Source organism: Pecten maximus, chromosome 13 (assembly GCF_902652985.1).
Source record: "Pecten maximus chromosome 13, xPecMax1.1, whole genome shotgun sequence".
In the NCBI taxonomy this organism is placed as follows: Eukaryota; Metazoa; Mollusca; class Bivalvia; order Pectinida; family Pectinidae; genus Pecten; species Pecten maximus.
The window spans coordinates 24,380,006-24,516,448 of record NC_047027.1 but is presented as its reverse complement, the minus strand read 5'-3'; the positions used below and the strand labels follow the sequence as shown (position 1 = coordinate 24,516,448).

General features: G+C 40.8%; 1 protein-coding gene across 2 annotated transcripts; it reads left to right on the top strand.

Annotated features, from left to right (window-relative positions):
• Positions 1 to 33,316: 33,316 nt before the first annotated feature.
• Positions 33,317 to 95,582, top strand: LOC117340977 (monocarboxylate transporter 9-like). Of its 2 annotated transcripts, XM_033902767.1 has the most exons (9): positions 33,317 to 33,475; positions 69,836 to 69,878; positions 77,893 to 77,995; positions 82,951 to 83,275; positions 84,801 to 84,944; positions 85,818 to 86,645; positions 91,595 to 91,864; positions 92,359 to 92,484; positions 94,780 to 95,582. In XM_033902767.1, exons 4-9 carry the CDS (start codon positions 82,987 to 82,989, stop codon positions 94,953 to 94,955), a joined length of 1,833 nt encoding a protein of 610 aa, XP_033758658.1. In that variant the 5' UTR covers positions 33,317 to 33,475; positions 69,836 to 69,878; positions 77,893 to 77,995; positions 82,951 to 82,986; the 3' UTR covers positions 94,956 to 95,582. The 2 variants fall into 2 exon arrangements, with proteins under 2 accessions (XP_033758658.1, XP_033758657.1); XM_033902766.1 differs by lacking the exon at positions 77,893 to 77,995.
• The last annotated feature ends 40,861 nt before the right edge of the window (positions 95,583 to 136,443 follow it).

Here is a 136,443-nt window from a genome sequence, read left to right as displayed (position 1 = left end):
CACTCCGAGTCTGCACCCTTGAAATCCTACTCGATACTCCAGGTTTTGTTCACTGCCGCTGTCTGCACCCTTTGAAACCTACTCGATACTCCAAGGTTTTGTTCACTTTCCGCTGTCTGCATTCTTCGAATCCTCGATTCGTCCATCGATGAAGATTGTATTTTGTGAAAATAAAGACAAATTTAGGAAAAGAAGTCGTTTATGTGTTTAAAAGATAATTCATTGATTTGAAATAACTTGAGGTTACAAATATTGATGTTTTTGTGACTTCAGAAACAAATATCACGACCACGATGAGAATTACGACAACCGTCCCAACTTCTGACATGACGACTACCAATATTTCTACCAATGTATCTTGTACCAGAAGGCAAACGAATGGAACCAAGCTCAGTCTAGATGAACTTCAAACTATCATCACGCAACTGAAGGCGGAGCTTGCTGTCATTAAGAACAACACCTCCTCCTATCAACGTAAACGAATCAGCGTGTACGAATCAAAGCCCTCCAGTATGGTCATAGGGGGCGTGGCCAGTATCATCATGTCAGTCGTGATTGGCTGGATCATCGTGCCTGACTTTGTCATGATGTGTGTGTTTCTGTGCAAATATTTACACCGAACTAGATATATTTGCTGTCTGTTAGAGCACAACTGACACCCAAATCGTGACATCATTCCATGCGTAGGAATATATATTGTATTCAAGCGCAACACTGCTAGTCAGCTGTTCAATATTTAAACATCAATATCTATTTTTTTAGATTATCTTCGGTCTACAAGGCCTTATCACAGGGACACCTGCCATCTTTCATTTTGCATACGCTTGTATGATAAGGTAAACAAGGAACTGAAGCGGATGTACAGTCTACGATAGTGACGTTAAGGCTAACCTGGATATCCCCGAACAATTGGACCTCGTTCCTGGTGTATTGTCTAAAATTCGAGCTGTTGTAGCTACAACCAACTTTCGTCATATCTCTATGCAGAAGTGAAATAAGTTAACGCCATGTTTCTTTGCTTGTTACACTACATAAGTTATACTCCCAATTCAAAAATCAACGCGGGTGTATCCACGTGCAACATTTGTTCCGGGTGACAATTGAAAAAAAAACGTACTTTGTGATTTTTAATCAAGTTGTCCAATAAAACGCACAATTGGTAAATGATAACGGTAAAATAATACACATGTCTATTATATTTTTTATGATATCCATGTACTATCTTGTATACGAATCTGCATGCGACTACATCAAATGCAATATTATTTTGTATACTGTGATGTATAGCTTCCTTATATATATACCTATGTATGTCATTCTTCGTAGCAGTCAGTGGTCATTGCTATATAACATATATCACGGGATTATTTTTGTGTCTTTGTATGTCATGGCCTTTGATTGGCCACTATGTATACATTCCACAGATTTGGTCTCCTAGTCAATACGTTAGAATTAATAGGCCGATGACTTCATACCGGTTCAGAGGTCAGTGACTTCTGTGTCCGTTATTGATAGTAACGCGGTCTGTGTTACAACATTCCCTTTTTTTAAAAAATTCTCCGCCCACCAGGATGAAATCCTTTTTTATTGGTATAAATTGATTTTTAAAACTTATTGTGAATTTGAATATAAATTGCCTAATGAAAATCAGCATACACAAATTCAGATGAGAAAATATGTGTATTGTTACCCTACTGTTCAGCTGAGGAAAATTGTTGTGTTACTAATCATTTATGAGGTATTAACTCTATTCCTAAGTTCAGTATCAATAATCTAGTATCTAACACTAACATATTATAAAATATAAGTATATTTAAGCATTGAACTGTTACCAAATGGCAGTATACTGTCGATATGAATACAATTTGGGTGACAGATAAATATAATGTCGCCCGTTAATTTGATAATATTCTTATATCAAGAACGACGCTTATAGTTAATTTGTATTGACTACATTTTGTTTTAATTATAAAATATTACTCTCATAACTTGTGAAATGAATTTTTGTGTTGTGGATAATAAATGCTAGCATTCGAAATCTCTCCAGGCCAAAAGTAATTGGCAGCCATTGTTTTGACCAGCAACACCTTGGGCTGTATTCCTACTCTGACGGAATCACTGTAAATTGTAGTATACAGTCTCATTAATACAATTTGCTTTACTAACGACATATAGGCAAATGCAACACAGAATGTAAATATAATGATGTGGTTTAATACGTCCTCTTCTGAGCGCTGACATCTTTGTTCATCTGCCGCCAACCGGCCTTTAGCAACCGAACCCTTTCAGACATTGTCCTGATTTTAGTGCGGAAAGAAAGAGACATTAATATCAGTATTTATAAGTTTACACTTGATGTCAACGATGTTTGCTTACAGTTTAGGTATCATATAACCCAATTAAACAGTTCAATTATCAATTCACACAAAGTTGATAATATTTTGACACAAAACATTTTGCTACATCATTTTACCGCTTTACGTAACCTATTTCGTAACATGGCAGCTTTGCTTTTTCAAAATAGGGAATGTTTGAATCAAACGGAACAAATATAAAATACAGAGAAACAGCTTTTGAAAGAATGAGTCTGTGCAGTGTGAATCGGTCTTGTGAGGTTCGAGTTTTTACGACATAAGTATCTCGGCGCGTTATCCTTTAATATTGGAGTATGGATGTCCCGAGGAGTCGCCAACTCGGCTTCTCCTAACGTAAATGACGTTCCAGGAGGATTTTCCGTAACCTTCTCGGATAAAGCTCCTAGTCCCCAACTAAACTGTCCAAACCGACAAGAGGCTACGATCAGATTATATATGTAAATACAATATAGTCATTTATTGTTTTAATTTGATAAACATAACTATCTTATAGCAATCGTTTGTTATGTATTTCTATACTCGGGTTTTCTGGGACGTAGAACATTTTTACTTTGATCATTGTTCACATGTACTTTCCTCATCCAAATAACGTTTAACAAATTCATTATTGTCTGCATCGCTTCAGAGTTAGTCATTATGACCCCTATCTAAAGCAGCAATATTTTACATAGAATTTGGATAGAGGAGACAACACAGGTAATAGGATAAAAAAGAAAGGAAAGAAAGAAGAATACTGGCAGGTGAAATGAGGGAATATTGTTAACTACGTTGGTTACAACGGAACTGCAACGAATGTTAACAAACGAATACCGCTTCATATCGCAAAAGGGAAAAGAATACATGTGTTTCCAAATGAGATCATCAAGTGACTCATGGTTTTCATTAACCTGAATCTTTCCAATCTTTTGAATCTTGATATAGGGAACAAGCCCTTTACATATTTCACAAACGTTCGAAGCAAGAAGATTATACATGTATATATTTCACTCTCTTAAAAAAGTAAATGATAATATGATATTGGCGAAGACCATGTGTCCATGAGGGAAAGCGTCTTCAATTTCAACTACCCAGCATTCACTGTAAATTTCGGTCAAATAATGGCAGTGTCACGTTCTTAAAGTGAGAGCCGAGGTAATGAATACGTAACCACCAAGAATGATAATTAACGGGAATATAACAGGTAAAAACTTCATATCGCACAGTGAAGTTAGAGAATAAAAATGTCTATTTTTGTTTTCTGTACAGCAATTGAATAAATTACCATAACCAGCCCTGCATGTTTTTACTTTCGATTCACTTATGCTAAACCAAAGCCAGAGTTTTGTGAATAATACATGATCGATAACAAAAGCCCTACAGCGCTGGCATCAAGGCAAGGCATCAAGAAATCCAGTCAGTACTAACGCCATATACGCGTATAGACTTTTACACCCTTTCGTTAGCTCTCGCAGAACACAGCTGAAAACTGACGCGTGCGATACTTAACATTTGTTATAACGTATATAATTTTACTTATGTTGTGGTGTCCAAATGGCTTCAGGAGTTTTCACATACACAAAATCACGTCTGAATCGCTCAAAAGCAATCGGTTATTCGTAGTGGTCATTTTCTGGAAAAGCAACAAGTGGTCAGAAGACAGCTCGCGAAGAGGATAACGATGCGTGTATTAAAAGTATAGGCTCTCCTTAATCGAATGGTACATGGTTGTTTGCAGCCCAACCGATATTCGTTGCAGAAAATATTAGATGAAGTAGTAGAAACATAGCATCATGTTTTGTGTATATTATTATCCCAAAAAGATACTTTCATACATCAAAGTGTGTCTGTGATCAGACTCAACAATTCAGTCATAAATCCAGGCGCAAGAACAGATTTGCAATTAAAAAACTTGATGGATTTTGCTCGTATCACCAAGTCAAAGGCCTCGCCTCAATTTCCTTGAACAGTTTTTGGCATACATTAAAGCAATTCATTAATACTGTAGAAACGAAACCGGATATTGCTACTAGTGGAAGCGGAGACCTGAAAAACACACGAGAACAAGATGTAAATGTATTTAATATTTACCATGTTTAACGTTGGTATACACTGTCAATACTCTACATATGTATTTATGGGGAACCAAGCCGCTGAAAAGTAAGCATAGTCAGACATACTTTAAGACACATTTTGTTATCGGCAAAATACCGCGTGTTAGCTAGTACCAGTAAAATCGATGACGCTTTTTTCGGAACACCATAACATTATACAAATATTGACTGGGGATGAGGGCAACAGTGATTTTGCTGGTACTAAAGATCCTGACTATTGCCCGACGCGAAGCGTTTTACTACATGTGTGGCCCTAACATTTCGTCTGCGTATTCAATTATGACGCAACGAAATTCAATATTTAAAGTGAGTTTGCAAAAATGATGCCTTAATATGCCACAAATGATATATTTTTGGTTACGTGATTCCTAATAAATACATGCTCAGAGTATCCCCGTTGGAGGCCCCATCGCCGAATGTCAAAATTTCACATGTTTCTTTTGAGGGTTATTACGTACTTTTGTCTGTTTGAGCTCTCAATCAACAATAACGAATAACGATTTATGTTCCTAGAAGTATCAATATCCGGTTTCGTTACTTTTGAGTGATTAATATGTCGGATAAACCTAATATTTCATACTTACCGACAACACTTATTCCCAAAATAAACGTTGTATAAATGGTGCCTCTTTCTCCCCATGGATTGGAGAGGCGGGACCAAAAACGGATATTAGAGATGTATCGCCGTCGTGACCTGCTCTCTGGCTCTGAAGTCCCAAGGTTATTGGTCAAATACTGAAGTATCAGGAAACACCCTTTTACTAATTACAGCCCGAGGTACCAGGCTGAAATATTCACCTCTGAACAGGTGTTCGCCAGTTTCAGGTAATATTGCATTTTGTCAAGGCCTACCAGATATGTCTCGGCCATTCAGAAAACGGTAAAAAAATCACAGTCATATAACATGTATAGCTAATGTCATTGATTTCATTTGATCAATATTGATATAAGATCTTTATATCATCACTGATGTAAAAACTGTTTTAACCAATCAAAGTGGTACTTTCTATTCCACACTCAATTGAAGGTAAAATAAGAGGTTATCATGCAATTTTTTGATACAGTTTTGCAAGATTTATTGCAGGTTTTGATAAAGAACATTTTTCACAATAATTGTGTAGAAGACAACACCGGGTAACAAAAGAAAAAAAATACATTGGAATTGTATTGAGCAACCCATTCAAAACGGCGCCGTCTTATTGTAACGTCATAATATCGGTACATTGTTTGTGGTTTGGTTTATTTTGTTTAACGTCCTATTAACAACCAGGGTCATTAAAGACGTGACTAGTTTTGGAAGTGCAGGAAAGCCGGAGCACCCGGAGAAAATCACTTACTTACGATCAGTACCAGGCAACTGCCTCACGTGGGTTTCGAACTCGCGACCCAGAGGTGAAGGGCTAGTGATAAAGTGTCGGGATATCTTAACCACTCGGCCACCGCGGGCCCCGGTATATTGTCATACTCCTGAAACATATGTTACGTTTAACGGGAGCATATATAATATCTTTATATAATGTGCGTCTTGTAAAGTCAAGCCGATCTGCGAATGGTACGATAGAGAGTACTCCAAAACACGTATTGTCAGTTTTTTTTCTTAAATTCTCCGTTGTGGGGTTAAAAAATGTTCATACAGAAATTCTCAGTTAACTTTATTTCTACATATATACTTAGACGTACAAAATGAGCCAATCGCCATATATGTCTCTGGTTCTGTAGACAAGTTTTAAATGGATCGGATCGATGGATAAATGAATGAAATAATCAGTCAATCAAGCAAACAAGCATTCGACCTAATAATAAATCAAACGAAAACTAAAATACTAATTAAAATTGAAATATTTTTTTACATGATATCATCATGCAATATAACAGCTGTACATGTGTTAAAGTTGGGCATGCTAGTACAATCTGTATATGTGTGTATTGTAGGCTTATACTATACTGAGAGATGTATACGTGTAGGGGAAATGATCTGATTAGAATCTGTGATTGTGTGAGTGTGTATACCTTAACCCATCACATTTGTCATGTTGCCGCTGGGACTTGTTTATTGTCACTCGTGTCGGCCATGTTTGTTTTAATACGGGAACCACTTTTGGGATAAGGCAAATAAAGTAGCCTTGCGCTGATTGGTCGATTTTAAACGTGTCTGGCATTGGCTGTCGTGTTTACTATAACACTACAACACACGTACATTGCGATAGATAGATGCTAGCTTTTTGAACTTAGTCTTACTCTTTCCTTTAATTTTTTAACTGTTAATGGGTCAAGTTCTGCATGCTGGCTGTACTTTCCTGTATCTAAAATATAAATGTAAACTTTAAATATTTTACAACAAAAATGTCTTGTGTGTATCAGTATGTCCCAGCGGTGGCCTTAAAGGTAAGGGGCCGCTTTATGCCTGCATCGCTGTTTGTATATGTTTCTTCCGTATAATAGATATGCAAATTGTTATTTGTGAGTCGTTTATTATTTACACCAGTCGCCACAAAAAAGCCCAGTTTAGAACCTGGGTTGGCCATATATACGACTGAGGTCACACCTCCTACATATGTATTCGAACGCACCTTGGTTTTTTTCTGTATAACATCATTTTCTGTATGATCGTTGTGTTCTGCGTAACTAACAATTGTCGCGCAGTTTGTCATTATTGTAGACTCGACTCATATTTTGATAAATAAAGTAAAATAAATCAAGTGTTTAATGTCAAATAACAATAATCAGATTTAATCAAAAAGAATATCATGAACTTTTGGTATGTCTGTGTAGACATATGTTTCTTAGGTTCATCGCTCCATTAACAGCAGATCGGGCATTATCTGTAGTACCTGCGACAACCTAACGGACAACAACATACGAGAGGTCGTCTGAGCCTACCTGTATAACGAGGTCATAACAAATATGCCAGAAGTTCTGATGTACGTGAGCCCATATCAGATTTGTATAAGGCCGATACAACATCAGACACCTTCGAATTACGTTGCAGGCAGCCGTTGGACAAAACGGTATGGACGTGATACATCGTTGGGACGGGACGGGCAGTCTTAATAGGATGTATATGTCAAATACAGGTAAAGTCATATTCTCAGAATGAAAACCAGAGTGGTGAGAACGAAACCACTAGGCATATCAGCAACCATAAATCATGTTTCCATAAAAGTTTCCCATGGACTGCATCTCTCAAATCCGTGTGTTGCTATATCATACCAAAAGAACTGGAACTACTGTCCCCATTGCTAGATCGTAAGAGGAGATTAAGTTTGAAATATTTTCTTTTCTTTTCTTTCTTAAAATTGTCTTCCTCCAAATGTCTCTCTTGACACTACCTCACATTTGGTCTAAAGGTGAGCGTTCGCCCCTGTGACCAGAGTCTTTTTAAAATCATAGTTTCTACTCTTGCCTAACTCTCAACATATTATGAGAGGGGCGGCTAATTTGCCTATTGTTAGTATAATGTGACCGGATGGGGTGTCCTGCTGGATGTCTTCGGCAGTATACTTTGTTAAGGTAGTACTATAAATCGACATCAGCTCTGCGCTAACGTGAACATACTGTATTCGTCCCAAAATAAGCGCACGTGCCACACGCATGTAGCTTGCATACAGGACGGTTGTCATTGCATAACATTAGCTGTTCACAGGATGTTAAACAATGCTAACCAAGTCAGTATAATGTGCCAAGTGAGTCCCATGCTATCCTGTCCAGATTGGGTATTTCTAAGTTGTGTGACAGTGATAGTGATCCCATCATTCACGACCTCGATGACATAAAGTCCATAAAAAGATCATACAACAATGGTCCTGACTACAAAGCGATGACGAATTAATATTTCATTTCTAAGCCAAAAATGATCAGAATATACTGCTACACAACAATAATACTAAAAAGTTATGGTCAACGCACAACGACTCCCTCTGCGATTGTGCGTATATATTATGTACATGTATTTTAGCTGTTGACACAAGAGCAGCACTGTAGGTGATTCTGCTGTTGCTGAAAGATGGCGCAAAGCAAACCGATACATTGTCTATCGATGTCTCCTTTGATAGCAGGTAAGAATATCATGGAGTCGAATGGATTTCTAAACGTTTGACTCCTAGCATTACTGATTTAGAAGGGAAAAACAGTTGGATGCTACGGTTTCACTAGTTTACGGACACATACTGTAAAACCCGTCAATGTGGCTTCTCAAACGGACAACAAAACGGTCACATATGACAAGTGTAATCTTAATCCAGGTTCGGGTAACATGTATAGTAAATATCATTGGGAGGGGGATGTGGGCACATAAGAGAGTGAGTCTTTAAATTCAGGTGGTTACTAAGGCAATTTTGACTGTATTTTAGTTATTATCTGTTTGCTCTATAGAAGTGTACAATCCTTTGTCAGTACGATACAGTATATTTATGTGTTGAAATAATGCACACAACATATCTTTAATGTTGTTATTTTCAAGAGGTACATTTGTCTCAATTTTCAAGGAACAACGAAAATGCATAAAGATTATACAAAACATTTTTGCTCCACCCTTGGGCCAAAAATAGCCTTTTCCTTGAGCAATAGGTCAAGTCTAATTTGGAAGGCAATGCGATGTTAACTGATTAATATGTTTTCCAGTGTTTGGAGTTGTGGTATGTTTTGAAACTACCCATAACGTTTGGAACATGGAAACCATTTGTCATACTGGACAATTACCGGGCAACACTTATCAATCTACGGTGGCGTTATCGCCTATAGAGTGTTTAGTGACCTCTCTGACGTACAACCGGCCAGTGGCGACGTATGACGGAACATCTCGACAGTGTTTTCCCCACGATATCAACACTCAAGCGGAGACGGATGTGATTTATGTTCATGCTTCAACAGAAGGTAGGTAAAAGTACTATTATGTGTCAAAAATTGCAAAATTATATAGCGATGCAATTCGTACGTTCGTATATTTTGGATATTCTTATGGAATAATCTAGTCTGACCCGGTGCAATATGAATGACGAATACTGTAAATCACTTATATTTATCATTCGACTTATTCGCGAATACATAATTTCGCGAATTCTGACCTCAAAATGTCTTTAAATTCGAGAATGACGTCGGCGATATGTCCATGTGGAGAGTGAAGTGAGTTGTTTTCAATGTACAATCTGATATATAAGTATGTCTGTTCACCAACTAAAGAGTATGGTAGATTCAAAATGGACGCCACTTATTTTTGCCATTCTGATATAAATATTCGCGAGGGATTTGAATTCGCGTTTGACTCTCTTCGCCAATTAACGAGAAAATAAATCCCACGCGAAATATAAGTGATTTACAGTATTCAATGGTTATGATAGTACTGGTGGCGGTGGCGGTGGCGATGGCGGTGATTGCAGCGGCGATTGTGGTGGTGGTGGTGGTCCTTAATTGCTATATTTGCATCAATATATCTATAAAATACCAAAATAATTGACCAATCAGAAAGCCCGACATATATGTCAGCACCTGGACAGGGGAAACTACTTTTTTTGTTTACAAATTATTGCTGTAGGCCTAGTTAGCATACGGGGTAGGGTTTTCGTTGATAAAAAATGTAATAAACAAAATATCTAACAGTGTCTTCAGTAATACCAAATATATTTCACTCGTGTGGCTAATATTTGGATATTTTTCACGAGTGCGCAGCACGAGTGAAAAATATCCAAATATTAGCCCCACTCGTGAAATATATTTGGTATTACTGAAGACACTGTTAGATATCCTCTATATATTATTTGGTGTTGTAAACAACTGTCGGTCTCTGATTCATAACATTGGTTGAGATGTTTAGTATCGCAGTGATGGTGGTGATCATAATGCTGCAGAGAGTGGTTGTTGTTGATAATAAAGCTTGCAGATGGGTATGTGGTGATGGTGGTCTGGAAGATAGCATTAATTAAACATCAACATAACCTTCCGGTTGGTCAAAATTTAGCCATTCACATATGATGATATATGTCCGCGTTTCGTTTAGTAATAGTGGGAATCATTTGTCTTTGCGGATACGAGGTCAAAACATGGTGTACGAACGCTTTCGCGTGGCCATTTGCTCAGGGTACAGGTATTCTCTACTAAGGCAACGAGCAATTCATATCGACTTTTTGATTTACAGTATACTGTAGGTTAATTCGTAAAGGTTCACTCAAATGAAGAGGTATTTTGGTAGTAGTGGAAATTAGGGGCCTACATATATCCGAAATGTATCAAAATAGTAATTTTAGGGGGTTAAAACGTTAAATATGAGGTAAAAAGATTTTAAGATTTTTTTTTATTATTTTATCTTTTTTTTTTTTTTGTTAAGGTTCAAATAAATTTTATTTTTCTAAGTCGCAAACAGATACATAAATGTGCTCGTGTAAGAGGGGTATCATTCGCCATACTTTATTCATTCCATTACATGTAGGCATAATACTCTTTCTCGATCTCGATCTTTCTTTTTTATCTTATTTTTTCGCTAGCAGACAGACTTGAGAAATGCATGTGAAATCTATTGCAGGTCTAAAGTAACCGTAAGACCATCCTGTTATGGGTTGTTGTAGTTACCCCGTCTATTTTATTGCTAGTCGGCAATCTATAAGACGCAAGTTTTTGGTGGAAGCTCCGTTTTTTAATTGGCGGCAGGATTTTTTTGGTTAGGGTAAGGATTTCTTTGTTTTTGGTAAATGGAAAGTTTCTGTTAATGAAGGTTTGTGTCGATATATCTTATGTCAGCTGTACTTATATATATATATCGGGTATATAGTACGTCTATATTTTGTATATTATGTGTTTATAACTACAATATTAAAAGCTAGTCCTTTTGCTCGCGGGGCCAAGTACTAGACGGCGTAGTGTCTAGGGCTTAGATGGCGCGGTATCTCGGGCTAGACGGCTCGCGGTTCCTACAGTTAGATGGCTCGCATGCATGCAGATAGACGGCTCACGGTGCCTACAGCTAGACGGCTCACGGTGCCTACAGATAGACGGCTCATGGTGCCTACAGCTAGACGGCTCGTGGTGCCTACAGCTAGACGGCTCGTGGTGTCTACAGATAGACGGCTCGTGGTGCCTACAGCTAGACGGCTCGTGGTGTCTACAGATAGACGGCTCGCGGTGCCTACAGATAGACGGCTCACGGTGCCTACAGATAGACGGCTCGCGGTGCCTACAGATAGACGGCTCGTGGTGCCTACAGCTAGACGGCTCACGGTGCCTACAGATAGACGGCTCGTGGTGCCTACAGCTAGACGGCTCACGGTGCCTACAGATAGACGGCTCGTGGTGCCTACAGCTAGACGGCTCGTGGTTCCTACAGCTAGACGGCTCGCGGTGCCTACAGATAGACGGCTCGCGGTGCCTAGAGCTAGACGGCTCGCGGTTCCTACAGATAGACGGCTCGCGGTGCCTACAGATAGACGGCTCACGGTTCCTACAGATAGACGGCTCGCGGTTCCTACAGATAGATGGCTCGCGGTGCCTACAGATAGACGGCTTGCGGTTCCTACAGGTAGACGGCTCGTGGTGCGTAGGGCTAAATAGGTCTCAAGTGGACAGTTTTAATGAAATTTTTCATCCACAGACATACCGATTTTGTTATTTAGATATCACAACATGTGAGGACCTGGGTTCAACCTGTTCTTCTGGAGTGTATCTTATCACACCTGTCCCAAAATACAGCTTCAACGTGTACTGTGACATGGATAGTGAAGGAGGTCCTTGGACTGTAAGTATAACACAATATCTAGTGTACTGTGGCATAGGTAGTGAAACGGGACTATGGAATTTTAAGCACATTTCACCACTTCCCATAGAAAGGGATAGTTAAGGCGATCCTTGAACTGTTAGTATAACACAATGTTTACTCTACTGCAACATGGATAGTGAGTAAGGTCCTTGGACTGTACGCATAACACAATAACAAATGTACTGTGACAGATAGTGACATGAGACTATGGCTCAGAAATTGTTATGTCACTATTTCATCGATATAAGATATTATATATTTACAGATGAAGAAAAGCGCTTAAGTTTCTTAGTGAGTATCAATTCATGTCATTGTTAACGGATAACTATCTGGAATCCCAAATTGTACAATTTTTATAACTAACGATATTTTTATTCTTTGAAATACCTTAATATCGACGTGCTGAAATAAGTAGTTTGACCCTAATTTGTTGGAACCTAAGAAATAATAATTTATTGTTAGACTATTGACAAAGTGTAAGAATATGACCAGGTGTTTCGGAAGGGTGCGTCTTCTGCGTGATCGATGACTCCGCCAAGCAAGCCCAGTTCAAGTCGATTTCAGATTTAGATAATATGAATGTAATCCTTGATTATCAAGCATGACTTCAGTTGTTGAGAGAGCGAAAGTGATCATCAACATTGTTGAATCGTTGATGATATCAGTTGTGGAGAGAGCGAAAGTGACGGTAAACATTGTTGTATCGAGTATTATTTCGGTTGTGGAGACAGTTTAAGTGATAGTAAACTTTGTGCATTGCATTATCGTGGATGATTGCGGATGTGGAGAGATCGAAAGTGATCGTAAACCTTTAGTTTCGAGGATGATGACATGGTAAACGGATGAATAGGTAAAGGGTGTAACTTGACATCTAAATAATGTGTGTGTTGAAATGCATGGTAAATTTTATTTTATTGATTTTTGCTACAGAGCTGAACTCTAGTTATAGAGCGCGCACAAACTGTTTCAAAGCGACACAGTGGTATCAATACATTGGCAAATATTGTTGGTAAATATTGTATATAATTTTTATGAGAAATAAGAAGCAAACTTTTATTTTGGATACTACAAGTAACCTATTCAAACCATTGTGAACTTACAAGCATCGTCAACAAATTTCAAGCGGCTTTATAGCGTGTCTATGGTGGCCGGTGAGGGCAACCTCGTAATCTCGCGATGTTACGAGGCGCGGCGAGGCGAGGTCGTGATGTTGCGAGGCGAGGTCGCGAGGTTCTTCGCCTCGCAATTTCGCGACCTCGCCTCGCAATCTCGCGATCTAGCGACCTCGGCTTAAGGTCGGAATTGTGAGGTCGCGAGATTACGAGGTGGCCCTAACCGGCCACCATTTGTGTCACAATGTGTACTAATTGTATATTTGACTAAAATTAACAAATTAACAATTGCGAAACAAGTTAAATATTTTTATAAAAATCAACCTTGCTGGCCCGGATGGAATTGCTCGAGGGGCCCTACCTAGGGGGGAAACCTGAAAACCAGAGAAAACCTACGTGGTAGGGGAAATCAAACCCCGGTCACTGAGGTGAAAGGCACAAAGCAACCCGATCACTAAATCTTAATCTGGCGGATTCGTTGCTGAAAGTTATGCGCTAGATTATGATCGGCTAATCGCTAAATTGCTTTGCATAATACATAGTGCATTGTAAACTATCTGGTAGTAGAACCGAGGGGTTGAATATTTCATTCTGCTCCATAGGAACATCAAGTTCCTGTGGTTTAACAATGTTGTTGATACGCCAATTTACCAATGCGCCAATCTGTTCACCTATGGTACAGCGCTTAAATCTGAATGCGCTAGAGTCTAATATTGAACATATTTCGTTACCATTTTTATGACTACTACAGCAAACAACTAATACAGTTTCATCTTCCAGGTCATACAAAACCGACAGAGTAAGGAAGTTGACTTTTACAGAAACTGGGACCAGTTCAAAACGGGATTTGGTGATCTACTCGGCAATTTCTGGCTTGGTGAGAAAAGAGTATAACCCTAATATTAAAATCGTCATCGGAAAACATTTTAATGTACATGTATTTCCATGATCGGGTGCTGATATTGCAAAAAAAAGCAAATTGTATCATTGAACTTACTTCTCTCATTTTATAACCCTATCAGCTAATTCTGTTTTTTTTTTTTTTTTTTATTTATCAAATTTCTTCCAAAACAATCATAATGACAAATTCATTTTGATGTGAATAGTTTCGCACTTCATCCTTTCGCAGAAATGTTGTGGTAGTTAGATTCAGCCGACTTTGTGATTGGCTTTTGACATAATACTATCAGTCATACTAGAACAGCATACGGCCCTTTAACATGAACGACAAAAAGTGGCATTAAAAAAATATCAGACTTATGGGATTGGGATAGGAATCAATTTATAAATAACCAACATTTATTAAGAAAACTTGTTGTTAGAACAAACTGGATTGCAGAAATAACAAAAATAAAGAAAGCTATACCTAAACAATATATTGAGATTATGCAAGGACAAGAACCTGACAGAACAGCTGGTGCTAAAAAACAAAAAATATATGTTAACAATAAGTTAGAGATATGTGTCTTGAAAATAAATCATTTTAAAATTTTAAAACCACATGAACTAAAATTTTCAATTCTCCACAATATTTCAGATCCAATTGTAAGACCTAAATCAGAAATGAAATGGAATACTCATTTTCATAAGGAAATACCATGGGAGAAAGTATGGGAAAACTTCAAAAATAATGACATTGCAATAACTAGCAAGATAGAAGAACTTCATTGGAAAAGTATTCATAAAATTATATACACTGAAAGCAAATTAAATTTAATGAACAGATCTAATGGCTTATGTCACATGTGTAACACTGAAACTGAAACTCTAACTCACTTGTTTTTTCATTGTACATTTTCAAATCAGCTATTAGATATAATTCATGTTAACTTGTACAATAACCCTGTTCATGTCACAGCTAATCAAATATGGAATATTGACGAAGAGAAGATGATACTAGGAGATACAACTGATAACATCACAGCCACCATAGCTAACACAATTATCTTGACAACTAAATGGGTCATATGGAAGGCTAGAAACATTAAAAAATTTCAAAACAAAACAACGTCTCCACAATCGGCTTATATAATACTGAAGAAATTATTGAAAGAAAACATATCACTTTACATTAAAATTACACCCGACGCTTAAAAGAGATGTTTGATATCAAAATATCGAACACTATTACAAGAAATTTGATCTGTTTACTTACAAACTACGTGCTACGACAAACCGGAAGTAAATATTGAGTATTGTATAAAGGCCAAAATAGTCGAATACCAAAATTTGGGCTAACCACTGGATAGTTTTTTTTATAATATACCGATTATAGTAGACCAAAGTAGTAGAAGAAAAAATGTGTGTTAGTATAGATTTTAAGTGATATTGTGTGTATATAATTTAGATTGAACGAAAATGTTCAGAGTGTACAGTATATGTATGTAAAATATGAAAAGAATGTGTGAGGATAGGATCTCTGATGAGTGAGAGATAGGATGTCTGATGAGTGAAAGCCCTCCTGCGTGAGGACATTTGTTTATATATATATACATGCTTGTTGAATAAAATTGATTTTGACAAAAAAAAAAAAAAAAACATGAACGACACTTTACTTTAAAACAGGTAACGAACACATATTTGTCTTGACCAAGACCCCATGCATACTTCGAGTGCAACTTGAATCTTGGAATGGAACATTTGGTTACGCAGAATATTCGACATTCCAAGTTTTCAGCGAGGCGACTGGCTACGAACTATCCATCGGTGGTTTCGGCGGAAATATCAGTAAGTCAAACTTATGATTTTACAAAAGACACCCAAGATATTGGCACATTTCAATATGAAAGAGTTCGTTACAGAAAGCCAAAAATGAATAAAACTGATATATACAACTGCCTTGTTGTTCTTTGTTATGTCATGTGATATTAAGTCCCTAAAGTATTAATACTTGATACAAAGAAGGCGATGGAAGAAACTTAAGTCGAACGAAACATCAAAATCTAGACGAGGACGCAAGAGACACATAATTCAATACATTTTAAGTATATATTTTTATCGTGAACCTTGGCATTATATAAATAAATCAAAATCCGCCGTTTAGGTTTAATTCGACCTGTTATAATTGTAGGCTAAATCGTCGCTCTTATTTTCTCATTCGGGGCTTTACCAGGATTTTTTTTTTTTTAATTTTCTAAGCAGTTTTAACAATAAATAATCAACAGAGTGTAAACTGTTGCTTACATGTAGTTTGGACACACACACATTCCCTTTTACACTACAAATAAGTAATTCTAAGCTTAACAAATTCAAAGAGCAAATGACCAAGATTTTGTATCTATTCATACACATATAGCATGTACCCAAAAATACAATGAATGTATATATGCATACCACATACATTGTACATTTAAGCATTGATGTCATTGATATGAAACAAATTTTGTTTGTAAACTGTATGAATCCGCGTAGCGGATTCTTACAGAAGTTTGCAAACAAAATTTGTTTCATACCCCGATGAAAATTTTTTAAAAAAATGACATCAACGCTTATAATTAATTTTTGAAAATGGTTTTCTGATTTAAAACATGTTTTATGTACAATTTTACTGGTTTTAAATGGGATTCTTTTTCTCAAATCAATACGCAACGTCAATTATCGTATTGTGACGTCACATTTTTCGCGCCATTCTCGGAATTTCTTTCATAGAAGAATGAAAAGAATTGTTCGACCAATCACATTTGAGTATTTACCATGAAAACAAAGAAAAATTAATTATACATATATGCACAGTCATGCACACATATGCAATGTATAAAGTGGTAGGTAAAAATGCTGGAAAAGGTAGTTTAAACATCCTAAAAAAAGTTGCGATCGATGAATATGTTGACTAGATTAAAAGTTTGGATACTTAAAAGTTTGAATGCAATTCGTGTTATTACGCTCTAAATCTAAAGCAAACGAAAATAGGTTGTTGAATCAAAATTCTGTAAAAAAAAAAAACCATACAGGTTGCAATCATATTCCCGGTTAACAATTATATATATCAGTATAGACAGCACCATTACTTACTACTGACAACTGTGGTGAATGTATGAAGGGACACACAGACATTTCTATGGTGTATTCATGATTAAGTAAACTATCTCATTTTTTCTTTTCAAAATTAAAGATTGCAAATCGGGTTACCTGTTGCAATATATAAAGGGTATTAATATAGTTTTTCAGAGCTGTTTGTGATGTGCTTTTTTCCTGATATCTTGTGTTGTACATATGCTATTTCCTAATGAAGATTAATTCATTATCAACTTTACTTTTCAATCATTGATTCAAAAGAGGAAGCGAATAAAACAAAAGATATATCTAACAATGATTAAAATTTTGTCAATTTGTATTTTTTCGTAATTCCATAATGCAGGGATTATAGGTTCTTTTTCAGCTTTACACTGACTGCAAAGATTGAAAATATGCTCTTGTTTTATTTGCGATTGAACTATTGAACCACATGTATATATATCATCATCTTAAAATTTCAGCTTTTTTACTTAATCTACTCCAAATTGAAACATGTTTTCAATATCTATTTTTAAAATTCTAGTCCTGTTTAAAACAATTATGTTGGTTGTTAACATACATGATTAAATCAGAATTAAAGCGATGGTAATATTTTGTTTTTAATAACTTTTTTTTTTTATAAAGGTATTACAGTATGTACTTTTTCTCAGTGTTTCTTCATCAAAATGAAAATTGCTTCCCTTCTGCCTTCCCCTATAACTACTGTCTTGTTTCCTGATTGACAATAGTAAAAAAAAAAAAAAAAAACTTGTTCCTTTTTGAAGTTTGGAAAAGTTGATAGTTGTAGATGTGTAGATGGTCTATATTTTCACCAAAAATTCCTTCCTTAGAATAGTTCTTACAGCATTATTACAACTTTATATATACGAAAATTACTACATGCTTGCATGTTAAATTTCTCAATTGATTATAAAAAGATGTAAAACATCTATTGTTAGTATATAAACCAAATCATTGGATATCAATAATACACCTTTCTTATTTCAATCCCTGTAAAATATGCTCTTGTTTCGAATTTTGAGAACATTAGTATTTTCATTTTAAAATTTTTAGCTTTTTTACTTAATTTACGCAAACTTCAAACATCTTTCTAACATACGTTTTTAAAAGACTCTTATTTGAAATTTGGGCAAAATCTTAACTCAAAACTTCATACAGATAGGATTAATCTGGTAAAAGTAAACTAAAGGGAGGCGACTCTTGACGCCTTGTGCACGATTAAATTGTCCGTTCTAAAATAAAATATAACAGTTGTATCATGCATTAAAATGTTATCATAAGCCTTCCAAACTATTTCCAATAACAATAGATTTTATAGTTTAACGTCCTATCAAGAGAGGTCAGTGTGTGTGTGAGATTTATGTTTGTCTCGCCGAAACATACTGTCGACGACACGAAATAGGAGACCCAATTAGGTCATATTATACTGACAATGGGTGAACGAGTCGTCCCACTCCCAGAAATTTCGCGCGCTAATCAGGACTAGAAACTTCCACTTTTTAGACTTTTATTTTTCGTGGCCATTGGACAAAACCAAAAGCCTTCCACACGGGTGCAAACGCTCAACTAAAGCCCACCATAGCTGTCATATTTTGTCATATCATACAGCTATGTCATATATATCGTAATGCATGCCATACCGTTCTCATACCATACCATAAATTACATATTACGTTCACAATCTTGTAACTCTCTCTTTTAAAATTTCACCAACAACATCTATTAAATGAACTTTCGTAATAGTTATGACGTCATCAATGATTTATGTTTGTAGGTGACGCTTTCGAAAGAAGCAATGGTCTGTTGTTTACTACTCCAGACAGGGACAACGATATACAAACTGAGATTAACTGCGCTGTAGGACGGAGAGGATCCTGGTGGCACAGAAAATGTAGCAACGCAAACTTGAATGGCCAGTACGGAAACGATCAAACAAATCGAAGACACGCCATGTATTGGCTCGGCTTTTATGGGCCGAAACAACACATACCAATGAAAACATCAAAAATGCTGTTGAAAAAGTCCAGCAAAGACGAAAAATTACAAGTGTGAACATGTGTATAGTCCGAACTTAACATAAACTCTTGACGTTTGATAGGAAAGGGCTTATATATAGCTTTGATAAATTCATCAGTATGGATATATATATATATGTTAATATACGTAAGTATACGTAACAATGCGTACGAGTATCGTTGCAACGTTTCAACACCGACTTGTCTCTTTATCAATATCTGACTGAGTGAGCGAAAGTCATGTTTCCTGTACGAATTACAACAGAAAGCAAAAAGGCATAAAATAAAAACATTCAAACATCATTTAAATGCACATGGTTTCTTAAAAAATCGATAAAAAACGAACGAAATATAAATACCGCAATCGGATGCATAATACACCCGTCTGACCACGTTCATGGGAACGGGAAATTCAGGACAAAGTCATCATCTGCAATCCTGATTATCAGACCCTTGCAAAAACTACGGCTAAAATATATTCTTGGATTTGGTAAAAATTCACAAAAATAGTAACTTCCGAAATGTACAAATGTATATATATATATAATATGTGTGTGTGTTTCTCTCGGTACAACTACGACAGGGAATTCAAATCTATATATTGTCCTAATAAAAAGATATATAACTTAGTAACACAAATGACGAAGGAAGGCAATGTTTGGACTCGTGCCCTGACCTGGCCACGAACTCACGATCTACGGCATCCAATCGCCTAGTCAGAGATACCCACAGCCTATACCGCTGCGCCACATCGACGTTCTTATAAAAGAACATTTCAATGGCGCAGTGATGGTCGGCCCGATACCCTGACATGATCATTGTGGAAGTCGTCTATTAGATGATATGAATACCTGGATCGCAATGTATTAACATACATGGATACAAATTGTACATATATTATAAATATTTCTCTCGGTACAACTACGACAGGAAATTCAAATTTATATCTTTGGATCACCAACACAGTGTATATGATACATTGTGCTAATAAATAGATATTTGTGTTACCATGTTATATATATATATATATGTGTGTGTGTGTGTGTGTGTGTGTGTGTGTGTGTGCGTGTGTGTGTGTGTGTGTGTGTGTGAATAGAAATAATTTTTCTAAATAAAATCCATATTGTCACTGTAAGACCCCACAAGAACAATTAGGAAAAGGGCACATTTTTGCATTGAACTATTTACCACTAAAGAAACATACACCAAAACATTGAAGCAATTGTTGACAGCCAAACGGACATAGACGCTATACCAAAATACGCCCTTGACATTTGGACGGCTGTATCAAAATAGTACCGTCGATTTGAGATTTAACATAACAGAGAGCTGATTAGCCATTTTCTCCCACGCTTATATAATCTGAACAAACACTTTGAAAATAACCTTTACAAGGTAAAAAAAAAATCAATATAAGCTCTGTAGAGATTATACTACGACGCCCTAAGAGAACAAATAATAATTTGGATGTTTGAGGAAAATCAACGTACCATCGATTGGGGAAAATTGACATAACGGATAGCATCCCCTGTCGCCAGTGCGTCTCGAACCCATGTTCTCACCGTCCTTTAGCCTGAGCGGCAAAAAAATGTTGGGACAGTATAAAGATTGTGGAGGATTCAGGGACTCCTCGGAGAACTCTCGAATATATTGGATTTTTTTCTTCAAGTTAGGCCTGAAAACTGATTTCAGAGTTGTGCAGATTCCTTGATCTTTGAAAATTGTCATGTGTTTACAAATTTTAGTCACGTTCTCAAATCGGATATTTCTGTTTATTTATACCACATGTTAAAGCAATTGATTTTAACGTTTCTATTTAGTAGCTAACCTTCCTATATGTTAGCTTATTATTACTCAAAATAACATTTTGTTCCTGGGTTACACTTTTGTCAGATTTAAGACCACATTTTGTAAGCATGCGAGGGATGATTGATATGTCGTGAGCTTCGTATTGAAGGAGGTACTCGAGGATGATTTTTAAAGTCCTTCTATTCTCTGACTATATATGGCCGTGTATCAAAGGGCTGATCTCATTCGGTTAGTTTATATTGACGAGGTAGCACTCTAAAGTAAACAAGACTAGCGGCTTTTTCAAAATAGACGAAATCGGTGAAAGAGCAGTGATCCAATATCTGCATAAAAATGGTGTAACACCTAAGGATATTCATAATGATACCCCTTAATATGCTACAGTGAAAATGTGGGTGGCGCAATTAAAGCTCGGCCGACAGAGCCTTGATAATGACCCCCGTCCTTTCCACATGTCAATGTTGCAACCCCGGAAATGGTCAATGAAGTTCATGACGAGTCACAGAAAGATATATAGCAAGTAGATTTGGCATTTCACAGGAAAGAGTACATTCCATTCTGACCGTGGATTTTGCAATGAGAAAGATATTGGCCCGGTGGATACCAAGACTTTTGACAGTTGATCAGAAGCACACCAGGCGTACATTATAGCTTGCTAATCTTAACCTTTTTGGGGACGATCTGCCAACTTTCGTCAGAGATTTGTCACTATGGATTAAACATGAGTCCGTCATTTACCCCAGAGGCCAAACAACAATCGAAACAATGGAAGCACCATGGTTCTCCCCGGTCAAAGAAGGCAAAGACTGTTCCATCACCTGGGAAGATTATGGCCTCGGTTTTCTGGAATGTAAATGATATTCTGCAGATGGATTATGTCCAAAAGGGACAAACAATCAATGGCACATACTATGCTTCGCTTCTGAGGCACTTACGGGGACATATTAAACTAAAGCGCCGCGGAAAGCTCACTAAAGGTGTGTTATTCCATCGGGACAATACTCCTGTTCACAAGTCTGACATTGTCATGGCTGTCATTCACGATTGTGGCTTTAAAATATTAGAGCATCCGTCTTATACACCTGATCTTTCTCCAGAAGCTATTTCAGGCACCCACTTTCAGTGCGATGATGACGTCATACATGCATTGGATGACTTTCTGTGAGCCAAGAATCGGAGTTATATAAAAGTGGCGTTGAGGCCCTTAAACACCGCTAGCACAACTACTGCTTGTAATATTTAGCTACATTCACTACTTACTGCCTACTGCTTGTAATATTTAACTTCATACGATTTACATGACTTAAAATATAACTGATACAAAGACAGACCAACAAGGGAGACAAATCCGTTAGACCATTTTCGAAATTTGCTTTCTAAATTTCGCCAGGTGTTTGCCTTTGAAACTTTATTGTCAGCTGAATTTCCTAAGTTATTGATGTAAAATTCAGTTTTCAAAGTTATCTATCCACGGTCTGGTGTGTCCTACATTGATTTGTTGACATGGTTACGGCACGGATTCAACGTATACGGAAAGGTTATTAAACAGTAGGCTGTGAAGATAAACTTCAAATATTGATTAATTTTACAATTAAAACATTTACGACCTTTTTATGTTTCCGTAACCTCCATTTATTGTTTTTGAAGGCTGTTTTTACTCACAGGACTCTTTATTACTATCTCAACCTTGGTCAACTCGACATTTTCACGAACGTTACAACTCGGTCAATTCCGTCAAAATCCGGATGTGACGTAAAATCTAAGGTTGTATTATTGAACCCGTGTTTCCTTATCAAGGCTAAATTTTAGGTTTGCTTGTAATACAGATTTGAATAATTTTTACTTGCAGAAATGCATGAAAAGGTTCATTCTGATGAAACTAACACTTATACTTTATTGATTTCAGCAAATAAAAGTATTTTCTGCTGAAAACTGTGATTGTTGCTTCTCATACCATATACAGAGCCCTCCAACTCTGGGTTGCGAGATCGAAACCTCCGTTGGGCAGTTGGCAGGTACTGATCGTAGGTCGGTGGTTTTTCTCCGGGTACTCCGGCTTTCCTCCACCTCCAAAATCTGGCACGTCCTTAAACGACCCTAGCTGTTAAAAGGACGTTAAACAAAAACAAACAAAGCATCAAAGCAATTAACTCTTAACTACATGTAAACCTTTGACCTTTGACCTTTGACCTTTGACCACTATCTTAAAGGTGACATTTGACCTCGTAAAGAAAATTATAAAATAAAAAAGGAAAAGTGCAATTTTATATATGCAGCAATCGTTTATATGAGAAAACTTTAAAAAGAGGAACGACACGCATACTACTTTCTAGCAAAGGGCATTGCCCTGTCCTAATGCTAAGTGAGTACAAAATAAGTGCAGTATATATCTCATTAAATGCTGAAGCATATAGATTGATAGTCATGTAATATATATTTTATATAACGGGTACTATGATGAACACTCGTGGTTTATCTGGTTCGCGTATGCCTGTGGTGGTGTCCTTACTGGGTAGAGCCAGTTCGGGAAGTATTGCCTTGTAGTAGAAAGCAGTCAATTTTGATACCATAATATCTTGCCATAAACTTGTATCCCTCAATATCCTTTCAATATGAAGATGATATGGAATGGTCCTACGTACCACAAAATCCACCCAAGGTAATTTGACAATGTTTATCTAACCTTGGCACTGATTAAAGAAATTGTGGGTTTTTTAGACGAAGAGTTCCATTATGCAATTCCAGACAAAAGTTCCTCTCTGTAGCCACCTCCTGGAAAGACATTTTCTTATTTTGGAGGAGATTTTTCACTTCTACAAGCCCATACTCACTTAACCACCTGGGCTAGCTACCAGGAACTTGTTGTTTTCATCCATGAGTAGGCCTACAGGAGATACAGTCACGTTTGAACCTTCCTCACTCCTCTTCCTGATATATTCCTTAACGGTGACAGCTTCATTGTTCGTTCCATATGCTGTAAACCGAATGCCTGTGAAGCCCTTGTACTATAGATCCTTTACCAATGGTGTGACATTCCGGTTGACGTTATTGAGTACAACATCCCCAAATCTGGACGAAGTCAGTCGCTTCTTATGTTCTTCAATCAACACAAAAGTGAGAGACTTCTCTCTCGTTAAAGCTTCGATCCCTTTAAGTTTGCCACTTGTTAGTGTTATGTGAGTGGACATATACTTTGTAGACTCCTCATGTCCTTATAGTATAGTGTGGTTTGACCTCAACTAACTTAGACATTGCATGCGTGGTTAGCACACTCCAGCTTCTCTATATGCTTTCACCATATTGGTACTTGTTGTTGCACTCGTGCATAAAAAGAACTGTCACCATGTGCTATGAGACGAATAAAGCGAACTCCGTGCAGTTTTTCAGTCTGCATAAACCCTTCAACAATGATATCCGCCTCCATGGCCGGACTGGTTTCATCTCAATGTTTGTTACGTACTCGTATGTAAAATAGTTTGCCAGTCACAGCTCCAAAAATGACGACAACTCCTCCTAAGGCATTGTATGTATGCTTGTGAGATCGTTTAGACCCCCATCATCAACAACAGATATGGATGGCACTTATTGATGGTAGTCATTCCTTTCAATGGTTAAACGTCTTTTCTCGGCTCCAGCAGCTAGCATGTCCTTCTTCATATCTGTGTGCCACAGGTCACCGATTTCCTGTTCCGCTGCAGTGAGCTTGGTTTGTCCTATTCCTGGTATTCCCATGGTTGCCAGCATTTCATTTGTGGAAGAAAGACCTCCTCCAGTGACCATAGCTCCCCATACTGCTCTCAAATTAATGTCATACATAGTTGATCCTGGTACCTTACGTCTTGTTTCCATTTTGAAGGCTTGACCACATCCACAACAAGATAACTTCAGCATACTAGCAAATCCATTTTGCTTCACCTGTTGTAGTTAAAAGTTGTGGTTTGCCCTCTTTAGCTAACATACTAGCAGCTGGACATAGTGCACAATGAGTAGCAACCTCTATCATATGGCTATGAAGATAATCTATGTTCAAGATACGGTTTCCATCTAGCTTTGCTTCGCTCAGAGCAGAAATGTTTATACGTGTTACTTCAGAGTTCAAACTCAGTACTTTCATTTTAAGAGATGTTGGAAGTAATATCCTTGCAATAAAACGGGTCGCCAGTTCTCCATTAACAGAATATTTTCTATGGATTTGGTAGCTTGGTTGTTTTCTAACCTGGTTTTCGAAATCATGAACCCTGTCCATTATCGGTTTATGTCTCTGCTTAAACAAGTGTGAATTGATACCCCTTGGTGCATTGAGGTTTATGTTTAAAGAGAGTACTTATTTGAAGTAATTCTTCTAAGTTAAATCTTTTTTAGTGCAATATTTGATATTCTTCACGTGGGTCGCCGTAGAATTAAATCAGAATCTATTTTACCGAGCAAACATGTGGGTCGTTTAGTGGGGTTTCCAATGGGTTTTACAGAAAAAATCTTTCAGTTTTGGTCATGTAATATGCCTTTTAAAAGATAAAAAAACAATTGAGTATTACACATTACTTATTCAGAAAGCTTGCATTAAAATTCTGATAAATCATTAACATGAGACAAAGTTAAAGGAATTGTACGCCATGGTGAGGTGACGACAACAATCCAGTTTGACAGCTGTCAAAAAGAAAAAAGGGGGGGGGGGGGGACTTTTCCATAATTCACCTTGCACAAAGGCTCTCTCTGGGTACCGCAGCCATATAAAAACCGGAAGTGCCAAACAACATATTTGCTCGAAATTCCTTCCGTGCCAATGTAAACCCTTCCAGTGACACAATTGTATTAAGTACTTCTCTTACCGCATATAAAGCTGACAATCGATCGCATTAATATATCTCAACAATTAAGTATGATATATTACAGCTAAAAAAGTATTTCTGATGTTTTTTCGACACTTTTATCGACGAGCATAAGGATATTGTAAAGGTGAATCGTCTAAACATGGTGGACCAGCGCGAATATATGCTGTTGTTGCAGGAAGCCACTTTTCAATTTCGCCCATTAAGTACAATCAGTTGGAGATCACAACATTGTGGTAGAGGATATAAATTCTAGATAACTTTGTGCATCTAATCCTCATGTATATGAGGATTTTCAACACCAGTTTAACTTGAGATCAGACTTTAAATTTTCAAACAAACCTAGATAAAATTTACCTTCCGAAATGCCGTGTTTCCATAACACCCTAGCTACCTTTTTCAATATATATACTTCTTATCAAAATTCCGAAATCTAATACCTGTAGTAAGGTTACCTGTGTTTCTATTTCATTGTATTTGCTTATTAATGACCGAATGCCTTGAACCTGTAACTGTGCGACAAAAAAAAATCCTTTTTTTTTAAGTATTAATTAGCCTCTTCAGTCGTAATACATGTATGTTGAACATTTCTCTTGGGAAGACACATGGCATGAAGATTGAATTTTATAACTTGTAACTTATTTAATAATTTCGATAATTAATACGTCAATCCCTGTTTTTAACAACCGCAAACTTCTAGGTGTATTTATGAATAGCAGTGGTACATTTAAATCACACATGGAAGATATTTTAAACAAAACTACAATATATATAGCAACGATAAGCAAATTAAAATACATTTTTATAGGAAAAAAATAGAAAAAAATACATCTCATTTTTATGCGATCACTTTTCGAGTACACCTCTGAAGTACGGGATAACTGTAACGCAACTTTAACTATTAATCATGAGAATATGCAGTATGAAGCAGGTAGAATAATTTCTGGTTTACCTATCTTTACTAAGAAAGAATTTATCGATATGGAACCTAAGTGACAGTCATTAGCAGATAAACGAAACAAAATAGATAACTGTGTGCTTTATAATAGTTGTAACGATAACTCCCCTTCTTATCAAAAGTCCCTACTCCAACCCATAGTGTCTAACCATACTAATTATAATCTTAGAAATAAGTCACATAATTGTCTTCATACCAAGTCATATTCCATGAACAACCTTACAACAGAGCCAAATTAGCCTAATCAATCAGACATTTTAAACCTTTTTAATATACCAAAATACATTCCCAACAAAAATTAAACAATTCTTCGAATACGCCCAAAGAAAATTCAACATAATACATTATCAATTACGCATTCGCTCTAGTCGGTAAAAATATGATCTTCATAAAGCCCATCTTTCAGAGAGCTTTTCCCGCGAATGTGGTCACCACTGTGAAAAATCATTTCATTCCTTACAACACTGAAAACGATGATCGAGTGCGCATGTGGGTTAATGTTGCGTCCCGTTTTGTTGCTCATTAGTGTATTCATGTAAAAAATACATTGTTGTACATTGTTGCAACTTGTACATTCCAATGACGTCACATTGTTTACAGATCCCGCGTTGTGTCTGCACTGCCTGACACGAAGGCTTCATTCTGTGTTTTTTAGTGTTTTTGTTAGTTTTCTTACTATTCAATTGATCAGGTATGATTAAACAACCCCAATCAATATGAGGTGTGAATGTAATTTTAAGTTTAAACGGCATGTTGCGAAAAATACTTCAACTTTCACTTTGACAGTGCATTCGTGATCGGAGCTTCGATCGGCTGCCATGGCAACGACGAGGACGGTGGTTTTATCACAGTGTCGAATTTATACAAACTTACATGTACAGCCGAAAACGTCTAACTATACCTTATGTCTTTGGAAATCATCTGTAAATAATTATTTGAATTAATTACGATCCATTGCATTCGTTTATTAACGTTTGTTCTTTTCTATGTGCCGATTTCGATACTTAAAACACTGAAGAGTTCCAATATTGGAGAATGAACATTAACACTTGCTCTATAAATCGTCCTAGAGCACCCGACTACCCTAAATCAATAACTATGAAACAGGTAAGAGCGTGAAGGTAATTGTATGAGAACAACGAAAAGTGCTGTACATTCTTACGAAAATGACAAACATCGTCAAAATTACTTAAAAAGTAGTCAATTAATCGGCACTTCGTCAATTAAGACCAGTTTATAACGCCGTTATGTAACCATACTTGAATAAATAGAAGAATGTACAGCACTTTTTCTCGGTTTCTTAGCACGATGAATAAGTGCATCATATTTGTTTGTACGACAAAATACGTTGGTCGGGTGCTCTGGCCATATTTACCAACCAAGTGTTAATGTAGTCCTTCGTGCCGGTCACGTGACCACGCGAGAACAGGAGGACCGACGAAAACATCCCGATAAAGACGTTGGACACCTAACATTAAAATCCGATCAAGAAAACAAACAGAACTTACCGGGAAATCATTAAATATTGAATTTATATGAAAACATGACGATTTTTGTTCTTTTTAATTATAAATGCAACATTAACCCACATGCGTGGAACATCTTCTCCTTGGGGAAGCAAATCTCGATAGTAACCATATTATTATTATTTGCAGGTCTGTACAAATGTTTATATCAGGTTCTAAAAAAATATCAATATTTGATACGAATTTGTCCTGTTAAATACTCAGACCGCTAATTATATTCTCTTCCTTGTCTTTCTTTCTCTTTCTGCCACTCTCCTCCTATCCAATCCAAACCCCTCCTTCCAACACCAACAGTGTATAAGTTCTAGTAGAATGTATCATTTATCGTATATATATCAGTAAATTTCATATGGTATTGAGTGTAACTGGTTTCACTTGTCATGGAACGGACATAAGCTAAAGATATGTATTAGAAATGAGACCAAAGAAGGATTGCGAGTGAATAAGGAGAACGATACTGAGCATAGGATATGAAAGGAATCTGGAGTACCCGGGAAAAAAAGCCCAGTTGGTCGGGAAAGTGAACCCACAGCTTTGATGTCCGATCTGGGAATCGAACACATGCCGCCTAAGTGAAAGGCAAGTTTGGAACCACTGGATAGCCGACCATCGGGACTATATCAATCCTTAAAGATGCAACATCTTCGACAAAGAGTCATTAGGGTTAATAGACAAGAATAGACTGTTATATAATTTATACAAAAATTTACATTCTTTTCCCACCAACCAAATGTTTGAGCTTCTTATCCCATCTTTTCAAAAGTAGCTGAATAAAAGTTAATTGCGTTCTGATGAAATTCGACCGAGATCTGCTTCGATTGTTTGCGTGCATTTTTCTATTTATAATGACATTATTTTTACTTGATTTCATTTGTTGGTGTTGGTGGGTACCATGTTAAGCAATTTTATGAGAAGCAATCCATACGCTGTCAGCGACGTAGTATCTTTAAAACTAATTACTAGCCCAATACATAAATAGCCGGTGGAGAGAGTTGTTTGTACGACATGTTTACTTACAATATTTGTCATCGGAGAGTGCATAGAAGGGAAAAAATCGTGTTAAATATTCAGGGAGAAACCTAAAAAAGACAAAAATGTCATATACCTTTTCGTTGACGAGAAAAATACACACCATACTTAAATAATTCACTCGTCACATCTCGACAGATTATCTTTATCGAATCCGAAGGATGCCGAATCATCCGAGATTAACCAAATTTTAAATCATTGTCAATTCATGGCCTCTTTGGCAAAAATAACTACAGCGGAAACCTTCAGGTGCTAAAAGGAGCTCGAGTTTAACTTTTGTTATTTCGGATGAAATTCTTTTTAATTCCAAATGTATCACTTCGAATGACAAGAATAGGTGTACACCGTGCACCTCGTCTACTGTTTCGAAGGCAGGCCAAACTGTCTCTTTTCTTGTAAATTAATTTATATACTGATTTTTGTAGCATGATGATATTATTTTCCTGTCTTATCGAATGTGTATCATAGTACTTTTATACTATAATACATGTCAAATCCATGTGGTCTGTGAGCCTCACATTGAAGGATTTGAATTTTGGCGGACATATTATATTATTTTTCAACATAATCCCATTCAGTATCTTTTCCAGTGGTGTTTAAGTACATCAATGCAATTTTTATTGAGCTTCATTTATTGGCTGATCAGAAAGTCATCCACTGCATGCATGCCGTCACCATCGAACTGAAAGTTGGTGCCTGAAATAGCTCTTTTCAGTTTTGGAAATAGATGAAAGTCTAATGGAGCGAGAGATGAGGTGAATAAGGCGGGTGTTCAATCAATTTAAAGCCACAATCGTGATTGGCGGCCATAGCAATGACAGACTTGTGAACAGGATTATTGTCCTGATGGAATTACACACTTTTAGTGAGCTTTCCGCGGCGCTTAAGTTTGAAATTTTCCAGTAACTGCCTCAGCAGTGAAGATTAGTATGTGCAATTGATTGTCTGTCCCTTTTGGATATAATCTATCAGCAGAATACCAACTGCATCCATGGAAACCGAGGCCATAACCTCCCCAGCTGATGGAACAGTGTTTGCCTTCTTTGGTGAGGGGAGGGAGGGTGCTTCCATTGTTTCGATTGTTGTTTGGCCTCTGGGGTTAAAATGATGGACTCATGTTTTATCCATAGTGACAATTCTCTGAAACAAATGGTAGGATTTTCCTCAAAAAGGTTAAAATTAGCACGCGATGATGTGGGCTTGGTGTGCTTCTGATCACCTGTCAGACATTGACAGGCCTTCCAGGGCTGGGATCATCCTCACAGCTGTGTCGCCACCCATCTTTTCACTGTAGCATATGAAGAGGCATCTTTCCCTGGTATTGCTACCATATCATTATGGATATCCTTAGGTGTTAAATCTTTTATGCAAATATTGGATCACTGCTCTTTCACCGACTTTGTCCATTTTGCAAATGTCGCTTGTCTTGTTTACTTTAGAGGGCTACCTCGTCGATATAAACTAACCGAATGAGACCAGTTTTTGGGTACACGGCCCTATATAGGCAGAGAATAGCAGGGCTTAAAAAGAGTACCTTCCTTCAATACGAGGCTCATAACATATCAATCATCACTCGTATGTTTTATAAAGGTCATTTATTTTTCAATCTTACAGTTTTTGTTTTAATTGTTCTACATCTTAATTTTGATTTTTTTCGCAAGTTTTTTTTCTATTATCTATTGATTTATTTAGTAACCAATTACAGTGTAATTAAATTTATTTCTACCACAATAGCTGGATGTCATTCAAATCTAACGGCATGAAACATACATTGCAACTGATGAATAACATTCAGTTTATACCACAAATGAAATAAACTCTTAACGCGTTTTGATTTGTTGACACTTGACCTTTGACCCGGACTATTGGCTAATGCTTGAATGCCGCTTCACGAGGTCCCGGAAATGATAACGCACAGGAAGTAGTTCGCATTTCCTTTTATCATATTTTCTTAAAATGTATAGAGTTTTCTGTCAATTTATTGTTTTGAAAATAATGAACTTGCTTATCATTTGTTATGATTTTTAATAAATTGTAAACCTTCCACACATATCCGAAATTGTCAGTTTTGCATATCAATTAGCAGCATTTCACTTTAGGTCCTATCCTTACACCCCAACTGATATTGTGAAAAGAAAACACGTTGACACAAAACAGGCCAATTCATCCTCAAAGTAGATTCACTGATATGGAAGATTTTATATGTTATTTTTTTCACTCTCGTTAGTTATTTTTCCAGACTTACAAAAAAGTACCGCTAAATATATTGTTTTTGGAATTTTTCAAAAATTAACTAAATCGAGTGCAATAGATGTCATATACAAAGACCACTGGTTGTGTAACTTCCTTATATTTATTTATTTTCATTTTCATTTCCCTCTGGTAGTAAACAGGGAGATTTACTGTCTCGGGTCATATGTCCTTGAGCATTACATACTTAACCCAGTTACGAGTAATGTTGCTCACATTACCTGACAGGTGTGATGTTTAATTAGTTTTCCCTTGGCATCATGACTGTTTGTATACCTTTTTGAATTAATTACATGCAAAACATTGCACGTGTTCGGGATCTCAGCAGAATGTTATTTAGCTTATTATATCAGTGAAGATTATTTATGAATTGTGAAGATTGAAGAATGCATTTCGGCTATAACAGAACGAATTGCTGAATATAGATTTAGATTTATAGATGTGTTTTTTTTGCATTCAACGGACAGTTTCAATACATTTATATCATATTATTATCACACTGACACATTACTTAACGTTACATATTAAGTATTTCTTTTCTCTATCTTAATCACTCTTTCGGTATCCTTGCGCAAAAAGACTGACTTGACTAGTTTTGTGCATGGTTCAATCGGAATATCATTTGTACTATAAGAATTAGGCGAGGGGTTCCGATTGACGTACGGTTATCATAAGCTTCATTTCATTCATTCTAATTCATATTGTATAAGTAATGTACATGTACTTATCACAAACTTACGTCAATTCGCAACTGATAAGCCATGTATGATAAACTTCGTAACAGTGTGATATTGGTTTTGTTTACATTTGCGGTGTGTATCTTTTTCAAAGCCTCGATCCGATTGGTTGTTTCTGACCTCAAGCGATTCAGATATGCTAACCGGTGACCTTTGATCATGTACTACTTTTATCATCGCTTGCTCTTTTTGTTGTCATGCGTTAATAATAAAAAAAAATCAACATGGCCACGTTTTCTGGCTTTGCGGGAGGTCAACATTATAATTTGCGAGACTTTGTCAGAGGGGATGTCGTTAATGGTATTAGGTTCACGGTGATTAGGGATCATCTTTTGATATCGTGTTCTTTGGTACAATAATTGACCCACTTGTTCTAGATAGCCTACAACCCGCCTCCTCGTATGTTCACACGTGAGGTAGCCACCGGCTACTACATATTCATAAAGAGACTACATTAAACTGACACTGACTAAAGACTCGACGATATTCATAGCAATAAAAAAAATGATATTAATAAGGACGTAAGACTTTGAAGCTATGCTGATGTTTTCGCTGGCTTTTCTAATTTGTTTCATAATATTGCCCGACATATGGCATACGTAAATCGAATCTACCGGATACAACAACGCGACTATCGGCAGTTGTTGCTTACAACAGGAAAATGTGTGTTTGTGTTTGTTTTTTGTCTGCGTAATTCAGGCTATAGATAACCGCTGTAAAGAGTATTTACACTTGTGTAGCTAACTGGTCGTTCAGGTTACCTCGTAAACCTATATATAGGCCTCTAGCTGTGTCATTTGTCGGTGTTTGTGCGTTATAAGTTGATGGACCGTAACATCCGGAAACCTCTCCGCAGCGCGCATATATCCTATACACATATACCTTCAAATGACGATACTGAGGGATTCATAAGTCGTGCTAGCCGTGCACCGAACGCGTGTATGGTGCTACGTGCATGTCACGGCAATACAGTTAAATACAGAATCGCAGGTAAGTTATTTTCAAGTTTTATAACTTGTCATTTTGTTTCTTTGTTATTTTTAATTCAAAATTATAAAAAAATGACAAAATTCTGTTTTCCAATACAGCAGTATCTGATTCAGTTCTTAACCGCTTGCCTGCTCGTCTTGAATTATTTTTCATATGCGAATTAAAGGCGAATACTCGAAATATACCAAATATAGACAGTATCTTTAAATAAGCTTCTAATACTACTGACACATGTGGCTGTAGCATTTATTGATCGACAAATGTATTTCCCCTTTTAGATGTTTTCATTGCTTTCGTAATGAAAGATTTCCTCTCGGTTACTATATATTTTCGGGGTAAATCTAAACGCATGTGAACCTCAATAAACGGCTATAACTGATAAATAACCAGACAGTAAAGCCATAGTTTGTTTTTCGTTTGGTATTTCGGGGTTTAACGTCCTCTCAACAGCCAGGATTATATGGGGACGGAAAAATAAATTGCCATAAATTGTATTAGGATTATGAACGGCTTTTCCAAAATTAGTAGTTTGATATATAATTTTGTAAAAGAAGAGTACATATTAAAAATCATAACTGTGATAACATCTCCGAAATTGAGATAAGGAAGTGGGTTTCACAAATGATATAAAATCATTCACATTTCTAAGAAAAAAAAATGCTGTAATTTGTCTAATTTTCAACAATTTACATTTGTATCATCAACATGTTAAAAAATAAGCACCTTTGAAGATCATAACTAGGGCAGTCAAAGAAAAAGTGATAACCATTCCTATAAGGACTGCTACATAAGCATCCAGGATTAACACGAAATATGACGTTTCTGAGAAAGCTGCATTGGTGACGGAACTTGCTAGGTATTACACATATTTTTTTCTAAAGATAGAAAACTAAATAAATAAATAAATAAATAGATTAATAAATAGATTAATAAATAAAGCAAAACTGTAGTCAGCAAATCTTAAATCTAAGGGATAGATTTCGAACATGCCCGCACAAGGTCTCGCGCGTAATCAACAGTTGAATTTGGGTAAAATCGATGATTCAGTGGCCTATCCGTTCCGGATTCGCCAACGCGCTGTAGATTCACATTGGTGAAAGGAAAAGCACCGACAGTTATTCCAACGCCTGACTGTTGTTCGTCAACTCACAGGCTGCACAACTATGGCGACAGATGGGGAGGGAAGGATATCAATGTCGTAGGTTGCGAATTTCCGAATATTTTATGACATCGTGAATAGCCACACGGAATGTTCCCTATATTTATCGGTGAGTGATTGTGTATTACATCTGTTGTTAAGCATAGATAATATTAGTATACTATATCTGATCCAGAATCCAAACAAAAGTACAATTTGGAAACATCATTCATTTTTATGATAGATCTGCACAAAATACACAATGACTTACTCACGTAACGGAAAGCATTGGCTCTATTTTGTGTGTCTTGTATTACGGCTTTGTAGGCACAATGAGGACATAATTATCGTCAATTATTACAAAAAAAATCCAGTTACCTTCATTTTCAACGCATTCGCTGGCATTTCCTTGACCGTCTTAACCATACAGAAATGTGTTTTCTTTTGCGGGTCATTTTCGCAACTACAATTTGTAGATATCAGAAAAAAATGTTGATATGTATAAGTTATGAAGCAGTGCATGTGTAAGGTAAAATGATTATTTTAATGTACGTAAATACTAAGTGAAACCCTGTTTATATATAAATTATATGTTTTTAGACATACATGACCCCGCTAGCTATAATGGTCCTTCACAAGTGTCTGAAGTATCATAATCCTTAAAGGAATGAAACATCCTAAACCTTCATGGAAATGAAGAGGGTTCATAATGATTTTCTTAAAATTGCAATGGCAGCCTTGGCCCAGCAACCATGACACTCATATTTGTCCGAAAAATTATTATCCTAAATAAGAACCTGAAGTTTGATGAAAATAAAAATGCCTCAAAGAAACCCGATTGAGCGCTGAAAGGGGTTATCTAGAGAATAAAAAAACGGTGACCTTGACCTGGAACAAACAACCTTGAAACACAAACTTGTTTGAAAAGTCACGGTCCTTTATATACCTAGTAATTGGGTGAAGTTTGATCAAAATATCTCAAAGAATGAAGCTCGAAGAGCGCTAACGATTTATCTTCTGAAAATAGTGACGATGACCTTGACCTTGACCCAAAAATCATAAAATTTCAATTTTATCCGAGATATTACGGTTATTTATCAATATTTACATTTTCACTTCGCTCCGCCTCAATGAACATAGTAAACTCAGATCACTTCATTTCCCGTTGAAGATTTTGGGTCGCGTGCTTCTGTTCTGAGAGACGAATCACTTTCTTGCCGGCGTGTGAATACATACACTGAGTTTACAATGGCGATCGAGTTCTGTACCGCCTCAGACTTGAATACACTTTCACTTTGTGAATTGTGTAACATTGTTATAAACACATATGAACACAAGTGGAATAGCCGCTTTATGTGCTAATAAAAATGCCAGTATAATGCAGACAGTTTAGAAAACAGGATCTGACAGAACACTAACACTCTCGATAGCACCGAGCTCATGACCTATGTAGCGCAGTAGGTCTAACGTTAGCTGTATCTCGAATGTCATGCTTAATACCATTTCAATGGTCACAGAAAATAAACCTCAATTTAAACACTATTTAACAACACAAAACAGACTGGCAGCATAAGTATGCTATATCGAGAACAGGGACACATTATTGTCGTAATTTGACTCAATCTAAACATATGGAGGACACAAGTTTCCGGCCGTCGAATACCGCCAATTTTCAAATCAATGTTTCTTTACTTACTATTATCAGAATTTACATCCCAAAACTCCAGTGCGACAATGAAATCCAATATTTCAAGAACACCTTGTACATCACCAGCTAACCTGCGACTAAAATCCACATTGTTACACTTTTTCTCGAGCTCTGAATATCCCGGCTATTAGAGTGCATCACATCATTTTTTAACCGAGTCCCTGTGTCTCGTGTGACCAAATCACACACATACTATACTGTCAACACTGCACTTTAAATTCGTATTTATATAGGTATTACTAAGTTTTTATTATACAATATCATAAATGTTTATTATAAATTATTTCACCTTGAAAATATCGTATCTATGTGTATCAACATCGTAATACTCAAAACGTGTATGGCACTATATTTTGCGTTGCCTTGGCGACTAGAATAGTTGACTGTCTGCTGTTCCACTACTGTGCACACATGTACGATAAGTATAACAATGTTACAAAGTGACGCACTTACGTCACACTGTTGCGACCGAATTTTGCTATCTGGTGTAGTTTTAAATTTGGTTAACGTAAATATAAGGATTGATTGTCAACTTCATTTGCACGAGGTTCACTTCCCTTCATCAGTCCATGCAAGCAACAAAATTGACAATCAATCCTTAATTGTGTGGAGATTGATTAAAAAACTCGAGGAATGAAGCCGCTTGAGCGCTGACAAAGTTGTTTTTTTTCTAAAATAAGCAATGGTGACCTTGACCTTGACCCAAACATCCTGAAACTCAATCCTAACCGAGATATTGTGGTTCTTTATTATTGTGTGGAGTTTGATATAAAAAAATCCTCCAGGAATGAAGTCGCTGGAGCGCTGAAATCTTTGACATGCGAATGTGTATATTACCTAGAATCTACCTGTTTCAACAATAGTTAGCTACTTTTTTTTTAAAAAAGAGATTGTCATATTTTTAAATGTAAATTATTAGTTTCTAGGTTATCAAGTGACATGTGCTAGTGTTACATGTTGAATAACTGCCTTTCATTTCATATATTTTTAGATTGAACAGATTAAGTTTCTGATTTGAAATGTATTTGTATGAAATCTCATTATGTTCTATTTCAATATTAAAAATATCAACTGAGCTTATCGTACAACATAGTTCCATCGTCATTATATACTGTATATATATTATCAAGACAGGTTATTTTTGCACAGGGACTTGGCATATATTTCCAACCCATGGTTAACACAATATGTTCTCTGCCATATGCGATACAATGTATATGTAATACAATGTATATGTGATACAATGTATATGAATCATGAGTTGGTAATCGGTGCCGAATCCCTGTGATTTTATAATATAGTTAATACATGTAAAGATGTACATACACAAAATGACAAACGAAGACAAGTTTGACTTGTTTTTCTCCGGTTATCGTATATACCACGGTTACCTGATCTAAATAGTCACCGAGACGTAAAGATAACACTAAAAGGATGTTTTGACGAGGAAGTATAATCTCCATGATGACATTAATCATAGCGTCATATAATGTGGAAACCTGTATAATCTGTGAGACTGGATATATGTATCTTCCAGACATTCCAATATCAACTAAACCTAATATGGATACCTGTATAATCTTGACACCTGTATTATCTGTGTAATCTGGACACCTGTATAATCTGGACACCTATAATCTGTGTAATCTGGACACCTGTATAATCTGTGTAATATAAACACCTGTATAAACTGTGTAATATGAACACCTGTATAAACTGTGTAATATGGACACCTGTATAAACTGTGTAATATGGACACCTGTATAAACTGTGTAATATGGACACCTGTATAATCTGGACACCTGTATAAACTGTGTAATATGAACACCTGTATAAACTGTGTAATATGAACACCTGTATAAACTGTGTAATATGGACACCTGTATCAACTGTGTAATATGAACACCTGTATAAACTGTGTAATATGGACACCTGTATAAACTGTGTAATATGGACACCTGATTAAACTGTGTAATATGAACACCTGTATAAACTGTGTAATATGGACACCTGTATAAACTGTGTAATATGAACACCTGTATAATCTGGACACCTGTATAATCTGGACACCTGTATCAACTGTGTAATATGAACACCTGTATAAACAGTGTAATATGAACACCTGTATAATCTGGACACCTGTATCAACTGTGTAATATGAACACCTGTATCAACTGTGTAATATAAACACCTGTATAAACTGTGTAATATGAACACCTGTATAAACTGTGTAATATGAACACCTGTATAAACTGTGTAATATAAACACCTGTATAAACTGTGTAATATGGACACCTGTATAAACTGTGTAATATGAACACCTGTATAAACTGTGTAATATGAACACCTGTATAAACTGTGTAATATGGACACCTGTATAAACTGTGTAATATGGACACCTGTATAAACTGTGTAATATGAACACCTGTATAATATGGACACCTGTATAAACTGTGTAATCTGGACACCTGTATAAACCAGACCTGCATCTTGAAACCGATATAATCTGTATAAGCAAGATACCTGTATAAACCAGGGCCCAGTTGTTCAAAAGTTGATTAGCTTAATCACTTGATTTGTGAAAATCTCATTTCGCCTTTACCTTAAAACCTCCGAGTGTATATTCCTTAAAACAGACAAGTAGGAAGAATATTCAAACATAAACTAAACCTGTGTAATCTGGAGATCTATATAAACAAGACATTCAAATATAAACTAAACCTGTGTTATCTGGAAACCTGTATAAACAAGACATTTAAATATTAACTTACCCTGTGTAATCTGGAGACCTATATAAACAAGACATTCAAATATAAACTAAACCTGTGTAATCTGGACACCTGTATAAACAAGACATTCAAGTATAAAATAAACCTGTGTAATCTGGAAACCTGTATAAACAAGACATTCAAATATAAACTTACCCTGTGTAATCTGGAAACCTGTATAAACAAGACATTAAAATATAAACTTAACCTGTGTAATCTGGAAACCTGTATAAACAAGACATTTAAATATAAACTAAACCTGTGTAATCCGGAGACCTGTATAAACAAGACATTCAAATATAAACTAAACCTGTGTAATCTGGACACCTGTATAAACAAGACATTCAAATATAAACAAAACCTGTGTAATCTGGACACCTGTATAAACAAGACATTCAAATATAAACTAACCTGTGTAATCTGGACACCTGTATAAACAAGACATTTAAATATAAACTAAACCTGTGTAATCTGGACACCTGTATAAACAAGACATTCAAATGTAAACTAAACCTGTGTAATCTGGAGACCTGTATAAACAAGACATTCAAATATAAACTAAACCTGTGTAATCTGGACACCTGTATAAACAAGACATTCAAATATAAACTAAACCTGTGTAATCTGGACACCTGTATAAACAAGACATTCAAATATAAACTAACCTGTGTAATCTGGACACCTGTATAAACAAGACATTTAAATATAAACTAAACCTGTGTAATCTGGACACCTGTATAAACAAGACATTTAAATATAAACTAAACCTGTGTAATCTGGACACCTGTATAAACAAGACATTTAAATATAAACTAAACCTGTGTAATCTGGACACCTAGTATAACAAGACATTTAAATATAAACTAAACAGGTGTATTATTGATACCTGTCTCAACCAGACACTAAAATGTTAACCGAACCTGTGTGATCGTGAACCTGCATAATCTGTGTGATCTGGAAACTTGTATCAACCAGACCTTTCTTTTTTTTGAATAACATTCTATCATAGACTAAAACATACTATATATGTACAAATCACAGATGTACAGTACATATTGTTAGATTGTATCTGGAAACCTGTGAATCCCGGACAGAATGTCGGCTGTACCGAATTCGGTGACAGATGCCTCTTTATTTCCTTTACAGGTGTTTCCTTGACATTAATCTTAATATGACCCTGGCTGGTGAGAGAACGTTCGTTTTAAGGCAAAATTTAAACATGACAGTGTGCAAGTGATCTGACCAAGCCCTGATTCTATATTTTCACTAAGAAAGTCGAGAACATGACTGATGTAGCAGACTAGGAAGTCGACATCAGTTTCCGTGCTATCACGAAGACAATCACGATCTTACAACAGCCTTCCTCAACACACGCATGTATCTCGTACATGATAGGATGTTAAAACGGAGTTAGTTCCCTTGTTGAACTCCACTAGTATCCGATACGGATATTGTCGTATCTCCGGACAACTTCCGGTCCTCTAGGGTTTTGTATCCTTGTTTGTATCACTATTTATTGTACTTTGTGTTTTCTGTCATAAAATTTAACTACGTAAATCAAAGCTTGTATCTCTGGGGAAAACGTAACAAAATATTCCCATTCATGACAATATATATTGGATATAGAATTAAATTAGCATATAGCTTTGTTTTCTGCATATAAAACATGCATACAAAGTATAGTATGATTTATTCTAGGGTATATTGCACATCAAGCTGTTGCATATATATTCAAATGAATACATATTCTAGATGCAAACAGTGTTGGCATTTTCAGCCGTGTCCCTCTAATACCACACCAATTAAACGCAATCCCTGGTAGATGTTTAAAATCCTCTTCTTGGTGGTCATTTAATAACGAATGGCGGTTTTTTCGTTCAAAATATATTCAAACTAAACATTATTATTTCTTCAATTGTTTTTTTTGCTTTTTGTTCGATCTTGAGCATATTCTTTGCCTATATATATACTTTCAAACTCCGGAAACGAATACCGGTTCCAGGTTTATGAAATAGTCCAACATTGTTATCTCGAATGTAGTCAAGCAACACTGTTATCTCGAATGTACTCAAACACTGTTATCTCGAATGCAGTCAAAGATTGTAATCACGAAAATATTCAAACATTGTTATCTCGAATATAGCCAAACCTTGTTATCAGGAATATAGCCAAACCTTGTCATCTCGAATATAACCAATTGTTATCACGTATGAAGCGAAACCTTGTTATCTCGAATATAACCAAACTTAGTTATCACGAATATAGTCAAACCTTGTCATATCGAATATAACCAAACTTTGTTATCACGTATGAAGCGAAACCTTGTTATCTCGAATATAACCAAACTTTGTTATCACGAATGTAGCCAAACCTTGTTATCTCGAATATAACCAAACTTAGTTATCACGAATATAGTCAAACCTTGTTATCACGAATACAGCGACACCATGTTATCACGAATACAGCGACACCGTGTTATCACGAATACAGCGACACCGTGTTATCACGAATACAGCGACACCGTGTTATCACGAATACAGCCACACCGTGTTATCACGAATACAGCCACACCTTGTTATCACGAATACAGCCACACCGTGTTATCACGAATAAAGCCACACCTTGTTATCACGAATACAGCCACACCGTGTTATCACGAATACAGCCACACCGTGTTATCACGAATACAGCCACACCTTGTTATCACGAATACAGCCACACCTTGTTATCGAAGTTTTAACTCAATGTAAATACATGTACTACATTTATTGTAAATATAAAGAACAGGAAGTATGGATATCATTATTCTTTAAACCTACATTATACAGTATATACTGAAGAATGTATAACAATGATTATTTCTCACTTGGGTCATAAAGAAAATTTAATTATTTGAAGTTACAAGGTATATTTTAGAAATATGTTTGCTATTAAAATAGAAGTTTTACCTCGAGTTAGGCAGGGTCATCGAGTTATCAGAAATCAAATCAAACAGTCTACATTTTGTCTTTTTTTCCAGACTTGTCACCCTTATTCCTGCAGTTTTGTTCCCTAACATGATTAACCAGTCTTAGAAAGACAAACTAGCTGTTATGACACAATTTAGTTGATAATAATTACTTGGCATATAATTTGCCATATTTTTACCTAACTCCTAGCTAAAATTCAAATCATTTACGTCTTTTGTACAAGCCCAGGTCACATGACAATCATATGACGTCATTCAGTTCATGGTAACAATTAAATTATTCACATTCACTTACATTAAATTCTGTACATGTCAAGAATCGTGATCTCTGAGGTTGTTTCTGGCGTAAAACTGTTCAGAACCAACTGTATGTCAGGAACAAGACTTTTGTTCTTCTAACATGTCAAGAGTAATAAGTAAAAGGTAAATAACAATGAAATACATGTATATGTTAAAACAATTAAATTAAGGCAAAAAAACAATATAATTAAGATAAAACAATAAAACAAACGTAAACAACAATGAAATATAGGTAAAAACAAAGAAATAAAAGAAACCCAATGTAATATAGGTAAAACATTGAAATATAGGTAAAAACAATGAAATATAGGTAAAACAATGAAATATATGTAAAAACAATGAAATATAAGTAACACAATGTAATATAGATAAACAACAAAGAAATATGGGTAAAAACAATGAAATAAAGGTAAACAACAATGAAATATAGATAAAACAATGAAATATAGGTAAACAACAATAAGATATAGGTAAAACAATGAAATAAAAGTAAATAACAATGAAATACACGTATAGGTAAAAACAATGAAATTAAGATGAAATATAGTTTAAAACAATTTAATTAAGGTAAAAAAACAATGACATAACTACACAATGAAGCTACAATGTTTCACAAATGTCATTTTCGCTGTGCGTGTACAGGTACGGATATCTTCCCGAATTTTTTCTTTTTTTGTCCATGTTTAAACGTTAACGCAACAGTAAATGTCATTTGAATAGCAATGGTTGTATACTGTACATTGTATGTAGATGAGGGAAAACACCTAAATTTTCACGAACATAATATCTCAGTCACGTGATCAAAATTATATAGTTATGCTCATACATTTGTATGCATTATTGTAATTTCTTGTTACGTTTGAAATTTAGCACAATTCATGAGATGACATAATATCTGTTTCAGAGAAAAAAAATATGAAGGTGAAAACGATATACATGTTATATGATCCAGTAGGTACATAAATAGTATTTAGCTTTCATTTCAAAGCTCTCGTCAGCCTTCTGTAGTCACGTGTCCCCTTTCACGCGAGTCAGATATACTTATATGACACGGAAAAGGACGTCTAAGAGATTTCAGATTTAATTTCGACACCATCAACATCAACCTCTATCCTGCTGCTGCTGCTGCTCTTTCTCCTCCTCCATCAACCCCCCCCCCCCCCCCTTCCTCAACCCCCTCCTCCCTCAGCCCCTCCTCCGCTTCCCTCAACCCCCCTCTTCCTCCTCCTCTTCCTCCTCCCCCTCCTAATGTTTGATAATGTTGAACGTTTCTCTACGTCACGAGAAGATTAATTGTTTAACTTTACATTATACATTGAAAGACAAATTACGAAGGATGACAATTATACCATCATGACTCGTTCCATTGACCGGGTCTCGAACTCACAATTTACGTCACATAATCGCCTAGCCAGAAATACCCGCTACTGCATCCACGTTCTTTAAAAAGAACATTTCAATGGCGCAAATGGCTGGCACGATACTCTGTCATGAGCAGTAGCATAAGTTACTATATCAACTCATACACATCACTCCTGATGGTCCGAATGGTAGTTAGCGAGGGTATTACTGTGTTTTGTGTAAAAAATGGAATTGGCACGCGTGGCAACCCACTGCCCATATACTCAATTTAATTAAAATCTAGATGGTCATTCTCACTCTGTTACATGAACATCTAACAACACCCCATAAGGTGTCGCGTCAGGATGACCTTAGTGATATGTTTATTTCACTTTCAGGGCGAATTGTCAATTTGTCAATGTCATCGAAGCAAACCATTTCGTCACATCATGCATCTAAACTAAGCCTTTTCGGCACAGCTTGTATATAGCTATGCATCGCGGGACGAAATGACTTGAGAACAATGACACTCTATGCAAGCTTTGCAGTGAAGTCATGCCAGTTCGCACATATTACATATTCACTTCCAAGATTCTGGAAGTAGTTATTTGATTGACTAATCCCAAAAGGTCACCCCGACGTGACCCCTCGTGGGATGTTGTTAGATGTTCATGTAACGGAGTGGTAAAAAGTATCTAGATTGTATTTAGATTGCCAAAAACCATGCCATATATGGACCAAGAGTTAGAAATAAGTGTCACATCCCTGTGTAAAGTATCCGGGCCGGCTACAGCTTTCCAAGTCTTGTTCACAGTACGGTTATCCCGCTGTTTCTTAGCAATAATCAATGGAATGTTACCTGGATACAGTGACTCAAATGATATAATGCACAGAAATCATTTTCCGAAGAAAATGTCAGATGTATTTCTTCTGTTTGATACATAAAGGTAATAGTGATTATATACAGGAGGACGTTTGAATCATTTGATAATATTATGGTGGCCGCTTATTGAATTTTTACACCGACTTAAGCAAACGTTATTACGTCATCTATCAAACGTCGTAGGGCGTCTGTGTCGAACAATTGCCGCGATATGATTTTATAGATTAATTTGTCAATTGATTGTTAAAAACGAGAATGTTAAAGAGTTGTACATCAAGCTATACATTATAGAGAGTGCATATCGATATATATATGAATGACAAGCTGCACCATGATTTATACAATTGTAGCTGTGCATATTATGCAACTGACTTTAACCAATCGAATCCGTTTAGATAATGATTATGGAAATTTTCCGAACTAGGATACCAGATACGAATCCGCGTTTGGTATAGTACCTCATACATCCGGTATATGGATAGTTCCGTTCACTGTATATGTGCTTCCATATCCAGCTGTAGCCCGAGTTTCCTCTGGCTCTGACACCATGTCTGGTGTAGGGTCATAGCGCACTACTATATATTAAAAATAAGGGTGCAAATACAATAATATCGGGTGTGACATAACACCTACCTTGCATATATGGATAAATGACATATTTTTTGACCACAGAACACTCATTTAGTCCCATTTAGGTGTTTTATTCCGTCCGTATAGACCCTCGCTTTACGTTTGTCAAAATTTCAAAACTATTGAACTGCCATTTTGTAAGTGACAGTAGGACCTACATACATGTCGTTAGCAATATGGCGTCGAGTCAAGTATGAAATTTTGACTAACGTAAAGCGAGGGTCTATACGGACGGAATAAAACACCTAGATGGGACTAAATGGTTGTTCTAGGGTAAATAAATATCTCATTTATCCATTTATGTAAGGTAGGTGTTTTGTCAAACCCGATTTTATTGTATTTGCACCAAATTATTAGCAACACCGAACGGTGTCGGATAATTCCACGTTTTCATATAGTAGTGCGCTCTGGCCCTACACCAGAAGTGGTGTCAGGGCCAGAGGAAACTCGGGCTACATCAGACATGGTGACAGGGCAAGAGGAAACTCGGGCTAATCCAGCTGATGAAAACCATAACGACTTCGTGTCTTGTCTCGCTATTACGAGAAAGTATCTCGTAACAACGAATTAGTATCTCGTTATAAAGACTAATCTCGTTATAACTACAGTGGAACTTCGTTAACTCGAACTCGACGGGACCATGAGAAAACTTCGAGTTATCCGAGTGTTCGAATTAAGCGAGTTGTCGTTTTTTTGTGCAAAGTTTGGTCAGTATTTGTCAACATTATATAATCATTATAACTCCGCTCTGTCGCTCATCAGTTCAGTGTAAAGACTGGTCAATACATATAAATGTATTATGTAATATTTTGTTCTATCAATCGTAGTTTGGTGTAGTTTTACCGATATACAGTCTCGATAAAGTTTCTTTCGCTTAGTTACTTCAATAACGATCTGATGTTCATGTCATGTTTGTAAAAGGAATAACGATAAAATTGAATTTTAACCGAATGTAGTTAGTATCACTTTATAACGAGTAATAATTTCGTTATTATGACCAAACTCGTTATAACGACTTAGCATTTCGTTATAGAGACTTAGTATCTCGTTATAACGACATACAATATTTTGTTTGTTTGTTCTTGTTTAACGTCCTATTAACAGCCAGGGTCATTTAAGGACGTGCCAGGTTTTGGAGGTGGAGGAAAGCCGGAGTACCCGGAGAAAAACCACCGGCCTACGGTCAGTACCTGGCAATCTCGTTATAACTAGAAAGTATCAATTTATAACAAGTGATAATTTCGTTATCACGACTTAACTCGTTATAACGACTTAGCATTTCGTTATAGAGACTTAAAAACTCGTTATGATGAGTTAGCGTTTCGTTATAACGTCTTAAGTCATCCTAGACGGTCACTGAGATTCTGACCCAGCCCTGATCCCACAGTTGTTTGACGCTATGAACCAGAATGGCATATAAAGCCCCTGGCTCCGACCCAAAATTACTTGCAATTGACAAGGGCAGGAACATCGTTTTTAAAATTTCAAGACGTGCTTTTAAAAGTCAGAGATGAAATGTTCAGCCGATTGGCTGATTTCAGCCTTTTTGAGAATATCAGCGTAATGAAAACTTGTAATTTTTCCCATTGAAAAGATTGAGTAATCTAATTTTCAGCCTTTTTGCCCTTAGTCCATTTTCATCTCTGAAAAGTTCAATTCTGACGAAAAATGACGATTCTCTCTATCCATGGATCGTTTTAAAGACAATACTCAACGTTTTCCAACGATACCAAATAATCACGTGCAATATTCGGTGTGATCCTCGCGAGATGCTTGGAAGATATTTCTCTATATTGGTAAACTTTGCCAATTCTCTTATGAGCACAGCTTTATTCGCACACTGTTAGCAAATCAAGCGCTTGCTACTAGTCGACAATATATATTTAATACTCGTCTTCAATGCAGTGGTCTGATGAAAAGATCGTCATTTGTTACTGGCCAAAATGAATACATGGGTTACTGAATACCCATCATGAAATACGCTGTTTGAACCGTTTATCCTTGAATGATACGACGTTTCTGATTGGTCAGCGACATTCCTGTGACCAATCATGAACGCAGTATCATTCAAGGACAGACAGTTCAAGCATGGCGGCTTGAGAGTTAATTGTCTATTCCTTGGCTGATGGATTTACCCCGACATTTACTCTAGCATGTGACGGGGTAGCCAAACATTGTCCAGTGAAGTAGCCACAAGCTACTACAAAAAGACCCGTTGCCCTAGAATAACCCTGGCTGTCCGTAATATTAAATAAATAAAAATATATGATATATGTCCAGTAAACAACATCTGAGTATACGAGAACTAATGCGTTACGATTCACCAAACCATAAAAGATCGAGGTATGTGTACATCTGACGTATATTTATTGGACTTAAAAGTACTAGACGGTGGTGCCAGGGGATCTCGATCAGTGAAGTATGGATAACAAGTGAACCGGGACGGAAATGAATGTAAACACAAAGTATGGATTTACACAACTGTTAATTTTAAGTCGATAAGTTTGGGTGAGGGATTCATTACTGTTTAGGTAGGTATTCCTTTTCATTAACGTTATTCAAGTAGATTGTTTCAGCTCATCAACACTATTTATGAAAAATTTTATTGTCATATACTGACGAGGAAAAAATACGTCAGTGTTTTGTTTCAATTATGCATGTTGTCATGGGCATATGAGTTTGTATATTTTGTACGTGCCTGTTTACCAGACTGTAGTCCCGGTGGCCTGTTATACAGGACTGTAGTCCCGGTGGTCTGTTGTATCAGACTGTAGTCCCGGTGGTCTGTTGTATCAGACTGTAGTCCCGGTGGCCTGTTGTATCAGACTGTAGTCCCGGTGACCTGTTGTATCAGACTGTAGTCCCGGTGACCTGTTGTATCAGACTGTAGTCCCGGTGACCTGTTGTATCAGACTGTAGTCCCGGTGACCTGTTGTATCCAGTATGTAGTCCCGGTGTTCTGTTGTATCAGACTGTAGTCCCGGTGGTCTGTTGTATCAGACTGTAGTCCCGGTGGTCTGTTGTACCAGTCTGTAGTCCCGGTGTTCTGTTGTATCAGACTGTAGTCCCGGTGGTCTGTTGTATCAGACTGTAGTCCCGGTGGCCTGTTGTATCAGTATGTAGTCCCGGTGGTCTGTTGTATCAGACTGTAGTCCCGGTGACCTGTTGTATCAGACTGTAGTCCCGGTGGCCTGTTGTATCAGTATGTAGTCCCGGTGGTCTGTTGTATCAGACTGTAGTCCCGGTGACCTGTTGTATCAGACTGTAGTCCCGGTGGTCTGTTGTATCAGACTGTAGTCCCGGTGGCCTGTTGTATCAGACTGTAGTCCCGGTGGCCTGTTGTATCAGACTGTAGTCCCGGTGGTCTGTTGTATCAGACTGTAGTCCCGGTGGTCTGTTGTATCAGACTGTAGTCCCGGTGGCCTGTTGTATCAGACTGTAGTCCCGGTGGTCTGTTGTATCAGACTGTAGTCCCGGTGGACCTGTTTGTATCAGACTGTAGTCCCGGTGGCCTGTTGTATCAGACTGTAGTCCCGGTGGCCTGTTGTATCAGACTGTAGTCCCGGTGGCCTGTTGTATCAGACTGTAGTCCCGGTGGCCTGTTGTATCAGACTGTAGTCCCGGTGGCCTGTTGTACCAGACTGTAGTCCCGGTGGCCTGTTGTATCAGACTGTAGTCCCGGTGGCCTGTTGTACCAGACTGTAGTCCCGGTGGCCTGTTGTATCAGACTGTAGTCCCGGTGGCCTGTTGTACCAGACTGTAGTCCCGGTGGCCTGTTGTACCAGACTGTAGTCCCGGTGGCCTGTTGTACCAGACTGTAGTCCCGGTGCCTGTTGTACCAGACTGTAGTCCCGGTGGCCTGTTGTACCAGACTGTAGTCCCGGTGGCCTGTTGTATCCAGACTGTAGTCCCGGTGGCCTGTTGTATCAGACTGTAGTCCCGGTGGCCTGTTGTACCAGACTGTAGTCCCGGTGGCCTGTTGTATCAGACTGTAGTCCCGGTGGGCCTGTTGTATCAGACTGTAGTCCCGGTGGCCTGTTGTATCAGACTGTAGTCCCGGTGGCCTGTTGTATCAGACATGTAGTCCGGTGGCCTGTTGTATCAGACTGTAGTCCCGGTGGCCTGTTGTATCAGACAGTAGTCCCGGTGGCCTGTTGTATCAGACTGTAGTCCCGGTGGCCTGTTGTACTCAGACTGTAGTCCCGGTGGCCTGTTGTATCCAGACTGTAGTCCCGGTGGCCTGTTGTACCAGACTGTAGTCCCGGTGGCCTGTTGTACCAGACTGTAGTCCCGGTGGGCCTGTTGTACCAGACTGTAGTCCCGGTGGCCTGTTGTACCAGACTGTAGTCCCGGTGGCCTGTTGTACCAGACTGTAGTCCCGGTGGCCTGTTGTATCAGACTGTAGTCCCGGTGGCCTGTTGTACCAGACTGTAGTCCCGGTGACCTGTTGTACCAGACTGTAGTCCCGGTGGCCTGTTGTACCAGACTGTAGTCCCGGTGGCCTGTTGTACCAGACTGTAGTCCCGGTGGCCTGTTGTACCAGACTGTAGTCCCGGTGACCTGTTGTACCAGACTGTAGTCCCGGTGGCCTGTTGTACCAGACAGTAGTCCCGGTGGCCTGTTGTACCAGACTGTAGTCCCGGTGGCCTGTTGTATCAGACTGTAGTCCCGGTGGCCTGTTGTATCAGTATGTAGTCCCGGTGGCCTGTTGTAATCAGACTGTAGTCCCGGTGGCCTGTTGTACCAGACTGTAGTCCCGGTGGCCTGTTGTATCAGTATGTAGTCCCAGTGACCTGTTGTACCAGACTGTAGTCCCAGTGACCTGTTGTATCAGACTGTAGTCCCGGTGGCCTGTTGTATCAGACTGTAGTCCCGGTGGCCTGTTGTATCAGACTGTAGTCCCGGTGGCTTGTTGTATCAGACTGTAGTCCCGGTGGTTTGTTGTATCAGACTGTAGTCCCGGTGGTCTGTTGTATCAGACTGTAGTCCCGGTGGTATGTTGTACCAGACTGTAGTCCCGGTGGTCTGTTGTATCAGACTGTAGTCCAGGTGGCCTGTTGTATCAGACTGTAGTCCCGGTGGCCTGTGGTACCAGACTGTAGTCCTGGTTGCCTGTTGTATAAGACTGTAGTCCCGGTGACCTGTTGTATCAGACTGTAGTCCCGGGGGCCTGTTGTATCAGACTGTAGTCCCGGTGGCCTGTTGTACCAGACTGTAGTCCCGGTGGCCTGTTGTATCAGACAGTAGTCCCGGTGGCCTGTTGTACCAGACTGTAGTCCCGGTGGCCTGTTGTACCAGACAGTAGTCCCGGTGGCCTGTTGTACCAGACTGTAGTCCCGGTGGCCTGTTGTATCAGACTGTAGTCCCGGTGGCCTGTTGTATCAGTATGTAGTCCCGGTGGCCTGTTGTATCAGACTGTAGTCCCGGTGGCCTGTTGTACCAGACTGTAGTCCCGGTGGCCTGTTGTATCAGTATGTAGTCCCAGTGACCTGTTGTACCAGACTGTAGTCCCAGTGACCTGTTGTATCAGACTGTAGTCCCGGTGGTATGTTGTACCAGACTGTAGTCCCGGTGGCCTGTTGTATCAGACTGTAGTCCCGGTGGCCTGTTGTATCAGACTGTAGTCCCGGTGGCTTGTTGTATCAGACTGTAGTCCCGGTGGTTTGTTGTATCAGACTGTAGTCCCGGTGGTCTGTTGTATCAGACTGTAGTCCCGGTGGTATGTTGTACCAGACTGTAGTCCCGGTGGTCTGTTGTATCAGACTGTAGTCCAGGTGGCCTGTTGTATCAGACTGTAGTCCCGGTGGCCTGTGGTACCAGATTGTAGTCCTGGTTGCCTGTTGTATAAGACTGTAGTCCCGGTGACCTGTTGTATCAGACTGTAGTCCCGGGGGCCTGTTGTATCAGACTGTAGTCCCGGTGGCCTGTTGTACCAGACTGTAGTCCCGGTGGCCTGTTGTATCAGACTGTAGTACCGGTGACCTGTTGTATCAGACTGTAATCCCGGTGGCTTGTTGTATCAGACTGTAGTCCCGGTGGCCTGTTGTATCAGACTGTAGTCCCGGTGGTCTGTTGTTCCAGACTGTAGTCCCTGTGGCCTGTTGTATCAGACTGTAGTCCCTGTGGCCTGTTGTATCAGACTGTAGTCCCGGTGGCCTGTTGTATCAGAATGTAGTCCCGGTGGCCTGTTGTACCAGACTGTAGTCCCGGTGGCCTGTTGTATCAGACTGTAGTCCCGGTGGTGTGTTGTATCAGACTGTAGTCCCGGTGGCCTGTTGTATCAGAATGTAGTCCCGGTGGCCTGTTGTATCAGACTGTAGTCCCGGTGGCCTGTTGTATCAGACTGTAGTCCCGGTGGTGTGTTGTACCAGACTGTAGTCCCGGTGGCCTGTTGTATCAGACTGTAGTCCCGGTGGCCTGTTGTATCAGACTGTAGTCCCGGTGGTCTGTTGTTCCAGACTGTAGTCCCGGTGGCCTGTTGTATCAGACAGTAGTCCCGGTGGCCTGTTGTACCAGACTGTAGTCCCGGTGGCCTGTTGTATCAGTATGTAGTCCCGGTGGCCTGTTGTATCAGACTGTAGTCCCGGTGGCCTGTTGTACCAGACAGTAGTCCCGGTGGCCTGTTGTACCAGACTGTAGTCCCGGTGGCCTGTTGTATCAGTATGTAGTCCCGGTGGCCTGTTGTACCAGACAGTAGTCCCGGTGGCCTGTTGTATCAGACTGTAGTCCCGGTGGCCTGTTGTACCAGACTGTAGTCCCGGTGACCTGTCGTACCAGCCTGTAGTCCCGGTGACCTGTTGTATCAGACTGTAGTCCCGGTGGTCTGTTGTATCAGACTGTAGTCCCGGTGACCTGCCGTACCAGACTGTAGTCCCGGTGACCTGTTGTATCAGACTGTAGTCCCGGTGGCCTGTTGTATCAGACAGTAGTCCCGGTGACCTGTTGTATCAGACTGTAGTCCCGGTGACCTGTTGTATCAGACTGTAGTCCCGGTGGCCTGTTGTATCAGACAGTAGTCCCGGTGACCTGTTGTATCAGACTGTAGTCCCGGTGACCTGTCGTACCAGACTGTAGTCCCAGTGGCCTGTTGTATCAGACAGTAGTCCCGGTGGCCTGTTGCATCAGACAGTAGTCCCGGTGACCTGTTGTATCAGACTGTAGTCCCGGTGGTGTGTTGTACCAGACTGTAGTCCCGGTGGTCTGTTGTACCAGACTGTAGTCCCGGTGGTCTGTTGTATCAGACTGTAGTCCCGGTGGTCTGTTGTATCAGACTGTAGTCCCGGTGGCCTGTTGTATCAGACAGTAGTCCCGGTGGCCTGTTGTATCAGACAGTAGTCACGGTGACCTGTTGTACCAGACTGTAGTCCCGGTGACCTGTTGTATCAGACTGTAGTCCCGGTGGCCTGTTGTATCAGACTGTAGTCCCGGTGGCCTGTTGTATCAGACTGTAGTCCCGGTGGTCTGTTGTATCAGACTGTAGTCCCGGTGACCTGTTGTATCAGACTGTAGTCCCGGTGACCTGTTGTATCAGACTGTAGTCCCGGTGGTCTGTTGTATCAGACTGTAGTCCCGGTGGTATGTTGTATCAGACTGTAGTCCCGGTGACCTGTTGTATCAGACTGTAGTCCCGGTGGTCTGTTGTATCAGACTGTAGTCCCGGTGACCTGTTGTACCAGACTGTAGTCCCGGTGGCCTGTTGTACCAGACTGTAGTCCCGGTGGTCTGTTGTATCAGACAGTAGTCCCGGTGGCCTGTTGTATCAGACTGTAGTCCCGGTGGCCTGTTGTATCAGACTGTAGTCCCGGTGGTCTGTTGTATCAGACTGTAGTCCCGGTGGTCTGTTGTATCAGACTGTAGTCCCGGTGACCTGTTGTATCAGACTGTAGTCCCGTGGCCTGTTGTATCAGACAGTAGTCCCGGTGGTCTGTTGTACAGACTGTAGTCCCGGGGGCCCTGTTGTATCAGATGTAGTCCCGGTGACTAATGTATCAGACTGTAGTCCCGGTGCCTTGTTTATCAGACTGTAGTCCCGGTGGCTTGTTGTACAGACTGTAGTCCCGGTGGTCTGTTGTATCAGACTGTAGTCCCGTGTGGTATGTGTACCGGGACTGTAAGTCCCGGTGCCTGTTGTATCAGACTGTAGTCCCAGGTGACCTGTTGTATCAGACTGTAGTCCCGGTGGTTTGGTACAGATTTGTAGTCCCTGGTTGCCTGTTGTATAAGACTGTAGTCCCGGTGACCTGTTGTATCAGACTGTAGTCCCGGGGGCCTGTTGTATCAGACTGTAGTCCCGGTGGCCTGTTGTACCAGACTGTAGTCCCGGTGGTCTGTTGTATCAGACTGTAGTCCCGGTGACCTGTTGTATCAGACTGTAGTCCCGGTGGTTTGTTGTACCAGACTGTAGTCCCGGTGGCCTGTTGTATCAGACAGTAGTCTCGGTGACCTGTTGTATCAGACTGTAGTCCCGGTGGCCTGTTGTACCAGACTGTAGTCCAGGTGGCCTGTTGTATCAGACTGTAGTCCCAGTGGCCTGTTGTACCAGACTGTAGTCCCGGTGGTCTGTTGTACCAGATTGTAGTCCCGGTGACCTGTTGTATCAGACTGTAGTCCCGGTGGTCTGTTGTATCAGACTGTAGTCCCGGTGACCTGTTGTATCAGACTGTAGTCCCGGTGGTTTGTTGTACCAGACTGTAGTCCCGGTAGCCTGTTGTACCAGACTGTAGTCCCGGTGGTCTGTTGTACCAGACTGTAGTCCCTGTGGCCTGTTGTACCAGACTGTAGTCCCGGTGACCTGTTGTATCAGACTGTAGTCCCGGTGGTCTGTTGTATCAGACTGTAGTCCCGGTGGCCTGTTGTATCAGACTGTAGTCCCGGTGACCTGTTGTACCAGACTGTAGTCCCGGTGGCCTGTTGTATCAGTATGTAGTCCCGGTGGCCTGTTGTATCAGACTGTAGTCCCGGTGGCCTGTTGTACCAGACAGTAGTCCCGGTGGCCTGTTGTACCAGACTGTAGTCCCGGTGGCCTGTTGTATCAGTATGTAGTCCCGGTGGCCTGTTGTACCAGACAGTAGTCCCGGTGGCCTGTTGTATCAGACTGTAGTCCCGGTGGCCTGTTGTATCAGACTAGTCCCGGTGACCTGTCGTACCAGACTGTAGTCCCGGTGACCTGTTGTACCAGACTGTAGTCCCGGTGGTCTGTTGTATCAGACTGTAGTCCCGGTGACCTGCCGTACCAGACTGTAGTCCCGGTGACCTGTTGTATCAGACTGTAGTCCCGGTGGCCTGTTGTATCAGACAGTAGTCCCGGTGACCTGTTGTATCAGACTGTAGTCCCGGTGACCTGTTGTATCAGACTGTAGTCCCGGTGGCCTGTTGTATCAGACTGTAGTCCCGGTGACCTGTTGTATCAGACTGTAGTCCCGGTGACCTGTTGTATCAGACTGTAGTCCCGGTGGTCTGTTGTATCAGACTGTAGTCCCGGTGGTCTGTTGTATCAGACTGTAGTCCCGGTGGCCTGTTGTATCAGACTGTAGTCCCGGTGGTCTGTTGTATCAGACTGTAGTCCCGGTGGTCTGTTGTATCAGACTGTAGTCCCGGTGACCTGTTGTATCAGACTGTAGTCCCGGTGGCCTGTTGTATCAGACTGTAGTCCCGGTGGCCTGTTGTATCAGACTGTAGTCCCGGTGGCCTGTTGTATCAGACTGTAGTCCCGGTGACCTGTTGTATCAGACTGTAGTCCCGGTGACCTGTTGTATCAGACTGTAGTCCCGGTGGCCTGTTGTATCAGACTGTAGTCCCGGTGGCCTGTTGTATCAGACTGTAGTCCCGGTGGTATGTTGTATCAGACTGTAGTCCCGGTGGTCTGTTGTATCAGACTGTAGTCCCGGTGGCCTGTTGTACCAGACTGTAGTCCCGGTGGCCTGTTGTATCAGACTGTAGTCCCGGTGACCTGTTGTATCAGACTGTAGTCCCGGTGACCTGTTGTACCAGTATGTAGTCCCGGTGTTCTGTTGTATCAGACTGTAGTCCCGGTGGTCTGTTGTATCAGACTGTACTCCCGGTGGTCTGTTGTACCAGTATGTAGTCCCGGTGTTCTGTTGTATCAGACTGTAGTCCCGGTGGTCTGTTGTATCAGACTGTAGTCCCGGTGGCCTGTTGTATCAGTATGTAGTCCCGGTGGTCTGTTGTATCAGACTGTAGTCCCGGTGACCTGTTGTATCAGACTGTAGTCCCGGTGGTCTGTTGTATCAGACTGTAGTCCCGGTGGCCTGTTGTATCAGACTGTAGTCCAGTGACCTGTTGTATCAGACTGTAGTCCCGGTGGTCTGTTGTACCAGACTGTAGTCCCGGTGGCCTGTTGTATCAGACTGTAGTCCCGGTGGCCTGTTGTATCAGACTGTAGTCCCGGTGGTCTGTTGTATCAGACTGTAGTCCCGGTGACCTGTTGTATCAGACTGTAGTCCCGGTGACCTGTTGTATCAGACTGTAGTCCCGGTGGCCTGTTGTATCAGACTGTAGTCCCGGTGGCCTGTTGTATCAGACTGTAGTCCCGGTGGCCTGTTGTATCAGACTGTAGTCCCGGTGGCCTGTTGTATCAGACTGTAGTCCCGGTGACCTGTTGTATCAGACTGTAGTCCCGGTGACCTGTTGTATCAGACTGTAGTCCAGTGACCTGTTGTATCAGACTGTAGTCCCGGTGGTCTGTTGTATCAGACTGTAGTCCCGGTGGTATGTTGTATCAGACTGTAGTCCCGGTGGCCTGTTGTACCAGACTGTAGTCCCGGTGGCCTGTTGTATCAGACTGTAGTCCCGGTGGCCTGTTGTATCAGACTGTAGTCCCGGTGGCCTGTTGTACCAGACTGTAGTCCCGGTGGCCTGTTGTATCAGACTGTAGTCCCAGGTGGCCTGTTGTACGAGACTGTAGTCCGGTGATCTGTTGTACCAGACTGTAGTCCCGGTGGTACTGTTGTATCAGACTGTAGTCCCGGTGGTCCTGTTGTATCAGACTGTAGTCCCGGTGGACCTGTTGTATCAGACTGTAGTCCCGGTGGCCTTGTTGTATCAGACTGTAGTCCCGGTAGGCCTGTTGTACCAGACTGTAGTCCCGGTGGCCTGTTGTATCAGACAGTAGTCCCGGTGGTCTGTTGTATCAGACTGTAGTCCCGGTGACCTGTTGTATCAGACATGTAGTCCCGGTGGCCTGTTGTATCAGACTGTAGTCCCGGTGGCCTGTTGTATCAGACTGTAGTCCCGGTGGCCTGTTGTACCAGACTGTAGTCCCAGGTGGTCTGTTGTATCAGACTGTAGTCCCGGTGGCTATGTTGTATCAGACTGTAGTCCCGGTGGCCTGTTGTACCAGACTGTAGTCCCGGTGGACCTGTTGTATCAGACTGTAGTCCCGGTGGCCTGTTGTACCAGACTGTAGTCCCGGTGGCCTGTTGTATCAGACTGTAGTCCCGGTGGACCTGTTGTATCAGACTGTAGTCCCGGTGGCCTGTTGTACCAGACTGTAGTCCCGGTGACCTGTTGTATCAGACTGTAGTCCCGGTGACCTGTTGTACCAGTACTGTAGTCCCGGTGTTCTGTTGTATCAGACATGTAGTCCCGGTGGTCCTGTTGTATCAGACTGTAGTCCCGGTGGTCCTGTTGTATCCAGTATGTAGTCCCGGTGTGCCTGTTGTATCAGACTGTAGTCCCGGTGGTCCTGTTGTATCCAGACTGTAGTCCCGGTGGCCTGTTGTATCAGTATGTAGTCCCGGTGTACCTGTTGTATCAGACTGTAGTCCCGGTGACCTGTTGTATCAGACTGTAGTCCCGGTGGTATGTTGTACCAGACTGTAGTCCCGGTGGCCTGTTGTATCAGACTGTAGTCCCGGTGACCTGTTGTATCAGACTGTAGTCCCGGTGGTCTGTTGTATCAGACTGTAGTCCCGGTGGTCTGTTGTACCAGACTGTAGTCCCGGTGGCCTGTTGTATCAGACTGTAGTCCCGGTGGCCTGTTGTACCAGACTGTAGTCCCGGTGGTCTGTTGTATCAGACTGTAGTCCCGGTGACCTGTTGTATCAGACTGTAGTCCCGGTGACCTGTTGTATCAGACTGTAGTCCCGGTGGCCTGTTGTATCAGACTGTAGTCCCGGTGGCCTGTTGTATCAGACTGTAGTCCCGGTGGCCTGTTGTATCAGACTGTAGTCCCGGTGACCTGTTGTATCAGACTGTAGTCCCGGTGACCTGTTGTATCAGACTGTAGTCCAGGTGGCCTGTTGTACCAGACTGTAGTCCCGGTGGTATGTTGTATCAGACTGTAGTCCCGGTGGTATGTTGTATCAGACTGTAGTCCCGGTGGCCTGTTGTACCAGACTGTAGTCCCGGTGGCCTGTTGTACCAGACTGTAGTCCCGGTGGCCTGTTGTACCAGACTGTAGTCCCGGTGGCCTGTTGTACCAGACTGTAGTCCAGGTGGCCTGTTGTATCAGACTGTAGTCCCGGTGGCCTGTTGTACCAGACTGTAGTCCCGGTGACCTGTTGTACCAGACTGTAGTCCCGGTGGTATGTTGTACCAGACTGTAGTCCCGGTGGCCTGTTGTACCAGACTGTAGTCCCGGTGGCCTGTTGTATCAGACTGTAGTCCCGGTGGCCTGTTGTATCAGACTGTAGTCCCGGTGGCCTGTTGTACCAGTACTGTAGTCCCGGTGGCCTGTTGTATCAGACAGTAGTCCCGGTGGCCTGTTGTATCAGACTGTAGTCCCGGTGGCCTGTTGTATCAGACAGTAGTCCCGGTGGCCTGTTGTATCAGACTGTAGTCCCGGTGGCCTGTTGTATCAGACTGTAGTCCCGGTGGCCTGTTGTACCAGACTGTAGTCCCGGTGGTATGTTGTATCAGACTGTAGTCCCGGTGGTATGTTGTATCAGACTGTAGTCCCGGTGGCCTGTTGTATCAGACTGTAGTCCCGGTGGTCTGTTGTTCCAGACTGTAGTCCCTGTGGCCTGTTGTATCAGACTGTAGTCCCTGTGGCCTGTTGTATCAGACTGTAGTCCCGGTGGCCTGTTGTATCAGAATGTAGTCCCGGTGGCCTGTTGTACCAGACTGTAGTCCCGGTGGCCTGTTGTATCAGACTGTAGTCCCGATGGTGTGTTGTATCAGACTGTAGTCCCGGTGGCCTGTTGTATCAGAATGTAGTCCCGGTGGCCTGTTGTATCAGACTGTAGTCCCGGTGGCCTGTTGTATCAGACTGTAGTCCCGGTGGTGTGTTGTACCAGACTGTAGTCCCGGTGGCCTGTTGTATCAGACTGTAGTCCCGGTGGCCTGTTGTATCAGACTGTAGTCCCGGTGGTCTGTTGTTCCAGACTGTAGTCCCGGTGGCCTGTTGTATCAGACAGTAGTCCCGGTGGCCTGTTGTACCAGACTGTAGTCCCGGTGGCCTGTTGTATCAGTATGTAGTCCCGGTGGCGTGTTGTATCAGACTGTAGTCCCGGTGGCCTGTTGTACCAGACTGTAGTCCCGGTGGTCCTGTTGTACCAGACTGTAGTCCCGGTGGTCCTGTTGTATCCAGACAGTAGTCCCGGTGGCCTGTTGTATCAGACTGTAGTCCCGGTGGCTGTTGTATCAGACTGTAGTCCCGGTGACCTGTCGTATCAGACTGTAGTCACGGTGACCTGTTGTACCAGACTGTAGTCCCGGTGATCCTGTTGTATCAGACTGTAGTCCCGGTGACCTGTTGTATCAGACTGTAGTCCCGGTGACCTGTTGTATCAGACTGTAGTCCCGGTGGTCTGTTGTATCAGACAGTAGTCCCGGTGACCTGTTGTATCAGACTGTAGTCCCGGTGACCTGTTGTATCAGACTGTAGTCCCGGTGGTCTGTTGTATCAGACATGTAGTCCCGGTGTACCTGTTGTATCAGACTGTAGTCCCGGTGACCTGTTCGTATCAGACTGTAGTCCCGGTGGCCTGTTGTATCAGACAGTAGTCCAGGTGACCTAATGTATCAGACTGTAGTCCCGGTGACCTGTTGTATCAGACTGTAGTCCCGGTGACCTGTTGTATCAGACTGTAGTCCCGGTGACCTGTTGTATCAGACTGTAGTCCCGGTGGCCTGTTGTACCAGACTGTAGTCCCGGTGGCCTGTTGTATCAGACTGTAGTCCCGGTGGTCTGTTGTATCAGACTGTAGTCCCGGTGACCTGTTGTACCAGACTGTAGTCCCGGTGGCCTGTTGTACCAGACTGTAGTCCCGGTGGTCTGTTGTATCAGACAGTAGTCCCGGTGGCCTGTTGTATCAGACTGTAGTCCCGGTGGCCTGTTGTATCAGACTGTAGTCCCGGTGGTCTGTTGTATCAGACTGTAGTCCCGGTGGTCTGTTGTATCAGACTGTAGTCCCGGTGACCTGTTGTATCAGACTGTAGTCCCGGTGGTCTGTTGTATCAGACTGTAGTCCCGGTGACCTGTCGTACCAGACTGTAGTCCCGGTGACCTGTTGTATCAGACTGTAGTCCCGGTGACCTGTTGTATCAGACTGTAGTCCCGGTGGTCTGTTGTATCAGACTGTAGTCCCGGTGGTATGTTGTATCAGACTGTAGTCCCGGTGACCTGTTGTATCAGACAGTAGTCCAGGTGACCTAATGTATCAGACTGTATTCCCGGTGACCTGTTGTATCAGACTGTAGTCCCGGTGGTCTGTTGTATCAGACTGTAGTCCCGGTGGTCTGTTGTATCAGACAGTAGTCCAGGTGACCTAATGTATCAGACTGTAGTCCCGGTGACCTGTTGTATCAGACTGTAGTCCCGGTGACCTGTTGTATCAGACTGTAGTCCCGGTGACCTGTTGTATCAGACTGTAGTCCCGGTGGCCAGTTGTACCAGACTGTAGTCCCGGTGGCCTGTTGTATCAGACTGTAGTCCCGGTGGTCTGTTGTATCAGACTGTAGTCCCGGTGACCTGTTGTACCAGACTGTAGTCCCGGTGGCCTGTTGTACCAGACTGTAGTCCCGGTGGTCTGTTGTATCAGACAGTAGTCCCGGTGGCCTGTTGTATCAGACTGTAGTCCCGGTGGCCTGTTGTATCAGACTGTAGTCACGGTGGTCTGTTGTATCAGACTGTAGTCCCGGTGGTCTGTTGTATCAGACTGTAGTCCCGGTGACCTGTTGTATCAGACTGTAGTCCCGGTGGTCTGTTGTATCAGACTGTAGTCCCGGTGACCTGTCGTACCAGACTGTAGTCCCGGTGACCTGTTGTATCAGACTGTAGTCCCGGTGGCCTGTTGTATCAGACAGTAGTCCCGGTGACCTGTTGTATCAGACTGTAGTCCCGGTGACCTGTTGTATCAGACTGTAGTCCCGGTGGCCTGTTGTATCAGACAGTAGTCCCGGTGACCTGTTGTATCAGACTGTAGTCCCGGTGACCTGTCGTACCAGACTGTAGTCCCAGTGGCCTGTTGTATCAAACAGTAGTCCCGTTGGCCTGTTGCATCAGACAGTAGTCCCGGTGGCCTGTTGTATCAGACTGTAGTCCCGGTGGTCTGTTGTATCAGACTGTAGTCCCGGCGACCTGTTGTATCAGACTGTAGTCCCGGTGACCTGTTGTATCAGACTGTAGTCCCGGTGGCCTGTTGTGCCAGACTGTAGTCCCGGTGGCCTGTTGTATCAGACTGTAGTCCCGGTGGTCTGTTGTATCAGACTGTAGTCCCGGTGACCTGTTGTACCAGACTGTAGTCCCGGTGGCCTGTTGTACCAGACTGTAGTCCCGGTGGTCTGTTGTATCAGACAGTAGTCCCGGTGGCCTGTTGTATCAGACTGTAGTCCCGGTGGCCTGTTGTATCAGACTGTAGTCCCGGTGGTCTGTTGTATCAGACTGTAGTCCCGGTGGTCTGTTGTATCAGACTGTAGTCCCGGTGACCTGTTGTATCAGACTGTAGTCCCGGTGGCCTGTTGTATCAGACAGTAGTCCCGGTGGTCTGTTGTATCAGACTGTAGTCCCGGTGACCTGTTGTACCAGTATGTAGTCCCGGTGACCTAATGTATCAGACTGTAGTCCCGGTGACCTGTTGTATCAGACTGTAGTCCCGGTGGCCTGTTGTACCAGACTGTAGTCCCGGTGGCCTGTTGTATCAGACTGTAGTCCCGGTGACCTGTTGTACCAGAATGTAGTCCCGGTGACCTGTTGTATCAGACTGTAGTCCCGGTGACCTGTTGTACCAGACTGTAGTCCCGGTGGTTTGTTGTATCAGACTGTAGTCCCGGTGGTCTGTTGTATCAGACTGTAGTCCCGGTGGTCTGTTGTATCAGACTGTAGTCCCGGTAGCCTGTTGTATCAGACTGTAGTCCCGGTGGTCTGTTGTATCAGACTGTAGTCCCGGTGACCTGTTGTATCAGACTGTAGTCCCGGTGGTCTGTTGTATCAGACTGTAGTCCCGGTAGCCTGTTGTATCAGACTGTAGTCCCGGTGACCTGTTGTACCAGACTGTAGTCCCGGTGGCCTGTTGTATCAGACTGAAGTCCCGGTGACCTGTTGTATCAGACTGTAGTCCCGGTGACCTGTTGTATCAGACTGTAGTCCCGGTGGTTTGTTGTACCAGACTGTAGTCCCGGTAGCCTGTTGTACCAGACTGTAGTCCCGGTGGCCTGTTGTACCAGACTGTAGTCCCTGTGGCCTGTTGTACCAGACTGTAGTCCCGGTGACCTGTTGTATCAGACTGTAGTCCCGGTGGTCTGTTGTATCAGACTGTAGTCCCGGTGGCCTGTTGTATCAGACTGTAGTCCCGGTGACCTGTTGTACCAGACTGTAGTCCCGGTGGTTTGTTGTATCAGACTGTAGTCCCGGTGGTCTGTTGTATCAGACTGTAGTCCCGGTAGCCTGTTGTATCAGACTGTAGTCCCGGTGGTCTGTTGTATCAGACTGTAGTCCCGGTAGCCTGTTGTATCAGACTGAAGTCCCGGTGGCCTGTTGTATCAGACTGTAGTCCCGGTGGCCTGTTGTATCAGACTGTAGTCCCGGTTGTCTGTTGTACCAGACAGTAGTCCCGGTGGCCTGTTGTAGCAGACTGTAGTCCCGGTGGCCTGTTGTATCAGACTGTAGTCCCGGTGGCCTGTTGTACCAGACTGTAGTCCCGGTGGCCTGTTGTACCAGACTGTAGTCCCGGTGGCCTGTTGTATCAGACTGTAGTCCCGGTGGCCTGTTGTACCAGACTGTAGTCCCGGTGACCTGTTGTACCAGACAGTAGTCCCGGTGGCCTGTTGTATCAGACTGTAGTCCCGGTGGCCTGTTGTATCAGACTGTAGTCCCGGTGGCCTGTTGTATCAGACTGTAGTCCCGGTGGCCTGTTGTATCAGTATGTAGTCCCGGTGGTCTGTTGTACCAGACTGTAGTCCCGGTGGTCTGATGTACCAGACTTTAGTCCCGGTGGCCTGTTGTATCAGACTGTAGTCCCGGTGACCTGTTGTATCAGACTGTAGTCCCGGTGGCCTGTTGTACCAGACTGTAGTCCCGGTGGTCTGTTGTATCAGACTGTAGTCCCGGTGGTCTGTTGTAGGAGACAGTAGTCCCGGTGGCCTGTTGTATCAGACTGTAGTGCCGGTGGCCTGTTGTACCAGACTGTAGTCCCGGTGGCCTGTTGTATCAGACTGTAGTCCCGGTGGTCTGTTGTATCAGACTGTAGTCCCGGTGGCCTGTTGTATCAGACTGTAGTCCCGGTGACCTGTTGTACCAGACTGTAGTCCCGGTGGCCTGTTGTACCAGACTGTAGTCCCGGTGGTCTGTTGTATCAGACTGTAGTCCCGGTGACCTTTTGTACCAGACAGTAGTCCCGGTGGCCTGTTGTATCAGACTGTAGTCCCGGTGACCTGTTGTACCAGACTGTAGTCCCGGTGGTCTGTTGTACCAGACTGTAGTCCCGGTGGTCTGTTGTACCAGACTGTAGTCCCGGTGGCCTGTTGTACCAGACTGTAGTCCCGGTGGCCTGTTGTACCAGACTGTAGTCCCGGTGGCCTGTTGTACCAGACTGTAGTCCCGGTGGCCTGTTGTATCAGACTGTAGTCCCGGTGACCTGTTGTATCAGACTGTAGTCCCGGTGGTCTGTTATACCAGACAGTAGTCCCGCTGGCCTGTTGTACCAGACTGTAGTCCCGGTGGCCTGTTGTATCAGACTGTAGTCCCGGTGGCCTGTTGTATCAGACTGTAGTCCCGGTGGCCTGTTGTACCAGACTGTAGTCCCTGTGGCCTGTTGTATCAGACTGTAGTCCCGGTGGCCTGTTGTACCAGACTGTAGTCCCGGTGACCTGTTGTACCAGACAGTAGTCCCGGTGGTTTGTTGTACCAGACTGTAGTCCCGGTGGCCTGTTGTATCAGACTGTAGTCCCGGTGGCCTGTTGTATCAGACTGTAGTCCCGGTGGCCTGTTGTATCAGACTGTAGTCCCGGTGGTCTGTTGTATCAGACTGTAGTCCCGGTGGTCTGTTGTACCAGACTGTAGTCCCGGTGGTCTGTTGTATCAGACTGTAGTCCCGGTGACCTGTTGTACCAGACAGTAGTCCCGGTGGCCTGTTGTATCAGACTGTAGTCCCGGTGGCCTGTTGTACTAGACTGTAGTCCCGGTGGCCTGTTGTATCAGACTGTAGTCCCGGTGGTCTGTTGTAGGAGACAGTAGTCCCGGTGGCCTGCTGTACCAGACTGTAGTCCCGGTGGCCTGTTGTATCAGACTGTAGTCCCGGTGGCCTGTTGTACCAGACTGTAGTCCCGGTGGCCTGTTGTACCAGACTGTAGTCCCGGTGGCCTGTTGTATCAGACTGTAGTCCCGGTGACCTGTTGTACCAGACTGTAGTCCCGGTGGCCTGTTGTACCAGACTGTAGCCCCGGTGGCCTGTTGTACCAGACTGTAGTCCCAGTGACCTGTTGTATCAGACTGTAGTCCCGGTGGCCTGTTGTATCAGACTGTAGTCCCGGTGGTCTGTTGTATCAGACTGTAGTCCCGGTGGCCTGCTGTACCAGACTGTAGTCCCGGTGGTCTGTTGTATCAGACTGTAGTCCCGGTGACCTGTTGTACCAGACAGTAGTTCAGGTGGCCTGTTGTATCAGACTGTAGTCCCGGTGGCCTGTTGTATCAGACTGTAGTCCCGGTGGCCTGTTGTACCAGACTGTAGTCCCGGTGGCCTGATGTATTAGACTGTAGTCCCGGTGGTCTGTTGTAGGAGACAGTAGTCCCGGTGGCCTGCTGTACCAGACTGTAGTCCCGGTGGCCTGTTGTATCAGACTGTAGTCCCGGTGGCCTGTTGTACCAGACTGTAGTCCCGGTGGCCTGTTGTACCAGACTGTAGTCCCGGTGGCCTGTTGTATCAGACTGTAGTCCCGGTGACCTGTTGTACCAGACTGTAGTCCCGGTGGCCTGTTGTACCAGACTGTAGCCCCGGTGGCCTGTTGTACCAGACTGTAGTCCCGGTGACCTGTTGTATCAGACTGTAGTCCCGGTGGTCTGTTGTACCAGACTGTAGTCCCGGTGGCCTGTTGTACCAGACTGTAGTCCCGGTGGCCTGCTTGTATCAGACTGTAGTCCCGGTGGCCTGTTGTACCAGACTGTAGTCCCGGTGGCCTGTTGTACCAGACTGTAGTCCCGGTGGCCTGTTGTATCAGACTGTAGTCCCGGTGGCCTGTTGTACCAGACTGTAGTCCCGGTGGTCTGTTGTACCAGACTGTAGTCCCGGTGGCCTGTTGTATCAGACTGTAGTCCCGGTGACCTGTTGTATCAGACTGTAGTCCCGGTGGCCTGTTGTATTAGACTGTAGTCCCGGTGGTTTGTTGTATCAGACAGTAGTCCCGGTGGCCTGTTGTATCAGACTGTAGTCCCGGTGGCCTGTTGTATCAGACTGTAGTCCCGGTGGCCTGTTGTATCAGACTGTAGTCCCGGTGGCCTGTTGTACCAGACTGTAGTCCTGGTGGCCTGTTGTATCAGACAGTAGTCCCGGTGGCCTGTTGTATCAGACTGTAGTCCCGGTGGCCTGTTGTACCAGACTGTAGTCCCGGTGGTCTGTTGTATCAGACTGTAGTCCCGGTGGCCTGTTGTACCAGACTGTAGTCCCGGTGGTCTGTTGTATCAGACTGTAGTCCCGGTGGCCTGTTGTAGCAGACTGTAGTCCCGGTGGCCTGTTGTATCAGATTGTAGTCCCGGTGGCCTGTTGTATCAGACTGTAGTCCCGGTGGCCTGTTGTACCAGACTGTAGTCCCGGTGGTCTGTTGTACCAGACTGTAGTCCCGGTGGCCTGTTGTATCAGACTGTAGTCCCGGTGACCTGTTGTATCAGACTGTAGTCCCGGTGGCCTGTTGTATCAGATTGTAGTCCCGGTGGCCTGTTGTATCAGACTGTAGTCCCGGTGGCCTGTTGTATCAGACTGTAGTCCCGGTGGTCTGTTGTATCAGACTGTAGTCCCGGTGGCCTGCTGTACCAGACTGTAGTCCCGGTGGTCTGTTGTATCAGACTGTAGTCCCGGTGACCTGTTGTACCAGACAGTAGTTCCGGTGGCCTGTTGTATCAGACTGTAGTCCCGGTGGCCTGTTGTATCAGACTGTAGTCCCGGTGGCCTGTTGTACCAGACTGTAGTCCCGGTGGCCTGATGTATTAGACTGTAGTCCCGGTGGTCTGTTGTAGGAGACAGTAGTCCCGGTGGCCTGTTGTACCAGACTGTAGTCCCGGTGGCCTGTTGTACCAGACTGTAGTCCCGGTGGCCTGTTGTATCAGACTGTAGTCCCGGTGACCTGTTGTACCAGACTGTAGTCCCGGTGGCCTGTTGTACCAGACTGTAGCCCCGGTGGCCTGTTGTACCAGACTGTAGTCCCGGTGACCTGTTGTATCAGACTGTAGTCCCGGTGGTCTGTTGTACCAGACTGTAGTCCCGGTGGCCTGTTGTACCAGACTGTAGTCCCGGTGGCCTGTTGTATCAGACTGTAGTCCCGGTGGCCTGTTGTACCAGACTGTAGTCCCGGTGGCCTGTTGTACCAGACTGTAGTCCCGGTGGCCTGTTGTATCAGACTGTAGTCCCGGTGGCCTGTTGTACCAGACTGTAGTCCCGATGGTCTGTTGTACCAGACTGTAGTCCCGGTGGCCTGTTGTATCAGACTGTAGTCCCGGTGACCTGTTGTATCAGACTGTAGTCCCGGTGGCTTGTTGTATTAGACTGTAGTCCCGGTGGTTTGTTGTATCAGACTGTAGTCCCGGTGGCCTGTTGTATCAGACTGTAGTCCCGGTGGTATGTTGTACCAGACTGTAGTCCCGGTGGTCTGTTGTATCAGACTGTAGTCCCGGTGGCCTGTTGTATCAGACTGTAGTCCCGGTGGCCTGTTGTATCAGACTGTAGTCCCGGTGGCCTGTTGTACCAGACTGTAGTCCTGGTGGCCTGTTGTATCAGACTGTAGTCCCGGTGGCCTGTTGTATCAGACAGTAGTCCCGGTGGCCTGTTGTATCAGACTGTAGTCCCGGTGGCCTGTTGTATCAGACTGTAGTCCCGGTGGCCTGTTGTATCAGACTGTAGTCCCGGTGGCCTGTTGTACCAGACTGTAGTCCTGGTGGCCTGTTGTATCAGACAGTAGTCCCGGTGGCCTGTTGTATCAGACTGTAGTCCCGGTGGCCTGTTGTACCAGACTGTAGTCCCGGTGGTCTGTTGTATCAGACTGTAGTCCCGGTGGCCTGTTGTACCAGACTGTAGTCCCGGTGGTCTGTTGTATCAGACTGTAGTCCCGGTGGCCTGTTGTAGCAGACTGTAGTCCCGGTGGCCTGTTGTATCAGATTGTAGTCCCGGTGGCCTGTTGTATCAGACTGTAGTCCCGGTGGCCTGTTGTACCAGACTGTAGTCCCGGTGGTCTGTTGTACCAGACTGTAGTCCCGGTGGCCTGTTGTATCAGACTGTAGTCCCGGTGACCTGTTGTATCAGACTGTAGTCCCGGTGGCCTGTTGTATCAGATTGTAGTCCCGGTGGCCTGTTGTATCAGACTGTAGTCCCGGTGGCCTGTTGTATCAGACTGTAGTCCCGGTGGTATGTTGTACCAGACTGTAGTCCCGGTGGCCTGTTGTATCAGACTGTAGTCCCGGTGGCCTGTTGTATCAGACTGTAGTCCCGGTGGCCTGTTGTATCAGACTGTAGTCCCGGTGGCCTGTTGTACCAGACTGTAGTCCTGGTGGCCTGTTGTATCAGACTGTAGTCCCGGTGGCCTGTTGTATCAGACAGTAGTCCCGGTGGCCTGTTGTATCAGACTGTAGTCCCGGTGGCCTGTTGTATCAGACTGTAGTCCCGGTGGCCTGTTGTATCAGACTGTAGTCCCGGTGGCCTGTTGTACCAGACTGTAGTCCTGGTGGCCTGTTGTATCAGACAGTAGTCCCGTTGGTCTGTTGTATCAGACTGTAGTCCCGGTGACCTGTTGTATCAGACTGTAGTCCCGGTGGCCTGTTGTATCAGACAGTAGTCCCGTTGGTCTGTTGTATCAGACTGTAGTCCCGGTGGCCTGTTGTACCAGTATGTAGTCCCGGTGGCCTGTTGTATCAGACTGTAGTCCCGGTGGCCTGTTGTACCAGACTGTAGTCCCGGTGGTCTGTTGTACCAGACTGTAGTCCCGGTGGCCTGTTGTACCAGACAGTAGTCCCGGTGGTCTGTTGTATCAGACTGTGGCCCCGGTGGCCTGTTGTATCAGTTTTTAGACCCGGTGAACTGTTGAACCAAACTGTAGTCCAGTGACCTGTTGTATGAAACTGTACTTCCGGTGGTATGTTCATCTTCTTCTTCTTCTTCTTCTTCTTCTTCTTCTTCTTCCACGAATGTAGAAATTAAACAAGATTTCACTAAACCAGTCAGAGGGATATAGCATAGACCTAATCACTCGACGGCGTCTTGTGAGTAGATTATATTTAATTATGTATAATCAGTATTCAAGCATGCTCGGCTTCATCCGAAAAAGCCTTACACCACCATATACACCACCATATACAACACCATATACACGGATTTCCTAACAACGTAACAGGGTTATAGAATATACCTTGTTTGGATGTTGGTGACATTTAATAAATAATTCCAAAGATTTTTTTATTTTTTTTTTTTTTTGTTATCAAAGGAGTTTTTTTATTATCTATTTAATAATTCATACACATAAACCCACTCTACCACCCGTAGATATAGATTAGTTGATAATATCTTAAAAGGGATCACATCCTAACCAATGTCTGGAACAAGTTCATACTTATAAGTATATATACATGTATATGGGCGTATACGATATATTGAAAGTATAGTCCGTTGTCGTGATAGCTTCGCCGGTAGATCATTATACTCGGGATAAGATCCGAGATGTTCCGAGAGTTGTAGATGTCGAATGCAATCTTGGAATTCTTGGAAACTCCGTTGTAGTTAAACACTGTGGGACAAAAGCTCTCGTGCACAAAATACATTTTGAGAAAAAAAATCAGGATGGGTTATAGATGTTATTACGATGTGCATACTAACTGATTTTAAGGCTACACGAAGATAATTCCGTAAGACATAACGAAGGTTAGCTTGATTAAGTTTTATATCAAAAAACAAAAACATTGGGAGACTTTAACACTTAGGAAGAAAAATGTACATGTGTATACAAGAAAACAAATCACGTACCAGCGATCTGACGTTTAAGTGTTAAGTAGCTTAATTATACTGTCCTGCAGGTTAGGTGTAAGAATTGTAAGAGGCGACATTTGAATCTTATCTTTCCTCGTGTTCCTAACAACTTTCTTTTCCCTAGTGGCTGTATTTGAACCTGCTTCGCTTTTGGCCTTTAGATGACAGTTTCCCTGTGTTGAGGGGCCGCGGTGGCCCAGTGGTTAGGGTGTCCCGACACTTTATCGCCAGCCCTCCACCTCTGAGTTGCAAGTTCGAAACCCACATTTGGGCATTTGTCTGGTACTGACCGTAAGCCGGTGGTTTTTTCTCCGAGTACTCAGGCTTTCCTTCACCTCCAAAACCTGGCACGTCCTTAAATTACTCTGGCTGTTGATAGGACGTTAAACAAAATAAACCAATAAACCAAAGTGATGAGGGCTTTTGGTTATATACCCTGGCCAAGACATACAAAAGAATGTACCAGAATCTCTAAATCATGGTAGTTTCTACTCCTGGTTAACGCTTAGCATAATAAGAGCGGATTCGTCAGTTAACAATATAACATGTGACAGAGTGGTTTGCTCTGCTGGGTGTCTTCGACATTATGCTTCAGTAAGGTAGCATTATAAAGTCGACAACAATTCCTCGCTATCAATAGAAGACAAATATATATATATATACCACAGCTCTAAAACACAAACGTGAGCACGCACATTCACTACGCACGTGCATCTCACACATAGAGGCGACCACAGCTGTCGATATGATGTTAAACAACGAAAACCAAACTAAGATGGCACCGTCCAAGTTTACGCTTAAATGACAAAGATGGGTTGATTTGACATAAAAACGTAACTGGCGCATGCGTACGGCTATCTATGATTTGGCCTTGTAGAGAAAACGTCATGTGTAAACGCTCTGCATAGTAAGTTGTAAAATGTACAGAATGTTTTCATTCCTGGTCGGCATTTAACGTAAATATTTACTAGTAGCTAACTTTAATATTTTGTCATTTTAATTGCAGTGTGGAGATGTAAGTGTATTGGATACAGAATGTAACACACACAGTAAGTATCGTACATTCGACAATGCAATGTATTCCCAGAAAAATGTTTAAAACATAGTTAATAGATGACCTTCACTTTTTGCAAAATGTTGAACTTTTGTAATTGTTCAGGAAAGAGCTTTAATAATGTTGTTATCACTTGTGCCCAATCCTATTTGATTTGATTGAACAAAAACTCAACAAATCAATGCAAAGTACAGTAACTTTTGAATATTTTTCACCATCTTTAAATCTTTAAGATTTGGTCATGTGTACAATGTATGTCTAATCATTTATGTTTTACGGGAGAAGGCGGATTATAAGTTTTAAACTCGTGTCTGATCCCTTTGTTTGTTTGTTTGTTTTTTTGTTTTTGTTTTTTTTTTCAAATAAAATACGTTTAAATTAAAATTGCAATTAAATATATTCGACGACAACAGTAAACCAGCTGCAGTCTCTGACCTTGGTTCTTGTTAACATAGACACATGTATGATATTGATTTCAGTCATAGTATACAATCACATCATCTATATTCAATGTGCAGTTTGTATTGTTGTTGCAGGAATATTTAAATTCAGACATGATAGATTCCTTCTCATAATTCATGATTCACCCAACTTTTTAAACAACTGACAATACTCAAAACAGATTTATTGTCGAGTTTTGTTAACGAGTGGAAGCTTTTCAGTTTACAAAGATAAAGATATCATATTCATGCGTTTCGAGATCTATTTACGTTTTTTTTTCGACATTTCACAACAGAGGATTGATTTCATGCTGACACCCAGCGCAAAAAGTTGTGGATGATTTGCATATATGTTAATTTCGTGTATATATAACTACATCATTAAAAATCGTGTACACCTATGTCAATATACAGAATTGTAATTATTTATTTATTTATTTATTTATTTGTCATTCTTTCATTGTGGTTTTACTTCCTCTTTTATATTAACAAAATACATTTTTTTTTCTTCCCTAATTCTTAACTTCGCCTATACCACAGGTGTGGCCGTAATGCTGGCTGTCTATGTGATGGAACTGTACGTAAAGAGCAAAACTGTCGTTTTTTAACAATCAAAGTGCATGTGCAATTTCAAATATTTTTTTTTTTTAATCCAAATAGTGGCGTTGAAACTTTAATTTTTATTTTTCTTCTCATTCGCCATATTTCATGAAAAAGCAAGTTCATGTCCGCAAGAATCTTTGATGTAAAAATTTCTGTTTGGATTTAAGCTTTAAAACTTCAGCGGTAGATTTGTCAGTTTACTTTGACGAGGTGTGGAGATATGCTTCTTTGTCTAAAAGCTTTAAAATCACACTTCAATTTGTTGATCGCTGAAACAGATAGGTAGCAATGTGACTTTGCCGGCATAATAACAACACATTAAACGACTCAGTCAAGGACGTTCAGAATTATATAGGATGCCACAGGTTCGACACGATTTTTAATGCTACAGGAATGTCTAAAAAAAAAACCGTTATTAATGAGAATATCATGTAGCGTTGCGTCACCAAGTAAGCAAAAAAGTATAATTGTGTTTATGTGTACGTCTGGTGGCACGTACTGTACAAATATCATGCCTACGTTTTTTGCGATTTGTTCTCAAATCTTTTGTGAGTTTTGCATTGTTCAATAACAGAACATATTAGTCTGTAATTAGTTTTGATTAAGTATATTTAAAGATTTATATTGTGTACATCGTTTATGTATGTTGTGTACATCTTTTACGAACCCTAATTTGTAGTATATCCTTATGTCGCAACATTCATCTTACTCTTAGATCTCTAGATCTGTCTTTCTTCCTGTCATTCTTGTTTGCTTTTCTGTATTTATAATCATTATAAGTATACTGTGTCGCTATCACAATCTTTGTACTACATATTTGTGGAGAGGGCTTTTATAAGTTGTTAAAAACGTTTGTCCAATCCAATTGTGTCTAAACAATAAAACACTAATAAAAAATGCTGCATAAAACTCTTTTGTGATTTTACAAGTTAAACGTGAAAAAAGATGACATCTGAATATATATACTACATCATGGTAGATAATTCTGATATTTTTTATATATAAATTGTTTATCTATATCGCATCTAGCACGGAACAATCAGAAACAAGATCTAGGAAGACATTTGTAAATTACTTTTTAAACAAAGAAGATTTTTCACAGGAAATTTGACTGAACGCGTTTTCGTGTGAAAATACCATCCCATTGACATAAAATGTACACTGATTAACCTCCAAGTGGGCGGTTGAGTGGATATGTATTTAGTTCGATTACATGGGCGAATGAGTTAGGTTTCACTCTATCAATTCTGACATACATACATGTAACCAATATTTACGAGTGAAAAAATGATACATTTCAAATAATTGCCCCGATCACGGTCATGCTAAACTAATGATTTTTAGATATTTTCGTTTCGCTTTAATAATTCTTTATTCTAAAAAACGTTTTGTAAGCTTGGTTTATCCAAAATTTATGTTCTAAGGATATTTTTATCAAATGGCTGTTTTTCTTTGAAATATCAATTGTTTCCGTCAATAAACTATGTTAGCTTGATTATTTAAAACATTTTTGAACATTTTCATTTAAAACGGAAACACCTTTTTCGTTAAAGTTAAAGCTAACGGAAAACGGTTGTTTAAAGATTAGTTTAGAGAGATATATTATTCTTTTTTATCATTTCGTTTTTCAATTTCATTTTTAAGAAGTCCGATATCCGGGGATCCATACCTTCGTAACTTTTGACATGATTTTTTTGTTAGTGCCCGCAAGAGTTACCATGCATTAAGCAATGTGATATGAGTGAAAAAGGGGAGGAAGCCGGATCACGGAAAAGATATGATTTTGAATAGTTTAATACATTATTCTGTGCTTATTGTTATTGCATTTTCCGGTTTTATTTATTATGTTAGTAACTTGCTCACCAACCACACACCCATGGGGCCAGTCACACACCCAGTCACACACCCAGTCACTCACTCACCCACTCACTCACCCACTCACTTACCCACCCACCCGCCAACCCAGTCACACACCAAGTCACACACCCAGTCACTCACTCACCCAGTCACTCACCCACCCACCTACCAACCCAGTCACTCACCCAGTCAGTCACTCACTCACTCACTCTACCACTCACTTACCCACCCACCCACCCTGTCACACACTCACTCACTCACTCACCCACTCACTCACCCACCCACCCAGTCACTCACTCACTCACTCACTCACCCACCCACCCACCCAGTCACACACCCAGTCAAACACCCAGTCAATCACTAACCCAGTCACACACCCACCCACTCACTCACTCACTCACTCACTCACTCACTCACTCACTTACACACCCACCCACTCACTCACCCAGTCACCCACCCACCCACCCACTCACTCACTCACTCACTCACCCACCCACCCACTCACTCTTAGTGATATTTTATTTCCAATGATGAATGTCATCATAGCCAAAGTGTTTCCTGTAGACATGGATCAAGCGTACGCTTGTATATTGAGAAGTCGTTCCCGCCCCTCCCTTAATATCAAATTCCTAGTAGTATCGACATAGTATACATACTCTGGGTACAACGCTATTGGTTTCCGTACAGTGTAGAGGAGTTCCGATTTCCATGGTTTATAATCGTGGTAAGTTCTTCTGAAGCAAACACGTCTGATTTCCACAGTCTGTGATAGAGGTAAATTAACATGAGACACTTCTATAAAATGGGATAAAGGTATGTTTTTCTTTCATTTATTTATTTATTTAATTATTTATTTATTTATTTATTTTTACTTTTTTACCTATCTGTTTATATTTTATATCTATCTATTTATTGAATAATTTATTCATTTATTTATTTATCTGCTTTTTAAAGATATTGAGATTTTTATGCAGTAAACCTCCCATATACACCATGAATGTATTTTCATCACTTCTAAAGGTCATCTGTTCCATATACATGTACATACAACTTCCGTGAGTTTCCAAATCGCACTTGAAATTAACATTACATGCGAAGTTTTACTGCAGTTGTACATGTACTAACGTGACGAAGTGATTAATATTCATATGTCATTTTGTTTTGAAATAATATATCTTTTTAACCCTGACGTGTCTTAAGTGTAAACATGTTGATGGATTTCAGGAAACAAGCCAGTTTTAATATGTTTTCCTGCATACGACAATTACATGTAAACACATTTTAGCTCTCATCGTCCTAAAACATTTTAAAAGACTTTTCTGTCCATTAGATAACCCATCTTACAAAACTCAATCTAAAGTCGTTTCGGTTTCTAAACAAACTTAATCAAACTGGTAAACACAAAATGTTAAAATAAAAATGTTGACGATTTCGTTCATACACGTCAACATGATATTCGCTGCATCATAAGATCATTTTTGATTTTATATCATTCAGATCAGAACTGAAATATATAAGTATTGAAGTATATCTAGATTACGACACAAGAAGATATCATTACGTATGTTTCATCTCTAATTGCAAAGTTATTATTGAAAATATTATGAAAACAGTAACATGAAAATCACACGTTATGCCTGAGCAAGCTAACAATGCTAACCAAACTGATGTCTGGTGTAAACGTTCGGATGTACATGTATATTTCAAATCAAGATATGAACACGCTGTGTCCATTCAATGGAAGGAACATGAAATGGAGCGATATCAGAAACGTCCAACTCTCTTCTTATCAAGAATCTGATCTCGCTCTCGTGATTAATAGTTAGAATTAATAAATATTGAACTATATCTCAAAATTTTAATAGCAGTCACGCTTCCCTGGGTTGTGTGTTTATGTATTTTCCAGCTAGGCAGATACGGTTTACCACAGGACTTTGGCACACATTCCCTACCAATCATATAATAAGAGCGCAGCTCATCCCGCCCGAAGGGCGCGAGAGCGAAGCTCTCTTTAAGACAACACGTGTATAGGCTATATTTCCAATCAAATCTATACCCCTTCAACTTTGAAATCGTGTCCCGCGGGAAAAGTCGCGCGCCCCCAGTAGAGGCAGCCATGTTTGAAATCTCATTCCCTACACGACGAGATCTGACTGATTTTTCTCTCGTCGAAACAAATAATTGAAAGTTAGTTCAAATTACTAAATTCTTGAAATATCTACACAACCCATGTCAAAGGCATGATTCATTTAAAAATTACCAATGCGAATTTTGCGAATTTGATTGGCTTGAGATATTTCGTTGGTTACCTAAATCGGAACCCTCCCTGTTTCGATGCTGATCTATTTACTGATCAAATTGGATGCGAGAGTAGAATAAGAGGTTATTTTGCTGCATATGTGCCTTACATAGAACAGTTTTTAATTGTATTATCTTTAGATAACAGCATTGTTAGCACAACTTTCCAGGTTACAACCGAAAACCCTGACACATTACTGATTTGAACATCCCATTCAGAACGGTGCTGTATTGTCGTCAAGCGTGACGTCATAAAAAGTCAACGTCAAAGATTTTGCCACTGATTCCCGCGCTTTCTCAGCGCATATATTTTAAGAGTTTCGTCTTCCAGATGTCTGAATTATGTGATAATTTAAGGGAAACAATTCAATATCTTCTGTATTTTTTAAGTGGACATAGCCTGTATTAACTGCAGTAGCTGTTCCATTTTACTTATCCTAAAAAAAAATCAAAACTTGTATTTTATTAATAAAACTTCATAATTAAAAAAATCTTACTGTGTCGACCTCTTTACACCCTGACCTTAAATTACTAGATACATTATATATGTATTATGATTAACAAGGCATCGTGAAAAAATATAGCACAAGTTATCATTGTACATTGTGTATCAAAACATTTATATGAATGAGGAGATTCCATTCTATTTGTATTAGTCTAACTTTCCAAAATCTATGTGATGTTCTATTACAAACTTCCACGTTATAGTTCTCATTGTCTTAGCATACAGTGAGGACGTTAAGTATACCAAAATTCCCAGGAGAAAACAGACTTAGTCATTTGGTTCTTTGTGTGGAAAATGAAGCCTTTAAAAACCTCGATGCATGTTTATAATATATCTCGTATAAGAGTCTAAGTGAATGATTTTGCTTCTTGTTATTTCAACCACGGACTTAGATATACACATGTACATACTAATATATGTCCATGCTTCAAAAACAAAACAAAAACAAAACCCAAACAAATACACGTAACATGCATAAAACAAAAGATAATATACATATAAGTCGCAAGTTTTAATTGTCAATAGTGTATATAGTGATACGATTGCCTTCTAGCCCTTTAGCTCAGTCTGTAAAGCGGCTGACTAGCAAAACCGGGGGTCGCGTGTTCGAACCCGGCGGAAGCATACTACTTGTTTTTCTGTTACTATAAGCTATAGGAAAATGAGAGGCTTCGTTGGGGATAAAACCTCGGTTAATGTGTGTTCGGGGCAGGTTTAAATTGTAAATTAGTGTACATAGTGATACGATATATTTTTGTTGTTGTTTATTTATTTTTTGTTTGTTTTGAATCGGGGATGTATAATTAACAGTCTATATGTATTGGTTTAGGACCTAATATTGGCCTAGCTTGTACATAGCATACTTTGCAGACGCGTTGTGTCATTATTTTAAATAGTGTTTCCTTCTTGATTAACGGTAAGTCAGGTGATTATAGCTGCGCTCTTCTAAGGCTTTGCCTTCATTCATATTACACACACAGGGATCTCTAGTTTGGGAATCTGTCAAATCCCTGTGAGAAAGCTTGACTGTGAAAAACGCTTGACACATATCGAAAAACACCCAGATTTCAAGCGTTTTTCAGACACCAGTCAATCTTTCCAAAATATTAAAGAGGCTTGCCCGCAGAGAGATCAGAAAAATTGGCTAATAGAAAAAGATTTTTTACACATGACAGATTGTTGGAATTGTTGAGTTTTTCATTTTATTTTCCTTATAAAACGCTGAAAAGTGATATTAAAACCTCATTTTTTAAATATTATTTATTTAATCGCAACCCGCAATAAGTCCCCGCTATAAAGTGGAGTCTAATTTGATTGACACATCAAAGAAACAAAGATTTGCCGTTATATTCCATACATTTCCCTCTCAGGTTGAGTTTTAAAACGTCTTTTAAATACATATTCTGTAATTGTTTTCAAGAAATAAAGTCGGAAAGCCTCTAATTTTGTCACATAGAAACGTGTACTGAAGTTTATTTAGTGATCGGAGATGTGCCGTTTACCGGTCCGTCTGCGGGTAAGCCTCTTTAACTGTAGGCGATTGTTATTTATAATTACCAATTTACAAACTAAACCTAACAATATGCGATGGACGTATGAAACATATTTCTATGTATCCAATCATTTTAAAGGCAGAAATATATTAACGCATATATATCAATATAATTAGTTTTTGGATTGAATAAGACAACGTTAGAAATCTGATTGTAACAACCTGTTACTAGATTAAACATGATAACAGGGCTTCCCTATGTAAATACAGTGAATAGATGAATCAATTAATCGATAAATTGATTGATTGAATAAATGAATAAGCACATGAATAATTAAATAGATAAATAAAAAAACAAATTTGACTGGTGAGGGTATAAGGGGTTTATTACTTTTATCTAGTTCACACTGCCATCTTTATAAGGGCTACCCGCCGATATTATAAATAAATGTCGAATGAATACACAATTATTTATATCTTTGTAGTAAATTATTGTATACCCAAGGTCGTTACGTCGCTATCAGCCGTGTCGTTCCGCAACATTTAACTTCGTATGAAGCTTCATAGAAATAAAGACGCCATTCATCAATTATATATTTGATTTTAATGGAGAAAAATAGGGGAAGTGTATTGATCTCCGTTCAACCTGTACATTAACGATGCTACGTGTACGCCTGATCGAAGTATCGATCTGAGAATACGTGTTGAAAGTACTGTAGCTAGTGCTCATCCGCATTTTGAAGTATACATGCTTATATAGTAGGTATAATCTCCTGTGATAAAAAAACCTAATTAGGGATGTGTCTTTCAATAGGAAGTGTAGGAGAGGCTGTCGCCATTGTCTATTTTACATGTGGTTTGGTTCCCGTGGATACTGGATACACTGTCAAGCTTTAACGCATGTGCAGGCACTGTATGTAAGTAAATAAGATCGTATATATATATAGCATTCGTGTATGTTAGACAGATAACCGGATGGGATAATGATCCCTTAACACGCACAGTCATCACGAAAATTCCACATGATTTAACGAATGAATGAACGATTGAACAATTAAGAATACATTAATTTCCGGATAAAATCTCAAAATAATCGTACGCACGAATTAATGTATGGGGATAAATAAATTAATCTTACATTTGAATTCAATTTTAAAAAACTTTGTATTCATATACAGATGACAGAATCTGCTTTATTGATAAACGATTTTTCAGAAGGAACGAATGTATAAATCAACGCACGGGAGAAATAATGAAGTACATGTCCGTTAATGCTCAGAACGAACGAACGGTAAAGCGAATGGAATATCTTTCAAAAGAGTTCTCAGAATGAACAATTTTAACACGCGTTATTCGTTTTGTCTGTAATCCATTGAGAATCATGGTGCAATGATTTTCCAAAGAAAATAGTTTGACACTGTAATAAAGAAAACGTATCAGATTAACATGATTTAACAAGATTAACAAGAGAACACTAAGAGAGTTCACAAATGTTTATGTCATGTGAAGCATCGATAATGTACACTGGAAAAATATTCATTTTAAAGTTTAACATTTTAGATATATTGAGGAAACATAGCCATTGATATACTGGAAATCAATCATTTATTTATTTTATGTACATATATTGTTGATATGGATACAGAGGCTTCCAGCCTGCATCCATTAATTATCCTAATAAATCCTAATAAATAGATATATGTAGGCTCCAATAACTCACTGAAATCGATCAGATCGCGGCTGTTCCGCCTGACTCCAGGCCAGTATTTGATGATGGCGCATTAAAAAAAATTATGGACTGTACATCAAAAAAAAAAATTCTGTGTGTGTGTGTATATATATATATATATAGCATTTACATGTATATATTCGCAACTAGTCCGAGTTTCCTCTGGTGTAGGGCCAGAGCGCACTATTTCGTATATGAAAACGCTGAATGCTCCTACACAATTTGGCGCAAATACAATAAAATCGGGTGTGACATAACACCTACCATACATATATGGAGAAATGGGATATTGATTTACCCCAGAACACCCATTTAGTATAATATCGGTTTTCTGTACCGTCCGTATAGACCCTCACTTTACGCTTATCGAAATTTCACACTTGACTCGACGCCATATTGTATGTAGGTCGCGGTCGCCATCATCACCCTATCAGAGTACAGGCGCTTGCATAGAAAATTAGAAAAAATGAAAAAAAAATGATACCAGTGGTATGTGTACTGTGTAATACAGAAGGCCGGAAACTCCGTCACGAGCGAAACGGCACCCCATCTCACTTCAATCGACTAAAAAAAACATTTATTCAAACTGACACGGTGCACACTATATGCCACCGTCATCAGGAAACATTCATCTTTAACCTACCGTGCCACTCAATACGAATTGTTACATCCAAAACACAATAATCCGTGAAAACATCGCCGAATTCCTCGCTCAGAACGCCATTTCTCAAACGGCTCCCTGAGCCTGTCCAGATTCTTCATTTACATACGGGGTTCAAAGGTCATGCGATTATATAATCGACTGTCACCAGGTGCACTTTTTGGGGTCATCTCGGCATACTTTATTTTACAGGTGCATGCACAGGACGTCGTTTGCGATATCACGGACTAATAAGATAAAATGTTTTAATGCCATGCAGTGATGAGATCGTCCTTTCCTTTTCTTCAACTGCATCATTTCGGTAGTTGTTGAACTTCGTTTTGAAAACGAAAGATTGCATGTAATGGTGCTCAGTAACTTGTTCAAGACAGGGCCGGGGCATTATACGTATACCATGAACTACAAAGTGTAGCAGTATCAGTTGAACTTTTTCGAAGTTAAAATTTGGATGGGGTAATAGCTGATAGTTGTTTGATATTTTGTTTTTTATTGAACTTTATTAGGGTTATGCTATCTTCAATTAAAAAAAATGGACCACTACATGACTAGTTAAAAATATATAGACCACACACAATACATGTATCGGTAAGAATAAGAGGTTATTCTGGGTATTCTGGCGTTAGCCCTTAATACTATAAAATTCTGGCGTTGACACAAAATAACTATTTCTACCCCTCAACTATTCTATTTTCTTTCTCATTTAAATCCAGTTTGTTGCTTTATTCTGTGGACACTTCAGCCAGCTTGATCATTATCAGAGTAACGTTGGATGTTTACACCTGACTCAATTAGATGATTCATCAATAACTTAAATATTATATATGCGATGTAAAGTGGAATTACATAGATAATCAGTATTACGAAGAATACTTTACAATGCGTTAAACTCTTTGATATTGTCACTGGCGGATTTAAAGCCCCACCACCCCACCCCATCCCCTAAAATTGTCAAAGTAAGGGTATCTCAAAAAGCGAATTCCCGTATCAATCAGCGAAAAGGTAGTATAAAATCATTAAAAAATATCTCTCATATACTTGTTTTTATAAATATATCGTGAAATACACTAGAATGCAGGATTTTGCATTTACCTGGTAAATTTTTTTAAGGGGAGTACCCCCGGATACCCCCTCCCCTCCCCCTATAATTTCGCACGCCCCCTAATTGAAAATCCTGTTTCCGCCCCTGATTGTTGACACTAAGCGGCCAAATGTTATCAAGTTTATTAAAATCGAAATCAAGTAAGTAAGTAATACTGTTTCGAAAATTTGAATAAAAAGGGGTTTATAATAAAATGAAACTCCTCAATATTTCGATAATCATACAGTGATAGATCTATAGATAAGTCCCTAGTCTTGTACATGTATGTACTCATGAAATTTTGATTGAACTCGAAGAATTTCTGGCAAACAGTAAATCTAACATTGTGGGAAATGAAAATAAATTGATGATGGATCATCGATCACAACGTACACATCGTTTGGCAGGTCTGAAGTCTGATCTTCGTATTTGACGACAACATGATATTTGTAAAATGTGTAGAAAGTCTGAGGTAAGTAATGTTGGTACACATATACGTTCCGGTAACCTGATGACAGTCTTATTCGTGATTCACTTTTCTTTTTGTTCGTCCAGATTTCAGTAAACTAACAAAAGTAAATCTATAAATAAGCATTTTGTTTTACCTGTGTGACAAACGTATGCGAATCCATTCCCCATTTATATATATATTTTTTTTTTTATTTTCAAGTATAAAATGTCAAGGCCTACTACGTAAATGTGATTGCAGAATAGGCATTCTTGACTTCGTTTGCTTTTCCTGTGTACTGTCATATACGGTGCATGGTACTCTCACGTTCAAAATGATCAATAATTTATGATTATAAATCATCATTCATTGACAAAACTCTTCAAATAATCGTAAATTAGACAAAACTCTTCAGCGAGCCGAAGCGTTTTCCGGACAAAATGCATGCGGAGATGACCCCCAAAAGTGCACCTGGCGGCAGCCGATTATACAATCACATGACCTTTCAACTTTGTATGTAAATGAAGAATCTGGACAGGCTGAGGGAGCCGTTTGGAAAATGGCGTTCAGAGCGAGGAATTCGGCGATGTTTTCACGGATTATTGTGTTTTGGATGTAACAATTCGTAATGAGTGGCACGGTAGGTTAAAGATGAATGTTTTCTGATGACGGTCGCATATAGAGTGCGCCGTGTCAGTTTGAATAAATGTGGTTTTTAGTCGATTGAAGTGTAGTGGTCTGCCGTTTCGCTCGTGGCGGAGTTTCCGGCCTTGAGCTTAACAGATTACACATACCACTGTCAAATAAAAAAAAATGAAAATCACATATTCTATGCAAGCGCCTGTGTATCAGAGCACGATGGAGCGAAAAAAATCCATTTATTTCATATGATCTACCGCTTATAATTTGTAATAAATGTATTCTTGTATTAAGTATAAACTGTTTTGGGAAATAATATGTTTAGTTTTCTGGATTTAAACTACGCAAGAAGAAAAACACAATAAAAAATATAAAGACTTTTCGGTCCGTTGCGTTACGTTTTGGGTGGTTGGTTGCACTGTCATTTACAAAATGGCTGGTCAACCAGCGTAAAGCGAGGACGGAAAAGAACACTTATATATTGGATTAAATGGGTGTTTAGGGTAAATATCCATATACAAAATGTATGTAAGGAATGTGTTATGTCACGCCCGATTTTATTCTTAATTGGCAAGTTATTTTGAAATATCTACTGAAGATATAGCGGTTCGTAGTTGTGGTTTTAAATTCCCTCTAATTATCACTAATCGGCTTTCTCTAACAGATACACACATTTGGCATTTAGAGTTGTCTCTCTTCCACGCACACAAACATCTGTGTATTACACAGAGTTAGCACGATTTCCTACCCAGCGGTCTATATATGGTTCACTATACAGTAAATGCCAACATTCCTAATCAATCTTAAATTGGCATCTTTTGAGATTTTCTCTCGAAAATTAATTAAAATGTATTACATATATATGTATAAAGGATTCAACCAATAATTACTAGAATTTGGAATGTGTATAATTCACGAATTTTCTATTCCAAGTTATTCCATGATTATAATTTGGTTTGTTTGTTTTGTTTAACGTCCTATTAACAGCCAGGGTCATTTAAGGACGTGCCAGGTTTTAAGGTGGAGGAAAGCCGGAGTACCCGGAGAAAAACCACCGGCCTACGGTCAGTACCTGGCAACTGCCCCACGTAGGTTTCGAACTCGCAACCCAGAGGTGTAGGGCTAGTGTTAAAGTGTCGGGACACCTTAACCACTCGGCCACCGCGGCCCCCTCTATGATTATAAACTCCATCCACAGTTAAGTTTGATACACTCCATACACACACAGGGCCACATTATTGGATTTAAAGAAAACCGACAAATTCAACCACAATATTCAATACCGGTTGCATATTACTGTATCCTTTTTATTTTCAGAAAATAATGAAAAATATACCAGCATAAACCACAGAAATGGAAAATGACAAAGAGAAAGCTAGCTGCAAAGCGGACGATTCCGGTGTATCGGGGATGTCGTCCTCCGTTTCCGGTTCCGGTTCACTGCCTGAAGAAGATGTTCTTGCTCCAGATGGAGGCTGGGGATGGGTTGTCTGTTTTGGAAGTTTTGTGACTAATTTTGTACTGGATGGTACAATGTTTTCTTTTGGAGTGCTACTTATTGACCTGTTAGATTTTTTTGGCGAAACAAAGTCGAAGACATCCTGGGTAGGATCGGCTCTGGTCGGAATGAGTATGATGATGGGTAGGTATCTGAAATCAGACATTAATTAAATAAACTTAGTGGTGACGAAAAAAAGAAATCAGTTCAATAATACTTTTTTATTTGCATGTAGATTAATACAAAAAAGTGTGATTTACTCAAAGCGATTTTCTCCGTTTTTATCAAATTTGTTTGTTTGTTTTTGTTTGTTGTTTTTTGTTTTTGTTTCGTTTTTGTTTGTTTTTCTGTTTGTTTGTTTTTGGTGTGTGAGTGTTGTTACTGTTGAAATGTTCCATAATAATCACACTCATCAGGCTTGAAAGGATTGACGAAAACTGTCTTCATTTTTCATAACAACATTAGCCTCACCACAGTTAGTCCGAGTTTCCTCTGGCATTGACACAATGTTTGGTGAAGGGCCAGAGCGCACTACTTTATGAAAATGTGGAATTCTCCGACACCGTTTGGTGTCACTAAGATTTTGGTGCAAATAAAATAAAATCGAGCGTGACATAACACCTACTTTACATATATGGATAAATGAGATATTTATTTACACAAAAACACCCATTCCGTCCCTTATCGAAGTTAAAAATATGTTTAAATCAAATAAAATCGAAGTTCTGTTCCGTCCGTCCACTTTACGCTGGTCAAAATTTCACACTTAACTCGACGCCATATTGCTACATTTGTAACTATGTAGGTTGCGGGTGGCCTAATCACCCTAATCAGTGCGCGGTGAAGTATGGATGTGAAAAAAATACAACATTCATTTCTATATAATTTACTGCTTAAAATTTGTAAATAATGCATTCCTGAAATAAATAAAACAGGTTTTGGGAAGAAATAAGCTTAGTTTTCTTCATTTAACTAGCGTAAAGCGAGGGTCTATACGGACAGGATAGAACACCGATATGGGACTAAATGGGTGTGTTGGGGGTCAAACATATCTCATTTATCCATATATGTCGGATTTACTTCTTTTTCTCGTGTTCTTTTAAATAAACTAGATCAATGTAATATTAACATTAACCAACTTTTGTTAATGTCTCCTAAATGTTATGAACACAAAAACAACTTTAAAAATCCCACAGAATAAGTGTTTTAGATGGAACAACATTTAGTATGTGTTGTTGTTATGACGGTTGCTACATGTAAGACCGTGCCAAGAACTGTCTGGCACTTTCCCGCGAACACGGTCATTCTCTATTCGACGTCACTCACATGTAAAAACATGAAAGAAAATTTGCTTGGGTGCTTAACAGATAAAATAAAATCAGATAGTCATAATGTCAATATAAGGAATGAATTTTTTTCAACATTCATGAAGTCATAACAACATTGGCTTTCTGAACACATTTACCATGAATCGCTAAAGCGCGAAAGCGATTCATTGAATTCAGAAGTCTATGTTGTTTCACCGCATGCATATTGAAAAAAGAAATTTCACTCCTTAACACAATCATCATATTTAAATCAGTATATAACCTGCCTTAACATAAAATAAAATGTTTTGAAGAAGAAGCCATCGTAGAGAGGTGTTTTTATTACCATTTCTACTTTTCAGGACCATTCGTGAGCCTACTGCTACGACGACACTCGATCAGAGCTGTGACTATAATGGGATCCATCGTCGCCTCGTTCGGTTTCATCATTTCTATCTTCTCTCCAAATATTGAACTTCTTATCATAACGTATGGCGTCATTGGCGGTAAGTATGACGTCGTATAAAACATTAACTAATTGACAATAAGTATGACGTCATAATGTATTTATTTCGTAAATAGTGGTTATGAAGACGTCATAGATATATATTTACATTTGCTCCGCATTTCCCAATTGACACAATGCTAAGAGGCAGTTGCCACCATACGCCCATAACACCCAGTGCCTCAGGCTATAACACCCAGTGGGTCATGTGACATTAAAAAAGGCGGGATTTTTTTTATTGGTTCAGTTTTTTTTCAAAGTTGACGGAAATGGTAAGACAATGTAAATATAAGTATTGAACAGTGGTTTTAATGTTGTTATAGTCGATATGGCAGCAAGATGTATGGTGGGCAAATGTAGCATGGAAACCGGGTTAACCTTAACGGATTTCCATGCTACATTTGCCCACCATACATCTTGCTGCCATATCGACAATAACTACATTAAAACCACTGTTCATTGCTTAAAAGAAATCGTCGTCTGTAAGTATGACGTTTTACCACACGTCATCATTGATAGTAAATATAACGTGATTACATATGACACTATGGCGGGAATTATGATGCCATGAATGGCTTGGAAACACAATTCATTAATTTTATCTGTTACATGTTGTATTTCTGGAAGTGACCATACCATAACTGTTTCATACATGGCGACACATTTAAATCCAAAATTTCTTTAATGTCGGCAGAACTTCAAAACTAGATATTGATGTGTGCTCTGCAATATGGGTGTAATATATTTGTTTATAAACTGCCGTGAATGCTAAAAATCATAAGATCTTAAATAAACAAATAAATGAAATAAAATGAATAGATAAATAAATAAATACAGAAGAATGAAATGTATAACAAATAATTTCGTCTTTCAGGGATCGGTTTCTGTATGATGTTTATCCCAGCAATTATTGTCGTAGGGCTTTACTTTGACAAGAAGCGCGCCCTGGCGACAGGAATCGCAACTAGTGGTTCCGGTTTAGGAACGTTTGGTTACGCCTACTTGACCGACGCACTCCTTTCGACATACGGCTGGAGAGGAACAATTCTCATATTGGCGGGAATTGTATTGAACGTGGTCGTTTGTGGATTAATCTTTAGGCCGCTATTAAGAAGAAAAGGCAATGGACATTTTCAAAAGGGAGACTGTTGTAGTTACAAAGCGCCCTCTAGTGAGCTATCTGATTACCCAGAAGTCACTGAAAGTCTCTTGAACCGGAAGTATACTTTTGATAGTAATGAGTTTGTAAAAAGTGGAACAGAAAAAAATGATTATATTATTTGCAACGTACCTTTGGGATTACATAAACTAGATAGGTTAGATATTAGTAAGAGTTATGACGTCATCATTCCAAAAGACCGTATTTCAGACCGGAAGTCACGAAAATTTTCAAGTGTTGTTGACTTAAAAGAGGAATACTGTGATGTCTCGTCATCTATGCCGCCATCTCAAATAATAAACCAGCGACTTCTGAAACCAATGATGAAAAAAGATATATTTTACAGTGGAAGTATTCAAAACATATCAGAAGTTCAAAGTGCACGAGATTTAAAATCGGCAATTGTAGCCTTAACCAAAGATGACAACGAAAGTAGATCCCAGCGACCTTGTTTGGGAATTGATATCAATGACATTTTCTGCTTTGAATTGCTGAAGGATCCCACGTTTCTGCTACTTACCATTTGTATGACTACCTGGACAGGTGAGAAATATTTCATATATGATTGTTTACTTTTGATCCAAATTTGAAGCTTTTTTTAATAATTTGATTTTTTTTGTAAAAAGAAATTCCTTTTCTACATTTAGTCAGGGAAAGTAGGTTTAGGTCCAAACTGTATTGTACAAAAATTAGAAATAACTATGTGTGTGATCCGAAGCTTACTGATGATTTCTGAGAAGGTTGTCTCCCATTTTAATGTTTAAAGATTTGCCTGTCACTCCCTAGAGAGTTATATCGTCAACTCCTAGGGTATGACAGATTAATAGAATCCAGCATGGGTCTGTTCCGTTGACAAGGATATCTCAACCCGTGTGTTAGAGTTTGGTCATTCAGCACGAGGCTTGCCTAGTACTGATCAGCCAAACTCTTACACGAGGGTCTGTTTTCAGTTGTATCAAACACCTCTTGCAAGAATAACTCTACGTTTGTTATTTCACTTAAGAAGTCGAATTCGTCGTCCGCTTTAACCAATTCGTGTTAAGCAGCTGTAACAATCAACCTATCGTCGTACATTTGCATTTCAAACACGTTTTCAGTGGTTTATTTATGAAAAGCACTTTTCTTCTTTTCCCACCTACGATTACGTGATTATCCTGCCGAAAACACCGTCAAAATTACGAGTATACGAGGGTGGTCTTCGGATGTTTGAAACAACGATATACATTGTATTTTGTGCCAAAGAATCTTGAATGCATCAGATGTACTTTCGACCATATCGATAAATGGGAAGTCGCGAGATAAGTAAAAAGTAAGACAGACTTACCTAGAAGTGAGAGATGCATCCACCATCTTGTTGGTCTCTTAGTAACGTTTGTGACGTAGTTTCCCCAACGTGATTTGCGTTATCTGTATACATGTCAAAGTATGCGTTTAGCTTAAGGTCAACGAATTCGACGTGCGCAGATTGTCATAACGTCATATGGCGCGTGCAATCCGTCTTTACCCCTGTGTATCTTTCCCTAGAAACCGTGGGATAACCCTATGAAGTATGTTCTTGCAGCAAAAAATGACGTCACGGCAACAATCAAATGACGTCACGGCAACAATCAAATGACGTCACCACGACAATTCAATCACACCATGTTTACATTGTGTTGCATTGCAATATATTTTTTTAAATATTGGAACAACTGGACCCTGAGTGATTCAAAGAGTCTGATGGGAGAACAACATCCACCTCCTACTTGAGGATGTGACCGGGAAATCTCCAACCCTCGGAGTTATATCCGTGGTTGTCTAACCCCTTTCGGAAGAGTCTCAGGTTAGACAACCCTAAAGTATCACCCCTCGGGTTGGAGATCTCTCTATCACACTCACAAGGTCGGGGACGATTCTATTACTCTCTCTTGCCACTCTTAATCAGATCACTGTCACTATTAATGACGTCACACGTTTTGCTCCATCACCCTTTTCATTTCAGCTTTTGGTTGGTTACTGGAAAGACGCAAAACGGGGAAACCAGGGCCACGTGCTCATTCCTTCTCGCGCCACGTAAATTAACGGGGTATGAGATGTAGGGGTGTATGTTTGCATGTATACGTTCGATTCAATAAGAAACTACCCAGTTATCAATTAGACTACAACTCATATAGGGTTCTTATGCACGTGGGTTTTGTATGATAGACTTCGGGGATGGGGTGAAAGGTAGATAGCTCAATTTGAATAACAAGTTACAGTGAATTTAACTCATACACGATCGTTCATGATGAAAGTACATGTATATCGTATGAATATGTTTAACACAGTTGGGAGGTGTTTTCATATTTTATTTGATTAGATTTGAATTCAAACATTTAAATTCCATTTTACTTCTATATAAGTGTATGTAGTACAAACTTGTACCATGGTTCTAGACTGATATAGGACCGAATGATGTATTACCATTCGTAAGCTTACCTTTATAAAGATAGGTGCATACTGTATGTAAATACAGTGTAAACTAGAATTTTAATCCTCTAAGTCTGACTGCGACAGTAACAAGCCTAATATAATTTCCTGTCAAAGTCCATGTCCATATATTTCACATAAACTATGTCTGTTGCCCTTATCGCATGGATCCACCCTCCATCACCACCCCCCTCAATTCCTCCTTCAGCCCCCCCCCCCCCCCCCTTCAACCTTCAACTCCCCTCCCCGTCTTTATAAAAAGCGTCGTCAAATCCAAAATTCAAAATTCAAAATTCATTTCACAGGGGATTTGAAATATCATTCAAGAAATAAGAAAATATCATTGTTCTTTATCAAAAATAGTAATTGTTACGTATTAAATTGCATAAGCGACAGCCTCCAACCTAATGCTTGTCAGCTTTACTGCCTACTGCCAGCTATAGATCCACAACCCACTTTCTTCTGCCTACTGCCTACTGCCCACCGCCTACCGCCTACTGCCCACCGCCTACCACCTACTGCCTACTGCTTATTGCCTACCACCTACTGCCTACTGCTTATTGCCCACCGCCTACCACATACTGCATACCGCCTACCACCTACCACCTACTGCCTACTGCTTACTGCCCACCGCCTACCACATACTGCTTAAGCTTACTGCCCACCGCCTACCACATACTGCTTAAGCTTACTGCCCACCGCCTACCGCCTACTACATACTGCCTGCTGCCCACCGCCTACCACATACTGCATACCGCCTACCACCTACCACCTACTGCCTACTGCCCACCGCCCACCGCCTACCACCTACTGCCTGCTGCCCACCGCCTACCACCTACTGCCTGCTGCCCACCGCCTACCACCTACTGCCTACTGCTTATTGCCTACCACCTACTGCCTACTGCTTATTGCCCACCGCCTACCACATACTGCATACCGCCTACCACCTACCACCTCTGCCTACTGCTTACTGCCCACCGCCTACCACATACTGCTTAAGCTTACTGCCCACCGCCTACCACATACTGCTTAAGCTTACTGCCCACCGCCTACCACATACTGCTTAAGCTTACTGCCCACCGCCTACCGCCTACCACCTACCGCCTACCACCTACCGCCTACTGCCTACTGCCTACTGCCTGCTGCCCACCGCCTACTACCTACTGCCAAACACATACTGCCTATTGCCTACTGCCTACCACCTACTGCCTACCACCTACCATCTCTTGTTTACTGTCCACTGCCTACCGCCTACCACCTACTGCTTACAATCCACTGCTTAGTATCCGCTTCCCAGTGTCTACTGCCTACTGTCCTCTGCCTACTGTCCTCTGCCTACTGTCCACTGTTTACTGTCCTCTGCTTACTGTCCTCTGCTTACTGTACTCTGCTTACTGTCCTCTGCTAACTGTCCTCTGCCTACTGTCCTCTGCTTACTGTCCTCTGCCTACTGTCCTCTGCTTACTGTCCTCTGCTTACTGTACTCTGCTTACTGTCCTCTGCTAACTGTCCTCTGCCTACTGTCCTCTGCCTACTGTCCTCTGCTTACTGTCCTCTGCCTACTGTCCTCTGCCTACTGTCCTCTGCTTACTGTCCTCTGCTTACTGTCCTCTGCCTACTGTCCTCTGCTTACTGTCCTCTGCCTACTGTCCTCTGCTTACTGTCCTCTGCCTACTGTCCTCTGCTTACTGTCCTCTGCTTACTGTCCTCTGCCTACTGTCCTCTGCTTACTGTCCACTGCTTACTGTCCTCTGCCTACTGTCCTCTGCTTACTGTCCTCTGCTTACTGTCCTCTGCCTACTGTCCTCTGCCTACTGTCCTCTGCTTACTGTACTCTGCTTACTGTCCTCTGCTAACTGTCCTCTGCCTACTGTCCTCTGCTTACTGTCCTCTGCCTACTGTCCTCTGCTTACTGTCCTCTGCCTACTGTCCTCTGCTTACTGTCCTCTGCTTACTGTCCTCTGCTTACTGTCCTCTGCCTACTGTCCTCTGCTTACTGTCCTCTGCCTACTGTCCTCTGCTTACTGTCCTCTGCTTACTGTCCTCTGCCTACTGTCCTCTGCTTACTGTCCTCTGCTTACTGTCCTCTGCCTACTGTCCTCTGCCTACTGTCCTCTGCTTACTGTCCTCTGCCTACTGTCCTCTGCCTACTGTCCTCTGCTTACTGTACTCTGCTTACTGTCCTCTGCTAACTGTCCTCTGCCTACTGTCCTCTGCTTACTGTCCTCTGCCTACTGTCCTCTGCTTACTGTCCTCTGCCTACTGTCCTCTGCTTACTGTCCTCTGCTTACTGTCCTCTGCTTACTGTCCTCTGCTTACTGTCCTCTGCCTACTGTCCTCTGCTTACTGTCCTCTGCTTACTGTCCTCTGCCTACTGTCCTCTGCTTACTGTCCTCTGCTTACTGTCCTCTGCCTACTGTCCTCTGCTTACTGTCCTCTGCTTACTGTCCTCTGCCTACTGTCCTCTGCCTACTGTCCTCTGCCTACTGTCCTCTGCTTACTGTCCTCTGCTTACTGTCCTCTGCTTACTGTCCTCTGCTTACTGTCATCTGCTTACTGTCCTCTGCTTACTGTCCTCTGCTTACTGTCCTCTACCTACTGTCCTCTGCTTACTGTCCACTGTTTACTGTCCTGCTTACTGTCCTCTGCTTACTGTCCTCTGCTTACTGTCCTCTGCCTACTGTCCTCTGCTTACTGTCCTCTGCTTACTGTCCTCTGCTTACTGTCCACTGTTTACTGCCCACTTCCCAGTGTCTACCGCCTATTGCCTACTGCCACCTGCCCACTGCAGTGGTCAGTAAGCAGAAGAGATTGAGCCGTGAAAGTAGCTAAACTATAGGAGGTGCTTATGGAATTCCATAGTTATGAATACGATATAGTATATTTATCTATTTCGTTCAAAAATCGATATAAAAACAATAACATTTTTATCGAAATAAACTTATTTTTATTCCGAATGACAGTAGTATGTGTCTTTTAACTTCCTGTTTTATTTTGATATCCAAAAAAGTTTATTTCTAATTTTACGTGTCATTTTTTTTCAGCTCAAATTGTCTCCCTTACCTATCTACCGGATATGGCGTTATCGAAAGGACTTCCTAGAAATCAGTGCGCCTTCTTAATCTCTCTAGTCGGTATTACAAACATCGTCGGCAGACTTGTCTGCGGTTTTATAACCGACTGCTTACATGTGAAAAGTATTCACATTTACGCATGCGCACTATTTGTGGCAGCAGCTATCAACTTCCTGTTGCCATTCTGTGATAGCTTCTACCTGTTTGCAATATGTGCGGGGATTTTTGGTTTCTGTATGGGTAAGTTATAAAGCTGTCATTCATTCTTGAATCTAGATGATAGAACTGATCAGTATATGTTGTAAAAATGCTCTTTTTACTGGATAACAATCGTTAAAGTATCACGATGAAGTTCGGAATCTTCACCCTAAGGTTGTTAAAATTTCTCTATCTATTTTCTGTATTTTGGCTAGCAAGAGAATCTATTTGATCACTCCTGTGTAATATAGGCAGATAAATGTCAACCTGAGGTAAGATTTAAAATTTTAGCATGAGGCTTCACCGATTAAGATCCTGTAAGATTCGTACTTAACTTCAAGAATATTGCACATGTGTAGGGATACATATTTGTTGAACAGTGTACCAGTCAATTCTCGATATTTTGCGAGATTAGAGCGAGAAAACAATTACATGTTGAAACCTCATTGTTGTGGTCCACAAGTTAGACAGGGCGCTGTGACAAGTGTGCCACGTCTGTGTTTATATGTGTTTACCGGTTTGGTTCTGTCCTCCAGCTTCCTCCGTCTCCCTCCGGACAATCGTTCTTGCTGACCATCTGGGGATAGACAAACTGACGAGATCGTTTGGATTGATCGCCTTGTTCCAAGGAATTGGGTTCATTATTAATCCACCATTAGCAGGTAAGTCACGTGACTCGTTTTCCCATTTTACGATAGTTTCAAGGGGAATCAAAAGTCGTGTGTAATCGGACATATTCGGCTATTTCCGACAAGCTCAACCAGCCTCTTGTCAGCTTTGCATGTCATGTCAAACAGAGACTCTTGCCAAAGTCTTAGTGTTTTCTTGCTGAATGAGAAAGAGGCTTACCAAAATTTGATTGATGGCACACACACACTTTTTAAAGTGGCTGTACCATATTTTGTTCATCTTTTGATTTGATTCATTTGCTGAAGCGACTTCACAGTAATGCATAAAACTATTTTAAGATGTATCAGATGTTTTTGGAGTACTGCCAACCGATTATGGGGGTACCTTGATATACTGTAAACATACACATTTTAGCGGTCATTTTATTTTAGCGATTTTCGCGTTGGGTGAATTTCACTAGGTTTTAGCTGCGCTTGCTAATATTAGTTTATTTACATTTTGTCTATGGCAAGCACTTCGATGTGCTAATCTGTCATTCCGCTAGTCTTTTCTTTTATTTCGCTTTGCGTTAAAATCATAGCATGCCAAAATGAGTACGTTTGCAGTATTCTTTTCTTCCAAATGACCAGCTCACAAAAATGAATACTTCTGGACCTAAGACTGTCTTTATTGGTGAACACACAAGCAAGTTGAAGGGAAAATAGCACTTGCATATTGTTATAGTGGTATTTTCATAGTTTTATTTACATTTAACTGAAGGTAGAAATCGGCGCCCTAGTGGTGAAAATTAAAATATATGCTATTTTTGACCAGACTGTTGATTGGGTGGTAATCAAGCGTCTGGTTGAACGAGACTATAACGCATCTTTAAAAGAAAACACAATGGCTGACTTCAGTGCCTGGAAATTAATTTCGTTCTAATGAAAAACAGATTTACACATATTAAATTAAGTCATAAGCAGAGATTGCACATCACCTCCGTTATTTTGCTTTTACGCGCATGCATGATTAGGGAATAGAACAAAAATAAGCACTTCTCCGTAACAACACTGACGCCTTTTGCAGAGAACTACATATTTTTGAGCTTTTGAAAAATCCGAACTTAAAATTTCCCATAGGAAAGCATTATTTAATGAATATAAGGAAATGTCATTAACTATAGGACCCTTTTGTTTTCTGATGTTAAGAAGCGTTTATAAACCGGTAGTATATTTGGTAACCGCCTTGTGTTCATGACCTGTAATTATATTATAATTAATTAATTATAGAGTTATAGACTTAACGTTTCCTTGAGTCTCGCTCGTCCTCTACTGCAATAAGCACAGCCATCTTGTCGCCGGCATGATAATCTTATTTGTAATGGATTTAAGTGTCTTGAATGTATGGATATAGGAGCAGTTTTTATATTCGTTTTTTGTTTGTTTGTTGTTTTTTGTTTGTTTTTTGTTGTTGTTTTTTTTTGGGGGGGGGGGGGGGGGGGGTCAATTATCTGTTTAACGTTTGTTTTCAATATGTTATGACGCTAGGCTGGGCGATTAAGTGCCGTATATAGTGAGTCAAAGGCCCGGTCAGGGCACGAGTCATAAAATCTTCTTCGTTTGTCATTTGTGTTACTATGCTACATGTATATATCTAATTATTAGCCAAATACATATTATGCACTATGTGTTGTTGATCAATCCGAATGTAAAGGTTTATTATATATCATTTAAAAGACGACTTCCACTATGATCATGTCAGGATATCGGGCCGACATATCAATGTGCCATTGAAACGTTCTTTTTTTAAGAACTAGATGTAGCGCAGTGGTACAGTTGCGAGTATTTCTGGCTAGACGATTGGGTGCCGTAGATCCTAAAATGTCCTTCCTTAATGAGTGTATCTTCATATGTTTTAATTCTAATTATTGGTGAAGTAGACACCGAGGTCATTATGTATGTCAATGGTGTGGTACAGCTAAAAATAATGTTATTAAGAAATCGACGGCTTTGGTAAGAGGATAACTATAAAAAATTGTATTTGAAAAAAATGCGATTGAAAACCTAGAGTAAAATTGATTAGAAAGGTATATGTACATAACATTAAAATAATAAGATAGACAGGAATATTTTAAGTGATTATTTTTTTATTACAATAACCAGACCCGCATTACTTATAATGTTGTCAAGATTTTTGATTTTTTGTTCGTTATTTATTTATATGTTTTGTTATTTATTTATTTATATTTATTTATTTATTTATTTTTAGCTTTACATTTTATCATTCTATGACTTACTCATTCGTATTATTTATTGTGAATGCTCTATGACTTTATTTTTTATTTGTAGGATTTCTTTTCGACAAAACACAGTCTTACGTCTTTCCTTTCGCGTTAACCGGATGTATGTACCTTGTATCCGGAGGAGTTTGTGTACCTTTGTTGCGCAAGCGCAAATCAACTTCCGGGGAGATTGACATCGAGGTGACAGCGCCGGATTCCTCCGACGAATCTGTGATAGACTGACGAAATAAGATTTTTTTTTTCAATTCATAGAGGAATTATTCATCTAGACCGTCCATACACTGCTATTAATAGTATTGCAAAAGTTAGTATCTACATATATATAGAATCTCGTTCTCCGTTTGGTAGCCTGTTGAGGTAAATAATGTATATTGGACATTCATAATTACAAGAGTTACCTCCCTTCCTCTATAGGGAAATTGCAGAAACTTGCGAAATGATTTTGAGTACAAAATTGTTTCACTGAATAAAGATATATAACCGGTAATATAGCGGAAAGACTGGGCTTCGAACCAGGAACTTCTGGACTCGAGACGGGCGCTTTAACATATTATGTCTGGCCAGTATATTCAGACACATATGTGTCATTTATTACAAATCATATTGTCTTGGTAGATAGTCATTAAAATACCATGAAAAATATATTTTGAAGAAAAAAAAAATACATTTAGCATTTTTATCTTATAATCGGTAGTTAACAAATGTCAAAGGTAAGACAAAAAAGAAAAGATAAAAAAAAATCAAAAAAAAAATCAGTATATACACCTGTATGGAGAGGTTTAATTGTTGGGAGGTGTTCTCTTCTAACTCTTATTCTAAGCAATAAAATATATCAATTTAAAACATGAATTGGTTTAAGCGTTATTGATTTTTTCAAAAGGATAATAAAACAGCACAAAAACAGAGAATAATAGAGAATTCGGATAAGTAACATCATACAAAATTGAAGCGTTTACTTTTAACAATGAATGCTTAAACAGCCTTCAACATATGACTTGTTTATGAATTACGACTACGGTATACTCATACTACTTAACGTGATCCTGTATGGCCCTTTATTCGTTTGCTTGGTTCCGCGGGATTTTCAGTCCTCGCAACAGCAAGGGTCATATTGTGTAAATGAGGACTGGCGTCAAGTGGCCAAAAAAATAAAAAAAAATAAAGACACAGAGGACAGAGAGTAGACAGGAAAGAAAGGAAAAACATCGTCTCTGTGACTTCCGTAAAATTGAATCCGAATGCTAAGTCGATATACAATGTAAAAACAGGCAAAAAAGAACAAAAAAGAATGAAAAAAAAATCACCAGAGCGAAAAAATAAATAGATACAATTTAATTAAACTTTGAAAAAAGTGTTTTCTCAATCTCTCTATTCCCTTATCTCGCCTGCTGTAATGATAATCTATTACGCTAGCAATCACAGAACTGTAGCTAACTTAGTAATATGTCATTTTCAGGAACCCAAGAATATTATACAACTTCAGTTTTGGTAACGTCAACATTATGTGTCCTAACTATTTCATAACCTCAATCATTTCTTAACCTCGTTATTACGGACCCTCAGTAATCCGTTAACACTGTCACGGGGTTTCTATGGTTTCTGTATACTTTGAGTATCAAGTCCCATCTCTTTGGTAGACTAAAAACTGGATCAATGGTAGGCTTACATGATTTACGTCGGTATCCGCTCGTCAATATCTGTATACAATACATTTACATACCCCCCGCCACCAATGATATAGACATTATCAGGGAAACCATTTCACTGTGAAATGCACAGTAATTAGGGCGATGTTGAATGAATCCTCGAAATAAACCTGTGTGTTGTGGGAATCCCCGACATCAATCCTGGCGATGTTGTGGGAATCCCCGACAGTAATCCGGGCGATGTTGTGGGAATCCCCGACATCAATCCGGGCGATGTTGTGGGAATCCCCGACATCAATCCGGGCTATGTTCGTAATGCGATCCCGTTAGGGGAATCCCCGACATCAATCCGGGCAATGTTTGGGTATCCCCGACATTAATCCGGGCGATGTTGTGGGATTCCCCGACATCAATCCGAACAATGTTGTGGGAATCCCCGACATCAATCCGGGCGATGTTGTGGGAATCCCTGACTTTAATCCGGGTGATGTTGTGTGAATCCCCGACATCAATCCGGGTCATGTTGTGGGAATCCCCGACATCAATCCGGGCGATGTTGTGGGAATCCCTGACAATAATCCGGGCAATGTTGTGGGAATCCCCGACATCAATCCGGGCGATGTTGTGGGAATCCCTGACATCAATCCGGGCGATGTTGTGGGAATCCCCGACATGAATCCGGGCGATGTTGTGGGAATCCCCGACATCAATCCTGGCGATGTTGTGAGAATCCCCGACAGTAATCCGGGCGATGTTGTGGGAATCCCCGACATCAATCCGGGCGATGTTGTGGGAATCCCCGACATCAATCCGGGCTATGTTCGTAATGCGATCCCGTTAGGGGAATCCTCGACATTAATCCGGGCGATGTTGTGGGAATCCTCGACATCAATCCGGGCAATGTTGTATAACCCTGACAGTAATCCGGGCGATCTTCGTAATGCGATCCCGTTAGGGGAATCCCCGACATCAATCCGGGCAATGTTGTGGGAATCCCCGACATCAATCCGGGCAATGTTGTGGGAATCCCCGACATCAATCTGGGCAATGTTGTATAATCCCTGACAGTAATCCGGGCGATGTTGTATGAATCCCCGACAGTAATCCGGTCGATGTTGTATGAATCCCCGACATCAATCCGGGCGATGTTGTTGGAATCCCCGACATCAATCCGGGCGATGTTGTGGGAATCCCCGACATCAATCCGGGCGATGTTGTGGGAATCCCCGACATCAATCCGGGCGATGTTGTGGGAATCCCCGACATCAATCCGGGTCATGTGGGAATCCCCGACATCAATCCGGGTCATGTTGTGGGAATCCCCGACATCAATCCGGGCGATGTTGTGGGAATCCCTGACTTTAATCCGGGCGATGTTGTGTGAAGCCCCGACATCAATCCGGGCGATGTTGTGGGAATCCCTGACATCAATCCGGGCGATGTTGTGGGAACCCCCGACATTAATCCGGGCGATGTTGTGGGAATTCCCGACATCAATCCTGGCGATGTTGTGGGAATCCCCGACAGTAATCCGGGCGATGTTGTGGGAATCCCCGACATCAATCCGGGCGATGTTGGTGGAATCCCCGACATCAATCCGGGCTATGTTCGTAATGCGATCCCGTTGTGGGAATCCCCGACATCAATCCGGGCGATGTTGTGGGATTCTCCGACATCAATCCGGGCAATGTTGTGGGAATCCCCGACATCACTCCGGGCGATGTTGTGGGAATCCCTGACAATAATCCGGGCAATGTTGTGGGAATCCCCGACATCAAACCGGGTCATGTTGTGGGAATCCCCGACATCAATCCGGTCGATGTTGTGGGAATCCCTGACAATAATCCTGGCAATGTTGTGGGAATCCCTGACATCAATCCGGGCGATGTTGTGGGAATCCCCGACATTAATCCTGGCGATTTTGTGGGAATCCCCGACATCAATCCTGGCGATGTTGTGGGAATCCCCGACAGTAATCCAAGCGATGTTGTGGGAATCCCCGACATCAATCCGGGCAATGTTGTATAAATCCCCGACATCAATCCTGGCGATGTTGTGGGAATCCCCGACAGTAATCCGGGCGATGTTGTGGGAATCCCCGACATCAATCCGGGCAATGTTCGTAATGCGATCCCGTTAGGGGAATCCCCGACATTAATCCGGGCGATGTTCGTAATGCGATCCCGTTAGGGGAATCCTCGACATCAATCCGGACAATGTTGTGGGAATCCCCGACATCAATCCGGGCAATGTTGTGGGAATCCCCGACATCAATCCGGGCAATGTTGTATAAATCCCCGACATCAATCCGGGCGATGTTGTGGGAATCCCCGACATCAATCCGGGCAATGTTGTGGGAATCCCCGACATCAATCCGGGCGATGTTGTGGGAATCCCCGACATCAATCCGGGCAATGTTGTGGGATTCCCCGACATTAATCCGGGCGATGTTCGTAATGCGATCCCGTTGTGGGAATCCCCGACATTAATCCGGGCAATGTTGTGGGAATCCCCGACATCAATCCGGGCATTGTTGTGGGAATCCCCGACATCAATCCGGGCAATGTTGTATGAATCCCCGACATCAATCCGGGCGATGTTGTGGGATTCCCCGACATCACTCCGGGCGATGTTGTGGGAATCCCTGACAATAATCCGGGCAATGTTGTGGGAATCCCCGACATCAAGCCGGGTCATGTTGTGGGAATCCCCGACATCAATCCGGTCGATGCTGTGGGAATCCCTGACATCAATCCGGGCGATGTTGTGGGAATCCCCGACATCAATCCGGGCGATGCTGTGGGAATCCCTGACATCAATCCGGGCGATGTTGTGGGAATCCCTGACATTAATCCTGGCGATGTTGTGGGAATCCCCGACATCAATCCTGGCGATGTTGTGGGAATCCCCGACAGTAATCCAGGCGATGTTGTGGGAATCCCCGACATCAATCCGGGCAATGTTGTATAAATCCCCGACATCAATCCTGGCGATGTTGTGGGAATCCCCGACAGTAATCCGGGCGATGTTGTGGGAATCCCCGACATCAATCCGGGCGATGTTGTGGGAATCCCCGACATCAATCCGGGCAATGTTCGTAATGCGATCCCGTTAGGGGAATCCCCGACATTAATCCGGGCGATGTTCGTAATGCGATCCCGTTAGGGGAATCCTCGACATCAATCCGGACAATGTTGTGGGAATCCCCGACATCAATCCGGGCAATGTTGTGGGAATCCCCGACATCCATCCGGGCAATGTTGTATAAATCCCCGACATCAATCCGGGCGATGTTGTGGGAATCCCCGACATCAATCCGGGCAATGTTGTGGGAATCCCCGACATCAATCCGGGCAATGTTGTATAAATCCCCGACATTAATCCGGGCGATGTTCGTAATGCGATCCCATTAGGGGAATCCCCGACATCAATCCGGGCAATGTTGTGGGAATCCCCGACATCAATCCGGGCAATGTTGTGGGATTCCCCGACATTAATCCGGGCGATGTTCGTAATGCGATCCCGTTAGGGGAATCCCCGACATCAATCCGGGCAATGTTGTGGGAATCCCAGACATCAATCCAGGCAATGTTCGTAATGCGATCCCGTTAGGGGAATCCCCGACATTAATCCGGGCGATGTTCGTAATGCGATCCCGTTAGGGGAATCCTCGACATCAATCCGGACAATGTTGTGGGAATCCCCGACATCAATCCGGGCAATGTTGTGGGAATCCCCGACATCAATCCGGGCAATGTTGTATAAATCCCCGACATCAATCCGGGCGATGTTGTGGGAATCCCCGACATCAATCCGGGCAATGTTGTGGGAATCCCCGACATCAATCCGGGCGATGTTGTGGGAATCCCCGACATCAATCCGGGCAATGTTGTGGGATTCCCCGACATTAATCCGGGCGATGTTCGTAATGCGATCCCGTTGTGGGAATCCCCGACATTAATCCGGGCAATGTTGTGGGAATCCCCGACATCAATCCGGGCATTGTTGTGGGAATCCCCGACATCAATCCGGGCAATGTTGTATAAATCCCCGACATCAATCCGGGCGATGTTGTGGGATTCCCCGACATCACTCCGGGCGATGTTGTGGGAATCCCTGACAATAATCCGGGCAATGTTGTGAGAATCCCCGACATCAAGCCGGGTCATGTTCTGGGAATCCCCGACATCAATCCGGTCGATGTTGTGGGAATCCCTGACAATAATCCGGGCAATGTTGTGGGAATCCCCGACATCAATCCGGGCGATGCTGTGGGAATCCCTGACATCAATCCGGGCGATGTTGTGGGAATCCCTGACATTAATCCTGGCGATGTTGTGGGAATCCCGGACATCAATCCTGGCGATGTTGTGGGAATCCCCGACAGTAATCCAGGCGATGTTGTGGGAATCCCCGACATCAATCCGGGCAATGTTGTATAAATCCCCGACATCAATCCTGGCGATGTTGTGGGAATCCCCGACAGTAATCCGGGCGATGTTGTGGGAATCCCCGACATCAATCCGGGCGATGTTGTGGGAATCCCCGACATCAATCCGGGCAATGTTCGTAATGCGATCCCGTTAGGGGAATCCCCGACATTAATCCGGGCGATGTTCGTAATGCGATCCCGTTAGGGGAATCCTCGACATCAATCCGGACAATGTTGTGGGAATCCCCGACATCAATCCGGGCAATGTTGTGGGAATCCCCGACATCCATCCGGGCAATGTTGTATCAATCCCCGACATCAATCCGGGCGATGTTGTGGGAATCCCCGACATCAATCCGGGCAATGTTGTGGGAATCCCCGACATCAATCCGGGCAATGTTGTATAAATCCCCGACATTAATCCGGGCGATGTTCGTAATGCGATCCCATTAGGGGAATCCCCGACATCAATCCGGGCAATGTTGTGGGAATCCCCGACATCAATCCGGGCAATGTTGTGGGATTCCCCGACATTAATCCGGGCGATGTTCGTAATGCAATCCCGTTAGGGGAATCCCCGACATCAATCCGGGCAATGTTGTGGGAATCCCAGACATCCATCCAGGCAATGTTGTGGGAATCCCCGACATCAATCCGGGCAATGTTGTGGGATTCTCCGACATTAATCCGGGCGATGTTCGTAATGCGATCCCGTTAGGAGAATCCCCGACATCAATCCGGGCAATGTTGTGGGAATCCCCGACATCCATCCGGGCAATGTTGTGGGAATCCCCGACATCAATCCGGGCGATGTTGTCGGAATCCCCGACATCAATCCGGGCGATGTTGTGGGAATTCCCGACATCAATCTGGGCAATGTTGTGGGAATCCCCGACATCAATCCGGGTCATGTTGTGGGAATCCCCGACATCAATCCGGGCGATGTTGTGGGAATCCCTGACTTTAATTCGGGCGATGTTGTGTGAATCCCCGACATCAATCCGGGCGATGTTGTGGGAATCCCTGACATCAATCCGGGCGATGTTGTGGGAATCCCCGACATTGATCCGGGCGATATTGTGGGGATTCCCGACATCAATCCTGGCGATGTTGTGGGAATCCCCGACAGTAATCCGGGCGATGTTGTGGGAATCCCCGACATCAATCCGGGCGATGTTGTTGGAATCCCCGACATCAATCCGGGCTATGTTGGTAATGCGATCCCGTTGTGGGAATCCCCGACATCAATCCGGGCAATGTTGTGGGAATCCCCGACATCAATCCGGGCAATGTTGTGGGAATCCCCGACATCAATCCGGGCAATGTTGTAAATATCCCCGACATCAATCCGGGCGATGTTGTGGGATTCCCCGACATCAATCCGGGAAATGTTGTGGGAATCCCCGACATCACTCCGGGCGATGTTGTGGGAATCCCTGACAATAATCCGGGCAATGTTGTGGGAATCCCCGACATCAAGCCGGGTCATGTTGTGGGAATCCCCGACATCAATCCGGTCGATGTTGTGGGAATCCCTGACAATAATCCGGGCAATGTTGTGGGAATCCCCGACATCAATCCGTGTGATGCTGTGGAAATCCCTGACATCAATCCGGGCGATGTTGTGGGAATCCCCGACATTAATCCTGGCGATGTTGTGGGAATCCCCGACATCAATCCTGGCGATGTTGGTGGAATCCCCGACAGTAATCCAGGCGATGTTGTGGGAATCCCCGACATCAATCCGGGCAATGTTGTATAAATCCCCGACATCAATCCTGGCGATGTTGTGGGAATCCCCGACAGTAATCCAGGCGATGTTGTGGGAATCCCCGACATCAATCCGGGCAATGTTGTATAAATCCCCGACATCAATCCTGGCGATGTTGTGGGAATCCCCGACAGTAATCCGGGCGATGTTGTGGGAATCCCCGACATCAATCCGGGCGATGTTGTGGGAATCCCCGACATCAATCCGGGCAATGTTCGTAATGCGATCCCGTTAGGGGAATCCCCGACATTAATCCGGGCGATGTTCGTAATGCGATCCCGTTAGGGGAATCCTCGACATCAATCCGGACAATGTTGTGGGAATCCCCGACATCAATCCGGGCAATGTTGTGGGAATCCCCGACATCCATCCGGGCAATGTTGTATAAATCCCCGACATCAATCCGGGCGATATTGTGGGAATCCCCGACATCAATCCGGGCAATGTTGTGGGAATCCCCGACATTAATCCGGGCGATGTTCGTAATGCGATCCCATTAGGGGAATCCCCGACATCAATCCGGGCAATGTTGTGGGAATCCCCGACATCAATCCGGGCAATGTTGTCGGATTCCCCGACATTAATCCGGGCGATGTTCGTAATGCGATCCCGTTAGGGGAATCCCCGACATCAATCCGGGCAATGTTGTGGGAATCCCAGACATCCATCCAGGCAATGTTGTGGGAATCCCCGACATCAATCCGGGTCATGTTGTGGGAATCCCCGACATCAATCCGGGCGATGTTGTGGGAATCCCTGACTTTAATTCGGGCGATGTTGTGTGAATCCCCGACATCAATCCGGGCGATGTTGTGGGAATCCCTGACATCAATCCGGGCGATGTTGTGGGAATCCCCGACATTGATCCGGGCGATATTGTGGGAATTCCCGACATCAATCCTGGCGATGTTGTGGGAATCCCCGACAGTAATCCGGGCGATGTTGTGGGAATCCCCGACATCAATCCGGGCGATGTTGTTGGAATCCCCGACATCAATCCGGGCTATGTTGGTAATGCGATCCCGTTGTGGGAATCCCCGACATCAATCCGGGCAATGTTGTGGGAATCCCCGACATCAATCCGGGCAATGTTGTGGGAATCCCCGACATCAATCCGGGCAATGTTGTATAAATCCCCGACATCAATCCGGGCGATGTTGTGGGATTCCCCGACATCAATCCGGGAAATGTTGTGGGAATCCCCGACATCACTCCGGGCGATGTTGTGGGAATCCCTGACAATAATCCGGGCAATGTTGTGGGAATCCCCGACATCAAGCCGGGTCATGTTGTGGGAATCCCCGACATCAATCCGGTCGATGTTGTGGGAATCCCTGACAATAATCCGGGCAATGTTGTGGGAATCCCCGACATCAATCCGGGTGATGCTGTGGGAATCCCTGACATCAATCCGGGCGATGTTGTGGGAATCCCCGACATTAATCCTGGCGATGTTGTGGGAATCCCCGACATCAATCCTGGCGATGTTGGTGGAATCCCCGACAGTAATCCAGGCGATGTTGTGGGAATCCCCGACATCAATCCGGGCAATGTTGTGGGAATCCCCGACAGTAATCCGGGCGATGTTGTGGGAATCCCCGACATCAATCCGGGCGATGTTGTGGGAATCCCTGACAATAATCCTGGCAATGTTGTGGGAATCCCCGACATCAATCCGGGCGATGTTGTGGGAATCCCTGACATCAATCCGGGCAATGTTCGTAATGCGATCCCGTTAGGGGAATCCCCGACATTAATCCGGGCGATGTTCGTAATGCGATCCCGTTAGGGGAATCCTCGACATCAATCCGGACAATGTTGTGGGAATCCCCGACATCAATCCGGGCAATGTTGTGGGAATCCCCGACATCCATCCGGGCAATGTTGTATAAATCCCCGACATCAATCCGGGCGATGTTGTGGGAATCCCCGACATCAATCCGGGCAATGTTGTGGGAATCCCCCCGACATCAATCCGGGCAATGTTGTATAAATCCCCGACATTAATCCGGGCGATGTTCGTAATGCGATCCCATTAGGGGAATCCCCGACATCAATCCGGGCAATGTTGTGGGAATCCCTGACATCAATCCGGGCGATGTTGTGGGAATCCCCGACATTAATCCGGGCGATTTTGTGGGAATTCCCGACATCAATCCTGGCGATGTTGTGGGAATCCCCGACAGTAATCCGGGCGATGTTGTGGGAATCCCCGACATCAATCCGGGCGATGTTGTTGGAATCCCCGACATCAATCCGGGCTATGTTCGTAATGCGATCCCGTTGTGGGAATCCCCGACATCGATCCGGGCAATGTTGTGGGAATCCCCGACATCAATCCGGGCAATGTTGTGGGAATCCCCGACATCAATCCGGGCAATGTTGTATAAATCCCCGACATCAATCCGGGCGATGTTGTGGGATTCCCCGACATCAATCCGGGAAATGTTGTGGGAATCCCCGACATCACTCCGGGCGATGTTGTGGGAATCCCTGACAATAATCCGGGCAATGTTGTGGGAATCCCCGACATCAAGCCGGGTCATGTTGTGGGAATCCCCGACATCAATCCGGTCGATGTTGTGGGAATCCCTGACAATAATCCGGGCAATGTTGTGGGAATCCCCGACATTAATCCGGGCGATGTTCGTAATGCGATCCCATTAGGGGAATCCCCGACATCAATCCGGGCAATGTTGTGGGAATCCCCGACATCAATCCGGGCGATGTTGTGGGAATCCCCGACATCAATCCGGGCAATGTTGTGGGATTCCCCGACATTAATCCGGGCGATGTTCGTAATGCGATCCCGTTAGGGGAATCCCCGACATCAATCCGGGCAATGTTGTGGGAATCCCCGACATCCATCCAGGCAATGTTGTGGGAATACCCTACATCAATCTGGGCAATGTTGTGGGATTCCCCGACATTAATCCGGGCGATGTTCGTAATGCGATCCCGTTAGGAGAATCCCCGACATCAATCCGGGCAATGTTGTGGGAATCCCCGACATCCATCCGGGCAATGTTGTGGGAATCCCCGACATCCATCCGGGCAATGTTGTGGGATTCCCCGACATTAATCCGGGCGATGTTCGTAATGCGATCCCGCTAGGGGAATCCCCGACATCAATCCGGGCAATGTTGTGGGAATCCCCGACATCAATCCGAGCGATGTAAGAAATGCGAATCCCGTTAAGGGAATCCTTCAAATCAATCCGGGCCATGTACGTAATGTGAATCCCCCCAGTGGAACCCCAAACATCACTGGTCCTGCCAGGCTAGTAAAGAATGCAGACGATCTTTAGTAAGGAAAAAAGTGACAAATAAGCTTTTATATAACAATGTCTGTGAACTTTCAAATATACTCACTTTAGTGCGATATGCTATTGAAATAACAGAACAATTGATATCTGTCGTCCAAATCGCACGTGTTCTATTGATTGTATCGAAAGAATAAAGTTTCGTGGCTGTTGGTAGAAGTCGATATTTTCTACCATCAAAGAGACAATTTCCAGATATATACACTTAACATGTTCATTAAAAACCATTTATTTATCACAATAATATCATATTATAACGAAAATCAATAAAACGCGCAGCAGATGTTGGGTTTTAAGAAAGATACATCATACTTACTAGTATTAAAATAAGTTACACAATGTAATGAAAAAATCTCACCTGTAGTATATAAAGAAACTGACGTCAATCCTAGTTTGCACGATACTGCCGTAAAAAAGCATTTAATGCCATAGCATACAGTCACCATGCAAGCTATTTACATTTTTCGAATTGTTGTGACATACCGGACAATTTGTGAAGTAAATGGAGCGACCATGTCGTTAGACTAGCCCCTGTACCTAGAATATAAAAATTCATAAACAAATTTGAGCTTTATCATTTTGGTCTCTAGGAAATATCTGATTCTAGATATCATGATTTAAACTAGGGGGAGATGAACCAGTGTATATATAGCAAGCTGGACGATCCTTTATAAGAAAAAAAAGAACCAGGTAGCCAGTTTACCGAGGCCTTACATAAGATAATACATGTGTATTTTGGTACCGTCTTGGCAAGTCGCAATAACACTATGGTGTTTGATCTTGTTCAATAATTGTAATAAAAAGGCAAAATATGTACAAAAATATGTATGCATGTATATATATTTGCATTCTGTATGACAGTCTCCCATTACTCCTGTGTTAAACCAGATGGTATTGATCACCGTATAAATGCAGCCCAGATCACATGACGTCACTTCCGTCAGCGTCCAAAAATGTTTAGCAATGTGTTGCGGGTGAATCAAACCTAGCAAGGATTTCGACTTAGAACAATCGCGTAAATATGACGTCATTTTGGTGCTTTGTTGATCATAGTCACGCCGAGGCTTTGTATTACACATCAATTTGATTGCAAACCAAGCACTACAATGAAATCGATTTCACATGTGCCGTTCTTTCAATTGAACAAACAGGGGAAAAGCTGAACCCCATATTTAGCAAAAAGAAAGTGAAGTTTAACGTATCTTAATGTAACTCTAACAATTTAACGCTTGTTAGATTGTATTCATTGTCAATATCAATGCAATCTGGGTGACAGATATATAGAATGGCGCCCGTCATGAAGCCTTTAATTGTTGAGGAGCACACGAAAAAAGTACAAGGGTGGTTTGGTGGCACAGTGGTAACACACTTGCCTTTCACTTAGGCGGGCGGAGTTCGAATCTCCGATCGGGCGTGAGACGGTAAGGTGTCAACCGCCCGACCACGTTACAAATTTAATGTGACGTCATAATATGAACATTGTATTGTTACCTGATCCTTTATACAAGGGGCAAACAAAACTGCCTACGTTTGATTTTGCCCTTTACATTTTGACTTTAAATCCGTAAAAATGTAATTTTTCTGAGTTATGCGATAGAAGATAACTTACAAGTCTCGTTTCATAAAATCTCGGAATCTATACATGAAAAAAATAATTTGAAAATTTCGGAAAGGTTGCATGGTATTTCTCCAGAAATTTACCTCAAGGAATAATCAAAATAAGACTGCATTTCGCTTATTATGACCAAGGCAACGCATTACGATACTGAGGGCTGGAAATACAGGTAAGATGTCACACACATACAAAATTAGATTTGATATCCAACGGTTTAAACAAAATACGGGAAAATGACAATAAATCCTAATAATTTCAAAATTAGATGTCAAATAAAACAGATGCCAGATATATACAGTAAATATAGACTTAAACGTTTTTCGAAACTTTAAAATGAGATTTGATGCTAAAACGTTAAGTCCTAAATATAGAAAAAAATTAAAGAAAATGTATCAGAATTCAATAATATTTTGTTGTAAATTAACTTGGTTTCGGTTTGGCGTCCTCCACCTGCAGGCATACCAATGTGAACGCTCACGTATTCTAGTAAAATCACTTACATGAACAAGACGACACAATTCGGCCCCTTGTTGTCAATGACAAAGTTAAGGGTCCCTTATTGAATCCATTCAGTTTTGAGCCTGATTAAGTGGAAAACAATATGGCCGACAGGAGGTCATCTTGGATTTTGACAGCTGAAATTTGATGCCAATATTTCTTAGAAATTCTTCTAAATTGTGGACGACAAAATCCCTCTGCGATCTCTTGTCTTGATCAATAAGTCTATTAGGTATTGGTCTACCTTCAAAGAGAGCAAATTATTTTCTAAATTCTCCTAATTTTCTTCTGTTTATCCCTCATACCATTTCCTTTTACAATTCAGATTTTATTATACAATACAGATTATTTTTTATACAATACAGTTTATTTTTTTAATATGTCTCAAGTACACGTATTTGCTTTGTTGCAGTTAGACGTACATCTCAGGTAAAAGTAGATTTCAATTGATTCCATGAGGGAAATGGGATATCTGAAAGCTCTTTACATATATCAGACAATCTAACTAATATATTCATATCCGTGCTGAATTCAAACTATATAGTATTGTTAGACCTGCTGTCCCTTAAAAATGTATTATCTTATGCAAGATATGTTATCATGATAATATGCCGAAACACAATTCAACATTAAATTATAAATCAACTCATTCCATTTTAATAATTATACACAGCGAAAACATTTTTTTCAAATATGTATGTGGGTATTTCACGAGACACAAATTGCGTGAAACTTGTAGAAAAGTGTGATTTTCCTGGCTTGCCTGGGTTGTCACATGAACACAGCTCCCTAGTAGTTAAGCATCTGAACTCTGACCCCTACCACCAGTGTTGTGACAATCTTTATAATCCAATTTTAAGTTAACTCTAGAACACATGTCGTGCTATGGTATGACCACCGGTACAGTCGAAAGCATTATCTATATTCAATTCAATTCCACGTTACTGGAACTTATATACCTACAACTGTACTTTGATGTCTAAATATATAAATAAATTACCTACACATGCCGTCATGAAAACATCGCCCCTTGTCGCAATGATCATCCAAAACGTCGTGTTACGGTAACGCGACTTAAATACAAGGTAGATATCAGGTTTTTGGCCTTGATTTCTTTCTTTAACAGCCCTTCCCGGCTTTGTCCAATGAACCACGGTAATGTACGTATGGTTATTGAACACATATTGACATTAGGTAAAATGTGTTCCAAGCGTGCAAAATAAGGTAAAGTCAACACAAATTATCATTCTAAATGCTGTACAAGGCTCGTCGTATAAAACAGAACAACTTAACTACCCGAACATCGTTAAATGACGGACTTAAATTGTCCATACACTTAACTGTACATTATGTATATCATAATACGGTACTCATCCACCCCTCATTTCATTTCTCTGAATACACATACAAAATAACCTGGCTACGCGCATGGTTTTGAACAGCTGATATGTATACAATATAACTAATTGTGAAATTAAAAAGAGTGAAAGATCAACAACAAAAATCCCTATAATTCACATGCATGATTAAACCACTACCCACAAATCCAATGTCTTGGGACGGGACATACAACGATGGCCTGTGTGGGATGTCCGACCCGCTCGAAAAAGAACCCTCGGTATTCGGTAATGAAAAGGCGTGATTAGGCAGGTCGAGAGGTTAGGGTTAGGCAATAATAAATACATGTACTATGTTTGCAGGATGTTAAGAGGGACTTCAAATTATAGAAATAAACCAAATTCAATAGACTATAGGACATTCATCCTTTAATTCATCATCACAATAGGACATTCTGATGTTGCATGTCTAATCAGACTTAGGAAAGGACAACTATTTTGATAAGGAAACCCCTTCAAAATTATAAATATGTTCTAGGTTAAATACAACAGGCGACTCCCCAATCTCTTCTCTCCACCTCCCTTTCTCGTCTGTCACTCCATACTATACACCTTCTCCTCTCTCTACCTCCCTTTCTCGTCTGTCACTCCATACTATACCCCTTCTCCTCTCTCTACCTCCCTTTCTCGTCCGTCACTCCATACTATACACCTTCTCCTCTCTCTACCTCCCTTTCTCGTCTGTCACTCCATACTATACACCTTCTCCTCTCTCTACCTCCCTTTCTCGTCTGTCACTCCATACTATACACCTTCTCCTCTCTCTACCTCCCTTTCTCGTCTGTCACTCCATACTATACACCTTCTCTCTCTACCTCCCTTTCTCGTCTGTCACTCCATACTATACACCTTCTCCTCTCTCTCTACCTCCCTTTCTCGTCTGTCACTCCATACTATACACCTTCTCCTCTCTCTCCCTCCCTTTCTCGTCTGTCACTCCATACTATACCCTTCTCCTCTCTCTTTACCTCCCTTTCTCGTCTGTCACTCCATACTATACACCTTCTTCTCACTCTACCTCCCTTTCTCGTCTGTCACTCCATACTATACACCTTCTCTCTCTACCTCCCTTTCTCGTCTGTCACTCCATACTATACACCTTCTCTCTCTCTACCTCCCTTTCTCGTCTGTCACTCCATACTATACCCCTTCTCCTCTCTCTACCTCCCTTTCTCGTCTGTCACTCCATACTATACCCTTCTCCTCTCTCTCTACCTCCCTTTCTCGTCTGTCACTCCATACTATACCCCTTCTCCTCTCTCTACCTCCCTTTCTCGTCTGTCACTCCATACTATACACCTTCTCCTCTCTCTACCTCCCTTTCTCGTCTGTCACTCCATACTATACACCTTCTCCTCTCTCTACCTCCCTTTTCTCGTCTGTCACTCCATACTATACCCTTCTCCTCTCTCTACCTCCCTTTCTCGTCTGTCACTCCATACTATACCCCTTCTCCCCTCTCTACCTCCCTTTCTCGTCTGTCACTCCATACTATACCCCTTCTCCCCTCTCTACCTCCCTTTCTCGTCTGTCACTCCATACTATACCCCTTCTCCTCTCTCTACCTCCCTTTCTCGTCTGTCACTCCATACTATACCCCTTCTCCTCTCTCTACCTCCCTTTCTCGTCTGTCACTCCATACTATACACCTTCTCCTCTCTCTACCTCCCTTTCTCGTCTGTCACTCCATACTATACACCTTCTCTCTCTACCTCCCTTTCTCGTCTGTCACTCCATACTATACACCTTCTCCCTCTCTACCTCCCTTTCTCGTCTGTCACTCCATTACTATACACTTCTTCTCTCTCTACCTCCCTTTCTCGTCTGTCACTCCATACTATACCCCTTTTCCTCTCTCTTACCTCCCCTTTCTCGTCTGTCACTCCATACTATACACCTTCTCCTCTCTCTACCTCCCTTTCTCGTCTGTCACTCCATACTATACACCTTCTTCTCTCTCTACCTCCTTTCTCGTCTGTCACTCCATACTATACACCTTCTTCTCATCTCTACCTCCCTTTCTCGTCTGTCACTCCATACTATACACCTTCTCCTCTCTACCTCCCTTTCTCGTCTGTCACTCCATACTATACACCTTCTCTCTCTACCTCCCTTTCTCGTCTGTCACTCCATACTATACCCCTTCTCCACTCTCTACCTCCCTTTCTCGTCTGTCACTCCATACTATACCCTTCTCCTCTCTCTACCTCCCTTTCTCGTCTGTCACTCCATACTATACACCTTCTCTACTCTCTACCCTCCCTTTCTCTCTCTACTTCTCACTCCTTATGTACCCACTTCCTCTCTCATCTCTCTACCTCCCTTTCTCGTCTGTCACTCCATACTATACACCTTCCTCTCTACCTCCCTTTCTCGTCTGTCACTCCATACTATACCCTTCTCCTCTCTCTCTACCTCCCTTTCTCGTCTGTCACTCCATACTATACCCTTCTCCCTCTCTCTACCTCCCTTTCTCGTCTGTCACTCCATACTATACACCTTCTCTCTCTCTACCTCCCTTTCTCGTCTGTCACTCCATACTATACACCTTCTCTCTCTTACCTCCCTTTCTCGTCTGTCACTCCATACTATACACCTTCTCCTCTCTACTCCCTTTCTCGTCTGTCACTCCATACTATACACTTTTCTCTCTCTACCTCCCTTTCTCGTCTGTCACTCCATACTATACACCTTCTCTCTCTACCTCCCTTTCTCGTCTGTCACTCCATACTATACACCTTCTCCTCTCTCTACCTCCCTTTCTCGTCTGTCACTCCATACTATACACCTTCTCTCTCTACCTCCCTTTCTCGTCTGTCACTCCATACTATACACCTTCTCCTCTCTCTACCTCCCTTTCTCGTCTGTCACTCCATACTATACACCTTCTCCTCTCTCTACCTCCCTTTCTCGTCTGTCACTCCATACTATACACCTTCTCCTCTCTCTACCTCCCTTTCTCGTCTGTCACTCCATACTATACCCTTCTCCTCTCTCTCTACCTCCCTTTCTCGTCTGTCACTCCATACTATACACCTTCTCCTCTGTCTACCTCCCTTTCTCGTCTGTCACTCCATACTATACCCCTTCTCCTCTCTCTACCTCCCTTTCTCGTCTGTCACTCCATACTATACACCTTCTCCTCTCTCTACCTCCCTTTCTCGTCTGTCACTCCATACTATACACCTTCTCCTCTCTCTACCTCCCTTTCTCGTCTGTCACTCCATACTATACACCTTCTCCTCTCTCTACCTCCCTTTCTCGTCTGTCACTCCATACTATACACCTTCTCCTCTCTCTACCTCCCTTTCTCGTCTGTCACTCCATACTCTACACCTTCTCCTCTCTCTACCTCCCTTCTCGTCTGTCACTCCATACTATACACCTTCTCCTCTCTCTACCTCCCTTTCTCGTCTGTCACTCCATACTATACACCTTCTCCTCTCTCTACCTCCCTTTCTCGTCTGTCACTCCATACTATACCCCTTCTCCTCTCTCTACCTCCCTTTCTCGTCTGTCACTCCATACTATACACCTTCTCTCTCTACCTCCCTTTCTCGTCTGTCACTCCATACTATACACCTTCTCCTCTCTCTACCTCCCTTTCTCGTCTGTCACTCCATACTATACCCCTTCTCCTCTCTCTACCTCCCTTTCTCGTCTGTCACTCCATACTATACACCTTCTCCTCTCTCTACCTCCCTTTCTCGTCTGTCACTCCATACTATACCCCTTCTCCTCTCTCTACCTCCCTTTCTCGTCTGTCACTCCATACTATCCCCTTCTCCCTCTCTCTACCTCCCTTTCTCGTCTGTCACTCCATACTATACTACCTTCTCCTCTCTCTACCTCCCTTTCTCGTCTGTCACTCCATACTATACACCTTCTCTCTCTCTCTCCTCACCTTTTCTCGTCTGTCACTCCATACTATACACTTCTCCTCTCTTACCCTCCCTTTCTGTCTGTCACTCCAATACTATACACCTTCTCCTCTCTCTACCTCCCTTTCTCGTCTGTCACTCCATACTATACCACCTTTCTCCTCTCTCTACCTCCCTTTCTCGTCTGTCACTCCATACTATACACCTCTCCCTCTCTACCTCCCTTTTCTCGTCTGTCACTCCATACTATACACCTCTCCTCTCTCTACCTCCCTTTCTCGTCTGTCACTCCATACTATACACCCTTCTCCTCTCTCTACCTCCCTTTCTCGTCTGTCACTCCATACTATACACCTTCTCCTCTCTCTACCTCCCTTTCTCGTCTGTCACTCCATACTATACCCCTTCTCCTCTCTCTACCTCCCTTTCTCGTCTGTCACTCCATACTATACCCTTCTCTCTCTCTACCTCCCTTTCTCGTCTGTCACTCCATACTATACACCTTCTCTCTCTCTACCTCCCTTTCTCGTCTGTCACTCCATACTATACACCTTCTCCTCTCTCTACCTCCCTTTCTCGTCTGTCACTCCATACTATACACCTTCTCCTCTCTCTACCTCCCTTTCTCGTCTGTCACTCCATACTATACACCTTCTCCTCTCTCTACCTCCCTTTCTCGTCTGTCACTCCATACTATACCCCTTCTCCTCTCTTCTACCTCCCTTTCTCGTCTGTCACTCCATACTATACACCTTCTCCTCTCTCTACCTCCCTTTCTCGTCTGTCACTCCATACTATACCACCTTCTCCTCTCTCTACCTCCCTTTCTCGTCTGTCACTCCATACTATACACCTTCTCCTCTCTCTACCTCCCTTTCTCGTCTGTCACTCCATACTATACCCCTTCTCCTCTCTCTACCTCCCTTTCTCGTCTGTCACTCCATACTATACACCTTCTCCTCTCTCTACCTCCCTTTCTCGTCTGTCACTCCATACTATACCCCTTCTCCTCTCTCTACCTCCCTTTCTCGTCTGTCACTCCATACTATACACCTTCTCCTCTCTCTACCTCCCTTTCTCGTCTGTCACTCCATACTCTACCCTTCTCCTCTCTCTACCTCCCTTTCTCGTCTGTCACTCCATACTATACACCTTCTTCCTCTCTCTACCTCCCTTTCTCGTCTGTCACTCCATACTATACACCTTCTTCTCTCTCTACCTCCCTTTCTCGTCTGTCACTCCATACTATACACCTTCTCCTCTCTCTACCTCCCTTTCTCGTCTGTCACTCCATACTATACACCTTCTCCTCTCTACCTCCCTTTCTCGTCTGTCACTCCATACTATACCCCTTTTCCTCTCTCTACCTCCCTTTCTCGTCTGTCACTCCATACTATACACCTTCTCCTCTCTACCTCCCTTTCTCGTCTGTCACTCCATACTATACACCTTCTCCTCTCTCTACCTCCCTTTCTCGTCTGTCACTCCATACTATACCCCTTCTCCACTCTCTACCTCCCTTTCTCGTCTGTCACTCCATACTATACCCTTCTCCTCTCTCTCTACCTCCCTTTCTCGTCTGTCACTCCATACTATACACATTCTCCTCTCTCTACCTCCCTTTCTCGTCTGTCACTCCATACTATACACCTTCTCCTCTCTCTACCTCCCTTTCTCGTCTGTCACTCCATACTATACCCCTTCTCCTCTCTCTACCTCCCTTTCTCGTCTGTCACTCCATACTATACACCTTCTCCTCTCTCTACCTCCCTTTCTCGTCTGTCACTCCATACTATACACCTTCTCCTCTCTCTACCTCCCTTTCTCGTCTGTCACTCCATACTATACACCTTCTCCTCTCTCTACCTCCCTTTCTCGTCTGTCACTCCATACTATACACCTTCTCCTCTCTCTACCTCCCTTTCTCGTCTGTCACTCCATAATATACACCTTCTCCTCTCTCTACCTCCCTTTCTCGTCTGTCACTCCATACTATACACCTTCTCTCTCTACCTCCCTTTCTCGTCTGTCACTCCATACTATACACCTTCTCTCTCTACCTCCCTTTCTCGTCTGTCACTCCATACTATACCCTTCTCCTCTCTCTACCTCCCTTTCTCGTCTGTCACTCCATACTATACACCTTCTCCTCTCTCTACCTCCCTTTCTCATCTGTCACTCCATACTATACACCTTTTCCTCTCTCTACCTCCCTTTCTCGTCTGTCACTCCATACTATACACCTTCTCCTCTCTCTCTACCTCCCTTTCTCATCTGTCACTCCATACTATACACCTTTTCCTCTCTCTACCTCCCTTTATCACCTGTCACTCCATACTATACCCTTCTCCTCTCTCTCTACCTCCCTTTCTCGTCTGTCACTCCATACTATATCCATTCTCCTCTCTCTACCTCCCTTTATCACCTGTCACTCCATACTATATCTCTTCTCCTAATTTTTCTTTCATTTCTCGCCCATTGAAAGGTCAAAGGCCGTAATTGAGGACGGTTAACCCTCTCATAATGCTAGTGACGTTAACGTAACCTACTTTGACTCCCACAGTACCAAAATAGATCGCCATAATCAATTGGTTCGCTGTGCGCTGTCATGAAGTCAACTCATCATCATATGAAATAATGAAAAATTGAGAAATTAAATAGGAATTTTACACAAACTTTCCATGTTTGTCTCTTGTTGACGCTGTTGTTTGTTTACATTTTACTTTGAATAGATACGGAGTTAAGCGTTTGTTTTAGAACATTTTCTATCAATTTACGGCCATATAATGAAATATACATCGCAATCAACAGCAACAAAAATCTTTCGCAAATAACATTTTATGTAATTACGATTTGCATCCAAAAACTCAATTTTTGAAATTGATTTTCATTTATTTTTTTATAAACGCCAACTTCAGGTCGAAACATTCCAATATGCGCAATACCTCTTTTGTAAAGATAATATATAGCATTCCTACAGAATTAAAAAAAAAATTGTTTGTCGACAAATTCCCATGGTCACGATGTATTGATTCATCCATTTCGGAAGGAAATGTGCCCCTGTCAAATCAAATGCCGAGACATGGTAGATTAAGCATATCTAGGATAATCTGTATTAACCCTGTTACTTGTCAACGGACGACGGGAGTGTATAGAATTGGATTTATAATGATGCATGGATAATCATAGGTGTCAATCACCCCGGATTACGCGGGGTAGACCCGGGAAATCATTAAAATTTCACCTAAATCCCGATTTGGTAAATCTCCCGGAATGTGGTTTAATTCATTCCGTATTTGAGAAGAACAAATCTCGAAAAACATAGCCAGTTCGACCCTGACCTGATTATGTAAAAAAAAAAAATACCTGTTACAATTACAGTAGCTGAAATGTCACAAAAATCCAGATTTAAATTAAGCCAGAAAGATTTTTTTTTAAAGAAGTTTGTTTTATGCCACAGCAGAGCATGTAGTAACACAAATTGTGTTGCTGAATAATTGTGTAGCTTTTTTATACATTTAGAAATGATTCATAAAATATAATTACAAAATGTACTTAACAAGTTTAAACTGTCTTCTGTAATTAAAAACAACATTAAAGTAACATCTTTTGCATATTTTTTGCATGATTTAAGTGACAATATACATCATCTGATACCTTTTTTAGATTTTGATGAATACTTTACGAAGAAAGCTGTAATAAATGTCATTTACTGTAGTAATAAATGTCACATTTATTTTAAAAGGTGGAAAACCAAGATCTCTTATCCATTGAAGAACTACTTCGCCGTGTTCTTAAAGATGCTTCAACCACGGCCGGTAGTGATTTTCCTATAGAAAATAAGAACAGTCTAGTTTGTATTTTTCTACAAACAAAAAGTTACACATTTTACGCTTTAAAGGTCTGGCAAAGTTTGCTTTTCTTCGTCATCTTTTAAATTGAAAAAAAAAATCAATGCATCTGGAAGAGATTTTGTCGCGTTTCTCCTCTGTATAGTATATGTATAGCGCGTCTCGCCTGTCGCTTTGACTTTTTCGTGGCACGTGCAAAGTGGGCGATCACATTCTTACGCTAGTACTCAGTGACGTCACCACTAAGCCCTAATGACGTCAGTATAGAGGAACGTGTTCGTCATGCAATGCACCAATTTCCCTATTTACTTGAATGTCCACTCCTCTGCAATCAATATGTCAATCAAAGGTCAACACGACAGGTCGTTCTGGTGGGACCGTATAATTTTAAGCGGTTATTATTGTGTTGATTAGATATGTTTTAGACCGTGAGTGAAATTTTATGCACGTTTATGACGGGCAGTGTATAGGCTTTCGACGCTGTGGCATCTTTAAATAAATATAGTGCAAGCAATCTATGTACAATGTACATCAAATTTTATCCTAAAATAAATTAAAAATATATATCTGATTCCAAAACGAATGTTCTTATTTATCTCTTTTGAAGAAAATTCGTTGTTCTGGCAGATCGGAGTAAATATTAAGATTTAAGTTACAGCAAGTTTGAGTTTGGACCAAATCATTCTTATCCATGTTCTCAATTCAAGGGGCCGCGGTGGCCGTGATGACGAATGCATTCGCGCTGGTACCGTTTTAACGGCTTTCGCAAAGCATTCGACATTCCTAAAGCATAGTGTGTACATCGTCATCACTTTCTGAGTACTTACTCACTGGAATAAGACGAGCATTTATCTTTCGTGTGCAACCAATCGAAATCGCCTCAAGTCTCTATATTGGGCCCTTTGTTTTTCATTTTTCATTTTGAACAAATGTTATTATTTCCACTGTCAAACGATGAGACATGCAGACTTTTCGCTACAACATTAACAATATAGTCTGTACGAAAAAATGTCGATAGATGTTGCATAAATGGATAAAGGATATGAATTGATTCAATTGTAATACATGGCGATACTCTCGGAAAAACTTTAATCAAATATCGACTGTTTACTTTAAAGTGGTGGATTTTACAAAAGATTCCCAAGGTACTCGCACATTTCTAAAAAAAAAGTGTGAGCTACATGTATTGGTGCCAGAATAAACAAGACTGCGCCATACAGCTACAACTCCCTTCTAGACATCCCTAGTCAGAATTGTACCTGCTGCCCCAATTCCATGATCGTAAGAGGCGACTAAAATTGGGATCTTATGTTTTCTTTACAACTTTCTTCTTCCTAATGTCTCCCTTGACAATGCCTCACCTTTGGCCTTCAGTTGAGTGTTCCCCCCCCCCGGTGAGGAAGGCTTTGGGTTCTGTCCACTGGCCGAGACATACCAGAGTTTTTGAAAATGGCAGCTTCTACTCCTGCTTAGCGCTCAGCATATAAGGAATTGGACGACTGGTTGGCCCGTTGTCAGTATAATGTGACCGGTTGGGGTGTCCTGCTGGGTGTCTTCGGCAGTATGCTTCAGTGAGGTAGCACTATAAATCGGCAAACGTTCCGGCCTATCACAAGGAGACTTAACACGAACATACCGCAGCCTCCCAAAACACACATACGCACTCACCACACGCATGCATGTCGCACGCACGGGAGGCCGTCCTTAAATGACCTTAGCTGTTAATAGGACGTTAAACAAAATAAACCAAACCCAACCAAACCATTCTAGACCTCCTCAGTTATGCTTAGGACCTAAAAAGATGACGATAGTAAGCGACCGTCAGTTCAAAACATATTAAACAAATGTCAAAACCTACATTGGGAGGTGCAAAAGACCCAAAAACCAATAAATTATATAAACGCCAATACATTTTGTAATTTTCAATATTGAAAATTCAAAGGGAATTTAAGTACATGTTAATATTCTGAACTGTGCTATAACTCTTTATTCGAATGAATTAAAACGCTACAAGCGGGTTACATATTAAACAGTAAAATGTGCAAAAACTACTGGTAATGTTCATCCATTGTAGCCTGTAACGAGAAACCATATTGAATATGTATTACACGAGATAGGCTCCGGGCTTTTGTGTTAAAAGGCATTATCTTGATAATATGTCGTTTTTAGCGTTTAATTTTCCTGCATTTCGGTGTATTGCAGGAAATATTTGCCTGTTCCTGAACGACCCGTATACGAGTATTTCCCATTAAAACTGGAAGGTGGCACAATTTATAAAAAAAAAGAGGAAAAAAACCCAAAAAACAAAAACAATAAGAAAACAAGAAAAAAAAAAGAAAAAAAAAAAACGACATTTCGTCACAACTCTGCAGAGAATGAATTTCACTTCTTATTTAAATGTACAAACGCGAGAATGGTGGAGATGAGAGAGAACTACATACCGTTATATTGTCAGGAGAATCCATTCATAGTTAAAAACGAGTGGTATACTATCAGGTTGTTATAAGATTATTGCTTGGATTTTGTATTCCGTAGAACCGGCTAAAGAAAATGTTGTAAATTATTTCATATTTAACAAAATACGTATATGTATATTGTGTATTGAATATCAATGTTGTGATATAGATAGGCAGCTGTATTATGATATTTCACGTTATCCATTTTAATTTATCTGAGTCAAACCAATTAACTACTAAACGTTAAGAAGGTAAAGAAAATAAAATCATAAAATAGTCGTAAATATCTCAAATTAGATTGTCGTTAAATATGTACCTTTAAACCCTTTATCTATTTTTTTTTTTAATCAAGCCTCATTAAATTTAAAGACACAATTTTTGGTTTTGTGTATCTGACTTCCTAAGCTCCTTTCAACACACACAACACTAATGAATATTCATGCTTTACATATGTTTTATAACCCTGCACGATCGCTACATATCATAGTGCTCAATCTAGATTATTTAGTCAACACCTGTGTGACATGCAATTATTTAGTATTAAAATGTCTTTTTTTTTAGATTGGAAATTGTGAAAAATAAGCCTTGAAACCTTATACTGACAATTACGACATATACTGAGATGATGTGAAGTCCGCACCTCCTTAAGGGCATATTAACGTGTCCTCTACACTAATATGTGTCTTTGTGTCCTCTGATCAATGTAAGCATCATGGACGATACCTAGAAAGACGAAACGCTGTATGATGTCTCTAACATCATTGACGAGGCCTAGAGTTATGAAATAGCTCTATGATGTAGCTAACGTCACTGATGCGTCATAGAAGGCGAATCAGCTGTTTGATGTAGCTAACATCACTGACAAGTCCTAGAAGGTCGAAACAGCTGTTTGATATCCCTAACATTACCGATGAGTCATAGAAGGACGAAACAGCTGTAAGATTTTTCTTACATCACTTACGAGTGATATAAGGGCAAAAATGTTGTATGATGTCGCTAACATCACTGACGAGTCCTAGAAGGGCGAAACATCTGTATGATGTCGCTAACATCACTGACGAGTCCTAGAAGGGCGAAACATCTGTATGATGTCGCTAACATCACTGACGAGTCCTAGAAGGGCGAAACATCTGTATGATGTCGCCAACATCACTGACGAGTCCTAGAAGGACGAAGCATATATGATGTACCTATATATCACTGACGACTCATACAAAGACAAAAAAAAAACTGCATAATCAGTTAATTCATTTTGGACCTGTTGTATCTAAATTTCAATTTGTATTGAAAGGTGTTAATATATTGTGTCTTTCGTAAAAGCCTTTGATAATTCTAAGGCGAACTGCGTTGCCTCTAGGTAGGTAGGTTAAAAAAATCGAGACATCTAGAGTATTCGAGATACTATTAATACTTCTTTATATTCCATACTGATGAAGGTTCATATCGTAAACTCAATACTAATCGGGTTAAATGAAATATAGTTTTATTATTATATAAACATGTTGATGGGTAAATCAATTATCTCCGCACGTGATCTTAAAAGAGCCCATTTGAAGGTCATTGGTATCATATTCAACATGTATGTATAGACAAAATATGCATACTGCAGATGAAAATACGACCATTCATTTCTTCATTTTGATATTTTTATTCATAAAAGCTTTGGTTACTCTGACAAATATGTCTTGCAAAGCCATTCAGCCACGTATCCGTTGGTTAGTGGGCTATTAGTCATACTTTTATGCCTGAACATTTGCTATTCAGATTTATCCAAAAAGGGTTTATTGCAGCCAGGAATCAAACATATATACATCAGGTATAGCCCGTATGTCACTTTACAGCACTAAGGTGTTGTGACGTTGTACACGTACTGATAACGAACCTTAACGCGCTATCATTGGTGATGTCATAAAGACAATTGTATATTATATCGCCCCCTCCAGATTTTCTTTTTATTCTAGCATCGTGTCAGCTGTAATGATTTTACTTTCCATCATTGCAGGAAGTTTATATGGTTTTTATATAACATGCCTTGTCAACATGTACATGCATCATGTAGTATTTACGTTTTTTTTTAAAACTCGTTGTCAACAACTACAAAAGCAATCATTTTTCCTTTAAGGGGGTTGTTCCGGCACTACCTCCTAAATGTTCAACAAACAGAAGACAAATCAGAGGCAGGAAGTTCAGTGACTGCGAACCTAAAAACAAAACAGGCCAAAAACAGCACAACGTGCTTTGAAATTCCGCAAGCCAAAACAGGAAAATATAAAAACTCATACCTTGTGTGAATTGGCATAGACAGGAACCAACTGGATGGTATACTGCCAACCCCTGACCCTCCCTCCCCCCAATCCCTCTCCAAGACCCTGACCCTCCCTCCCTCACCCCCACCACCCCACCCCCACCCCCTTCCCACCACCACCACCACCATCACCACATGTTTTTTCATTTGTGTTTTCTGTAAATGTCTCGAGGTATTCTATAATTCTTGGTACCAAAATATTAAGCATTCCTTATAATAACACTCATTTGTTTGATGGAGCTAGGATAGAATTTAAGGAATTTCACCCAGGTACATACATGTACCATGCATCATTCGTCATGTCCAAATTATGACGTACTATCTTACATTAGATATACTACATCTGAACGCAACACCAGCAGGACGAATGCCTTTAGGTGAAATCCATGTAAGGCATATTGCGTTTTTATGTACCTATTTGTTGTACAGTACGCGGAAGTTAAAATCTATTTTTTTTTGTCTATGATCAAGTTTCACTGTTCAGACAAATGGAATATTTCATATTTACCAATTGCTTTGATCAACCATGTTGTTAAAATATTTTTACTAAACTGTTTCGATCAGCACATTAAACAAATTATACACTGACACAGACCTCACAGTGAAAATCAGGAGCTGTTCAGTTGTGGTCAGTTGTGGTCAGTTTTGGTGTGGTCAGTTGTGGTCAGTAGTAGTCAGGTATGATCAGTAGTGGTCTATTGTGGCCCGTAGTGGTCAGTTGTGGTCAATATGGTCATTAATAGCCAGTTGTTGTCAGCTGTGATCAGTAGTAGCCAGTTGAGGTATGTACATGAAGTGGTCAGTAGTGATCATAAGTGGTCAGTTGTGATTTGTTGTGGTCAGTTGTGGTCAATAATGACCTGTAGATGTCAGTTGTGATTTGTTGTGGTCAGTAGAGGTCAGTAAAGTAGTAGTTAGGGTCAGTAGAGGTCAGTTTTGATTTGTTGTGGTCTGTAGAGGTCAGTAGTGGTCAGTTAGGGTCAGTAGTGGTCATTAGTGTTCTTATCTGTTTGTAGTGATGTGTATTACACCCTAGTGCACCCACTGATGATTCTTTAAGGCGATTAATTTTCGGATCTTATCATTTCTTTTTTTTTCTAAAAAACGTTCTTCTTTTTAATGTCTCCATTGACGCTGTCTCTCCCTTTTTACTTGAGCATTCAACCCTGTCAGGAAGGCTTTGGGTTCTGTTCCTTTGACGATACGCTCCAGAGTCCATAGAAAATTGTAGTTACTCCAGTTTAGCGTCAGTTGGACGAATGGTTATCCTGTTGTTAGTAAAATGTGACCGGGTGGGATGTCCTGCCGGATGTCTTCGACAATATACTTCAGTGCGGTAACACAATAAAGTCAGCAACTGTTCTTCTTTATCGGATAGGAGACAAACACAAACATACCACAACCTCCCAAAATATCCATAAAACAACCCCATCCCCTCCCTCCACCCCACAACCCCATCCCCTCCCTCCGCCCCACAACCACCTCTCCTCACACACCACACAACCCCATCACCTCCCTCCCACCCACAACCCCATCCCCTCCCTCCGCCCCACAACCCCATCCCCTCCCTCCATCCCACATCCACCTCTCCTCACACACCACACAACCCCATCACCTCCCTCCCACCCACAACCCCATCCCCTCCCTCCGCCCCACAACCCCATCCCCTCCCTCCATCCCACATCCACCTCTCCTCACACACCACACAACCCCATCCCCTCCCTCCCACCCACAACCCCATCACCTCCCTCCCACCCACAACCCCATCCCCTCCCTCCATCCCACAACCACCTCTCCTCCTTCCACCACACAACCGCATCTCCTCACACACCACACAACCACCTCTCCTCCCTCCACCACACAACCACCTCTCCTCCCTCCACTCCACAACCCCATCACCTCCCTCCCACCCACAGCCCCATCCCCTCCCTTGACCACACAACCCCATCACCTCCCTCCCACCCACAACCCCATCCCCTCCCTCCATCCCACATCCACCTCTCCTCACACACCACACACATATTGTACCCATCTTTGTTGTAACAATGGTTTTACATATTCTGTCGACACAACCCTTCAGGAATTTCATGCTTTTGTCCCTTACATCACCGACAAAACCTAGCAGGACAAATTATCTGTATGCTCATTCGTGCATACTTATTTATAAGTATAACACTGTTTCTGTATTTTACATTCAAATATGTTAATCATTTGATTGGTTTTGACTGATTTTGTACATGATTGTATCATTGATATATTGATGTGTTGTTAATTAATTTTATAATTGATAATTGATTGGTATGGTATTAATCAGTTTATAATTGGTTCTTCCTTGATTGACGTGTTGAATTCGACTGGTCAGGAAAATCGAGACTGGAATAAATCTATCTCCTTGCGCTCTCTATGGTAAACATCACACGAGTTAGATAACTTCGGGAGTATGTTACTTGCCAATTTTTGAAGTAATTGTTATCTTTTTCTATAATATTACAATGTTAATTTGAAATGTATGCATAACGCATGAAGAGGCGAGCGTTCGTGTTATTGTCCTATTATGCAATGAACATGTAATTATTATTTGAAAGCACGCTGGCTTTACTATTTACATAACTTGTTTTTCACAAACAACATGAGTTAAGTCACCGGTAACATTTGACAGATGTAAGGGTTGTGAACCCTGGATGCACAACAAAAATGTCACCTCTCAGAGGAGGTATCATTCTTATCTTGCACTCATCATTTTCATACAACAATAATTAAAATTTACATAACCTAATGCATTGTCCTCTTTTTAACTGTTTCGAGTGTCGTATTAGATGTACTTTTTTATTTATCAAAATGTCATTGTATTGAAAATGGAATGAATAGCAGGTCTCATCTTAGAACTGTAAAATGATTATTTTAGATATATACAAAAGGATTGATATTAAAAGGTAAACAAAAACCCGAAGCTGCCAACTGCAATATAAATTAGCTAATAAAACAAATCGTTGTCTCTCAAATAGCATGAATAACAGATGACATCCTAGAAATTTGTAATGTTTTGGCCATTTGTCCTATTGTCCTGGGAGCAAACGTATTTTAACGTAAGTGAACTAGACAAGTTTATATATGAATGTTTAAACAACGAGTGATTCATGTTTAAGCATTGGTTAAGACAAGGCAAGTAAGAACTTGGATGAAACCCTCCTTGGGGTGTAGTCTCGCATTACATTGCTTATAAAATGTTGCTGATGTGAGAAGGATCGTGAACGCGGTAAGTTAGATACCAGAAATGAATGTACCGTTAATACTTCTCAGGATTAATGATACATTCATATTTTATTTTCAATCTAATCAGTCCGGAAGGACGCACAATCAAGAATTATTTACCGCCCTGATCGTAGCCAAAAAGTGTAATGGAGTTAAAGAAAAATATGTGTCCTTCTCTGGGGGCTCAAAATAGCGATTTCTTTAGTTCTGTTAATGTACTCCATGCCCCTAGGCTAAAGGGAAATCTCCTCCAGTCTCTGCTAATGTTAGCTGCATTACTGATTTTAACTACACCCTCCTTCATATGGGCTTACCCCAAATCTCGGTGCACCGACCCTTTCCATACATATAGTAGAGAAATGTTCACTGGAATTGACGACAATCAGTTTTCCAATATTAGATTTTCCAAAAAATTATGAAATAGGAGAAGTAGAGACCGGCTATTATGGTGGGAGGGGTGTATGTATGTACGTGGCCGTTTTGATTTTAAATGTTTTCCCTGGAGTGACTATGATCTTGGGTTTTTCTGAATATGTTTAGTACAACAGAGAATCTCAAACCTGTTTTGCTTTGGTTTTGATGACAACAATGCTTTCCAAAATGGCCCCTCGTTTGTTTTGAATTTTCTTTTTTGTGGTCAAGAAAAAAATGCAGTCACAAATTTTCTGACGAAGCATTCTTTACCTAGCCGGTACACTTAGATATATATGTATTTAGTTTTTACAACGATGAATTCGATGTGCTTTCGATGAATAGTCATAACCTTATATAATGGAGTACTTGTCTTGTTGGGGGGAAACGAGAACTGTTAAACTATCACAGTATCTACATTGAAAGTTTTGTCATAAACTGCCTGATATAATGAAACGTGATTTATCCTGAGATAAAATCAACATGACTATCGTGTTTATAAAATCCGCATTGCTATGTACTATGTAGACGCCAAAAAATGTACTGTAATATGTTCAGTAGCAGTTTGTATACGTATACATATAACCTGTTAATCATCATATATACATGTACACATGTTAGCTAATTTGCAAGTAATTAGAAAAACCTCGGTTCTCTAAACAACTTTGATGTTATCTAAACCATATTCATGTAATACTGGTTGTATTCAATTATCTTCGTGTTGTTCTGATCAATTTGGTATTTACATGTCGATAACCCAGTCTCGAATCCTAGGTTTTCGCAGCGCCACTAAAGTATACTTATTTGTAGTAGTATTGAAGCTGTAGAGATGTGTTGTTGTTGAAGAATGACGAAGTCGTTGATTGTTGGTGTAGGTATATATGTTGTGTCCGTACGCATACGGGTAGGGGTGAAAATGATATGAACAAAATTGTATTCTTTTATTCTATTTTTGATGTGCATCGGCCGGACAGATAGATTTCCCCCGACTTAATATTGTCAAGGGGTTCGTGACCTGAAGTCTGCATTTAAATGCCACATTAATCAGAACTACACGAAGATAATTGAATCGAGGGAACCTCGAGGTTTATCTAATTACTGTCAAATTAGCTAACATGTGTACATGTAGATATGATGATTAACAGGTTCTATGAATAAGTATAATAACTGCTATTGAACATATTACAACACATTTTTACTTTAATAGATAGTTGAGTCGAGCATGAACAATATTCAAACTTTACCCCACATCAAAGTTGAGATATGCTATTGATTCAAGCTCCTTTGCTTTAACAGTCGGGAGTGCTGTAATGTTTTTTTGCTAATTGTTCCATACCTTATCAAGCATAGCAGTAGAACAGGGTATGGTGTTTGACACGGTTGTAACTAATGTCGGAGAGTGTTACACCGGTCACATGGGTGTCTTTTCCTGCTGCATGTCCGGCACGTATTTCTTCTCCTGGACAATTGATGTCCAAAGGGGAAATCATATTTAAACAGAACTGATGATGAATAGTTCATCCATTATTACCAATCGTGGAGGTGCAGCTAAACATATATCCATCGGAACAGCCTCGGCTGTTATTCATTTGCATATCGGTGATGAGGTGTGGATCAGAGTCCAGTATCGTTATCCTACTTCCTCAAATATCATTGGAGACAAAACATCATCTTTCACTGGCTTTCCTACACAATGACCATGCTCTATGCCTTCTGGTTGATTCTGGAAATCAAAATTGTTTTGATTGGAAAAAATTGCCCGCTTGTATTCCCGATACAATAACCATCATGTACAATACACATCTGAGAGTCTGATAATCCCTGACCTGATCATTAATGTGCGGTCGAATGGTTTCACTCTAGCGTGGTTTACAGTATATAAGTATATAGATAATTATATATAAAGAATCAAACCTTGGTGTCCTTGTTATACTTTATTCATGAAACACTGTATACATTTTCCCCCAAGAAAATATTTAGTCATCCTTCCATTAACAAAAACGAAAATAAACGGCTAACTTCATACGAAAACAAGCCGACAGGTAGTTGCACATTTTTCATCATCAGTGCAATTTCTCGTATTGGCATCGTTATGACCATGGTAACATAATGGAATAATACACCAGAAGCAAAATCTCTCAGCCGATCTGTACAAGGTGTTGCTTGCTTTCACTTTAAAATACGATTATTTACAATATGTATAATTATCATTAGATTTGTAAGAATGCTTTCTCGTAGCACCAGGCGTATACGATTTCGTCTGTGATTATCTTAAAATGATGTGCGATTCAGTCACTTAGTGGGGTAAGGTTTGGTCACACACCCATGCTTTTGAGATGTACATGTTGTGTTTTGATGAAATAGCAGAACGGGGGCCGATATGTGACAATCACGTGTCTTATTCTGACGTCACGATGTTTCTGTTGGCCTCGCAGAAACAGAGAATACAAGGAAGTTACGGAAACAGAACTTCTAACATAAAATCAATATAACGTAAGCAAAAATGCGAACAAAATTAAAGACGTGCATGGAAACCATTGAAAAATACAGGAATAAGACAAGGTTTCCGACATGATATTAAGTAAGCACAAAGATCAGTTGATCTGTCTGAGCATTTGTGGCCATCAGAGAACCTGCAGACGCATTCCGAGCTCTAAAGGAAATGACCGAGATGTTGCGATTATCAACAGACCCTACTCGATTAGTGAGACCGCTGCTTAACAACTATTTGCTCAGCTCGATGAAACTCCTAGCGATTCGCATGTGGGTTAATGTTGCATTTATAATTAAAAAGAACAAAAAACATCATGTTTTAATATAAATTCAATATTTAATGATTTCCCGGTTAGTTCTGTTTGTTTTTTTGATCGGATTTTAATATTAGGTGTCCAACGTCTTTATCGGGATGTTTTCGTCGTTCCTCGTGTTCTCGCGTGGTCACGTGACCGGCACGAAGGACTACATTAACACTTGGTCAGTAAATATGGCCAGAGCACCCGATCAACGTATTTTGTCGTGCAAACAAATATGATACACTTATTCATCGTGCTAAAAAACCGAGAAAAAGTGCTGTACATTCTTCTATTTATTCAAGTATGGTTACATAACGGCATTATAAACTGGTGTTAATTGAAGAAATGCCGATTAATTGACTACTTTTTAAGTAGTTTTGACGATGTTTGTCATTTTCGTAAGAATGTACAGCACTTTTCGTTGCTCTCATAAAATTACCTTCACGCTCGTACTTGTTTCATACGTATTGATTTAGGGTAGTCGGGTGCTCTAGGACGATTCATAGAGCAAGTGTTAATGTTCATTCTCCAATATTGGAACTCTTCAGTGTTTTAAGTATCAAAATCGGCATATAGAAACGAACAAACGTTAATAAACGAATGCAATGGATCGTAATTAATTCAATTAATTATTTACAGATGATTTCCAAAGACATAAGGTATAGTTAGAAGTTTTCGGCTGTACACATGCAAGTTTGTAAATTCGTCACTGTGATGAAACCACCGTCCTCGTCGTTGCCATGACAGCCGATCGAAGCTGCGATCACGAATGCACTGACAAAGTGAAAGTTGAAGTATTTTTCGCATAATGCGGTTTAAACTTAAAATTACAATCACACCTCATATTGATTGGGGTTGTTTAATCATACCTGATCAATTGAATTATCAGAAAACTAACAAAAACATTAAAAAACACAGAATGAAGCCTTCGTGTCAGGCAGTGCAGACACAACGCGGGATCTGTAAACAATGTGACGTCATTGGAATGTACAAGTTGCAACAATGTACAACAATGTATATTTTACATGAATACACTAATTAGCAACAAAACGGGACGCAACATTAACCCACATGCGTTTGAAGCGAACGCTTGGTAACCCGCTAAGGTAACTTTCAACCTAACGTACCCGCCTACGCATGTGGGTTAATGTTGCATTTATAATTAAAAAGAACAAAAATCGTCATGTTTTTATATAAATTCAATATTTAATGATTTCCCGGTAAGTTCTGTTTGTTTTCTTGATCGGATTTTAATGTTAGGTGTCCAACGTCTTTATCGGGATGTTTTCGTCGGTCCTCCACTTCTCGCGTGGTCACGTGACCGGCACGAAGGACTACATTAACACTTGGTCGGTAAATACGGCCAGAGCACCCGACCAATGTATTTTGTCGTACAAACAAATATGATGCACTTATTCATCGTGCTAAGAAACCGAGAAAAAGTGCTGTACATTCTTCTATTTATTCAAGTATGGTTACATAACGGCGTTATAAACTGACGAAGTGCCGATTAATTGGCTACTTTTTAAGTAATTTTGACGATGTTTGTCATTTTCGTAAGAATGTACAGCACTTTTCGTTGTTCTCATATAATTACCTTCACGCTCTTACCTGTTTCATGATTATTGATTTAGGGTAGTCGGGTGCTCTAGGACGATTTATAGAGCAAGTGTTAATGTTCATTCTCCAATATTGGAACTCTTCAGTGTTTTAAGTATCGAAATCGGCATATAGAAAAGAACAAACGTTAATAAACGAATGCAATGGATCGTAATTAATTCAAATAATTATTACAGATGATTTCCAAAGACATAAGGTATAGTTAGACGTTTTCGGCTGTACATGCAAGTTTGTAAATTCGACACTGTGATAAAACCACCGTCCTCGTCGTTGCCATGACAGCCGATCGAAGCTCCGATCACGAATGCACTGTCAAAGTGAAAGTTGAAGTATTTTTCGCAACATGCCGTTTAAACTTAAAATTACATTCACACCTCATATTGATTGGGGTTGTTTAATCATACCTGATCAATTGAATTGTAAGAAAACTAACAAAAACACTAAAAAACAGAATGAAGCCTTCGTGTCAGGCAGTGCAGACACAACGCGGGATCTGTAAACAATGTGACGTCATTGGAATGTACAAGTTGCAACAATGTACAACAATGTATTTTTTACATGAATACACTAATGAGCAACAAAACGGGACGCAACATTAACCCACATGCGTAGCTGTCCACCCTGCTAGCGACCGAGTTTTCCGCGATTTCTTTTATTCAAGTTGTCCTGATCCATCTGTCTATGTCGTACTATAAGTCTGACCGGAATGGCTTTCGACATTTGATCTCGGTAACGTTACAGACACGGACGAATTGATAACGGTGTTATAATCAAAAGTGTAAGCATTTTCCACATCCTGATGTTGATAATCATAACAAGAAATATCGTTAATTATTTCACTACAAAAAGAAACGAGGCTACAGTTTGCGAAGCTAGGTTGAATGTTGACATTGATATCAACATAACAACACGGAATACTACAATGGATATCGTACTGGAGAGCGATAAATTTACCTCTCGGCTTTTTTTCCTCTGAGGTGAGCCCTGGTTTCTTTACTGGAAACGAGAGCAAATATTTGTTCCTGGACTTCAGGACATCAGGAATACATGAAGTGAAAAGAAAAGCACTGAACTCAAGCGTGCAGACAAATGTATATACATATACGTATGTTAGAGCGTTATTGAAATTTGGTTTGACAATGACATATCTAAGATGTGAAGATATTATCCTAATTCTAACAATAACGGACCAATCAACGTTAAAACCAGGTAAAATACCTAGAAAATATCTACAAAATATATACAAAATATCTACAAAATACCTACAAAATATCTACGAAATAATCTACAAAATAATCTGCAAATAACTACAAAATAATCTACAAAATATCTACAAAACATCCACAAAATACTTGCAAAATATCTACAAAATATCCAAAAAATACATACAAAATACCTACAAAATAATTTCTAAAATACCTACAAAATATCTACAAAATAATCTACAAAATATCCACAAAATATCCACAAAATATCTGCAATATATATTTACAAAATATTAACAAAATACCGAATAAAGCAAACACCACTGAAGAAGAAGAAAGAAGACATAAGGTGTTTAGGAGGATAAGTGTCTTCAGCTTTGGCGAAGAAAAATACGATATAAATTGATTTCAAATCCAGGTAAAATCATGTTCTACGAAAGGAAACTATTATAGTGACAACGGAGGTATATAACTCATTAACAAACAATACATTCATAATTACAAGATTAAATGGCCTTGTCATCGTATTTTCCTCTTCAAAATCAAAACGTTCGGCCCCATTCAATAGACACCCTACTTGAGGCGTAAAATAGTGTAGTAGAAAATATAAATATTGTATATATATTGTATATGTTGTAAACGTGGAAAAATCACCTGCTATTTTGCCGACTCTTCATCTGAACTAAAATCTTTGCATTGAAGCGAAAGTAATGTTCTGATTGTACCTATTTAACATAACTCGTAATAACTAAATAGCTAAAGTCATAATAATGAACGAGAAAGCATTACTAGTAAAAAACGATATCTTTAGTCGTAATAACGAGATCGCTCAAGTCGTGATAACTAATTGGCTTTCGTAGATATACCTCACATGAGGCTATAAGGAAATAGAAGTTTCTACCGGAGATGGAGCTAGACGACAACCTAAATTTTCGTTTAAATAGATGCTAGAACAGAGAAAATGCCCTTAATTCAGTATTTGTCGAGTCTTGTTTAAATTGCATTTACAGAATTTTCGTTGACTGTATTATCATCTGGAAAGTTATTCTGAGTTCATCAAACATCTGCTAGTGTTCTATTGAACAAATCTTTAGTATGTCCCATATAGCTTTGTAATACAATTTGCAAAATATAATACAACAGTTTATTAGACCAATACAATTAATAATTCTACAGATTTAATCAGGACGGAAGCTTTTGAATTTGTACATCAGCGTTGGAAACCTTAGAATATCCTGTCTCCTGTCATGATGCTTGTAGGATTCGATCGTAATCTTATCCTTATGACTGATTCCAAATATATCTCCGCGTCAATTAAGGTTAATATCCTTAAATGAGCCCAGTAATTTGATTGGCATTTGTGGCCGCTTTTGAGTTCATTTAGTCCTAAATTCTGCCCATCATTGATCATTACATACATGATATTCTTTGTTTGCAATATGCTTACGTTTAGTAGGCTTAAATTTTATAACATTTTAAATGAAAACGTTGTTTGATTTACAGCATTTATAACGCAAGTTATAAATCCCTCTTATTGACCGGGATGTAAGCCCGCTGACATCTTAATGTGGGCGGAAACCAAAGTCTAGAGATGCCGCTACATGATCAGCCGGCCCGACGACCTCATACCTTGTCTTATGCGATCGGAGATATGCGCTTCATGCATGATCAGTCGCCGCGTTAAAAGAATTACAATGTGTAAACAGATGTCGATGATCTAGGTTCATTTGACTAACTGTGAACTATAACATAACTAGGAAAACGTGATTTTCTGGCCAGACGACTTTAAATATGTCTCATCAGAAGGCCACAAAACTTGGAAAATTTAACATATCTTCACTCCAGGAGTTTTCATTAGGGTTATTGAAAATCATGTTCAATATCCTTTCACTGATAGTAAATTTGATCAGCATCATCATAGGCTGGAATTCCATTGCGCAAAGGACAAACAATAACAAGATAACAAATCGACATCACTTAAGAAGGGGATTAGTGCGCATGTCATCGCCGATCGGGGTTCTTAATTGAGTACATCAAGTCCCATCGTCCCAAAATTGATTTAATATACTTACTCAAAAGATTCAGTCTCTTCGACGAATCCGGAACTCAAAGGAAATTATTCCTCATTTCCTATTGTGTTTATATGGTTGGAGTTGACAATGAAATGCGAGGAAATCGTGTACCTGAATCTCAAGGCTAGAGTCGATTCTATGGTTTTCATCTACAAAAAAAAAATATCAATCCATAATGGTACCGAGTTTAACCGATATATATTACACACAAATTATCTACCAAAGTAGCCATACCTTTGTAAATTTTATGGGGAGATATTGATTATACTCAATCACCTAATAAACACAATCAAGAACTAGACTGATTAGCCATTACCTTTACAAAATTTATAGAAATAATTTGAACCTGTGTCAGGGTTTTTACTGGAGAAAATCAACTGCTTGCAAAAAGTCGTCATTGTTATTAGATGGAATGCATCCTAGATGTATTTTATATTTGTTATAACTAAAATAATGACAATAAGAGATGTGTTAATAAAAACAAACAAACAAACAAAAAAACAAAAAAAACAAGATATATGTAGAATAATATGTTAAGGGTTATTCACATATTGGAGTGATTAACCCTTCGGTTCAGATGGCCTAAAAACCTTGAACAAATCATAGTTAAAATATACGAATAAATAACTCAGGGATAGATTTTAGTCAAATTTTAACGAAATCAATTAGGTGATATCATTCTTCTTCGATACGTAAATGACACATTGCATTATAATTCCTTGAATGTGAGAGAGATAATATTGTTATTGCACATCGTCAGGGAATTTACGAGCATTAGAAACAAAGATATTTCACGAATTATTTATCTCTTTTTTCCCCAACCCATGAAGATACAGCAGATGTATTTCATGAAAATAGATATGAAATAAGAAGAGAGTTTGTCTGGTGATAATTGGACAAGTCTCCTGAATGACCGGTCTATGACAGGGGGCCTGGTGTCACTTTACAGCAACATCATCCTTAAAACAAACAATAAATCGACAAAACGATTTTTTAAATATATGTATCAACAAAAAAATAAATAAATAAGTATGTACAGTTTTGAAAAAACAATACATTATAAGAAAAGACTTACAGAAAGCCACATACACATGATAAAACTTCTACAGGACATCGTGGATGATGGAAGGAGCCATCCTATTAAAAAGCAGTTATGGAAGGTTTTTTTTGTTTTTTTTTTTAACTTTTTTTTTTTTTAATTTCATAATTATAAAGCTACGACAGATACTAACAAGCGAAAACAAACAAGTTCATATATTCACTTTTAATCGTGACAAGAAAGGTAAAATCATTTATCATGCTTCTTATATCTAATTGCGAAAGGGTTATAAAATATAAATGCAAAACAAAGACATCATAAAATAGGTTTGACTGGATTTATTAGTCACAACTTTACTAGAATTGGCAGTCGTCCCAGCATGGGTATAAATGACACGCCACAAATCAATACAAACAATGATAATTAACGGTTTCTGGGTGTACAGCTCCCCGTTAATTATAAAGCAAATTCAATGAAAATTCAATGACAAATCAATTAATCAAATCAATCAACGGTTCATGGGTGACAACTCCCCGTTAATCAATAGTTTACAAATCATCAATATTTAACAGATTCTGGGTGCCAGCTCCCTGTCAATAAAGATGCCAAATCATTGAAATCAATATTCAACAAATCAATATGCAGCTGCAACTGCATTCAATATAAACAGATCAGCAGAACAATGTTCACAATGAATAAAATGTCCAAAATATTGTAAATTAGACACATCAGTTAATAAACTGGAACCTGGGCAGCAGCTCTCCAAAGATTTATAGCGAAAGTTCAATAAAACCTACCTAAACTAACTTGTACCGCGAACTATGCTAAATTAAATCCCTTCATAATACACAGCGAATATGTGAAGTCCTTAAGGCCAGCATCATCTTGTTCCACACATCATGTTACAACAGGAAAGTGCCAAAGGATCACAGCCAGTTAATGTTTGAAACAGGTGCTCATGGCAAGGCATCACAATTGTGCAATAATTATTGTCTGCAATACAGAATCATGTAAGGATATCAATCAACAGTAAATTATGTCAAACAAGATAATGCCATATATATTTATAAAGCACATGGGGCGGGCTCCGTTATTCGGAACATACACATAATCTTGACAATATCATATACAAAAAAAAAATGTATATATGTTTCTTGCAGTATTCAGTATATTCACACGATAAATAAGCAACTTAATGCGTTTGAACAATTCGTATCACTGATAACAATGATACATCATTGAACTTGGGTTCCAAATCAATCGGCACCCCGTTGCCATCGCCCACATGCGTATACACACATAACTGGACAATTACCAAAATACATTATTTACTATATAAATAGCCTCAATTGTTGTACTTCAAAATTAAGTGTTCCGGACATAAGAATGAAATTGCATGACTAGATATTTACTATCCGATAGCTATAACAATCATAATATGTATTTCATCCGCGCCATGTGTGACTAGCATGGCGCCGGATAATTTTTGACACAAAAAGCAATCGGCCACCATCAGGCCTAGATTTACGCATCTACCGATAACATTAGCTTCATCCGTAAAAAATAGATATCCATTACTATTTTTCAAAATCTTATTTTCTGCTAACAAACAGTTTTTGATACTTAATTGGGCGAATTGCTCCGCTGCAGAATGATTTTTCCTGTTGTTGAAACCGGAAAGGGCTTAGTCAAGGGAGGTAACTCAGTAATTTATCCCGCATTTTACATTAAAGTGTCATGCTCCCAACTTTTTACTTCAAAAAATGTACATACCATATTTCTTATCTAAACAGAAACCAGCTGTATCTGCATCCAATTTTATAACGTGAATTGCGGGTTATTCCACAATACGTATTAAATATAAAAGTTACTGACATTGTTTGGACTGGGATAACTTCAGTATGGAGAGAATTAAAATAACTCAAACAAACGAAACGTCGGTACTGTAGAATCCAGATTCAAATTACGCATAGCTCATCAAGGAACAAGAGCCTTTGAAACACGCCACAATACTACATATCAAAACCGAAATGACAAATTGAATAACTAACAGAAAAATTAGTGTTATTTGCAGCAAGTTTTAATTTAGATTTGGTCGCCCCTACACTTTGTGCCATTTGAATCACTGACGAGTCCTACATTGTG

Excerpts from the sequence above, each read along its gene's own strand:
- LOC117340977 (XM_033902766.1), top strand. The coding sequence starts at position 82,987 with ATGGAAAATGACAAAGAGAAAGCTAGCTGCAAAGCGGACGATTCCGGT. Across the intron at positions 86,646-91,594 it reads TTGTATGACTACCTGGACAG|CTCAAATTGTCTCCCTTACC; the intron begins GTGAGAAATATT and ends ATTTTTTTTCAG. Across the intron at positions 91,865-92,358 it reads GATTTTTGGTTTCTGTATGG|CTTCCTCCGTCTCCCTCCGG; the intron begins GTAAGTTATAAA and ends TCTGTCCTCCAG.